Source organism: Callospermophilus lateralis, chromosome 1 (genome assembly GCF_048772815.1).
Source record: "Callospermophilus lateralis isolate mCalLat2 chromosome 1, mCalLat2.hap1, whole genome shotgun sequence".
In the NCBI taxonomy this organism is placed as follows: domain Eukaryota; kingdom Metazoa; phylum Chordata; class Mammalia; order Rodentia; family Sciuridae; genus Callospermophilus; species Callospermophilus lateralis.
Genome location: NC_135305.1, coordinates 757,148 through 900,130, shown reverse-complemented (window position 1 = coordinate 900,130; position 142,983 = coordinate 757,148). Strand labels below are relative to the sequence as shown.

Genomic DNA, 142,983 nt, shown 5'->3' with positions numbered 1-142,983 from the left:
CATCTGGTTTTCCCAGCATCAGGTATGGAAGGGACTTTTCCTTTCTCCAGTGTATGAAAAAATCAGCTGGCTGTAGATACACAGATTTGCTTCCAGATTCTCTATCTTGTTCCGTTGGTCTCTGCTGGTTTTGTTTTGTTTTGGGGGGGGTAGAAGGTACCAGGGATCGAACTCAGGGACACTCGATCACTGAGCACAGGCCCGGCCCTGTTTTGTATTTTATCTAGAGACGGGGTCTCACTGAGTTCTTAACGCCTCTCTTTGGCTGAACCTGACTTTGAACTTGCGATCCTCCTGCCTCAACCCCCCCGAGCAGCTGGGATGACAGGCGTGCCCACCGCACCTGGCTCTGGGACTGTTTCTATGCCAACATCTGCAGTGCGGGCTGCTGTCACTTTGTGGTGTCTCGCGACCTGGTGTTCAGCATTTTGTTCAGTACTGCTTTGGCCATCTGGGGTCTCCTCTGCTCCCACATGAGCTCCAGGAGTATGCTCCGATTTTCACGGAGATCGCCCTTGGTATTCTGTAGGCCACGTTGAGCCAGCTAGCTTTGGGTGGGGCATTTTAACAATGTCAGCGCTAACCCATGCACACAGCAGCCTCGTCCATTTCTGCCATCAATGTCTTCACTGAAGGTCATTTAATTCCTTGGTTGACTTTATTCTTGGGAATTTTTTTGCAGCTTTTGTGAATGAATTGTTTTCTTGATTCCTTTCTCAGCATCTCCATGGTTGGTGCAGGGAACAGCTGCTGTTTCCTGTGGACTTTGAGCCCTGCTAACTCACCGACTTCACCGTCATGAAGCCGTCTCTGCCCAGGACCCACCTCCTCTCCTACTTGGATGCCTCTGGGTCCCTCTTTGTTTACTTTCCTTGTCTTTCTCTCCATCTTCAGGAGGATCATCGGCTGTGGCTGTCCCTCTGACTGGGCACACGCCCCTTAGGCCACGGAGGAATATTCATCCCACACATAATGGTTCAGGTTTTTTCTTTTAATCGCAAATGATGCTGAACCTTGTCAAAAGCCCCTTGTGCATCTACTGAGCCGTGTTTTGCGGTCACTTGGCATGGCTGCTGCGGAGCCATCCCGGGGACGACACAAGTGTGTGTGTGGTCACTTTTCTTGCTGTTGGATTGGTGTGCTGGTATTCTTCCCGGGGACGACACAAGTGTGTGTGTGGTCACTTTTCTTGCTGTTGGATTGGTGTGCTGGTTCTGTTGATTGCTGATCTGTGTTCCTCGGGGAAGAAAGGCCACTTCCACAGCCCAGGTCAGAGAGATCGCATTGCGGCTGAGTGGGCGAGCAGCAGAGCCACCGCCTGGGCACTCTCACTTCTTCCCGCTCGGCTGTCCACACTCGGCATATTGGGGGTGACACGCCCGCTGCTGGCCAGTGCTGCAGGCTTGGCCCCGGGCTGCTCTCAGGAGGAGGTGGGCCCCAAGGAGGGGGCTCTGGGGAGGCAGTGGGTCCCTGGGCCATGCCCTTGAAAGGGTACGGGGTGCTGGTCTCCTCTCTCTCTGCTTCCTGGCCACCATGAGTGGGTGGCTTTGTCCCACCACACATTCCCGCCATGATGTCCTGTGCCACCAGGGGCCTGAAGCCACTGGGCCAAGGGACCATGGACTGAAACCTCTGAATCATGACCGAGAATAAACCCTTCCTCCTTTAAGTGGCTTCTCTCAGGTGTTTGTCGAAGGCACAGGAAGCTAACCCTTGCTGACCTAGGCCCTGGCTGTTGGCAGACTGCGTCCAGGAGGGCAGTGGGGCTCACTGGTGATGCTCTGAAGACCGTCAGCTCTTCCAGCACTCGAGGCTGTCTGCAGGAGGAGGCCGTCTGCAGGAGGAGCCGTCTGCAGAAGGAGCCGCCGGACACAGCCACATCTACCCGTGAGTGTCCAGCCACCCGGCACGCAGCTCCCTCCAAGTACAGACCAGGTCCTCAGAGGCCCCGGGGCCCAGTGGGCACTGGTGCTTTCGATTCCGTTCTCTCTCCCAGCCCCAGACCTTGGAAAATCGGAATCAGACAACACAGAGTGCCTCCAGAGACATCCCACCTGTGCCTGCCCCTAGGATGTCCCTGGGCCCCTCCCCCACTCACTGCTGCTGCATGGCTGCCCTGGTGCACCAGGGATCCGGTGTGACTCAATGCCCCAGCTGGACAGTCCCCAGGCTGGTCCCCTGGAGAGGTCAAGCCTGACACCGAGCACGCAGCCCTGAGCCCCACAGCCTCTGGCCACACTCCTGTGGTCCTTGGAGTCGCAGGCCCACCCCCGCGCGAGGCTGCAGCTCACAGAGCACAGAGCTGAGCACAGGGCCCTGTCAGCCTCACAGCCCGTCCCCAGGCTGGGACGCCACCATGGTCCCACGAGCAGGCTCTCTGAAGTGGCAGGTTCAGCTCTTAGCCTGGTAACACTCATGTCCAACTCTCGTGTCAGCCCAGCAAACAGGTGGCCATGGCATCCCCAGAACAGAGGAGCTGTCGCCACAGCGGGAAAGGCCGGGCCCCTGCAGCACAGCCCACAGATGAGCCAGCCAGTGCCTAAGCCCCGGCTCAGCCCCCTGGCCCCACATAGCACCCGCCACTGCTCCACACACAGGTCCCTGTCCTCACCCACCCAAGATATCCTCAGCATGGTGGCCACTCCCTGGATGACCCCACACAAGCAGACACACAGACACACACGACAGAGACACAAGCAGACACACAGGCTGAGCCCTGGCTCTGCCACTGTGGGACCACAGGTGGCGACTCAGCCTCTCTGGGCTGTTCCCCTCACACAAGTACACTGCTGTCGAGGTCCGGAGGACACTGCCTGCAGAGCCCTTGAAGGCCAGGCCGGAGGAGGCTCTGGAGCCTGCCCCTACCCCGCAGGCTGGCGTGGCTCTGCTCGCCCTGGGGACTGGGCCCACTGTGCAACTCTGGCCTGTTCCAGCCAAGGTCAAGGCCTGGGACTTGAAGCGCCTGTCTGGCTCTGCCTCTGACCCTCAGGGTCCAGCCTCTCCCACCCGTATCCAGAAGCAGGGACTCCTGAGAAGGGAGGAGAGGGCCGACAGGACCCGAGGGCAAGCTGGGCGAGGTCTGCACCCAGGCCTAGTGCCGTGGGGTCCCCAGGACTCTGCTGAGGCTAGGCACCTCCACGGCCCCCAGGGCCGGCTCCCTCAGGGCCCGCAGTTAGGCACTCAGGTGGGCAGCCCTCCCTGCAGCGTGTGGCCAGGCAGGACCCGAGGACATGCCTCCAGGCCGTCACAAAATCGACTTGGTCACCCACCACACCTGAGCTCTTGGGGGACAGGTGCCTGAATCTGCCTCCACAACAGAAGTCAAGAGTGACAGCCATCGACACAGGGCTCTGTGCTCCAGGGACACCGCCACCACAGCCCCTGGGCTTCCCAAGGGACCTGGAGGCCCTCAGAGCCCAGAATAAAGGGCGGACAGGACTCAGGACAGGACACCCCAGTTAGGAACCCCGGGAGGTGGGGCTGCTTCCTGTCACTCCAAAAGCCAGGTGAGCCCCAAATGAGGAGTCGGCACCACGAGGACACACTGCAGCCATGTCCTGTGCACAGCCGTCTCGGGGACCAACAGGCCATGGCTGACAGAAGCTGGCCCTGTGCCCAGAGCCCTGGCGCGGGGCTCGGCCTGCTGCTGTCCACCCTGGCCAGCCCGGCCACACCAGACGCTGCTGCCCCAGAGCACGAGAGGACCCTGAGCCTCCGTGAGCTCATGTGGGGAAGACAGGCCTCACACCTCCCTCGGCTGGCCCCGGGCCAGGAAGCCTCTGCTCGAACCAGGAGACGAGGCCACGCAGGGAGCAGCACCCTCCTCTGCACCACCTCCCAGCTGGGACGCAGGCGGCTGCTCCTGGGCCACAGGTGGCCTCTGGGAGCCAAGCGGACTTTAAATGCGCCAGCACCCCCTGGGGAAGGCACCGGGGCTCCTGTCATTCAGACAGCAAGTTCTAGAAGAGCAGCTGCATCCTGTTGGGTACCTTTGAGGCTCAGGTGCCTGCAGAGAGACAGTGGCACAGCAGTCACAGCAGGGCCTGGGCTGGGCAGCGCAGACCCGGGTCGTGTGGCAGGTTCCATGGCTGCTCTGGGCTCTACGCCCAGGACACAAAGTAAAACAACGGGCCCTTTGAAGGTGTGAGACCTGGCCGCAGAGCGAGCTGACAGAACCGTAGCTGGCCCAGCCGCTCTGCCAGCCACCGTCCCTGGCCCAGGCAGGCACCTGACCTCCGGGGGCTGGCCGGGGATCCCAGACCCGAGGGACACCCTCCTTCCACAGGGGACCAGTCAGGCCCCCACTGAGTGACCTGCAACCCGCAGGGCTCACCACAAAGGGCCTCTGGCACCACAAAGCGTCCAGATACGGAGACAGTTGGCACAGCAACAGCACAGCCAGGTCCTCGTCCCAGGGCCTCCACCTGACGGGGCTGACGGGGGAAGACAGCTGGGTGGATCCTTCTCAAAAGAACATAGTCCACCTTCCTGGACAACAAGCGGCCCCTCAACACCACTCTGCAGGCACCTTGGCTACTCTACCTCAACCCTCTGCCAAACACATCCTACAAGAATAAGGACGCTCCCGCTAAGACCCTGGCCCAGCAGGGTGGGTGAGTCCTACTGTGTCTCCCTGCTTTCTTGAGCGTTGTGCCCTCCAGAGCCACCGGGGTGGTGGGCACATCCCATCTTCCTTCCTATGCCTGCACGATATCCCACCTCAGCAGGACCACTCTCCCCTCTGCACACAGCCACTGGTGAACACGGGTGCTCCTGGCCACCGAGGACATGATGCTGTGCGCACGGGGCAGCAGGCCCTGTTCCCAGACCTCTCAGGGTTTACCCACAGTGGGCACCAGTAACTCTTCACCTCAAGTGAATCCAAGTAAGGGGGCGTTCGACCAAAGAGGACAAAACAGGAATTCTCACAGAGCTCGGTGGGTCACTAACGCTTCCTGTGCAGACACTGAGCCAGAGGGAAGAGGCTGATGTTCTCAGGAACCTGCATTCAGATGTGGGGGGGGCAAGATGACCAGGAGGAGGGCGCCCACCTCCTCAAGCAGGACGCTACACCAGAGATTGCATACCTGGCTCACTAGTTCCTTGGGTCACCCAGAACATGCCCCCTAACAGCCTGAGCTGAGGGCTCTCTAGGGGAACCCTCAGGTCACCAGGACACACCCCTATACTGCCTGAGCTCAGGGCTCTCTAGGGGAACCCTCAGGTCATCAGGACACACCCCTACACTGCCTGAGCTCAGGGCTCTCTAGGGGAACCCTCAGGTCACCAGGACACACCCCTACACTGCCTGAGCTCAGGGCTCTCTAGGGGAACCCTCAGGTCACCAGGACACACCCCTACACTGCCTGAGCTCAGGGCTCTCTAGGTGAACCCTCAGGTCATCAGGACACACCCCTACACTGCCTGAACTCAGGGCTCTCTAGGGGAACCCTCAGGTCACCAGGACACACCCCTACACTGTCTGAGCTCAGGGCTCTCTAGGGGAACCCTCACGTCACCAGGACACACCCCTACACTGCCTGAGCTCAGGACTCTCCAGGGGAACCCTCAGGTCACCCAGGACACACCCCCTACACTGCCTGAGCTCAGGGGATTCTAGGGGAACCCTCAGGTCACCAGGACACACCCCTACACTGCCTGAGCTCAGGACTCTCCAGGGGAACCCTCAGGTCACCAGGACACACCCCTACACTGCCTGAGCTCAGGGCTATCTAGGGGAACCCTCAGGTCACCAGGACACACCCCTACACTGCCTGAACTCAGGGCTCTCTAGGGAAACCCTCAGGTCACCAGGACACACCCCTACACTCCCTGAGCTCAGGGCTCTCTAGGGGAACCCTCAGGTCACCAGGACACACCCATACACTGCCTGAACTCAGGGCTCTCTAGGGGAACCCTCAGGTCACCAGGACACACCCCTACACTGCCTGAGCTAAGGGCTCTCTAGGGGAACCCTCAGGTCATCAGGACACACCCCTACACTGCCTGAGCTCAGGGATCTCTAGGGGAACCCTCAGGTCACCAGGACACACCCCTACACTGCCTGAGCTCAGGGCTCTCTAGTGGAACCCTCAGGTCACCAGGATACACCCCTACAATGCCTGAGCTCAGGGCTCTCTAGGGGAACCCTCAGGTCACCAGGACACACCCCTACACTGCCTGAGCTCAGGGCTCTCTAGGGGAACCCTCAGGTCACCAGGACACGCCCCTACACTGCCTGAGCTCAGGGCTCTCTAGGGGAACCCTCAGGTCACCAGGACACGCCCCTACACTGCCTGAGCTCAGGGCTCTCTAGAGGAACCCTCAGGTCACCAGGACACACCCCTACACTGCCTGAGCTCTGGGCTCTCTAGGGGAACCCTCAGGTCACCAGGACACACCCCTACAATGCCTGAGCTCAGGGCTCTCTAGGGGAACCCTCAGGTCATCAGGACACACCCCTACACTGCCTGAGCTCAGGGCTCTCTAGGGGAACCCTCAGGTCATCAGGACACACCCCTACACTGCCTGAGCTCAGGGCTCTCTAGGGGAACCCTCAGGTCACCAGGACACACCCCTACACTGCCTGAGCTCAGGGCTCTCTAGGGGAACCCTCAGGTCACCAGGACACACCCCTACAATGCCTGAGCTCAGGGCTCTCTAGGGGAACCCTCAGGTCACCAGGACACACCCCTACACTGCCTGAGCTCAGGGCTCTCTAGGGGAACCCTCAGGTCATCAGGACACACCCCTACACTGCCTGAGCTCAGGGCTCTCTAGGGGAACCCTCAGGTCACCAGGACACACCCCTACAATGCCTGAGCTCAGGGCTCTCTAGGGGAACCCTCAGGTCACCAGGACACACCCCTACACTGCCTGAGCTCAGGGCTCTCTAGGGGAACCCTCAGGTCACCAGGACACACCCCTACACTGCCTGAGCTCAGGGCTCTCTAGGGGAACCCTCAGGTCACCAGGACACACCCCTACAATGCCTGAACTCAGGGCTCTCTAGGGGAACCCTCAGGTCACCAGGACACACCCCTACACTGCCTGAGCTCAGGGCTCTCTAGGGGAACCCTCAGGTCACCAGGACACTCCCCTACACTGCCTGAGCTCAGGGCTCTCTAGGGGAACCCTCAGGTCACCAGGACATGCCCCTACACTGCCTGAGCTCAGGGCTCTCTAGGGGAACCCTCAGGTCACCAGGACACACCCCTACACTGCCTGAGCTCAGGGCTCTCTAGAGGAACCCTCAGGTCACCAGGACACACCCCTACACTGCCTGAGCTCAAAGCTCTCTAGGGGAACCCTCAGGTCACCAAGACACGCGCCTACACTGCCTGAGCTCAGGGCTCTCTAGGGGAACCCTCAGGTCACCAGGACACACCCCTACACTGCCTGAGCTCAGGGGTCTAGGGCAACCCTCAGGTCACCAGGACACACCCCTACACTGCCTGAGCTCAGGGCTGTCTAGGGGAACCCTCAGGTCACCAGGACACACCCCCTACACTGCCTGAGCTCAGGGCTCTCTAGGGGAACCCTCAGGTCACCAGGACACACCCCTACACTGCCTGAGCTCAGGGCTCTCTAGGGGAACCCTCAGGTCACCAGGACACACCCCTACACTGCCTGAGCTCAGGGCTGTCTAGGGGAACCCTCAGGTCACCAGGACACACCCCTACACTGCCTGAGCTCAGGGCTCTCTAGGGGAACCCTCAGGTCACCAGGACACACCCCTACACTGCCTGTGCTCAGGGCTCTCTAGGGGAACACTCAGGTCACCAGGACACTCCCCTACACTGCCTGAGCTCAGGGCTGTCTAGGGGAACCCTCAGGTCACCAGGACACTCCCCTACACTGCCTGAGCTCAGGGCTCTCTAGGAGAACCCTCAGGTCACAAGGACACACCCCTACACTGCCTGAGCTCAGGGCTCTCTAGGGGAACCCTCAGGTCACCAGGACACACCCCTACACTGTCTGAGCTTGGGGCTCTCTAGGGAAACCCTCAGGTCACCAGGACACACCCCTACACTGCCTGAGCTCAGGGCTCTCTAGGGGAACCCTCAGGTCACCAGGACACACCCCTACACTGCCTGAGCACAGGGCTCTCTAGGGAAACCCTCAGGTCACCAGGACACACCCCTACACTGTCTGAGCTTGGGGCTCTCTAGGGAAACCCTCAGGTCACCAGGACACACCCCTACACTGCCTGAGCTCAGGGCTCTCTAGGGAAACCCTCAGGTCACCAGGACACACCCCTACACTGTCTGAGCTTGGGGCTCTCTAGGGAAACCCTCAGGTCACCAGGACACACCCCTACACTGCCTGAGCTCAGGGCTGTCTAGGGGAACCCTCAGGTCACCAGGACACTCCCCTACACTGCCTGAGCTCAGGGCTCTCTAGGGGAACCCTCAGGTCACCAGGACACACCCCTACACTGCCTGAGCTCAGGGCTCTCTAGGGAAACCCTCAGGTCACCAGGACACGCCCCTACACTGTCTGAGCTCAGGGCTCTCTAGGGAACCCTCAGGTCACCAGGACACGCCCCTACACTGTCTGAGCTCAGGGCTGTCTAGGGGAACCCTCAGGTCACCAGGACACGCCCCTACACTGTCTGAGCTCAGGGCTCTATAGGGGAACCCTCAGGTCACCAGGACACGCCCCTACACTGTCTGAGCTCAGGGCTCTCTAGGGAAACCCTCAGGTCACCAGGACACACCCCTACACTGCCTGAGCTCAGGTCTCTCTAGGGAAACCCTCAGGTCACCAGGACACGCCCCTACACTGTCTGAGCTCAGGGCTCTCTAGGGGAACCCTCAGGTCACCAGGACACGCCCCTACACTGTCTGAGCTCAGGGCTCTCTAGGGGAACCCTCAGGTCACCAGGACACGCCCCTACACTGTCTGAGCTCAGGGCTCTCTAGGGAAACCCTCAGGTCACCAGGACACACCCCTACACTGCCTGAGCTAAGGGCTCTCTAGGGAAACCCTCAGGTCACCAGGACACGCCCCTACACTGTCTGAGCTCAGGGCTCTCTAGGGGAACCCTCATGTCACCAGGACACGCCCCTACACTGTCTGAGCTCAGGGCTCTCTAGGGGAACCCTCAGGTCACCAGGACACGCCCCTACACTGCCTGAGCTCAGGGCTCTCTAGGGGAACCCTCAGGTCACCAGGACACACCCCTACACTGCCTGAGCTCAGGGGTCTCTAGGGGAACCCTCAGGTCACCAGGACACACCCCTACACTGCCTGACCTCAGGGCTCTCTAGGGAAACCCTCAGGTCACCAGGACACGCCCCTACACTGCCTGAGCTCAGGGCTGTCTAGGGGAACCCTCAGGTCACCAGGACACACCCCTACACTGCCTGAGCTCAGGGCTCTCTAGGGGAACCCTCAGGTCACCAGGACACACCCCTACACTGCCTGTGCTCAGGGCTCTCTAGGGGAACACTCAGGTCACCAGGACACTCCCCTACACTGCCTGAGCTCAGGGCTCTCTAGGAGAACCCTCAGGTCACAAGGACACACCCCTACACTGCCTGAGCTCAGGGCTGTCTAGGGGAACCCTCAGGTCACCAGGACACTCCCCTACACTGCCTGAGCTCAGGGCTCTCTAGGAGAACCCTCAGGTCACCAGGACACGCCCCTACACTGCCTGAGCTCAGGGCTCTCTAGGGGAACCCTCAGGTCACAAGGACACACCCCTACACTGCCTGAGCTCAGGGCTCTCTAGGGGAACCCTCAGGTCACCAGGACACACCCCTACACTGTCTGAGCTTGGGGCTCTCTAGGGAAACCCTCAGGTCACCAGGACACACCCCTACACTGCCTGAGCTCAGGGCTCTCTAGGGGAACCCTCAGGTCACCAGGACACACCCCTACACTGCCTGAGCTCAGGGCTCTCTAGGGAAACCCTCAGGTCACCAGGACACACCCCTACACTGTCTGAGCTTGGGGCTCTCTAGGGAAACCCTCAGGTCACCAGGACACACCCCTACACTGCCTGAGCTCAGGGCTCTCTAGGGAAACCCTCAGGTCACCAGGACACACCCCTACACTGTCTGAGCTTGGGGCTCTCTAGGGAAACCCTCAGGTCACCAGGACACACCCCTACACTGCCTGAGCTCAGGGCTCTCTAGGGGAACCCTCAGGTCACCAGGACACTCCCCTACACTGCCTGAGCTCAGGGCTCTCTAGGGGAACCCTCAGGTCACCAGGACACACCCCTACACTGCCTGAGCTCAGGGCTCTCTAGGGAAACCCTCAGGTCACCAGGACACGCCCCTACACTGTCTGAGCTCAGGGCTCTCTAGGGGAACCCTCAGGTCACCAGGACACGCCCCTACACTGTCTGAGCTCAGGGCTCTCTAGGGAAACCCTCAGGTCACCAGGACACGCCCCTACACTGTCTGAGCTCAGGGCTCTATAGGGGAACCCTCAGGTCACCAGGACACGCCCCTACACTGTCTGAGCTCAGGGCTCTCTAGGGAAACCCTCAGGTCACCAGGACACACCCCTACACTGCCTGAGCTCAGGTCTCTCTAGGGAAACCCTCAGGTCACCAGGACACGCCCCTACACTGTCTGAGCTCAGGGCTCTCTAGGGGAACCCTCAGGTCACCAGGACACGCCCCTACACTGTCTGAGCTCAGGGCTCTCTAGGGGAACCCTCAGGTCACCAGGACACGCCCCTACACTGTCTGAGCTCAGGGCTCTCTAGGGAAACCCTCAGGTCACCAGGACACACCCCTACACTGCCTGAGCTCAGGGCTCTCTAGGGAAACCCTCAGGTCACCAGGACACGCCCCTACACTGTCTGAGCTCAGGGCTCTCTAGGGGAACCCTCAGGTCACCAGGACACGCCCCTACACTGTCTGAGCTCAGGGCTCTCTAGGGGAACCCTCAGGTCACCAGGACACGCCCCTACACTGCCTGAGCTCAGGGCTCTCTAGGGGAACCCTCAGGTCACCAGGACACACCCCTACACTGCCTGAGCTCAGGGGTCTCTAGGGGAACCCTCAGGTCACCAGGACACACCCCTACACTGCCTGAGCTCAGGGCTCTCTAGGGAAACCCTCAGGTCACCAGGACACGCCCCTACACTGTCTGAGCTCAGGGCTCTCTAGGGGAACCCTCAGGTCACCAGGACACACCCCTACACTGCCTGAGCTCAGGGCTCTCTAGGGGAACCCTCAGGTCACCAGGACACACCCCTACACTGCCTGAGCTCAGGGCTCTCTAGGGGAACCCTCAGGTCACCAGGACACACCCCTACACTGCCTGAGCTCAGGGCTCTCTAGGGGAACCCTCAGGTCATCAGGACACACCCCTACACTGCCTGAGCTCAGGGCTCTCTAGGGGAACCCTCAGGTCACAAGGACACACCCCTACACTGCCTGAGCTCAGGGCTCTCTAGGGGAACCCTCAGGTCACCAGGATACACCCCTACACTGCCTGAGCTCAGGGCACTCTAGGGGAACCCTCCGGTCACCAGGACACACCCCTACACTGCCTGAGCTCAGGGCTCTCTAGGGGAACCCTCAGGTCACCAGGACACACCCCTACACTGCCTGAGCTCAGGGCTCTCTAGGGGAACCCTCAGGTCACCAGGATACACCCCTACACTGCCTGAGCTCAGGGCACTCTAGGGGAACCCTCCGGTCACCAGGACACACCCCTACACTGCCTGAGCTCAGGGCTTTCTAGGGGAACCCTCAGGTCACCAGGACACACCCCCTACACTGCCTGAGCTCAGGGCTGTCTCGGGGAATCCTCAGGTCACCAGGACACACCCCTACACTGCCTGAACTCAGGGCTCTCTAGGGGAACCCTCAGGTCACCAGGACACACCCCTACACTGCCTGAGCTCAGGGCTCTCTAGGGGAACCCTCAGGTCACCAGGACACACCCCTACACTGCCTGAGCTCAGGGCTCTCTAGGGGAACCCTCAGGTCACCAGGACACACCCCTACACTGCCTGAGCTCAGGGCTCTCTAGGGGAACCCTCAGGTCACCAGGACACACCCCTACACTGCCTGAGCTCAGGGCTGTCTAGGGGAATCCTCAGGTCACCAGGACACAGCCATACACTGCCTGAGCTCAGGGCTCTCTAGGTGAACCCTCAGGTCACCAGGACACACCCCTACACTGCCTGAGCTCAGGGCTCTCTAGGGGAACCCTCAGGTCACCAGGACACACCCCTACACTGCCTGAGCTCAGGGCTCTCTAGGGGAACCCTCATGTCACCAGGACACACTCCTACACTGCCTGAGCTCAGGGGTCTGTAGGGGAACCCTTAGGTCACCAGGACACACCCCTACACTGCCTGAGCTCAGGGCTGTCTAGGGGAATCCTCAGGTCACCAGGACACAGCCATACACTGCCTGAGCTCAGGGCTCTCTAGGTGAACCCTCAGGTCACCAGGACACACCCCTACACTGCCTGAGCTCAGGGCTGTCTAGGGGAATCCTCAGGTCACCAGGACACAGCCATACACTGCCTGAGCTCAGGGCTCTCTAGGTGAACCCTCAGGTCACCAGGACACACCCCTACACTGCCTGAGCTCAGGGCTCTCTAGGGGAACCCTCAGGTCACCAGGACACACCCCTACACTGCCTGAGCTCAGGGCTCTCTAGGGGAACCCTCTCAAAGTGGAAATCAAACTTGCAGTTGCTCCTGAAGTATATCTGACCTGCCAAGTAAGTGAAGGGGAGCTTTTTGGCACCCCCTGCTGGCTGAAGTCTGTTACTAGGTGCCTGGGGTCATGCTGTGCTCTGTGTGTGTTGGGCAGATGCCTAATTCTCCTCTGAAGTTCATCCTATCAAGAAGGCTCAGGACCCAGGTCCGTGAACCCCTGGGAGCCCAGCAGGTGTCTGCTAGCACAGTAAATGGATGGGGCCTGGGAACGTGAGTGCTGGTTTCTATCTCACCAAAGTCCAGCACCCTGCAAACTGTCAGTGGATCTCTGAAACCGAGAAGCTTGAGCAGACCAGGGATCAGGCTGGACCGTTCTCTAGCTGCAGAGGCCAGGACATTTCAGGCTGACAACGCTGATTAATGATCAGGCTACTTTCAAAGTTAGAAATTCGGGATCCTGTTGCCATAGAGAAGCCAGTGTTCCCAGAGCCCAGGGACAAGGTCCTGCCTGGGAGTCATGCCCGTCGGTCCTGGGGGCAGTGCTGCTCTGCTGGGTCAGGACCCCAGCAGCTGCCCCTCTTCTCCCTGAACGCAGGTTGCATCTTAAGAAAAGTCCCAATGGTCTTCCGCAGGCCAGGTTGGGATGACATTTCCTCCTTCTCTCCAAGCCACCTGGAGCTTCTCTGGCTGCAGGTCAGCTCCAGCAAGGATTCAGGTCTTGCTATTAAGCATGGCCCCAGCCGGCGCTCTGGCAGCCCTGGGGCCTGGTCAGGAATGCAGAAGTCAGTCTGTGCTGCCTCAGAAACCAGGCTGCCACCGCAGGGCTTGTGACGCCACACTGAGCAACAAGCAGGATCCTCCGCAGAGGCAGTGGCCCTGGGGGACACCCGGCAGACCCTGACCAGGGCCACACTCACCTGAACCCCAACATTCAGGTGGAGCTGCAGGTCCTCCTGCCACCAGGCAGTGGACCACCACGACGTCCTGATTCCCAGAGGAGGGACATGCGTCCTCGAGAACGGAGGCTGGCCGAGGGACGGCTCAGCTCAGAACGCAGACTGCTGGCTCTTACACAGGCTCCACTCAGCCTGTTGGCACAGCTTATATGCAGGAGATCGCCTACGTCACATTTCTTATTAGTACTGGGAATTGAACCCAAGGGCCTTTACCATCCCGCTGCATGCTCAGTCCTCTACATTACTGTGAGACACGTCTGGCTGTGTAAACGAGGCCGGCCTTGAACTTGTGGCCCTCCTGCCTCAGCCTCCCAATTCACCGAGATCACAGGCATGCACCACCACACACAGCCGATGTGACCATTTTACAACATGCTCATTTAAAAAATAAGTGATCTTACTATTCAAAACATGACAGTAATAATGCTTTTGCAAAAATCTCAGTCAATTCATCTGAAACTTAAATTCTCTAAAGTACTATTATTTTGTAATATTTTTTTAATCGTAGAGGGATACGATATCTTTATTTCATTGTTTTTATGTGGTGCTGAGAAGCAAACCCAGTGCCTCACACGTGTGAGGCAAGGGCTCCACCACTGAGCCTCGATCCAGCCCAGTGATGTTATTTTAATAGCAGTTTTTCCTCCTGACTGGCCACCGACCTCCACATTAGCTGGGAAACCTGGGGCTTCCAGGAGTAATGGGTCACAGTCACCAGGACTTCCCCAGCACCCAGGCCATCTTTCCAAGGCTTCTGGGTGGGCCTCCCCAGAAGCTCAGCTAACCCTCTCCCAGGAAGGAGGCCCTGGGCGTGCGGCTCATGGTGTGAATTCAGAGACTGAAGGCGAGTCCTTCGCTGTGCTGGATCTCTGATATAAGTGCCCACTGCGAAGGTCCTGGGACCGGGGGTGAGCAGCCCCTGCGGGTCACACGGCCCCACATAGCTCCTTCATTGAATTCTGCTCCTGACATTCGCCCACACCCCCACATCTTCAGAAATGCCCTAAGTCTCACTGGCTGGAGTCCTTTTCCACCCCGTGAAAAAGCCCAGTTCTTGTCACCTTGATTTCCTAATTTCACATTGGCTATTTCATGAACCAAGCACCAGACAGGTGATGAAGTGGTGGGGGATCTGGGAGGTGGGGATGCAGTGAGAAGATGGTGGGAGTCACAGAGGGAACAGGAGGGTGCTGGGAGGTGAGGGAGCTAGGTGAGCATGCTGGGAGGTGAATGAGCTAGGAGGTGAGCATGCTGGGAGGTGAATGAGCTAGGAGGTGAGCATGCTGGGAGGTGAGGATGCTGGAAGGTGAGGGAGCTAGGAGGTGAGCATGCTGGGAGGTGAGGGAGCTAGGAGGTGAGCATGCTGGGAGGTGAGGGAGCTAGGAGGTGAGCATGCTGGGAGGTGAATGAGCTAGGAGGTGAGCATGGTGGGAGGTGAGGGAGCTAGGAGGTGAGCATGCTGGGAGGTGAATGAGCTAGGAGGTGAGCATGCTGGGAGGTGAGGATGCTGGGAGGTGAGGATGCTGGAAGGTGAGGGAGCTAGGAGGTGAGCATGCTGGGAGGTGAGGGAGCTAGGAGGTGAGCATGCTGGGAGGTGAAGGAGCTAGGAGGTGAGCATGCTGGGAGGTGAGGGAGCTAGGAGGTGAGCATGCTGGGAGGTGAAGGAACTAGTAGGTGAGCATGCTGGGAGGTGAGGGAGCTAGGACGTGAGCATGCTGGGAGGTGAGGGAGCTAGGAGGTGAGCATGCTGGGAGGTGAGGGAGCTAGGAGGTGAGCATGCTGGGAGGTGAGGGAGCTAGGAGGTGAGCATGCTGGGAGGTGAGGGAGATAGGAGGTGAGCATGCTGGGAGGTGAGGGAGCTAGGAGGTGAGCATGCTGGGAGGTGAGGGAGATAGGAGGTGAGCATGCTGGGAGGTGAGGGAGCTAGGAGGTGAGCATGCTGGGAGGTGAGGGAGCTAGGAGGTGAGCATGCTGGGAGGTGAGGGAGATAGGAGGTGAGCATGCTGGGAGGTGAGGGAGCTAGGAGGTGAGCATGCTGGGAGGTGAGGGAGCTAGGAGGTGAGCATGCTGGGAGGTGAGGGAGCTAGGAGGTGAGCATGCTGGGAGGTGAGGGAGCTAGGAGGTGAGCATGCTGGGAGGTGAGGGAGATAGGAAGTGAGCATGCTGGGAGGTGAGGGAGATAGGAGGTGAGCATGCTGGGAGGTGAGGGAGATAGGAGGTGAGCATGCTGGGAGGTGAAGGAGCTAGGAGGTGAGCATGCTGGGAGGTGAGGGAGCTAGGAGGTGAGCATGCTGGGAGGTGAGGGAGCTAGGAGGTGAGCATGCTGGGAGGTGAGGGAGCTAGGAGGTGAGCATGCTGGGAGGTGAGGGAGCTAGGAGGTGAGCATGCTGGGAGGTGAGGGAGCTAGGAGGTGAGCATGCTGGGAGGTGAGGGAGATAGGAGGTGAGCATGCTGGGAGGTGAGGGAGATAGGAGGTGAGCATGCTGGGAGGTGAGGGAGATAGGAGGTGAGCATGCTGGGAGGTGAGGGAGCTAGGAGGTGAGCATGCTGGGAGGTGAGGGAGATAGGAGGTGAGCATGCTGGGAGGTGAGGGAGCTAGGAGGTGAGCATGCTGGGAGGTGAGGGAGATAGGAGGTGAGCATGCTGGGAGGTGAGGGAGCTAGGAGGTGAGCATGCTGGGAGGTGAGGGAGATAGGAGGTGAGCATGCTGGGAGGTGAGGGAGCTAGGAGGTGAGCATGCTGGGAGGTGAGGGAGATAGGAGGTGAGCATGCTAGGAGGTGAGGGAGCTAGGAGGTGAGCATGCTGGGAGGTGAAGGAGCTAGGAGGTGAGCATGCTGGGAGGTGAAGGAGCTAGGACGTGAGCATGCTGGGAGGTAAGGGAGCTAGGAGGTGAGCATGCTGGGAGGTGAGGGAGCTAGGAGGTGAGCATGCTGGGAGGTGAGGGAGCTAGGAGGTGAGCATGCTGGGAGGTGAGGGAGATAGGAGGTGAGCATGCTGGGAGGTGAGGGAGCTAGGAGGTGAGCATGCTGGGAGGTGAGGGAGCTAGGAGGTGAGCATGCTGGGAGGTGAGGGAGCTAGGAGGTGAGCATGCTGGGAGGTGAGGGAGCTAGGAGGTGAGCCTGCTGGGAGGTGAGGGAGATAGGAGGTGAGCATGCTGGGAGGTGAAGGAGCTAGGAGGTGAGCATGCTGGGAGGTGAAGGAGCTAGGAGGTGAGCATGCTGGGAGGTGAGGGAGCTAGGAGGTGAGCATGCTGGGAGGTGAAGGAGCTAGGAGGTGAGCATGCTGGGAGGTGAAGGAGCTAGGACGTGAGCATGCTGGGAGGTAAGGGAGCTAGGAGGTGAGCATGCTGGGAGGTGAGGGAGCTAGGAGGTGAGCATGCTGGGAGGTGAGGGAGCTAGGAGGTGAGCATGCTGGGAGGTGAGGGAGATAGGAGGTGAGCATGCTGGGAGGTGAGGGAGCTAGGAGGTGAGCATGCTGGGAGGTGAGGGAGCTAGGAGGTGAGCATGCTGGGAGGTGAGGGAGATAGGAGGTGAGCATGCTGGGAGGTGAGGGAGCTAGGAGGTGAGCATGCTGGGAGGTGAGGGAGATAGGAAGTCAGGACACAGATGCCTGGGTGAGTGAGGATGCAGGGTGCACTGGGAAGATGCAGGGGGTGAGCATGCTGGGGGGTGAGCATACTGGGGGTGAGGATGCTGGGGGGTTAGGATGCTGGGAAGTGAGGATGCTGGGGAGTGAGGATGCAGGGGGTGAGGATGCAGGGAGGTGAGGATGCTGTTGGATGAGGATGCTGGGAGGTGAGCATGCAGGGGAGATGAGGATGCTGAGGGGTGAGGATGCTGGGAGGTGAGCATGCTGGGGGTGAGGATGCTGAGGGGTGAGGGTGCTGGGTGTAAGGATGCAGGGGGGTGGAGATAATGGGAGTGAGGATGCAGGGAAGTGAGCATGTTGTGGGGTGAGGATGCAGGGGGTGAGGATGCAGGGAGGTGAGCATGCTGGGAAGTAAGGATGCAGGGAGGTGAGCATGCTGGGGGGTGAGCATGTGGGGGGTGAGGATGCTGGGAGGTGAGCATGCTAGGGGGTGAGGATGCTGGGAGGTGAGCATGCTGGGAGGTGAGGATGCTGAGGGGTGAGGATAATGGGGTATGAGGATGCAGGGGGTGAGGATGCAGGGGGGTGAGGATGCAGGGAGGTGAGAATGCTGGGAGGTGAGGATGCTGGGGATGAGGATGCAGGAAGGTAAGGATGCAGGGAGGTGAGCATGCTGGGAGGTGAGCATGCTGGGGGTGAGGATGCTGGGAGGTGAGGATGCAGGGGAGAGGATGCTGGGAGATGAGGATGTAGGGAGATGAGGATGCTGGGAAGTGAGCATGCAGGGGAGAGGATTCTGGGAGGTGAGATAATGCTGGGAGGTGAACATCCTGGGAGGTGAGATGTTGAGAGCCACAGCCGAGTCAGAATGGCCCTGGCTATACTTCTACCTCTTTTAAACAATTTTGCTCATCATTTGGCATTACTCATATAACAGGAATCCCATACAATCCACAGGGACAAGGCACAGTTGAAAGAGCTCATCAAACTATTAAAATGTACTTATTAAAGCAAAAAGAGGGAATTGGGAAGGGGTATATATCCCCCAAAGATAAACTTAAAATAACCCTTTTTACTCTAAACTTTTTAAATTTGGATTCATCAGGGCTTAGTGCTGCGGAAAGGCATATGTGTCCAAAAAAATGTACATAAGCCCAAGGTACTTTGGAAGGATATTCTAACAGGACAATGGAAAGGTCCTGACCCAGTGATTGTCTGGAGTTGGGGGTCTGTTTGTGTGTTTCCACAGGGAGAACAGCAGCCGAATTGGATTCCAGAGAGATTAACTAAAGTGATTTCTACAGACCAAAAAGAAGATGACTTGGCTCAAATCCGTAACAGCTGATATCCTTACATCTGCAACAGTGGTTCTCCCACACCTGGAGGCTAATGAATAATGAACACCATTAAAGCCTATTTCAAATGTTAAAAAAACACCTTGGAGCTTGCTTGTGGGAATACCTTCAGACCCATATGTAAGTTACAGGAAGAAGAATGGGATATCAAAAGAAGACTCAAACCCAGGTGGTAACCAGGATGCTTCTTTTTCAAGATCTATTTTATTATTGCCCTTTCCCACATCATGAAGTTCTATTTTATTTTTTGAGCTCATACAGACCTAGGTTAATGTTTTTCTGATCAGTTCTATTTTTTGATTGTGGAGTTTTTAAACATTGCAATGGAGATTTCACCTGTGAAAAGCTACAAGGCCTTTATTATTATGTTATGTGTTGTATGTTATGTGTACACACTTGTGTTTTGTGTTGTGTGTCTGTATGTGCGTATGTCCATAGATCATATATGAGGAGCACTCATGAAAAAATGGATCCAAATATTTTTTTATTATTCACGTGATTTAAATGGTTTAATTTAAATTGGGTAAACAGCTGTTGAGAATTGTTTTAAAATGTGAACAAAAAAGGTTAACAGATCTATTTGTTTACTTTCACCTTTCCTTTTCATTATATCTAATTCTATTCAGGATACTAAATTGTTTAGAAAATTGTTTTCTTAGTGCCTGCTGGAATGTTACATAATTTTTTTAGCCATCATTGCCAGAATTCCTATCTTCATCCCAGTGCCAGTGAAGACAAAGATAAAACCAAACTACAGCTTCAGCGATAGCTATCACAACAAACTGTATAAACTGATGCATCAATGAATAATGTAACTCAACAAGTGATGCTCAGTCAAGGAGTCGATTTACTTTGGGAAGAAATGGACATATTAATAGATTCCTCTGCTTTGAACTGCTTGCAGAACTTGCCTGGACTATGTATCACCTGTATGCATTGTGAACTATCTGTTGGTACAGCGAATTGTGGTAGTGCTGGGGCATCTTTGCGGATGGTGTCAACAGTGGTACAATTTTTCCAAAAGGAGCCGTCAATTGGCTTGGTGTCGTAGCATTTTTGTATCCTCCTTCCTTCTGCTTGTGATGGTCGTTCAGCTAACATTTGGGGGCCAACAGAGGTGAGGCAAAGAACCTCACCCCCCCACACTGATACAAAGACCTATCCACAGGTGTGGCTGTATGCTGGACCGGTAGTCAATGACGGGTAAGATCCAATTGCAATGGTACCAACCTAAGACAGGAGGCTGACGCCTTGAGGTCAGCTCATCCGATGACCGGTAAGGACCATGTGTACTATTGGACAACCTAAGACAGGCACGGTCCCTAAGCCACATGCTTGGTGTTTAATTAAACAGAAGGGGGTAGATATTGAGAGCCACAGCGGAGTCAGAATGGCCCCTGGCATTTTGCCAGAAGGAGTGGTTGAGAGGTGAGGCCAGCGAGCCATTAAGATGATGATAATTAAGTTAAGCTGCGTATGATTGCTGTGACTGGATGATGCTGGATTGAAACAGGCTGTGTATTCAGTTGTATATGGGCCCCTGCCGTCTGGCAATAGGGCTGCTCCTGCTGCCTTGGGTGCCTGCTACTTTCGAGTTCTAGTTGAGCTCTCGCGGGGATTCCTGGAGAGTTCGCGTTGGTTGGGGAAGCTGGAGGGGAGGGGTGGTGTGTGGTGTTCCTGGAAGGGCCGCGTGGGTGGTGTGCGCAGGAGTTTGGGAATAAAGGAGTTCCTGTTTGAACCTACAAATGCCTCGTGGCGGATCGGTTATTTTGTGCCCAGCCAGACTGCGGCAGTGAGAGCCTGCTGGGAGTGATACTGGGGACCAGGATGTGGAGGGAGGGTGCTGAGGGGCTGCCATGCTTCTCCAGTGAGGCCAGGGTCTTGCTAAGTTGCTGAGGGTCTCACTGACCTGCCAAGGCTGGGCTTGAACTAGTGATCCTCCTGCCTCAGATAACAGGTGTGTGCCACCAGGCCAGCCCCACAATGCCTCTCAACCCCACGTCTGCTCAGATCCTACTCCCTGACGTCATGCGGGGTTTGAGAATCTCAACTTCGGCCTGCTTTAGACAAGGCAGGGAGCTCCCAGTGGGAAGGTTGTTGGTCGGCACCTTGGCAATGCTCCCTTGGACCCCAGCCCCTCTGCCTCGTCCACCTGGGCAGCGTGAGGCTGGTACACCTGCACACTGGCTGTCGCCAGTCACCGAGCAGCCTCCAGTCACACGGAAGGCTGACCATTGTTCTGGGCTGCCGTGAAATCCCACCCCACACAGACAAAGCCTAGCCCCTCGCCAACCTCGTTGGCAGCTCCATCCATCCCCAGGCTGAGCATGTTCTGGTGTTGGGACCACAGGTGATGGGCAAGTCCTTCCCTTTGGAAGCCAGGTCAGACCTGCAGATCCCTCCCCAAACCAGCCTTCTCGGGACACATCCTAAAAGCCAGGCCCCTCTGGGCTCCAGCCTCTGGGCCTCAGCTCCAGGAGCCCATCTTAAGTTTCTTAGGAAGGTGATCATTCTTTCACTCCTCACTTTGAAGTCTGAAATGAGAATTCACTTCTTTGGAGTTTGTATCAGCACATTTTTAAAAGGTGGTGGAGTCGGGAGCAGTGGCATGCGCCTGCAGTCCCAGGGTCTCCAGAGACTGATTTGGGAGGATCTCTCTGGGCCCAGGCGTTCCGGATGGGCCTGGGCACCACAGTGAGACCCAGTCTCACAGAAGAGTCAGTGGGAGCCCGACGGCATTTCCAGGAGGTTCCACCAGCACACAGAGGAGGAATCCACTCCTGCAGCAGGGAGGGCTAGACCTTTCAAAAGCAATCCGGCCACTACCACACTCCTCAGCAGGCACCAGGTAAGACTCAGAGACTCACAGCCCGGCCCCAGGGCCAAAGGGCATTTAAAGTTTGATTGACGTTTGATTCGGGGGTCGTGCTAAGTGGCTGTGGTCTCTCTTCGTGTGGGGCTGGCCTGCACTTGTGCTCCTCCTGCTTCAGCCAGAGGAGGGCCGTAGCAGAGGCACCTGCAGGTTCTGACTCCTCAGGGAGACAGTGGACAGGAGACACTGCCCCGCAGCCCTGGAGGCACACCCTGTGGAGCTGCAGCAGGTGCTGCCGGCACACAGAGCCCTTCTGGGGACCTGCACCCTACAGGAGCCACGGTTGCCCCACCCTGGGTCACCCCCTGGGGAAGACAGGAGATCCTGAGGGTGGCAGCATGTTCCAGAACCATCTGCACCTCAGGCTTCCGGCCTGTCCCTCCAGGGGGCGCCACAGTCTGCCTTGCAGCTACAAGCTCACCCCTGGCCACTGGCCTGAGTGGCCCTCACAGGAACACAGCTCACCCAGAGGAGGTGTGCCCGTGTTTCCTGAACACAGACGGCATTTCGGGGGGGTCAGAGAGAAACAGCTGGTGAAACCCTCCCAGCCACCTCTCTAGATGAGTCGGCACCCAGCCACCACCACCAGTGGCTGGGCATCGCCCATGCTTCCTCGCATTTGGTAGCAAAGACAAACAGAGCCCAACCTCAAAGTCCAGCTCTGAGACCCGTGAGTCACCACTTATCAAGTTGGCGGAGGGAGCTTAGGGGCTCGCCCTGTTCACTTCCCGCCCAGCCCAGACGGCTCAAGCTGCCTTGGCAGAGTGGTCAGAAGAGAAAAAGTGCCCCTCCTTGAGCAAACTGTGCCCACACTGTTTCCAGGCAGCAGGAAACTGGGCTATTTTCTGTTTTTCAAGTTTTCTGGCCTTCTGTCAACCAAGATTAGAAAAAAATAGTCCAGCTGGGTCTACATTTATGAAGGTCACTTTAGACTAACATGGGAACAGCTGCCAGGCGCTCTCATGTGGAGCAGAGGGCCATGTGCCACCAGTTCCGCTGTTTGCTTTCTCTGGGAAACAGAACGTCTTGTCAGAGAAGATAAGAGAGGCCCGGTCAGCTGAGGCACACTGGCCTGCCCTCCTGCTGCATCCCAGGACACCCTCTCTGCTCCCTTCTTACAGCTCTTCTCTGCCCCTCCACACACAAAGGCCCCTCAAACCTGTGCTGCCTGCTCATACACAGGCACGGCTCAAGTTCCCCCAAAGTCAGGGAGTTATTTTTAGTTTGGGCTACACTTAGTTACAAGCGCCTTTTCTTAAGGAATTTGAAATTCCAAGCAGATGCTCCACCAGGCAGTGGCAGCAGACCCTCGTAACAAGACCCTGCATCACCACACTCCGGCCCCAGCCCCCTGGTCGCTCCACATTCCTTTCTTTCAAAACTGCAGAGAAAAGTGGATGAATGAAGGCATTCACCAATTAGGTGACAATACCACATGAAAACAGAACAGAATGGCCGTCGTCACACAAAACAATCCACAATCACAGTCGTACTGATCAAGACGCCGCCCTGGACAGCACCTGCCGCCTGCCCTCCATCCACCTTCCCCTGTTCTTCACGTGGAGCAGGGGACACAGAAATCCTGCACACGCGTGACCACAGAAGTCCCTGGCAGGTGTGCTGGCAGGGAGCCCAGGGCCACATGGAGGAGAACCGGAAGAGCCTGGTGCAGTGGTAGCACCCACCTCCCCAGGGCACCATGGAAAGATGACTTGGACAAGCAGGTTGGAACGGCTCCCTGTGGAAGAGGACCGGCCGACAGAGCGCACAGCGAGGCTCAGCACACAAGGAAGCCACTCACAGCCTCTTCTCACTCCTCCTTTCCCTTCCCAGGCTGACACACTTCCCTGCCATCTCTGGACACAGGAAACGGCCATCCCACGGCCCCACTCAGGCACCTGGCTTCCAGGCTGAACTCTTCTCCACACACCCCAGTCCTGCCCAGGAGCACCAGGCCCAGGGCCAATGGAGCCCAGGACAACAGGCAGAGGGCCGCTCACAAACAGAGCAGGGCTGCAGGCTCGGGAAGGGCAGGCTGCTCATGGCCACACCAGCACACAACCCAGAGCTCTGGACCCCAGAGCAGAGACACTGCTGTGGGAGGAAGGAACCTGTGGTTTAAAAATAAACAACCATGCACTGAGTTCACAAAGCCAGCAGCTCCGCTCTTGCCTGCTCTGCTCTCGAGCCCTGCGTGGGCTCACTGGTGAGTGGAAAGCATGTGTGGACATCAGGGAGGCCAAACAAAGGGCCACAGGACAGGCTCTGTCCTCCCAGTGAGGTGCCTCGGGAGGCTGAAAGCTGACTCTCCAGGAACATCTTCTTGAAGGGCTGCTCTGTCTCTGCAAAAGGGATCTGTGTTTCTCTAAGGAAAGGGGTAGGATCTTCATATGCCTGTCCCTCAACTTGGAGGCCACCTGATTAGGATCACAGACCAGCTCCATGAAATGCAGGATGGCCCTTTATATCCAGGGAGAATCTGGACAAAAGGAGGTCCTGAGTCCCAGAGAAAGGTGGCGGTAGGGGTGTCAGGGGAGCAGAGGAAACCCAAGACGTGAGCGCACGAAGAGAGGAAGTCACTAAGCTGCCCTGGACAGTCCTGCCTGGCACAGCGGTGTGGCCTTGGCAAGCTGCACCAGATCATTAAAAGGGGGTGACCAGGGCTGGGGTTGTGGCTCAGCAGTAGAGCATTTGCCTAACATGTGCAAGGCCACTGGGTTCGATCCTCAGCACTACATAAAAATGAATAAATAAAGTTTAAAGGGGGGGTCATGCCACAGCCCCCACTGTCCAGCCCTGACTCATCAGTTCAGTCTCACAGACCTTAACCATCAGAGAGGCTGCAAAACAGCAGGCATAGGCCAGGAAGGTGAAGCAATTAGGGGAAGAGGGTCCTCTGAGGACAGAAGGTGGGGTGGGTGGGGAACAGTACCCCAGGGTGCTGCTGACAGCCTTTCTGAAGCCAGCACTCTGTAGGGTGGCTCAGTGCACTGAGGATAAACTCAGATGGGGCTCTACTGGCCCTGGTCTCTCGGGAGCTCCTCCACTGTGCCCAGAAGAGCCCCTTGCTCAGGCCAGGGCTTCCACACAGGAGCAATGGGTCCCAGTCTTGGTGGCTCTGCCTCAGTTCTCCCCTACAGGGCTGTCGGATGCGACAGAGCAAAGGCGGGCTCTCCAGCCACCTGTCCTGGAGCTTTAACCAGAGGCCAGGTCTTCACAGCTAAAGAGACCACAGGGACGTGGCTGGCCAGATTTAAGGCTGCCATGTAATCTTCAATTGTGTCATTATTTGGAACATGAGGTTGGCATGACCATTACCAACCAAGGTCCGGACAGCAGAGAAAAACACACAGCCCCGGCGCCTGGAGCCCCCGTTGGCTGGACCAGGCCGTCGCCTCCTCCCCGCCTGCAGCGTCGGGGCCCCGCACCCTCTGCCAGGCCCTGGCCCCCCAACCCCGGCTGCCTTCCATATCCTGAGAGCGTCCCATGAATCCTGCAGCACCCGAGCAGGTGCTGAGGGTCAGCCCTGGGGGAGGGAGGCAGAAGCCTACTGCCAGAGCTGTTTCCAATTCTGGGGAATATGGTGGCTGCATCTGAGCCCTGGAGAGCTTGGAACAATCCTGAGGAAGTCCGGGACCTTCGTAGTGTCCCACAAAAAGATCGCAGTGTCCCAACATCAGTGACACCACTCCAAGCTGGAGGAAAGGGACATGTCCCCACAGCACCCAGTATTTCCAGGTGGGCTCTAGTCCTGCTGATCCCACTGTGCTTGCCCACGACCACACAGTGGCCCTGGGCAGCCGTCCAGCACAGCTGGCCACTTTCCCTCCTCATGGGCTTGGTCTCTGGCTCTCTGCTCCCCTCAGCCACTCCCCCCTTCTTGGTTGTGGTTGGATCTTATGGTCTGACAATTACAGGGGAAAGAGGTCTGTGCAGGACAGCCCTGGCCCATGCTGTGAGGGCGGCCTTCCTGGGAGTCGGTAGGATGGGCGGGATCAGCTGGTCCTGGATCTCCCTGACCTGCCACGGACAGCCACGAGCATGTGGAGACTGGCAGCTGGGCAAGCATGAAGAGAGACAGCCATCAACCGGGTGCCCTGGGAGACCCCCTGCCACTTCAGGCTGCGGTTTTTGTGGCCTGGGCTTGGATGGCTGGACCGGTCCTGGAGAGCAGGTGGCCCAGAGTGGGAGGAAGGTGCGGTCCCCGGGAGCTGGGGGCGGGCTGGGCTCGGACCCCTCTCCCGCGGGACTCTGACTGCGCACTCCCCCCACACGGAGGCCACCGTTGTGGCGATTCCGGCCTCCAGGCCGCCTGCAAATCTCCTCATCAAGATCACCCGCGAGGGAGGCGCCCTGTGGGAAAGGACTTGGGTGCGCCCTGCCCCCTGTCGCCCTCCCCGCGCCTGCCGCGTGTCAGGGAAGGAAAATGTCCCTGGGATCTCAGCCGCCGACGGAAGATTCGCGCGTTGGAAGCACAACAGCGGCGGAGGCTGGAGAGGCCAGGGGCACCGCGAAGGCCCGCCGCGCAGGCCGCGTCCACGCGGCACCGGGCCCTGCTGGCAGCACGCGCGGCGCGGGCGGCGGAGGCGCGGACGGCGGGGGTGCCCACGGGCGTCCTCACAGGCCTCGCGGGGCGGGCCGCGTGGCGGGGCCGCGGGGAGGAGGTCCGGAGGCCGCCGCAGCAGGAACCTGAGGCGGGGGCGCGAGACCCGCCTCGCGGGTGAGGACAGGGACGCGCACGGCCAGCCACCGCGCTCGCGGCCCTGGGCCCGGGGACGCGCGCAGGCGGCTGGCGACCCCGCACCTCGTCGCGCCCTCGCCCCGCTCGCCGTGGGCTCCGCCCCGCCCCCACCGAGGCGCCCCTGCCCACCACCCCTCCCCCACTCACCGAGGCGCCCCGGGAGCTGCCGGCCGCGGGGGGCGGGCGCGGGGGCGGCGGGCAGGGTGCGCGGCAGCAGCAGCAGCAGCAGCAGCGGGAGCGGCGGCCCCATCCCGCAGCCAGTCCGGCGCCTAGTCCATGGCAGCGCGGAAGCGGGACCGAGCGGGACCGAGCCAGGCGGCGCCCTCTCCTCTCTCCGCGCTCCTGCGGCGGCGCGGGCCGCGCTTCAGCACCGGACAGCGCCGCCGGCCCCGCCCCGGCCCCGCCCACGCCCGCCGGCCCCGCCCACGCCGGCCAGGACACGCCCCCGACCCCGAGCTCGGTGGGCGCCTGCCTGACGGTCTCGGGCCCCGCCAGGAGCTCTTGCTGTCCCCCGCCCCGGCGCCTGGAGCCCCCGTCGGCTGGACCAGGCCGTCGCCTCCTCCCCGCCTGCAGCGTCGGGGCCCCGCACCCTCTGCCAGGCCCTGGCCCCCCAACCCCGGCTTGCTCAGCCCACCCGGCCAGTCCCTGCGGACTCTCACTCGCCTCCTGGTCCTCGACTGGACTCTCACTCGCCTCCTGGTCCTCGACTCACCTGTGCTCGCTCCGCACCGCCCCCGTGCGCCCTCATCGTACCCCAACCCAACTTCTACCCCGCACCCTGCCCCTGTGGCCTCTGCTCCCACCTGCGGCGACCCCGCCCCTCGCCGGCCTGTGGTGTTGGGGGTCACTATACCCAGGTCACAGATGCGGTGGCGCAGGGGGTGGGGTTGAGAAACTGATTTCCTACTTTTAGTTTGGTTTGTTTAAGTTCTCCTGGCGAAGTTCACTGGGGCTGCATCCAGGGCTGCGAGCTCAGACCCAATGAGAACCTCACCTGAAGGCAGACAGTGACCGCGTGAACGTTCTGGGATGCAGGTGGGGCTCCAGGATGGGATCCTCTAGAGCGCGCCCAGGGTGGCCATTGTGAGTGCCCTGAGCCCCCCTGTCCTCCACAGCCCTGCCCACCACTGGGACCTTGTGCACCTCGAAAAGACCCAAGACAGGTGGGTCTCAGGTCAGGGGGTGGCGCTTGGGGCATCGTAAGAGGGCCGGGGGAGTGTTAGGATGAGGGACCATGCGTGTGCACACGTGGGCAGGATGGGGGGCACCTACCTCACATTCTACCCCAGGGCCATCCCCTTCCCACCCAGGCCCTGAGTCCCTGAGGGGCACCCTCAACTTCCCCGTCTGCCTGCTGAATACGGCCAGATTCTCCTCCCTGTAGGCTCTTGTGGGTGTTGAGGGACAGCCAGGAGTTACATCTCAGCCCTTCCCAGGGACAGCCTAGATCTGGAGGGGCCTGCTGACCCTGCGGTCACCTCCTTGATGACCACACCCTCCCTTCTCAAACAGCCCTCATCTCCCTGCTCCAAGTCTTTGGTTCTCCTCCTCTGTCTCCCTCAGACCCTGTGCCCAGTGTGGGGGGCCGCCTTTACATCCCCAGAGCAAGCCCCTGCCCCAGACTCAGGGCTGTGTCCTGCCCTCGTGGCTGCATTGGTGACCACCATGGTGCACAGACCTCACTGACTGGGAGGCTCGGGCAGCGTGACTTGGGCTAGAGGCTCCCCCATACTGTCTTCAGTAGATGGGCTGCGTCAGCACAGTTCTGTCACCCCATAGCAAGTGAGGCCCCTTGAGAACACCATCAGTGGGGTGACTCGGCCGCAGACTCTGTCTGAGAAAGGCTGGATGACCTCACCTCAGCTGGGCTAGAGTACACAGCCCCTGTGGGCAGAGGCCTCACCCCAAAAATGGGCTCAGGCCTGCAAGAGGCCCATGGGGACAGTGTCAGGGAGGCTGGGTAGAGAGGCCCCATCAGATGCCTGGGGTGGGCGGATAGGTCCCTGAGGTCCCGAGAGCCATCTCAAAAAGTTGGTGGCAGGCACAATAGGAAAAGAGATCAGCAGGTGGTAGCAGAAGATGAGGTGCTGCACGGCATGATGCAGAGAAGCCTGTGGATAGGACAGATGCATCTGCTTTATGGCTGAAGAACCCTCCATCAGCTGCCTCTGGGGCAGAGGAAGGGGCCAAACCCTCCACAGAAGCACAGCTTCCACAGGACCAACGCCTCTCAGCACCCGTGGGAACTCAGCAGCCACATGGGCTGCAGGTCTCCTCTGTTGGCATTTACAGGGGACACTCCAGCCTACATCCTGGAAGACTGTTCATTGGGCCATGTGCCTCTGGGGCCTGAGCCCCAGCCCTGTCTCCTATTTACAAGGTCCAGGGCTCCTATCGTTTGACTGCTTAGTAGTTTCCTGCACACGGTCCTGTCTCATGCGAGGGGCCCTGAATTTCAGCACTCCAACTATTCAAGGAAGTATTGGAGGAAAAACACCTTAAGAAACAGGAAAGGGGAAAAGCCAGAGGCTCAGGAGGGATCACAAAACTGATCCGTGTCAGAAGCACAGGAGGAAACAGAAGTGAGAAGAAGGTCACCGTACTGCCCACCCTGCCTCCTCACGGCACCCGGCCCTGCTCAGGTGTGCATCCACACAGGGGTGCGAACGTGCATGGCTGCTGTTCACAGGTGTGTTTACAGGTGTCTGTCTCTGATTGTCCTTGTTCCTGGAGCCTTTGAGACGAGGAGGCCCTGGCCTGCGTGCTTGTGCTTTGTGCCCCCTGCTTCTAAGATGACCTGACCTTCTTGGCACCCATGCAGACACCCAGGTTGTGTCCCACAGCACACCAGCTCTCCAACACACCCCCATCTTGGTCCCCAGCTGAGGAGTCCTACCCTGGGGTCGTGTCTCTGTCCTGCTGAACTCTGGGCCAGTCTGATGGTCTTCCTGCACTCAGTGGTGCCCTGGGTCACATCAGAGTCCACCAGAACAACTAGGGTGTCTCCTGCAGACCAGGAGGTATTCAAGATGGGCTCAGAGCTGCCGCCTTCCATCTAACAAAATACAAAAACAGTGCCCTGCAGAGGACTGAGGAGACGGAGTGAGAGCCCTGGTGCAGCGGGGACTCAGTCCACACCGCCCGAATCCCAGCCACACCTCGGGTCCTGCCTCATCAGACAGCGCCCCTGAAGGGCTGCTTCTCCAGGTGGAAGACCAGGGCCGTGTCCTCAGTTGGAAATGCTCATTGCAACAGCTTGACAAGCAGGGCAGCTCTGGGCAAGGAGTGTCCACATGCTGTTTGTAAGCAAAGATGGACATGTGCTAATGAATGTGCTGTTACTCATTTCAGATGGATATTTGGGCCCTCACTAAATGACAAAATAGTTCTGGTCCAGTGGATGAAGTTTGGACTAAGATTTAAACAGTGAAAACTGTGAGTCACCTGGTGGGGAGTGGGCATCAGCCTCTAGAGGGGCAGGAGCCAGCCATTCCGCCCCTGCCAGAGAGCTGCTGCTGAGCTCAGGAGCTGCAGGAAGGCCCGCCACCCTGAGGGCCTGTCCCGTGGTGGACTTTGCCTCCCCTCCCTACTGTGTAGACGACCCTGCTCAGAGTAGCACTGCCTCCAGAGAGGGATCCCAAGGTGGGGAGGAGGAGGGTGCACCCCCAATGTTGCTCCTGGATCCCAAAGCTCTGACAACTGGGCTTGCTATGTCCCACTCAGAACTCCGAGTCAGTAGCCTTTTGCCCGTCAACAGACAGTAAGAAGCAGAGTCAGGAATCTGGATTGTCCATCTTGAGTGGTAGTGGTGATGGCAGTGGTGGCAGTAACGGACATGATGGAAATGGTGGTGGAGGCAGAGACTGTGGTGGAGGTGGAAGTGGCCTAGAGGTAGTGATGGTGGGGGAGGATGAGGTAGAAACGGTTTGGCAGAGGTGGTAGTAGGGGCACAAGTGTTGTTGGTGATGGCAGTAGTGAAGGTGTAAGTGTTGGTGTTATTGGTAGAATAGGAGCTGGTGGTGGAGTTCGTAGTGCTATTGGTATTGGTGGTGGTGGTGGATGCCACAGTCTGGCTGGGCACAATTCAGGAGCCACTTATCAAAAGAAACGAACTTTATTTTTAGAACCACACACGCTGCACCACAAGAGCTCTTCAGGGATTCCCTCAGAGCCCAACTGCCACCACCAGCTTCCCACAAGCCTCTCAACCCCCACTCCTCCTGCTCTTGAGGCCGATTGGCTGGGTCTTGTGGGTGGAGCCAAAAGAGTCCCCCAATGAGCAGCTCCGTGGTCTGAAGGGGCGGGGAAACAGCCCAATGAGCATCACCACAGAGGAGCCAATCAGCTGGCAGCTGGAAGTTTGCTGGGGCCGCTGTGAGCCAATCATCAGCTGGCAGCTGGAAGTTTGCTGGGGCCCCTTCGGCTGTGACTCTCAACAGGTGGAGGTGAAACGTTGGTGGTGGTGCAGGTGTTGGTGATGGAGGTGGCATGTTGGTGATGGTGCAGCTATTGGTGGTGAAGGTGTTGGTGAAGGAGGTGGAATGTTGGTGGTGGTAGTGCAGGTGTTGGTGGTGGTGGTGCAGGTATATTGGTGATGAGGTGGAATGTTGGTGGTGGTGGAGGTGGTGCAGGTGTTTGTGGTGGAGGAGGAATATTTGTGGGGGTGGTACAGGTGGAATGTTGGTGACATTGGTGGTGCAAGTGTTGGTGCAGACGGAATGTTGGTGGCATTGGTGGTGCAGGTGCTGGTCATGGAGGTGGAATGTTGATGGCATTGGTGGTGCAGGTGTTGGTCATGGAGGTGGAATGTTGATGGCATTGGTGGTGCAGGTGTTGGTCATGGAGGTGGAATTTTGGTGGCATTGGTGGTGCAGGTGTTGGTCATGGAGTGGAATGGTGGTGGCATTGGTGGTGCAGGTGTTGGTCATGGAGGTGGAATGTTGTTGTTGGTGGTGCTGGTGCAGGTGCAGGTGGTGGAGGTGGAATGTTGGTGGGCTGGTGCAGGTGCAGGTGGTGGAAGTGGAATGTTGGTGGTGGTGGTGCAGGAGTTGGTTATGGAGGTGGAATTTTTTTGGTGGCATTGGTGGTGCAGGTGTTGGTCATGGAGGTGGAATGGTGGTGGCATTGGTGGTGCAGGTGTTGGTCATGGAGGTGGAATGTTGTTGGTGGTGGTGCTGGTGCAGGTGCAGGTGGTGGAGGTGGAATGTTGGTGGCATTGGTGGTGCAGGTGCAGGTGGTGGAGGTGGAATGTTGTTGTTGGTGGTGCTGGTGCAGGTGCAGGTGGTGGAGGTGGAATGTTGTTGTTGGTGGTGCTGGTGCAGGTGCAGGTGGTGGAGGTGGAATGTTGGTGGGGTGGTGCAGGTGCAGGTGGTGGAGGTGGAATGTTGGTGGTGGTGGTGCAGGTGCAGGTGGTGGAGGTGGAATGTTGGTGGCATTGGTGGTGCAGGTGCAGGTGGTGGAGGTGGAATGTTGTTGTTGGTGGTGCTGGTGCAGGTGCAGGTGGTGGAGGTGGAATGTTGTTGTTGGTGGTGCTGGTGCAGGTGCAGGTGGTGGAGGTGGAATGTTGGTGGGGTGGTGCAGGTGCAGGTGGTGGAGGTGGAATGTTGGTGGTGGTGGTGCAGGTATTGGTGATAAAGATGGAATGTTGGTGGTGGTGGTGCAGGTGTTGGTTATGGAGGTGGAATGTTGATGGCATTGGTGGTGCAGGTGTTGGTCATGGAGGTGGAATGGTGGTGGCATTGGTGGTGCAGGTGTTGGTCATGGAGGTGGAATGTTGTTGTTGGTGGTGCTGGTACAGGTGCAGGTGGTGGAGGTGGAATGTTGTTGGTGGTGGTGCTGGTGCAGGTGCAGGTGGTGGAGGTGGAATGTTGGTGGGGTGGTGCAGGTTCAGGTGGTGGAGGTGGAATGTTGGTGGTGGTGGTGCAGGTATTGGTGATAAAGATGGAATGTTGGTGGTGGTGGTGCAGGAGTTGGTTATGGAGGTGGAATTTTTTGGTGGCATTGGTGGTGCAGGTGTTGGTCATGGAGGTGGAATTTTGGTGGCATTGATGGTGCCGGTGTTGGTCATGGAGGTGGAATGTTGATGGCATTGGTGGTGCAGGTGTTGGTCATGGAGGTGGAATTTTGGTGGCATTGGTGGTGCAGGTGCTGGTCATGGAGGTGGAATGTTGATGGCATTGGTGGTGCAGGTGCTGGTCATGGAGGTGGAATGTTGGTGGTGGTGGTGCAGGTGTTGGTCATGGAGGTGGAATGTTGGTGGCATTGGTGGTGCAGGTGTTGGTCATGGAGGTGGAATTTTGGTGGCATTGGTGGTGCCGGTGTTGGTCATGGAGGTGGAATGTTGGTGGCATTGGTGGTGCAGGTGTTGGTCATAGGGGTGGAATGTTGTCGTTGGTGGTGCTGGTGCAGGTGCAGGTGGTGGAGGTGGAATGTTGGTGGTGCTGGTGCAGGTGCAGGTGGTGGAGGTGGAATGTTGGTGGCATTGGTGGTGCAGGTGCAGGTGGTGGAGGTGGAATGTTGTTGGTGGTGGTGCTGGTGCAGGTGCAGGTGGTGGAGGTGGAATGTTGGTGGGGTGGTGCAGGTGTTGGTCATGGAGGTGGAATGGTGGGGTGGTGCAGGTGTTGGGGGTAGAGGTGGGGTGTCGACTGTAGAAATGGCATTGTCTACATGGCTTTCCTACTCAGTGCCAAGAGCACTCCAGTTTTCCTGTGTGGACTTGTCCATCAAGGTGTCTGCCTGTTCAAGGCAGGGCTGGTGCTTCAGCAAGTCCAGAGGGCCCTCTCCCTGGAATGTGAGTTGGTGGTGCCGGCAGGTCATGGCAGGTCATGGCAGGTCATGGCAGGTCACGGCAGGTCATGGCAGGTCACGGCAGGTCACGGCAGGTCACGGCAGGCCATGGCAGGTCACGGCAGGTCATGGCAGGTCACGGCAGGTCACGGCAGGTGCTGCTCCTGCAACAGAGCACTGTGGAGGTGGCCCTTGTGCTGGAGGCCCATGGACATTCCCAGGCTCCATCTCTTCCTTGATTCTGGGTTCCTTGGCCTCCATAAGGTCCTTGGTGCCAGATGCCTTTCGGTCACCTGTGCTGAGAAGGCTGGAGACTGTGCAAGAGGATGGGCCTCAGTGAGTGGCGGTGAGAATCACTCCCAAGCTTTGAGCACTGTCTGGGTGGCCAGCTTCAACAACCGTGGCTAGGCAGTGGCTCTGTGCCCCCCACAGAGGAGGAGCCCGGGCCGGGAGACTCACACCGCCGTCTTCCAGGGTCCTCAGCAGCACGTGTGGAATCTGTCCAAACACCCGGTCTCACTCCAGCAGTGTCACACCAAGTGTCTGCCCTCCCCAAATTCGCCCTTCCTTGACTCTGCTAGACACCTCCAGCCTGGCACGCCTGGCATGGTGGGGGCCTGAAATCCTTCCTCTCCGGAGGCTGAGCCCAGAGGAACTGAGCCCAAGAGTTCCGGGCCAGCTGAAACAACAGGAGGAGGCTCCACCTCGTAGACCACGAGGACAACTGCAAAAGCTACAGCTGATGCCCTCTGGCAGGCCCAGCTCCACCAGCGCAGGGGCCACACCAGGAGGTTTTGCTTGCTCACGTCTGCTGGGTTTCTCCCGTCTTTCAAGAGGGAAATGTCAAGTGAGAGAAGCCCCAAGGCAACATGGTAGTGTGACCTGCCTACACCCTCCTGGGCCCCAGGCCACACTCTCCTACAGATTGGTCAGGAATCTGCTGCAAAAAGGTATTCACGTTCTGAATGAGCAAGTGATCAGCCCTCAGTCTGACAAAGCTACAGAGAACCCTCGCCAGGGTCTGGGAGCCACCAGCTTCCTAGGCCACCCTCACCACCAGCCAACTACCAGGCCAGCATGCTGCCTCCTAGACCCCAGGGCACACTGGGCTAGAGGGGGAATCTGGCCTGCCAAGTACCAAGCTGTCCTCCAGACCTGGGCCACCAGCTTGCTGCCCAGGCTCTGCTCAGCCACGTGCAGCCTGATTGGTGTCCGGGGTACCAGCTCCTCTCTTTGGCCACTTTCAGTTAGTTACTGCTAGTGTTGTGGCATGGATTTCAGAATAAGACTTTCCACACACAAAAGGGGGGGCTTCCTTGTGCTTCCTTCCTGCAGTGGAGAGGCTGGTGCACAAGGGTCAGGAAGGACCCAGCAAGGCAACATTGAGCCCAGTGGGGAGACCAGCATCTCTCTGCCCCTGTGGAACAGAGCTGGACCACACCGTAGCAGGCCCTGTGGGCTCAGATGACAGGCACTGCAGGGCCAAGCCAGCATGGCTTTGCATCTGCCACAGACCCCAGGAACTCAGGACTGGTTGGGAGAATCAGGGAACTTTGGGATGGAATAGAGAAAATTCCAAATCCCCTGTTTGAATGTCACACTATTCTCTGTTTTCACTTTAAAACACGGACACCCTCCCCAGGCCATTCTGGCGCCCAGGGGGTCTGTCAGTGGTCAGCGGTCAGCGTGTGCTACACAGCTACTGGGCAGAGGAGGCCTAGAGCCCTCTGAAAGGGCGGAGTGGGGCTGGCTGTGCCTGCTGCAGCCCAAGGCTGCTGGACAGGGCCTGGCGTGAGATGAGCTTCACAGTCCAAGCTTTGAAGGGAGATCCAGGACCCAGACCAGGTCCAGTCCACACAAGACAGATCCCAGTGGCACGTCACAGACTCCAGGGTCACGGAAACATTCTCAGGAGACTGGGGTCGTAAAAGGCCACCGTACAAACTTGAAGAGGTGCCCAGAGCCTGAAGATGGAAAAGCTTGAGTTTTTACTCCCCTGGACAAAGGTCCATCAGACACACACATGGCATTTGTTCAAAATGATTCCGAAAAAGCATTCTAACATTTAAAGGCTGCTGGGCACCAAGTCAGCCTTCTGGGAACTGTGAATCGCAAGGACAGGCAGAGGCAGTGGGGGCCCCAAGAGGGCAGGCAGGGGCAGCAGGCTGGGGCCTGTAACACAGCAAGAAGCGGCAGCCCCTGGAGGGTGTGCGGGGAGACGTGAACCTAACCTGCCCAGGGCTCTGTCAGTTTACAGGAATACAGCAGACCAGCGGACGTCACTCACAGGCCCACAGGGGAATCAGCCAAATGTAGAAGGAGCAAAATGCTTCAAGAGGAAAACCAGGGGCTTCAGCCATTCCTGCAGGAGGGAGAAGTGCTACCTATCAAGAGGGTGTCAGCCCACAGGAATCCGGATGAAGCCAGCCAATCATAGAAATGCATTTTGAGACAGGGAAATTTTAACAGACCGGTGTTAGATATTAAGAACCGTATCCTCTAACACAAGTTTGAAAATAAACATATCAACTAACAGAATTAAATTTGATATGATTATTTTACTTTATATTCTTAAGAATTTGTTTTCATCATCATTACACAGACCAGTGGGTCCTTATGCCAACCTGTGGGACACCTGGCAGAAGCCGCTGTCTCCCCGGGCACCTCCTTTCCGCCTCTGCCCTGGCCCACTCGCTCTCTGTCCTGGCTTCTGTCCTGGTGGCTGGTTAAGGACCAGTGCTCTGTGCACAGACCCAGGAGCGGGTGTCCCGGACACGTTTGGGAAGCGGCTGGCCCTCCTCCCTGTCCCCTCAGCTGTCCTGTTTTCTAAAACACCCTTGTCTATTAGAGAAGGGGAGCCTGGGGCTGCTGCACTCTGCTCTGCACTTCCCTGTAAGTTTAAAAATAAAAGTTGCTTTATACAAAAAGCAGTGAAACGGAGGGGACTGTTCCCAGGAAGGAAGGGTGATTCTCGGGAGGTCAAGGGCTGATTGAGTCTGTAACTCTCAGAGATCCCTCCGCTGCTCGCTGCAGAAACCGGACACAGCACAAGTGTCTGAGGCAAGCGCAATGCCAGGCCGAGGTGGGCGGAGGTCTGCGGCCTCCAGCATGGCTCCCTGCAGCCAGTGCTGGCCGGCCCTGCCCAGCAGAGGGACACCCAAGGGCAGGCAGGTGTGCAGGCCCCATCTGAAGGGCTTTCCTAGACGTTCTTTGACTCAGATCTCAAAACAGCTGTCTCAGAGGCCTTGCCCACCTGGGTAGAGGGAGGCTGGACCCGCAGAGGGTCTGGTCTACACATTACCAACCCAAACAAAACTACAGGAGAGGAAACGAGCGCTCTCTCAATGATGAAACTGTCCATCTGACCCACACGGACCCCACGTGGAGCAGCCTGCAGGGGACGGCAAGCCAAGCTGCCACCTTGTGGGTCAAGGGAGATGAAGACTGGCCACTGGATGTGAGGTCAGAATCTACCCGAGAGCCAGGACCTCAGGTGAAGCAGAGGCAGAGGGGGTCGGGGTGGTGTGACTCCACCTGTGTGCAGCTCAGCACCCTGCAGGGCTGTGCTCTGAAGCACGCAGCACCCACAGGGGGAAGAGCACCCAGAGACAAGCAGGCACCATCGAGGAGCAGCCACAGGGCACCACAGGCCCGACCCACAGTGACAGGACCCAGGGGTCAGTCACCTGACCCAGGAGAAGGGGGCGGGAGGGGAGCAGGGCCTGGGAGTTCTGAGAGGCCGGGTGGGACGCCTGAGTCCTGTGGCGTTCACGGTGGCTCACAGCTCAGCTCCTGTGGGTCGGCCTCCTGCGCTGGCCTGGGCAGGCCAGCACATCACGGCAGAAGCACATGGCAGAGCAAACAACTCACCTCATCCCAAGCCAGACAGAGGAAGAGGTAGGGGCTGGGGTCCCAGTCCCTTGAAAAAGCACGTGCCAATGACCTAAGGACCTCCCACTGGGCCCCACCTTTTGAGGATTCTGCCTCTGCTGAGTGCACACCTGTGATCCCAGTGATTTGGGAGGCTGAGTCAGGAGGATCACAAGTTTGAGGCTAGCCTCTGCAACTTAGTGAGACCCAGTTGCAAAAATAAAAGATTAAAGGGGTTAGGGATGCAGCTTAGTGGTAGAGCACCCTGGGCTCAATCTGCAGTAACCCCTCAGAAAGACGACTCCACCACCCCCAACAGTTCCTCCCTGGGGTCCACTCCAGACTAGAGCCACAGCGGCCTCTGCTGCAAGGTGGGATGACATCAGGACGTATACGCACAACAGGTTGATCAAGCCCCTATCCTGATGGGCTGGACCAGTGGCCTCCGGAGGGTGAGGTCCAGTGGTCAGCCCACATCAGGGCTGGCGGTGTGGGTGTTCCTCGGGTTCCTTTGCAGGGGCAGAGGTGAGCTGAGGAGCCGGGGTGCTGCTGTCCCTTCGACTCCTCCTTGGGTGTGATGCTGTGCCAGACTTACGGTCTGGTGGGCACAGGGGAGTGTCGGAGGCCTCTACAGTGACCCTGGTCTCCACAGTCCCTGGAACCCAGATGGTGCTTCACACACTCATGGAGACCAGAATGTCAACGTCAGCTCAGACCCTGGCTCAAGTCTCAAGACTTGGTGCCACCTCTCCCAGTGCCCAGTGATGTGTGGACACGGAGGGGACATGCACTCTTACTCCCCTGGGAGGACCAGGCCTTTGGTCACTGACAGCCTCAGGTCTATCTGGGTAAAGGACTATGAACCTTTTGGGACCACTTTCCTAAGCCCGCTGACAATCTGCCCTTGACTTCCTCTAATGACCCCAACTGACCCATCGTTGTTGCCCATCTACTCTGGACACCATGTTCCATGGCTGTCTGTGGGAAATTCCCCTGGCTGCCCCTTGGAGCAGGCCATTATTATGGCCAGGGCATCTACCTCTAGTGCTCCCTCACCACCACTTGGTCCTGCAATCCATGGCCATCAGAGCCCAGCTCAGTAAGGGTCTCCCACTGCCGGCCAGGTCTGAGGTCTCAGTGGAGCCCGGCCAGGGCACACCTGGTCAATGTGGTGATTCGTCTTCAGAGACACGGCTCTCCCCATGCTTCAGAGAGCTGGCCAGGTGGTGTGTCCTGCAGCTGAGAGCACCTGGTCACCAACGCGCGCTTAGAAGCAGGTTCTGCTCCCACCTCTGTGGCTCACATCTGTGCCTACAGCTTCGCTTGGTTAAATGTTGAAATCAAAGTACTCAGAACATGTGTGAAGTGAAGTCAAGGCTCAGAGGTCTCCTTCTAGCTTAGGACAGAGTTTTTAAAAAAAAATTTAGTTGTGCATGGACACAATACTTTTATTTATGTACGTATTTACTTATTTATTGACTTTATTTATTTTTATGTGGTGCTAAGGATTGAACCCAGGGCCCTGCACGTGTGAGGCAAGCGCTCTACCGCTGAGCCACTACCCCGGTGCCCCTCACATGCTGGGCGAGCGCTCTGCCGCTGAGCCACTACCCCGGTGCCCCTCACATGCTGGGCGAGCGCTCTGCCCGCCTTAGGACAGACTTCTGTAAGTGCCTTTACAAAGCAGACCCCACCCATCCCCCATGACAGTGTGCTGGGTTGGGCTGCCTTTTGTCACCAACACAGCATTGTCATGGTGTGCACAAGTAGGGCTCCCGTCTGGCTCCTTGTCTGTGGCTAACAGGGAGTGCCCTCAAGTCACAGACCAGGGACACAGGCTCACGAAGCTCTGGGCCTGGGGCTGGGGCATCAGAGCCTGGCACTGGCATCTGCTTGGCCTCTGAGGCTGGAGCTGTGTGGTCACCTGTGCTGGGCATCCATGGCAAGCCAAGCCAGCGAGCTGCTGGTCTCTCTTGCTCCCCTCATGGACCAGCAGCGTGGCCACAGGCCAGCCCCAGGGCCTCCTCAGCCCCACCTGGTTGTTGGGAGAGTCTGGGGAGCACGTTCCCCACACGAGCTCCGGGCACCTTAGGACCACATGGTATGACCGTACCGCTGCTCTAGGACCCACCTGTCCTGAACGACACGCCCCAGGGAAGACCACACCCAGAGCTGACTCTGGTCACAGGCACAGGCTGTCTTGCCCACTGGGCACCCGAAGGGAGCTGAGCTTCCCATGGCTTCTGCAAAAACACTGCCACCTGAGCACCCTGCTCTCCCTCCCTGAGCACCCTGCTCTCCCTCCCTGAGCACCCTGCTCTCCCTCCCTGAGCACCCTGCTCTCGCTCCCTGAGCACCCTGCTCTCCCTCCCTGAGCACCCTGCTCTCCCTCCCTGTGCACCCTGCTCTCCCTCCCTGAGCACCCTGCTCTCGCTCCCTGAGCACCCTGCTCTCCCTCCCTGTGCACCCTGCTCTCCCTCCCTGAGCACCCTGCTCTCCCTCCCTGAGCACCCTGCTCTCGCTCCCTGAGCACCCTGCTCTCCCTCCCTGAGCACCCTGCTCTCCCTCCCTGTGCACCCTGCTCTCCCTCCCTGAGCACCCTGCTCTCCCTCCCTGAGCACCCTGCTCTCGCTCCCTGTGCACCCTGCTCTCCCTCCCTGAGCACCCTGCTCTCCCTCCCTGAGCACCCTGCTCTCGCTCCCTGTGCACCCTGCTCTCCCTCCCTGTGCACCCTGCTCTCCCTCCCTGTGCACCCTGCTCTCGCTCCCTGAGCACCCTGCTCTCCCTCCCTGAGCACCCTGCTCTTGCTCCCTGTGCACCCTGCTCTCCCTCCCTGAGCACCCTGCTCTCCCTCCCTGTGCACCCTGCTCTCGCTCCCTGAGCACCCTGCTCTCCCTCCCTGAGCACCCTGCTCTCGCTCCCTGTGCCTGTTGGTTGAACTCCTCTAGGGCAGATACGTAGGGAGGGTTTATGAAGGACTGAGGCCCAGTGAAACCTGAACTATGTTTTTTTTTTTTCACAAAATTATATGATTTAACCCATAGAAATTAAGCCAAGTTAAAACAAAATCCTGAGTGCTCTGAAATTTTTACATAAGATTTAAGCCTGGTTAGCCTCTTCGGACAAGGAAAGCACCACCTCAGGCCAACTCAGCCAAGCACCAGGAGACCAAAGGGGCATTCCAATCCCTTGAAAGCTCTCGGGGACATAAAGACAGAACCCTTCTCAAACTATTTCCTGAGGCTATTCTTTTCTTCTTCCTTTTTTATACCTTTATTTTACTCATTTATTTGTATGTGGTGTCTCAGACAAGGCGAGCGCTCTACCGCTGAGCCACAACCCACCCCCCATGGGGCTGTTCTTAATGCAGAATCAGACAAGGGAAACACAGGAAACAAAGGTACAGACAGTCTTCCTGAACACAGATGCAAAAACCTGAAGAATCACAACCCAATTCACTAATTTGTAGAAAAGATTACCCTTCATCATTCAGGTTTTTTTAATATGTATTTTTTAGTTGTAGTTGGACACAATATGTTTATTTTATTTATTTTTATGTGGTTCTGAAGATCGAACCCAGGGCCTCGTACATGCTAGGTGGGTGCTCTACTGTTGGCTTTATCTCAGGAAAATAAGGATCTTTTTAGTAACAAAGAATAATTATATTGATAAAATAAAAAATGATTATCATGCCTACATCTGTAAGCAACTAGCTCAATAAAACGTGGCAGTGTGTGTGTTAGGGCCAGGAAAGGACGGAGCCTCCCCAACCCAACAGCAGGGCACACACACAGAGCTGGCAGTGGTGGAACTGTCCCTCTGGATGAAGAGACCCATGATCCCAACGGGGAGGCTGAGGCCAGCCTGAGCAACCCAGTGAGACCTGTCTCAAAATGAAAGGGCTGAAGATGTAGCTCCGTGATGGAGCACCCCGGGTTTGATCCCCAGTAAATGCCCCCCACCCAGAGGCACAATCACACTGTCACACTTTTACTAAAAGCCACCCACATGGATTAACTAAGTTCTTAACCAGTGCCAGAAGACCAAAAGGCAAAAAATGTTGCTTTCAAAATTTTTTACTTAAAACTGACATTTACATGTCGGTAGGTACCCAGACAACCCAAGTCCAGGGACAGAATATTCTTAGTGAAGGTTACAGGGCAGCATCAGACCTGAGATCGGGTGTGTCCCCTCTCACTGCAGTGGGGCCCAGAGGGTCCCCATCAAGTCCTGAAGAAGGCGGATGCTGTGGCTTAGATACGAAGTGTCCCACAAAAGGCCATGTGTGAGACAGTGCAGGGACAGACAGAGGCGACGTGATCAGATTGTGAGGGTTATGACCTGATCGGTGGGTTGATCACTGACAGGGAAACACTGGGCGGTAGCTGCAGGCAGGCAGGTGGGATTGGAGGAAGAAGGTTTGAGGTACGCCATCCCTGGTTAGCAGACTCTTTGTGCTTCCTAGCTGCCATGTCTTGAGCCGACTTCCTCCACCGTACCTTTCTGCCATGATGTTGTGTGGAGTGACCAATCACTTGGCTCTGAAGCCATGAGAGAAAATAAACTGTTCCTCCTCTCCATTATCTTTTTAGGTCTTTTGGTCACAGTGATTCAAGAGCAGACTAAAATACAACAGGAGGGTGTGGCTCAGCAGTAGAGCACTCACCTAGCACAAGGCTCTGGGTTTGATTCTCATAAAAATAAATAAACAAAATAAAGGTATTGTGTCCAACTACAACTAAAAAGTAAATATTTTTAAAAAATACAAAAGGGTACTAAGAAGTGGGGTCATCACTATTATGGTCACTGCTGTTCTGACCACGTGGTTCAGAAGCCTTTGGAGTTGGTTTGTTGAAGGAAGAAGTTTGAAGAGTTTAGAGACTGCAAACTGGAAAAGCTTTAGAATGTTGTCTGTGAAGCTTGATGGGAGATTCCAGTGGGAGATCAGGAGACCAGAATGCCAGTAGGACTGTGGACAGTAAAGACTGGGCTCATGAGGTTTCCGAGAAGGAGGACTCTATGCAAAGTTATCCTAGAAGCCATTTCATGCATGTTCTGGCAAAGAAATTGTCTACGTTTTGCACATGCCCTGAGAATTTGTGAAGCTGAATTTAAAGGTGATGGACTAATTAATCTGGCAAAGGAAATTCCAAGGCAGCACAGCATTCATGTGGTGGAATAAGTATCACAGGCAGTTTTTAACCAAGTTTACTGTGATAATCAGGAGGAGAAAGCAGAGCAGAAATATTTGAAAAACTTGCAGGTTAGCCAGAAAAGTGCAAGTAAAACTGGGACTAAGGAAGTTGTGGATGTTAAAAGAGATCAGTCACTAAAGAATTGGCAAGACCACACCTGTCTTAGGATCAAGGGGTAAAGATTCCCTTGAGAAGAAACCAGTGGTGCACCCTGTTTGAATGGTGGGGGGGGTGCTAGGAAATTGTTTCACAGCTAAGAGCTACGGAGTCAGCTGCCCTTGGATTAAACCTGTGAAACCATGAGCCAAGATAAACTTGTCTACATTGCTCTTGTCACATCTTTTGATCAGTGAGAAACCTGACTAAAGCAGTGTGCCACAGACACCTGACAGGTCGAGGGGCACCCACACTGCCTCCATGCATGTGCACCCCTCAGTCTGCAGGGTGGCCCAGCAGTGAGGACAGCCCACCTCCAGTACAGGAGATGCAGACAGGGTCCTCACCATCTGCCCTATGAACCCACGAGGGCCCCAGCTCACAGACCACCCCCAGGGAGCCCAGCCACAGCTCTGCTGAGCAGGTGGTCCAGTCTCAGGGACAGCAGGGTGGTTTGGCAGACGCTTTTTTTCCACCCCAGCAGAAAAGAGGGGTTGGAACAGGGACAACAGCATTCCACCACAGTCTCACCTCAGGCTGTGCTGGCCCCCATCTGCTCCATCGCAACTCAGCCCTTTCTGTCTCCTACCTTTGGTATCATGACTTCCACAACCAGGAGTGGCTATCTTGAAGAGCTAAGACCATGATCTGGGGTTCATCCTGTCAGTGAGAATTTTAGGGGTGCTGAGGTCTGTGTAAGACCTGGACATTGTCCCCAGGGAAAGGACACCTCTTGCGACACTTCCAAGAAAACCACCCCTGGCTGGCACTGGTTCTGGAAGCAGACCATCCTTCACACAGGTCCAGGAAAGGCTGCCCACCTGAGCAGGACCAGAGCAGGACAGTGCTTGCAGATGGGCCAGGACACTGGGCCCCACCGACCAACATCAGAGGGACTGGGGGCCAGGGATCAGGACTCAGATATCCAGGGCCCAGGGTGAGGCCACAGCACTGGATGGCCACACCTGGGCTACAGCATTAGATGGAGATGCACGGGCCATAGCTTTCGATAGCTGCCTTCAGGCTGTGGACCCTGTTATAGCCTCTAGTCTGGGACTAGGTAAAAACACAGATTCTTGTCAACAGGGACCAGGGACCAGTTGTGCCCCCAGTTCACAAGTGGAGCCCTGACCTTCTAGACCTCCTGGAAATGGGGTCCTTTACCCAAGTGACCGGGTTAAAGTGAGGCCGTCAGGGATGTCCTGATCCAAAACAGCTGGAGTCCTTGTGCGTGATCTAGACCCAGAGGGAGAATGTGGGCAAGGATGGAGACCAAGACTGGTTGAGGCTTCCAGAGGCCCAGGACACCAGGAACTCCTGGCTTCCAGGAGCTGGGGGAGGCCAGACTGTCTCCCTCTCAGCCCTGTCGACTCCTGGATCTTGGACTGCCAGCCTCCAGGGCCACGAGACAGCAGCTCTGCTGTTGGCCAGTCGGCGGCTCCTACTCACAGCAGCCGGAGCAACGGTCACCTGTCCTCATCACTGGCCACCAAGATACAAAGGACCTGGGAGGGAAGGGAGAGAGGATGCGGAACCAGCAGGTGAGGCTGGGGGATGCAGGAGCCCATCCCTGTTGGGTGAGGCTGGGCCCCGGGGGTGGTGAGGACCCTCCTGTGTGGTCAGGGTGCAAGCTGGCGCACTTGTCTCCTTCCTCTCCCACGCAGAGCCAGCTCTTCTGCGCTCTCCCATGTCCGCTCGTCCCAAGGCTGAGGCAACGGTGGCTGCAGGCCAGTGGAGGGTCAACCCTGCCCCAGGGAGGCAAGCTGGCAGCAGGGCCCAGGAGCTGCTGGGGCTTCAGCACTCCTCTCCCTCTCCTGCCCTCACCTGCCGGCTCCCCTCCCTCAGCACCCCACTCACCACAAGCGCCCACCTTCCTGCCAGCACAGGAACCTGCTGTTCCCTGGCCCGTCCCTCACTGCTGCCTGCCCATGCCACACCACAAACGCGCACGTGAGCACACAGACACACGAGTGTCCTCACTGGGGGTGGGGAGAAGTCCCTGACTGCAGGCCTGGGGGGCAGGTCTGAGCTGCCGCTTCCCTCCGGTGGCCAACGACCAATCTGTGAGCGGCACACCACCAGCACATGGCGCAGGAGGAAGTCTGTGTCCTTCAGGTTCAGATCCAGGGCACAGAAGGCTGGGCTCTGAGCCCAGGCTCCAGCTGGCAGACTCCAACCTGCAGGAGTCTCCTGGCAGGAGGACAGCACCGAGCAGCAGCTCAGGACACGGCAGCCAGGGAGCAGAAAGCTCCGCTCACCCAGGACAAGATCCATGCCCCACAGGCCCCCCCAGCGGCCCACCTCCTCCAGCCACACCCCACCTGACAGCCACATCAGTGGACTACTCCAGGGATGAGGCCAGAGCTCTCCTCCTCTAGCCACTGCACCTTGGAACGCTCTTGGTTGGCTCACACACGACCTTTGGGGGACACCTTGTACCCGAACCCCAACAAGGGCCTGGAGTGGAGGGAGCAGTGCCTCCTCTCAGAGCCTTCACCAGGACTGCTGCCCTGCGAGCCCTGCCACAGGCCGTGGAGGAGCAGACACGACTGTGGCAGCTGGCAGCACAGAAGGTCCTTCTGGATTCCGCCTGGAGCGGGAGGGTGGAGCACCCGCGCTGCTGCCCCACAGCCCAGCACGACCAGCCTGCTGCTTACACGGCACAAGCTGCGAGGAAGAGGGCTGTGTCGACACCCGGGGAAGCCGACGCCAAGTCGTACCACAGAGAAAACAGCTCTGCCAAGGTCCTGTGGGCAGGCACTGGCAGCCCCTGCTGCTCTGAATGCAGCAGAGAAAGAAGTTGGGCAGAAAGTCCCCGAGCATACAGGGTGCTGTCGCACCAGCTCGGGTGATGAGGAACCCACGGGCAGGCAAGGGCAGCAGGCACGCCCACCCAGGCTCAGGGCCAGGCCAACAGCACCCCCTCCAGAGCACGGGGTCCACTCACCCTGCAGTTGGCAGCCTCTCCTGCAGAAGCCCGCCCTGAGGCCAGAGGCAGCGGCACGGCTGCTCCATAGGCATGGGGAGCCCCGCCAGGACGGGGTGCAGCCTTCACTGCACTCAGGCCTCTGCAGAACAGGAGAGGTGCCCATCTTCCAGGGAAGGAATGCTGCACAGCACAGAGTGCTCTGTTCTGAGAGCCAGGCACTCAACACTTTCAGGAAATAACACCTAAAATACAAGGAAATGTGCGTTTCTCGAATATTCCTGTGAAAGTTCAATTCTCGCACCATGTGAATATATTTATAGGAAGACAGATTTTAAAAACAATGGGTACAAATCGAGGATAAAAGTAAGCAAATATATGACCACATGCCCAAGTGGGCAGGACAGCCCAACAAGACCCTGGGCCCAGAGACCGCCGCAGGTCTGGAGTGCTTCTCAGTGGCCTGGAGCCCGGTGGCGAGTGGGACACCTATGGGGGGCCAGGTGCGCTGCTGTGCGACCCAGGGTGTCCCGCCCTAGACCCCGGGGTTCCTGTTGCTGGCGGGGTTCAAAGCCAAGAAGCTGAAGCCCTAGACAGGAAAGAGACAGACTCACGTTTACCCTCCACACACATACGAACACATGCGCGCGCGCACACGCACACACAAGCTGCATGATTACCGCATAGCCCTGCTCATACTTGTGTACTCCCACCTCCTTACATGGTCCTGGGTGCCCACAGGCCTTGCCGACAGTCGAGGACCACTGCCAGCGTGATACCCCCAGGCCAGACGGTCACTCAAACACCCCAGTCCTGGGAGGACGGCTGACTCCAGGGCCAGGGCAGGAGGGGTGCAGGAGGAGCCTGTGGCCACTTGCCACTGCAGACAGCAGGGCCCCAGAGCCCTGCTTGCACACCTGAGGACTCAGGACCCAGCCTGACCCAGCCCCGGGGGCCAGGAACTGTGGCTGGGTGTGGTAGTGCACACCCTGACCTCCATGACTCGGGGTAGGGGAGGCTGAGGCAGGAGGATCACAAGGTCAAGGCAACTCGGTGAGACTGTCTCAAAATCTTTTAAAAAGGGCTCGGGATATGGCTCGGTGGTGAACACCCTGAGTGCAATCCCCAGTACCAAAACAAACAAACAAACCCCTCACTAGTTGCTTGTAAAAGGTAAAAGGTGGCCACTGTTGGTAATAAAGAGGGATCCAACACTTTCCCCTCGCCCCACACAGTGCCTACACCAGAGTCATCCCAGCAACACCTCGGCTGACACAGAACAGTACACAGAACCAGAGCATGACTTGGCGAGGCTTTGAGTTAGCAGACCTGGGAACTTGCCACCAACAGCTACTGTCCTCTCAAAGAAGGCAAAGGGACGGCAGGCGCACCCTGAGGCTGCCAGAGCCCAGGCACCTGAACTTCCAGATCACTAACCGGGCAGCCAGACAGCTAGCTGAGGCTGTGGGGTGGAGGAGACCAGGAGATGCTGGGGCACCCGCAGGGCAGCAATGACTTTAGTGCTGCAGTGGGGAAAGCAGGTGAGGTGGAGGGGCAGGTCGGAGGGGCTGATTCAAACAGCCGGTGCCAGGGGCAGTCACAGGGGTCTGTCCTCAGCTGGACTCCATTCCCAGCCTGAAGCTACGAGGCTTAAGCAACATGAGCACAAGTGTGGCTGAAAGGTACACCATCTTCACATCACAACACGGCAGCAGAGCTCTATCCATCACAGCCCACTCCACAGAGAAAGCCTCCCAAGGGCTGGAGAATTCACCACTTCTAGGTGCGTGCCCCATGGGGAGGAGGGCTGGAGAACATCATCACCACCAGGTGCGTGTCACCCAGGGAAGGGGGCTGGCAAATGGGGTCTTCCTCACGGAGGGCATGCACCCAAGGGCAAAGCCAGAGGCAGCCAAGAGCCTCCCTGCTTCTGCTGGCAGGAGGCGCTGCCCAAGCTGCGGCCTCTGTGGCGGCCATGCCCCCAGTGTCCAGCAGGGAGCGGGCAGGAGGCTACTGCCCCAGAGCGCCCATCCTGGCGTCCACAGGGCACTGGCCATGGCTGCTGGTCTGCACAAGGGCTGACCAGCCTGACAGGCATTCAGGGCTGCTGCCCTTGTCCGCCTTCTCACAGCTCATGGAGGCGGGAGGTGGAGGCTGTGGGATCACGAGGCTGGGGTCTCAGCAGTGAGGCGCGCGCGCAGGGAGTGGGCAGCCACCCTTCCCTGGGCCAGGCTGCCAGTGTGGCCAGTGGGGGCACTCTGTCTGGACTAGGTGCTGACCCTGGGCCAGCAGGACAGGCTCCCTGCAGGGCCCCCACCCACGCGGCAGCTCAGTGGGGCTTGGAGGCCACTGTGCGGCCAGGTGGCTGGGGAGCCACACGGGGAGGTCATTTCTTCTGGAAAGGGAGGAATGAGTTTGGGGTGTGGGCAATCCCCTCCTCAGTGAATTGCCAGGGATAAGCCAGCAGAAGCCCATTTGAGCAAATGACAGTGACATCATCGACAGCACTGGTCTTTAGCGACACAGAATGGGTTCTGTTCACCAGGTGTGTCTGCTAAGTGGCACTTGAGAGTCACCCGGGTCAAGGCCTACTCTCCTCCAACCCCACCTCGTTTCTCAGGAGCCCTCTGCAAAACACCCTGAACAACTGCAACGACAGGAAGTCACCCATAGCTTTTTAAAATATTCCTTTAGTTGTTGATGGACCTTTATTTTTTCATATTATTTTTTAGTTATAGGTGGACACAGTATCTTTTTTCATATGTGGTGCTGAGGATCAAACCCAGAGCCTCACACGTGCTAGGCAAGCGCTCCACCTATGAGCCACAACTCCAGCCTGATGAGCCTTTATTCTATTCATTTATCTATGCGTAGTGTTGAGAATGGAGCCCAGGGCCTCACATGTGAGCAAGGCCTCTGCAACCCCAGCCCAGTCGTCCACGTTTTTGTGAAGCAGGAAACTGTGCCTGGAGTCCCCTTGCTAGGGTGCTGGAAGGCCAGGCACTCGCGGGCAGGCGAGCGGAGGTCATGCTCAGGACACAGGCTGACAGCTTCTGCGGTGGAGGCCCAGGGCCACGTGCCTGGCTCCCGTGAAACACTCACTAATTGCCGCAGTCTGGCTGGGCCCCAAATAACCGAGCCAACACGAGGCACTTGCAGGTTCAAACAGGAACTCCTTTATTGCCCGAACTCCCGCGCACACCACCCAAGCGGCCCTTCCAGGAACACCACACACCGACCAGAACCCCCTCTGCGCTCCACCAGCTCCACGAGAACTCAATGGAACTCAACAGGAACCCAGGCAGCAGGAGCAGCCCTATTGCCAGACGGCAGGGGCCCATATACAACTGAATACACAGCCTGTTTCAATCCAGCATCATCCAGTCACAGCAATCATACGCAGCTTAACTTAATTATCATCATCTTAATGGCTCTCTGGCATCTCCTCTCAACCACTCCTTCTGGTAAAATGCCAGGCATCATTCCAACTCCACTGTGGCTCTCACTCTCCCCCCTTCTGTTTAATAAAACACCAAGCATGTGGCTTAGGGACCCTGCCTGTCTTAGGTTGTCCAATACTACACATGGTCCTTACGCGTCATCGGATGAGCTGACATCAAGGCGTCAGCCTCCTGTCTTAGGTTGGTACCATTGCAATTGGATCTTACCCGTCATTGACTTCCGGTCCAGCATACAGCCATACTTGTGGACAGGCCTATGCACCACTTGGGGGGGGGGGGTTGAGGTTCCTTGCCTCACCTCTGTTGGCCCCCAAATATTAGCTGAATGACCATCACAAGCAAAAGGGAGAAGGATACAAAAATGCCACGACACCAAGACAATTAATGGCTCCTTTTAGAAAAATTGTACCACCGATGACACCATCCTCAAAGATGCCCCAGCACTACCACAATTTGCTGCACCAACAGATAGTTCACAGTGCACACAGGTGATACATGGTCCAGGCAAGTTCTGCAAGCAGTTCAAAGCAGAGGAATCCATCAATATGTCCATTTCCTCCCAAAGTAAATCTACTCCTTATTGAGCATCACTTGTTGAGTTACATTATTCATTGATGCATCAGTTTATACAGTTTACTGTGGTAGCTATCACAGAAGCTGTAGTTTGGCTTTATCTTTGTCTTCACTGGCACTGGAATGAAGATAGGAATTCTGGCAATGATGGCTAAAAAAAAAAAATTATGTAACATACCAGCAGGCACTAAGAAAACAATTTTCTAAACGATTTACATTATCCTGAACAGAATTATTAAATATAATGAAAAGGAAAGGTGAAGTAAACAAACAGATCTGTTAACCCCCTTTTGTGTTCACATATTAAAACAATCCTCAACAGCTGTTTACCCAATTTAAATTAAACCATTTAAATCATGTGAATAATAAAAAAATATATGCATCAACTTTTTCATGAGCGCTCCTCATATATGATCTATGGACATACGCACATAGAGACACACAACACAAAACACAAGTGTGCACACATAATACAATATATACAACACATAACATAATAGTAAAGGCCTTGTAGCTTTTCACAGGTGAAATCTCCATTGCAATGTTTAAAAACTCCACAGTCAAAAAATAAAACTGATCAGAAAAACATTAACCTAGGTCTGTATGAGCTCAAAAAAAAAAAAAAAAAAAAAATAGAACTTCATGATGTGGGAAAGGGCAATGATAAAATAGATATTGAAAAAAAAAGCATCCTGGTTTCATTAGCCTCCAGGTGTGGGACAACAACTGTCACAGATGTAAGGATAGCCAAGCTGGAGCTCTGGATATCAGCTGTTATGGATTTTAGCCAAATCATCTTCTTTTTGGTCTGTAGAAATCGCTTTAGTTAATCTCTCTGGAATCCAAATTGGCTGCTGTTCTCCCTGTGGAAACACACAAACAGACCCCCGACTCCAGACAATCACTGGGTCATCCCATTGTCCTGTTAGAATATCCTTCCAAAGTACCTTGGGCTTATGTACATTTTTTGGACACATGTGCCTTTCCGCAGCACTAAGCCCTGATGAATCCAAATTTAAAAAGTTTAGAGTAAAAAGGGTTATTTTAAGTTTATCTTTGGGGGATATATACCCCTTCCCAATTCTTTCTTTTTGCTTTAATAAGTACATTTTAATAGTTTGATGAGCTCTTTCAACTATGCCTTGTCCCTGTGGATTGTATGGGATTCCTGTTATATGAGTAATGCCAAATGAGGAGCAAAATTGTTTAAAAGAGGTAGAAGTATAGCCAGGGCCATTATTTGTTTTTAACTGTTTTGGAACGCCCACAGTGGCAAAATTTTGTAAGCAATGAGCTATAATATCTTTAGTTTTTTCTCCGACATGAAGGGAGCCCATCAAAAATCAGAAAGAAGTATCAACTGTAACATGCAAATATTTTAATTTTCCAAATTCTGGCAAGTGTGTGACGTCCATCTGCCAAATATGGTTAGGTATCAGTCCTCTAGGATTGACTTAAGACTAACTTGTGGTAAAAAGGTCACACAATTTTGACATTATTTTAATATTTGTCTAGCTTGTTCCTTAGTTATTGTAAAACGCTTTTATAAAGTATTAGCATTGACATGGAACCTTTTATGAAAATTTGCAGCTTCTTCTAGTGTAGAGAAAATATGTATGTCATGTATAGTTTTATCTGCTAAATCATTGCCCAAACTAAGGGCTCCAGGCAATCCTGTATGTGCCCTGATATGTCCTATAAAGAATGGATCTTTTCTGTCCCAGATTAGACTTTGTATAGTGGAAAGCAAAGAGAAAACAGTAGAGGAAGGGGAAATCCTACCAGCATCTTCAAGGGATACTATAGCATTAACTATATACTGACTATCAGAAAATAAATTAAATACAGAATCTTTAAACATCACAAAAGCTTGTAATACCGCATTAAGCTCTACCTTTTGAGCTGATTGTTTGGGTACTAAAAATGTAAAAGTTTGATCAGGGGTAACTACTGCTGCTGTACCATTATTTGACCCATCAGTGAATATATTTGGAGCATTCATGATAGGGATTTTTCTTGTCATTTTTGGAAAAACTACAGGATGCTTAGACCAAAAAGACAATAAAGGATTAGATGGTAAGTGGTTATCAAATGAAACATTAAATTTACACATGATTATTGCCCAAGTATTTAACTCATTAGCTAACTCATCAATTTGATCCATAGTATATGGAGTAATAATTTTATTGGGAGAAATTCCAAACACTCCCTTCGCTGCTTTTATTCCTTTGAGTATTAATTGTCCTACAGCCTCAGGATACCTAGTAAGAATAGTGTTAGGAGAATAAGATAAATGTATTCACAATAATGGACCTTCTTGCCAAAATACTCCTGTAGGAATATTTTTTATGGTAGTACAATAAATAATAAAGGCAAACTTATATAAATTCTATCCAAATGCATATTTTCCGTATATGTTTCAATGATTTTTAATGCCTTTCTTGCTTCAGGCGTTAACATTCGGGGTGAATTTGGATCTGATGGACCTTTTAGGATATCAAATAAAGGTCCCAACTCTCCTGTTGGTATGCCTAGATAAGGCCTTATCCAATTTATGTCTCCTAATAACTTTTGAAAGTCGTTATGTGATTTGAGTTGATCTACTGGTATTTGAATTTTTGGTGGACGGACCATGGTTGAGGATAATAGAACTCCTAAATAATTAATTGGAAAATTTAATTGTACTTTATCTATTGCTATCTCTAGATTATAATTTTTTAATAAGTTTATAAGTGTAGCATAACATTCTAGCAATGTATTTTTATCTTTGTGTCCTAATAATACATCGTCCATATAGTGAAATATTTCTAAGTGGCTGGATTGCTTTGTTAACATAAATTTGGCACATAGTTGGGCTGTTAGCCATCCCTTGAGGGAGTACTTTCCATTCATATCTCTGATCGGGACATTCATGATTCAGTGCAGAGATAGTAAATGCAAAACGTGGACTATCCTCAGGATGAATTGGAATTGATAAAAAACAATCTTTAATATCTATAACTAAAACATACCAGGTTTTTGGCAAAGCAGACAATTGAGGAATCCCCGATTAAGCAGGTCCCATAATAACCATCCCATTATTAATGGCTCTTAAATCTTGCAATAATCTCCATTTACCAGATTTCTTTTTGATGACAAAAATGGGAGTATTATGGGGAGATACAGAAGGTTGTATATGTCCTTCCGCTAATTGTTGTTTGACCAGGTCATGGGCTGCTTGTATCTTTTCTTTAGTCAGGGGCCACTGAGGAACCCATACTGACCTTTCTGATTTCCAAGTAATTTTTATTGTCTCAGTGACCCCTCCTGAAAATCCAATCCATGTCTATTTATTCTTTGATCTATTTGTATTGGTGCTGCTATACCTTGTTCTTGTTCTCCTAATCCTTTTTCCTTCCTAAAACCTTGTCTAGCCATAATAGTGGGTGTATTTTGATTGATGTTATTTGTTTTTTTTTTAAATTTTTTAATGTTTATTTTTTTAGTTTTCGGCGGACACAACATCTTTGTTTGTATGTGGTGCTGAGGATCGAACCCAGGCCGCACGAATGCCAGGCGAGCGCACTACCACTTGAGCCACATCCCCAGCCCTGATGTTATTTGTTAATGTTAGTCCTAATTGATCTAGGACATCTAGTCCCCATAAATTTACGGGAAGATGATCCAATACATATGGCTGTATAGTTCCTTCACATCCTTCAGGATCCTTCCAATCTAATACCATTGCACTTCTATGGGAATTAGTCGCCACTCCTAGGCCTCAAAGCGTTTGAGTGGATTGTTGTAATGGCCAATGTTTTGGTCATTCTTGACGAGATATGATGCTAAGGTCTGCACCTGTGTCCAGTAGCCCATTAAATTCATGTCCTTGAATATTTAGTTTTAGCATGGGGCGAGAGTCTAAATTTAAAGACAGCATAGCCCAATCTACACCTATGGAGCCTAATCCCCTGGAACCTCTTTCTATAGTATGGCTGGAAAATTTATCATGTAGGCTGCGTATTATTAGTAACTGTGCTATTCTATCTCCTGGTGAAATTACTGATATACCTCTTGGAGAACTGGCTATAATTTTTATTTCACCTTCATAATCGGGATCAGTTACACCAGGACTTATCATAAGTCCTTTTAGAGTAGAAGAACTGCGTCCCAATAATAAGCCTACTGTTCCTCGGGGAAGAGGTCTTTTTACCCCTGTGGGAATGATTTGAACTCTCATCTCTGGAGTTAGTACTGCTCTGGCGGAGGCGCAGATGTCCAACCCTGTGCTCCCTCCGGTTTGTCTGATGAGGGATCTAATGGACAATGTGTCCTGGGCACTACCCTGATGGTGTTGCTGGGTTCCTCCAGTGCCCCGTATATTTGTGGTTGTGGGCCCCGGAGCATTGGGCCCCCCTGTCCCTTTTTTGGCAATGGAACCCGATGCTTTTTTCCACAATATCGTGGGTAAACACCTGGTCCTTGTCCGTTTTTTGATAACGGAGCACCCTCTATGGTGGTTTGAGAATGGCATTCATTAGCCCAATGTCTCCCTCTATGGCATCGTGGGCAAATACCCGGTATTTTACCCCTTTGATCATATCCATTTTTTTTATACCCTCCTCCTATGGGGCAACTCCTTCTAAAATCTAAAATGTCTTCTCCTAGACTAAGCAAACAAGATTGTGCCAACGTCCGTAACGGTAATGTGCCAACTGGCAGAGTTCCTGGGCTTTCCTTTTCTATCCTTTTAAAATCTTCACCATGATGGTTCCATTGTGATATATTTAATGACCCCTCTTTAATGAACCATGGGCTACACTTTTGTATCGTCTTAACGTATGCCCTAACTGTTCTTGATTTTACTGAGATGCCTTCTTCCTCTAGCAATTTACTTAACACCCTTTCGGTTTGGTTTTTACTAATTTTTAATTCCATATTTCTGCTATAAAAATAACACAACCCAACAAGATAACACAAAACAAAACCGAAGCAAAACGGAACAAAAAATCGTTGTATCAGTTTTTCTATTTTCTTGACATGTGGATTTGTGGTCTATCTCTATCTCTTCCTCAGGGGCGAACAACTTCAAACCTTGAGCCAACCATTTTCCCCAGTTTGCCTGAGAAAGTTCTAGGGACAGGCAGCTTGAAACAAAAACAAAACAAATCAAAACAAGAACACATTGTTTTTTGAAATGGTCACCCATTCTCTCGCCCTGCCCTCAGGGGCGAGCAATTTCACTTACCCCCAAGCTTCAGGCGTCCCCCAAATGCGGCAGTCTGGCTGGGCACAAAATAACCAGGAGACACTTGTAGGTTCAAACTGGAACTCCTTTATTGCCCGAACTCCCACGCATGCCACCCACAGACCCTTCCAGGAACTCCCTCCCCTGGAACTTCCTCTGCCCTGCACCAGGCTCCCTAAGAACTCAATGGGAATTCAAAGGGAATTCCCAGAGAACTCAACGGGAACTCAAAGGGCCCATATACAACTGAATACACAGCCTGTTTCAATCCAGCATCATCCAGTCACAGCAATCATACACAGCTTAACTTAATTATCATCATCCTAATGGCTCGCTGGCTTCACCTCTCAACCACTCCTTCTGGTAAAATGCCAGGTGCCATTCCGACTCCACTGTGGCTCTCAAGAACTAATGTCTCCAAACAAAATAAAAAAAAAAATATGTGGTGAGTGCTTTATTATTCATGGTTTACAAGCAATATTATATATAAAAAAGTCATTTTTAAAACAACTAGGTTTGCTGGAAAGTGTCCTTTGCCCCTTTGCACCATGAACTTTGGCACCGTTAACACCTGAGTCCTTTGTATTAAACATACCCTTTGTGTAGGTCCTGGGCAAACCTTGAGGACTTCTGAGGTCTCAGCTCACTCCCCAAGCCCCATCATCAACGTTAGAAACTTGGGGAAATGCACACACACTGTTTCACTTTCTGAGTCCTTCTCCCTACTGGACATGTCCAAAGAGGTGGTGGCCTGGTCATGAGTTAAGAAGCTCCCCCAAGGTCCTCATTGACGATTCGTAGAGAAATCTGAAACACAAAGACTGACTCAGCTACAGGAAAAAAAAGGCCAGATTATCCAAGTGTACATTTCCAAAGGAACACAACCAGGGCACACCTGAGGGTGCGGCAGGGCCACCTGGCAATGGTGCCTGTGTGCACCCAGTCAGGTCGGCCCTCGGAAGCTTCCTCAGGACCTCCTCTCAGCCGCACCTCAGATCCACGGCACAGGGAGAAGCACACAGGGAGAAGCACACTATTCTGGCCCAGTCTCCCCTGCTGCACAGAGGAGGCTCTGGCCTGCTCTGCAGCAGGACAGTCCCTGCCAGCTCTGACGCCTTGAGGCCTCTGGGCACCTGGCCCTGCCTGTCCAGCCAGGGGGTGAGAGGGCTCACTGCGCTTCCTCCCAGGCTCTGCTCCCACTCCTAAGGTCCTGTTCCCATCAAGACTCCTGCCTGAGGCTGGCACCTTGCCTCTGCTCCTACAACTGAGCGCACCCCTGCAAGCCAGAGGCTCAGCCCCAGGGCTTCACCAGCTGGTACCTCCTGGACAGCTCCACTGGGCACAGCAGCCTGCCCTTCACCCCAGATAACACCGCAGCTACACTGAAACTCCTGAGTCTGCAGACGCTGTTTCCTGATCTTGTGCCCACCGCTGAGATGATGCCCTTCTGCCTGATGCAGCCTTGCAGACTGTCCAGCCATCTGATCAGGTGAAGCACAATGGCCACTTTGAATGTTCTCGAGGTCATGCTACGAGCCAGGCGAGCTCTACTCTGAAGTGTTGGGCTCAGTCAGTGCACCCAGGTCACACTACCTTGCAGTGAGCACGAGGCCACTGTGCACACACCTGCACCCGCACCTCATGACAGATCCAGAGAGCTCTCTGCAGAGTCTGCCTGGAGCTCAGTAAGTCTGTCCAGTCACTCAGAGGTACATGTGCTTTCTACATGGACCCACACAGATTTAAGGGAAGAAAACAGACTTGTCCAGGTCCTCTGTCCCTCAAGACCCCCTCCCTCGGCACTGGGTCTTGTGTGCCAGGCAGCACCGAGACAACTGGCCTGGACCTCATGGAGAGGGCCTCTGCAGTATGATGTGGCAGCAGCTCTGGCAGAGCTCCTGGGGCTGGCCCCTCCTGCCTTTTGCTGGCCCACCACCAAATGAGGTGCCCCAAGCGGGGCCAGAAATGACGGGCACGGGGCCCAAGGATGCCACACACACAGGGCTGGGGGCACCTGCCCCTGCAGGGGTGCCAGGAGCCCAGCTCCTCAGGAGCGGGAGGACCTCACAGGACCAACTGCTGCCCTAGGTGGTCTTGCTTCCTCCAGGTCTCCTGCCAAGCCCTGGGCCTGGGGAGAACAGTGCTCCAGCTCCGCCTCCTGCCAATCCGGAGCTGGAGCCGAACAGGAGAGGGGCAGAGTCACGGCCACCCAGCACCTAGACTCCAATCCTTAAAACACCGCCGTCTCCTCAGGGAGCATGAGCGCGTGAACCCTGAAGAAAAAGACATGAGGCTGTCTTGGCAGACTGCCTGCGCACCTCAGCATTGCCCCACCGGCCACACCCATGCCAGCCACAAGGCTGGCACACTCCCTGGCCACTCAGGATGGGCAGGGCTCAGTACAGAGGGTCCTGGGACCAAACTGGATGCCAGGCGGATGCTGGGAGCCCCACAGCAGGCCACCCCTTTGCTCTGCTGCTGCTTGAGGGCTGGGTCAGTGCACTGTGAGGACCCAAGAAGCAATGACAACTGCGGAACAAGAGGAAGAGAACTTGGGGCTTTACAGCTAAAGGGACAGCAGCAGAACCTCAGGCCACCAAGCCTAGTGGGCTGTGGATCTCCTTGTGCATAAGATGTGAGAACCGGGGGGTGAGTTCACTGGGCTCTGAGTCTGTAAAGTGCAGGACCCAGGCTCAGCATCTGTGAAGTGGCCAAGGCAGCACCCTGTGGTCACCAAGGACCCATGCACTGAGCAAAGAGCAGGATGAAGGACATCACCATCCCTCAAGAGGGGCTTGTGTGTAAGAGACGGGGTGTGCTCTAAGGAAGCCAGAGAAAGGCCTGCCCAGGAGCACGTGGAGGAGTGCTGAGACCAGAAAGCATGACAGCTGCTCTCCTCCAGCCCTGCTCAGCCACTGCACCCCAGGCCACCCTCACGGCCCAGAGCAGACCAACGAGGCACACGTTGTGCAGCAGCACGACCACAGTGCATGTCCTCAGTGGGAAGACTTGGGCGGTGGCCCAACCTTCAGAAAGGCTCACACGTCTGTGACCTCAAAGTAAAAGGTGTTGTCTTCACACTAGTGATGGTTAAAATAGCTCCTTGGCACACACAAGTTCTTCCCCTGGGGAGACGCGTCCAACGTAGCTCTGCGCTGGGTGAGGCAGCGGAGGCACAGTAAGCAGCAGTTTTCATTCAGCACCCCAACCAGCCAACCAGTACCAACCCCGCTGGGAGGAAAGCTGATTCCTCGCTTCTGAATCGAGGCCCACTGTATAGACACCCCTGGAACAAGGGCTCCTGGAGCCTTGGAGATGGTAGCTGGCCAAGGTTCTCGGGGCCAACACCAAACCAGGTCATTCAGAAACACACTCTGAATGTGACATCGCAACTGCTTCCTCCCGTCAGATGGATGCTTTGCTTCCACCATTTTTTAGACTGATTTCCCAGCGCTGGCTCTGCTGGGTTGCTGCTGGCACAGGGGAGGGACCAGCAATGCAGAGCACTGGCTCCCCCTACTACTGAGAGGACTGCCCAGAGTGCGAGGCCTGGCGGGAACAGCTCACCGCACCACATGGGCAGCACACAGGCTGTCCACAGCCAGCTCTGCTCTCAGAGCTTCTAGCTCCTCAGGCCCTGCTCAGTGGCAGGAGTTAAGAGACACTGGTGAAGGGCAATGAGGCTTTGCAGCAGGAGCCCAAGTCCACTTCCCCTCAGCAGTAAAAACACTTGACACCCAAAACGGTGTCCTCACTAATGGCATTTTAAAATAAAGATGAGTCAATACTCCTAGAGCTGTAATTGTGGTCGCCCTGTTGAGTTGTGTGGCTGATACACACTTTTTATGCTGCGCGTGTTTTCTGATGCACAAAAGCTCCAGCCATCTCAAAATAAGGTCATTATCTTGGAGAGTTCATGCTCAGAATCAGAGCCCTCTGCAGAGGGCAGAGGTGCTGCTGTTAAATCACCCTACAGGCAGTGTGCTCAGGCTGCACCCGCCCTGGGTGACTCCATGGTGTGCAGAGCAGAGGCTCTCAGCTGCGCCTGACCCTTAGTGATCCCATGATTCACAGAACACCAGTTCTCAGAGGGCATCTGCCCTGAGTGATCCCATTTTTTAAAGCTGTTGTTTGTCTTGAACTACTCCATTTTGAGTACCAGAGCCAAGTGTAATGACTCCATACCTGGTTTGTACAGTAAACAAGCAACACCTGCCCAGCACCACCATAAGGCATGACTTAATAAATAACTTTCATGTTCTAACTTATCAAACTGAATCCCAAGTTCCTGGACATGTGGCCGACCCAAATCCCATCAGGAACAACAGACATGGGACCTAGCCAACCCAACCTCACCAGATGCAGCCGCCCTACTTTAGGCCCATAAAAGAAAAAGCCTGTAAGACTGTCCACAGTGGCACCCTGACCCTGTCACCTGGGACTAGTCATGAGCCTTGCCCAGGAAAATGGCCACAGGCATGAATCTCCCATGTCCGGTCCCACTGGGCTTCAGCAGAGAGCAGTTTTTCCTGCCCTTGGAGGTTATGCATGGCCCACTCAAGCTAACACTGCCTTCCATGGGGACCCTCTGCCTTGACGACTCTGCAGAACTGCTTGCTAAGACCCTCACCTGACCACCCACAGTGGCTCTGGGACTCTGCCTTCAAGCCTCTGCCTGTGCTCCTGGCTCAGCATCCTGTGATTTTTTCTTCTCTTTCTTAGTCTGTAAATGCCATCGTGTGAAGTCTCCTTTGTGACTTGAGAGTTAGAGATGTTAGAAGTGAAGGCTGTAATAGAAGAACGCGTCACCTACTGGTGACCGTCAGTGACCTGCCACTGCTAGGTGGTGCAGCCTGTGACGCGATGGTTCCCAGTGAATCCCGACATTGTGGAAAGACAGACACGTTGGGGGTGTGTGTTGATGGCATCACCACAGCATGATGGTGTGTGTTCATCACACTGCCACATGGAAACCTTGAAAATTGAGGAGTAAAGAGAACAAATACTGAAGAGAAAAAAGCAAAAAAACCCAGCAAAACATTTAAAAGCATGGGACAGCAGTGAAGGTCCTACACATGCACAACAGGAGCTCCAAAAGGAAAAGCAGATGGAAAGGAAAGTGTGAAGCAATGGCAACCTAGAGTTCCCACATCAGGGTCAGACACCAGGCGCAGCTCAGGGAGCCCAGGTGCCACTGCACAGGACAAACACTTAACATCACATGGGGGCAAACCATGTTCAACGTTCAAAAAGTCAGAGAAAATCCTGAAAGACAGGGAAAATACCTCCTGTACTGAGAAGCAAAGCTCAGAATTTCACCTGATAAGCACAGTTACAGGAGGAAGCGTTTACTTCAGATCTCAGTTCAGAGAGCCACCCCTATTTCTAGGGCTGAGATGAGGCAGCACATCATGGTGGGTGTGCTGGAGGAAAGAAGATGGAGGAAGCAGAGGGGGAGCTGCGCCCAATCAAGACAAAACAAATACCAAAGGCAAATGCCAATCAAAATCCCAACGGCATTTCTTGTAGAAATAGAGAAAGCAATCATGAAATTCATATGGAAAAATAAAAGACCCAGAATAGCAAAAACAATGCTAAGCAGGAAGTGTGAATCAGGCGGCATAGCTATACCAGACTTCAAACTATACTACAGAGCAATAGTAACAAAAACAGCATGGTACTGGTACCAAAACAGGCGGGTGGACCAATGGTACAGAATAGAGGACACAGAAACCAATCCACAAAACTACAACTATCTTATATTTGATAAAGGGGCTAAAAGCATGCAATGGAAGAAGAATAGCATCTTCAACAAATGGTGTTGGGAAAACTGGAAATCCATATGCAACAAAATGAAGCTGAATCCCTTTCTCTCGCCATGCACAAAAGTTAACTCAAAGTGGTTCAAGGAACTTGATATCAAATCAGAGACATGGCGTCTGATAGAAGAAAAAGTTGGCTATGATCTACATACTGTGGGGTAGGGCTCCAAATTCCTCAATAGGACACCCATAGCACAAGTGTTAATAACTAGAATCAACAAATGGGACTTACTCAAACTAAAAAGTTTTTTCTCAGCAAAAGAAACAATAAGAGAGGTAAATAGGGAGTCTACGACCTGGGAACAAATCTTTACTCCTCACACTTCAGACAGAGCCCTAATATCCAGAATATACAAAGAGCTAAAAAATTAGACAATAAGATAACAAATAACCCAATCAACAAATGGGCCAAGGACCTGAACAGAAATTTCTCAGAGGAGGACATACAATCATATAACAAGTATATGAAAAAATGCTCACCATCTCTAGCAGTCAGAGAAATGCAAATCAAAACCACCCTAAGATACCATCTCACTCCAGTAAGATTGGCAGCCATTATGAAGTCAAACAACAAGTGCTGGCGAGGATGTGGGGAAAAGGGTACTCTTGTACATTGCTGGTGGGACTGCAAATTGGTGCGGCCAATTTGGAAAGCAGTATGGAGATTTCTTGGAAAGCTCGGAATGGAACCACCATTTGACCCAGCTATTCCCCTACTCGGTCTATCCCTAAAGACCTAAAAAGAGCACACTATAGGGACACTGCTACATTCATGTTCATAGCAGCACAATTCACAATAGCAAGACTGTGGAACCAACCTAGATGCCCTTCAATAGACGAATGGATAAAAAAAAATGTGGCATTTATACTCAATGGAGTATTACTCTGCATTAAGAAATGACAAAATCATAGAATTTGGAGGGAAATGGATGGCATTAGAGCAGATTATGCTAAGTGAAGCTAGCCAATCCCTTAAAAACAAATGCCAAATGTCTTCTTTGATATAAGGAGAGTAACTAAGAACAGAGTAGGGACGAAGAGCATGAGAAGAAGATTAACATTAAACAGGGATGAGAGGTGGGAGGGAAAGGGAGAGAGAAGGGAAATTGCATGTAAATGGAAGGAGACCCTCAGGGGTATACAAAATTACATATAAGAGGAAGTGAGGGGAAAGGAGGAAAAATATAAGGGGGGAGAAATGAATTACAGTAGAGGGGGTAGAGAGAGAAGAGGGGAGGGGAGGGGGGAGGGGGGATAGTAGAGGATAGGAAAGGCAGCAGAATACAACAGACACCAGAATGGCAATATGTAAATCAATGGTTGTGCAACTGATGTGATTCTGCAATCTGTACATGGGGTAAAAATGGGAGTTCATATCCCACTTGAATCAAAGTGTGAAATATGATATATCAAGAACTATGTAATGTTTTGAACAACCTACAATAAAAATTAATTTAAAAAATAAAACAACAACAACAACAACAACAACAAAAAAACAAATACCAAAGGCACAGACCACCTCCTCCAGCACCCCCCACCTGTCCACAGTCACCACCCAATCAATCCTTGTCAGGGGACTAATGACAGATGAGGTCAGACTCACAGCCCACTCATGCCATCACTCCTCTCAGCCCCAGGAAGGCAGCCAGCTGCCTATGGACTGAGACCTCTGAAGCTGTGAGCCCCCAGAAAAAACCTTCCTCCTCTAATTGTCAGGTCTTTTGTCACAGCATTGAAAAAGCTGACTAGAACACAGTCTGATTTCAAAATGGGCTAAAGATCTCAATAGACACTTTTTCAAAGAAGTAATTCAGAGGGCAAATAAGTGAATGAAAAGAAGTACAGCACCATGAGTTCAGGGAAAAAACAAGATACCACTCCACACCACATTAAAACAAGATACCACTTCACACCTGATAAAATGTCCCCAATCTGGAGTGCTGGCCACACCAAATGCCAGCAAGGACGTGGAGCGGCAGGAACTGTCTTCCATGGTGGAGGAAGGGCAAAGCGGCAGCCCTGCTGGAGGACATGTGAACCACTGCTTATAGAACTGACCTCACTCTGTGACTCAGCAACAGTCTTCCTTGGTCTGTACCCACAGGAGTAAAACACTTAGTCACACAAAACCTGCGTACAGCTGTGTTTGTGGTTCCCACACCTGGAAGTAGCCCAGCTGTCTCAGCAGGCGTGGAGGACAACCCCCTGTCCACGTGATGGGGCTAAGGGTACCCAGAGGACTGGCGAGGCGTTCCTTTCTGGGTGTGATGGGAAGAGTGTATCCAGAGGACCGCAGCTCCTAAACTGGAGTGTCCAGAGTAAGAACCATGTGCCTAATGAACAGACGGACACATCTGCTCTTTCCTCTGGGGCTGACACCTTTCTCTTGACCTTTGATGTCAGCACTCTGGGTTCCGTAGTCTTCAAGCTCCCCCAGAGTCCCTGGCCTTGGCAGTTACACTGTTACCCCCCTAGTTCTCAGTCCTGTGGACTGGGCCTGAGCCACATGACTGACTTCCCTGGCTCTCCAGCTGGCACACAGCCTAGGGAGGGACTGCTGAGCCCTCGTAACGCTGCAACCAATCCCAAGATGCTGCTGTCCTCTTACACATCTAGGTATAAACTCTGCAGATTCAGAGGGAGGGAGGATCAACAGGTGGCACATACAGGGATTCAGGGCAGGGGAACCACTCTCTGTGCAGTACTGCAGTGAAGGGGATAGGTCCTCTTACGTTTGTTCAAACTTCAGAAGGTTCAAAACCAAGAGCGAGCTCTAATGTGCACCACGGAGCTTGGGTGATAGTGATGTGTCTGACAAGTGTGCCCCAGGTATGGCATGCCAACAGTGGGAGGTGCATTATGTTGGGGGCATGGGCATATGGAAAACCACAGCACTTTCTCTTCCATCTTGCTATGGACCTCAACTTCGTTCAAAATTTTCTGGTGTTCTTGGGAATCAAATCCAGGGCCTCTGCCACAGAGCAATATCCCAGCCCTACAAAATTAAGTCTTAGAATAAAACCCATTGATTCTAACATTGAAAGAATTGTTATTAGCAGATTTACTAACAGCCAGCCCTCTGTGTCTGTGGGCTGCACATGCATACACACAAGCAACCACAGATTGAAAATATTTTTAAAACTCCGGTCTTCACTGAACATGTGCACACTTTTTTCCTTGTTGTTATTCCCTAAACCATGCAGTGTATCAACTATTCACACAGTGTCGACATGGCACGGGGCATTAGTGACCTAGAGATGATCAGAGGGGCAGCAGGAGAGGCACGGATGACCCAGCAGTTTCTCCCCCTGCGTCCAGGAACCGTCCCTGAGGGTACTGAGGGCATCATCTCTCCCCTTTGTTCCTCAAGTACCCTCTCCTCCCTTCTTCTGCTACCAGTGCAGTGGGGCTTCTTTTCACGGGGGTGGAAAAGGGACTCTAGGCTGTAGACAACAGAGGTGAGGCTCTGGGGACAGGACAGGCCTGGGGACGGAAGGAGACCCAACAAAGTGAGGCTGTGTGGTTCACAGCATGCTGCCATGAGCGCGTGACTCAAAGCCACCTTGCTCCTGGCATGTGGCAGTCTGCGTGGCTTCACTGGACTGACTGCACGCAGCATCACCCACACACCTGAATATCATGGTGTTAGCCTGTGATGTGTGTTCAGAGTAGAATGTCACATAAGTACCATCTAAAACTGCCGACTGTCTAAGCCTTTAACAATTGAGAAAAGCAAAAAAAAATTCTTAAAATCTGAAGTGAGTTTCAAAGAAACCAGGCCTTGCCACTACATTCTGAGAGTTCCCAGTTGAGTCAACAGGGTCTCATTTCACTGACAGTGATTAAAACCAGGGCCCACGGGACAGAAATGGATCCCATGACCTCCAGGCAACTCAGTTCTCAATCATATTTGTAAGGCCGATTTCTAGAAAGTGAGCATCCAGGTGATTGTGACTATGAAACAAGTCATGAAAGCTACTTTGGACGTCCACTTATAAATTCAGGGTTTTTGAAAGCCTTTCTCCAAGGGGAGCAGCCAACCTGGAGTGGAGTTTGTCACCCTGGTACGTGTAAAGCAAGGACAGCCTGCTCCAGAGCCTCAGGAAGAGCAAGCAACACTGTCCTCCCAGAGAGGAGGGGAGCAGCTCCTCAGAGGCCCAGGAAGGGCCATGCCACCCAGCATGGCGATCGCGGGAAGAGGCACTGTGCTCAGGAAATGCCCCGCTGCAAAGTGTGGCGAGCCAGCAAAAGCCACGTCTGCCTGGAGAGCTTCTGAGCTAACGCCCTTCTCTTTCCAGAGCAGAAAGTGCCACGTGACCACTCTTCCCTGAGACACACAGAAGTGCCTCCCTCTTCCTCCACGCTTCTGAGCTGCTAACCTTCAGATGGCGCCCACTCACCTCTCTAGGCTGTCCTCTTCCAGGGTGATCTCCATGAAGGCCTTCAGCTTTCTGTGCACAGTGGCCGCAGTCTCCTTTACTTTGGAACTTCTGTGTTTACCTGTGACAAGAACATAGTAGGAGAGGGGGGGAACGCAGTGTCACCACAGAGGCCCGGGATGCTCTGCACATGCAGCCACTCCACGTGCCTTCCAGCCGACCCACCCAGGGATGCTGTCAAGGTCCAGCGTGTACTCGTGGAAGCTCGGCCCTGGGCAGAGTCCCGGGGCTCTGACCCAGCAGCCCTAAAGAAGCTCTCTGCCACATACCAAACAGAGGGGCAATGGGCATACTTCAGAGCTCCCCCCCAGTTTAGGCATGGTGGACACTCAGCACCCCAGGCTCCATCCTCACAGCTCCTTGTGGGCGCTGCCCCTCATGCTGTGCATTTAAACTCAGGGGTCCCTTGGAGAAGCGCATGGACCTTCAATGTGGCACCTCCCTGGTGTTGTGCATTTTAACTCGGGGCGGGGGGTGGGGGGAGGTTCCTCTTAGACAAGTCTTTTCTGTGCCTAATCAAGTCCAACAAAGTTAAAAAATAGTACATATTGGGCTGGGATTGTGGCTCAGCCGTAGAGAGTTCGCTTAGCATAGGCGTGACCCGGGTTCGATTCTCAGCACCACATAAAAATATAAAGTAATTGTGTTGTGTCCATCTACAAAAATAAAATAAAATAAAATAAAATAAAAATAAAGAAAATTCTCTCTCTTTAAAAAAAAAAAAAAATAGTACATATGGAGCTTCCCTAATCTGGAAGTCTATAATCTGAAAGACCCTTAAATCTAAAACTTTCTGACTCTTCTATGATAGTCTTCTGAAAGTTTCAGATTTTGAACTATTTTGAACTTTGACTTTTTTTCAGATTAGAGATCCTCACCCAGGATAGTCTATGCAAATATTTAACAATCTGGAAAACTACCAAATCCGAAAGACTGCTGGTACTCGGCATTTGGGATAAAGGTAGTCCACCTGTATTATAAATCTATAGACACACATCACACTCAGGCTCTTGGGGACAGCCTGTTTCAACAGAAGACTTCTCCACCTACAGCAAACTAAATTTAAAAAGCTGTGCCAACAGTTGAGACGCTGAAAGTTAGGCCACCCCAGTGATGGTGCTGTGACTGAAGGTCACAGGCAGCTTACTGCTGCCAATTACTCTTCCACAGCTGTTTCTACTTGTTGGGATATGAAAGAGGCAGAGTACCGACATGAACATCATTAACAAATTACATTTTTCCTTTTTGAGGGGAGCAGATTGGGAAGTGGGCAGTCTTGCTATATTGCCTATATACTCTTACTCAAACTCTTAGTATTGAGTAATCATCCTGTGTCAGCCCCGCAAGCAGCTGAGACCACAAGCCCGTGCCACCATGCCCAGCCAGCACATCAATAGAAATTCAATTCTAAGGCAGAAAGGAATGCTAGAAGGCACCCAATGTGCAAGGTGGAAGGTGGACAGGAACTGCAGTGCAGAAGGGACCACAAGCTCCTGCATAGGCAGGCAGGCTGGCTACGAGGTCAGGCCCGCCTGAGGGGAGCCAGCAAGGAGCAGAGTGCCCAAGCATTCCTGCCAAGGGCTCAGGCACACCCGCAGTGTTCCCGATGGAGGAGAGAAAAGGTAACCCACCTTTGTTGATCACCAAAATAAGATGCAGAACAGCTGTGAGGCACACAATGCCTTCAATGTCTCCAGAAATCACACACGCCTTCAACTCGTCCAGAAATGACCTGTAAAATTAACAAGCCTCTCGCTTACTCCACAGGACGTGCTGATAACTACCAGAACAATAAACAGGAGGTTCATCAATAACCACACCACCTTTTGCAAGGTGGGAAACTAGCTGAGCTCTTCCCATACACTGTACTGAGTGCACCATGACATGCAGGTCAGGCATTGAAACCAGGTGTCCTTGCTGGAGAGAGCACAGCACTGGCGGGTTAAGAGAGCCTACACCCGCCACCACATGACTCAAAGCTGCGGAAAAGATGCTCTGGGTTTTCAAGGCATTCAGGGCACGCACCTGCCATGAGGGCCTAGGGTGTCTGCCATCTACAGAACCATTCCCTCTGCACCGCCAGTGCTCTGTGCCACCCAGACCCCAAGATTTCAGCCGTGGATCCCTCACATGGGCTACGCATGGACAAAAGCTACCCCGACGTTTGACCCAGTAAGGCGTCTGAAGGCACGTGTGCAGGGAGCTGTACTAGACAACCTCATGTTTCCTCCTCAACTAAATGCTGCTTATGCTCGCCTGACAAGACAACGGAGGTGAACATGCTGTACAGGAGAATAGGGGTTTTCTTTATGTAAGTTTCTTGTAAACATTTTTGATCACTGAAATGGGGGGAAAAATCCATGGAAAGTTTTCGTTGCAGAAGAAAATGCACCTTTCCAAATGTAAGAGTGATGGGAAGAGCAGGAGCTGTCAGAGGAGGCACAGCCAGGCAAGCCTCAGACCCACAGAGAGGACAGTTACCTGACCACGTCCGGAGACTTCATTACTATTCCTATCAGGCATCTTGAAAACGGAGGAAGGTCAGAAAGGCACTCTGGTGGAGTGAGCTCTTCCAAATCAGAAATCTAGGAAAAGTTTCAAGTCAGTAGGTTATAAACTGAGGCTGGGCTAAGGCTTATTTTACATTTCTCTGAGCTTTGCGCTACACCTGAGAAAGCACTCCAGAAACTCGAAAGAATGACTTTCAGTGACTACCGAAATGTCCACAATAAATATGAACAATCCATTATTGTGCATCAGGGAGTCTTAGTGAGACAGAGATAGAAAAAAAGAAAAAAGGTCTTTTGTGCTGGATGCGGTGGCACATGCCTATGATCCCAGCACTGAGAGGGAGGCTGAGGCAGGAGGATCATGAGTTCAAAGACAGGCTTGGCAATTTAGCAAGGCCCTAAACAACTTAGCAAGATCCTGTCTCTAAATAAAACTTATAAAAAGGGCTGGGGATGTGGCTCAGTGGTTAAGTCCATATGGGTTCAATCCCTGTATAAAAAAAAAAAAGTCTTGTTTTGGGGTCGTATGCTATGAATATTGTGTATTTATATGAAGTCTTAACTCCCTCCTTTTCAGAGCAGATCAGGATCTCCCCTGGCCTGCTCCATTTCCTGGTGAGTCTGTGTTGTGCCAGGCGGGGCATGCTCTGCCTAGTCAAAGGAAAAGCATGCTCCACAGCCTGCAGGGCAGAGTCCTTCAACAGCGCTCTCCATAACCAAGGCCTTTACCATCAGCCACGAGGTTACACAGGTGCTTCCCTGGTGAAGGAAAACCACCTGCACACAGCTCTAGGGAAGGCTGTATCCAAAACTGCTCTGAAGGGCTCGAATATTAATCTGGATGGTGAAGTCAGCCACTGTGATAGGTGTAACGATACTATTTATCATTAGAATGCTTTACATCTTGAGCTCTGTTGCAAGGGCTTTTCTGATACTGTTAGACAAAAGATTGTTAATTATGGGTCAAGATTCTTAGCCCATATAGAAGTACAAATAGGACCACAGCAGGAGGGTGGAAGGTTTCTACTGGTAAGAGCACTGCTAAATCCCCAGCAGAGACCTGGCACGGGTGGCTGTGGAAGGCCGACCCTGATGACTGCACCTTGCATATGGAAATGTCTAGAGAAATCACTCAAAAGTACACAAAGAATGATGTGAAGTCAACAGAGAAGATACTAGAGTAGCAACACCTGATTCATCAAAAAAGAGCAAGGAAAGAAAATCTTGAGAAAGTCACAGGGCAGATGGGACCAGAGGGAACAAATGGTGAGATGATCAGCTTAATCCCAGTGTGTACCCAGTAGGGAAGCCCCCAAGCACAAAGGCAGGGGGACAGCTGAGTGGAGCACGGCCAACACTTTCAGCTGGGCCTGCTCAGCTGCACTGCTGGAGCCTGCAGAGCAGTGCAGGGCCAGCTCTGCCAAGGTCAGCAGCAGGCACACACTTGGCCTCAGCTTCCTGTCACTAAGGCAGACGACCTCCTGTCCCACTGTAAGGAGGCCCTCATTCTATTTCATGCTTTAGATTTTAGGAAACACCTTAGGCAGTTTATATTCTCACAGTCACACACTGCACAAGACCTTCCAGCCACCCAGGGACTGCACCATGCCAATGTCCCCTCAGACTGTGCCATCTGGCACACGCACGGTGGAGCTCTAGAGCGTATCCCCACTGGCAGGCAGACTCCAGCAAGTGGTACAGGAACAGTCGCCCAACAGGGGTCACCGCGTGTCCTCGTGGCTAAGTGGCACGTGTGTGTGTAAACCCAACTCTCCCAGTAGGAATCCCGTCAGAGCCCACCTTTCTGGGCTGAGACCCTGCTGTTAACTCCCATGCCCTCTTACATCACTACCCACCTCCTCATGGTCTCTTTGTCAACTGCCACCCTGATTACATAGCTCTTCAACCAAATCGGCTAATAATTTTTGTATTAATGATAATCACCTTCTATTCATCCCCAGCTACTATGAGGAAAATAAGATAGTCTGTAGGAATGAATGAATTATCAATTTATCCTATCAGATATTCAAATTTCTTTATGCTTAGAAATTAAAAAAAAAAAAAAAAGGTTAATAATACAGCAGGTAGAGACACAAGCTGTTCTACACAAACACAGCCTGGTCCTCCTGCATTCTGCTCACCCCTGACTATCCAGGCTTTAGGAAAGAATGTTTTTTGTTTTGTTTTGTTTGTATTTTTATTACCAGGGATTGAACTCAGGGGCACTCGACCACTGAGCCACATCCCGAGCCCTATTTTGGATTTTATTTAGAGACAGTTTCTCACTGAGTTGCTTAAGGCCTCACTTTTTGCTGAGGCTGGCTGTGAGCTTGCAATCTTCCTGCCTCAGCCTCCTGAGCCGCTGGAATTAAGAAGCATGTGTCACCCCGCCTGGCTAGGAAAGAATCTTAACAGAGATGGACCCATTCGGACCTCTAAGGTGTGACCAGCAGATGTGTTCAAGGTGAGCCAGCCCATAAAGGCTGTGTTTGAAAACTCAAAACTGTGCTGCTGGTAGAAGCAGCGTTGTGGACAGTCAAGTAGAGGCACCACCATTTCAGGATCCAAATTCTTTACCTTCCGCAGACGGTGACTCATCTCAACCACAGGCGCAGCAATCAGAGTGGAGAGCACGCCCCGGTGGACAGGAGTGTCCTGGTGCCAGGACTGCACGGTGGTTATGAATGCATGAAGAGGGGTCTGGACAGAGTAAAGGAGCTGCAAGGAAACAGAGCCTGTCCTCAGTGGAGCTGCAAACCAAGGTTACCTAGAACAGGCAGCCCCTGAAATGAGGATTCCCACTGTCCTCCCATGGTGCCAGTGCCAGGAAGCTTGCTTCCCTGCCGTCAGAGCCCACCGGGCTCCCTTCTGTGGCTGACTCGAGGCTCCAAGCATCACAGCAAGACAACAGACGTGACCAAACCCACTGGAAACCACCATTTGACATTCCCTCACCAAGAGCAAACGAACACTTTTGAAGACAGACGAGTCAACAGTAGTCAGGGAAAGAGGGAGGGAGGGAGGAGGAAAGAAGAAAGAACCATAGGGAGAAACATCGATGACATTAAAATAAGACATCAACTCTAAGACAACGTGTTCTGAATGAGGCCACTCAACCAACGTCAAGAGTTGACAGGAACACGAGGTCTTGTACTTTACACAAACAGATCACAGACACCAAGACACAAACATTTGAAATGAATTCAAGTACAAACTAGAATAGGAAAAATATGGCAAACAATCTTCAGTTTTACCCATCAGCTAAGGATAGAATAAAATAGAAATCTTTAGTATTTTAAGAATGGTTAAATAGAAAAAGAATGGCTCTCCAATAACAACACGAACTTGTCCAGGAACCGGCACTGCATTATCTTTAGGAGTAAAACAAATATGGTATATGGGTTTTGTATGAGTTCCTTCCTCAATAATCCCGCATCACTTCAATTAATGCAAATTTCTTCCAGGCAAGGTGTCTACTCATTCTACACATAATCAAAAATTAGCATTTTTCAAAAGCCTATTCTCATCCCGTCAACAGGCACAACTACAATGCCCCCCCTCCAAAAAAAAGTGTTGGGGTGGGGGTAGTCTATTCTATCCGGATATTTCTAGCTGGGAGGCTGAGGCGATCTGTTCTGCTTCCTGCTAGAGCCCTCGGTGGAGAGTGTCTGAGTGGGCCCAGCCCTGCAGCAGATGCATGGGTGAGGGCTGGGCCCCCATACCTGCCACTGGGTCTCCACAAGCCCAGCCCAGGGACCCAAGAACACCTCGCCCACAGCACAGCCCACCACGAGGGTGCCAGTACCTGGAGGCCTTCTTCTGGTTGCTCCCTGAAGCTCCGTGCAATAGATTCCAGCATTTTCTGAAACACTTTCTGGACTGTATCATACAACACTGTAATGACCTCATCTGGATCTGGTTTCTGAATCCAGGAACTTCCTGTCACCTCTTTCAGAATGCCAAGAAGCAGTGAGACATAAAAAAATCCCTTCTCTGGAAAGAAAAGAAGAAGAATCAGTTACATGGTACACAAGCCCGATGAAATCTCTTAACATGCATATCTAAAGGTAGCTCAAAGGAGCATATAACTCCATGTTGATCAGAGTAATCTAAATTCTTAACCTAAACTAAAATATAAAAGCTTTGTCTGATTTAGGTGTGAAACCCAATGCCCTCAGCCACTGAGCTGTGTGAACACAGGGCAACCTGGCAGTGAGGCTCCTCCCACACCCCGAGACTTCTCCCAGCTAAGAGTGAAGTTGACATTCAGCTTCAACAAGCACCCCACAGCGATGGTTCTGTGGCTAACACTCGGCAGTAGCATATTTATTCTCTTTCTTTTCCAGATTTCTCCTCACTGGGCTGCATTAATTTGGTAAAATTTACTCCTGTGTAAACCTGATTATATTATACTATTCATCCTTGAAACCCTGAATTTTCATCTTTGTTTGTACACTGAACTATAAAAGCAGAGCCAGCTCCTGTGAGCTTTGTGGGTGAATCTGACACACCATCCAGATGCAGGCTGGGCCTCATCTGTGTGGACACAAGGCCATGTTGTAAGGTGCTGTCCTAGAGTCCACCCCGTACTTAAAATATACCCCATTAGGAAGCACAGGAACCGTGAGCGCAGGCAGTTAGCTAGAGGTGAGCAGGAGGGTGGGACACGGCAACTGACCCGGAGGCAGCAGTCTTACTGCACCTTCCATAAAGGGGTCATAGGCTTATGGGCACATCATGCTCCCAAGGCCACATGGGTGCCAACAAGCGGCTGAGGGTCAGCTGATACTTGTGTGACTTTGTGCTGGTGGTGCTAGGCCAGAAAGGGCAAAATGACCCAAGTCATGCCGTCAATTGTACACAACACTGGCGCCTGACTCGACCCACAAGGGGCAGCAGCTCTACTAAGTGCTGGGCTGGGAAGCCTGGCTACCTGGCTCTCCAGGCTTTCCATCCCCTCCAGCCCCACCCTGCAACCTCACCCAAAGACCAGAGCCTCATCATTCGGTGCATCTCACTTTCCCTTACCTTTCCACTCCCTTGCAAGGACCTGCTCCAGACACCATCTCTACCTTGCTGTGCTGCGTTTCTGTGCCCAGGGAACAGTCCTAACCCTAGGCAATCTTAGACATCACCCTGTTGACCCTCAACCTCCAGTAACAAAACTTCTCCTGTGAGACCAGCAAGGAGACAAGGACACGGGCCTGGGGACACGGGCCTGCAAGTACCGCAAGCAGCACGACAGAGCAGAGGCATGGGAAGTTCTGCCTCAGATCTCGGATCCACCTGCGGAAAGGAGATCTGGTGCCACCTCCAGGCCTGAGGTTCACAGCTCAGCCAGGATCAGCAGCAGATGTGGACCTCTAAGCCCACAGCAGAGATCTTCAAGGAGCTGCACTCGGGTGCAAAGAAGGTGCAAGGACACACTCCTCACAGCTCCTAGTGTGGAAACGCCCTCTGTGGGGCAGGGGAAGGGGCACTGTGCTCTGCAGACCACAGGCCCACAAACCAGAGGACCTGTCCTCTGACATCCCCCTCTGCATGGGTCGTCGCTGTGATGCCGGCAAAAACATCCAGAAACTCTAATTCAGAACCCTGTTATCTTCAAGCATATGTGCCTCATAAACCTAGAACAGAAGAGCACTGGTCAGGCCACCTGCCGCCTGCAGACATGCAGGATACACAGCAAGGAAGGACATGGCAGGTGCTGGCCTGAGGCCTCTGGAGGTGACAGAGTTCTCAGCACACTGCTAGGCAGCCTGAGCCGGAGCGTCTTGGCTCCGAGGGCTCTCCCCAGAAGCTGATCTCTTTAGGATGCCCCTGGTCTGTAAATCAACAAGTACTTGCTAACAGGGAGGGCAGCAAGCCATAGCACCAGCCTGGCCTGAGCCCCCTGCCCCCGCCTCAGATCCCGCTCCACCAACCTCCTTCACTTCTGCACTCAAGATAGTCTCCCACAGACCTAACCTTCCTTTTCACCTGTGATGGTACTTTTCACCAGGAGACGTTCTCCTGTGAGTCCTGCGGCTTTGGTTCCTGACTCTGCAGAGCGGCCATGCTTCTGAGGCGCACACATGCACTAGTGGGGGCACCTGGATGCCTGTGGCTGGCTTCAGCTATGTCCTAGGAAGACCCCTTCTTTGGTCCATGTCAGTGTGGAGAGTACCATAATCAACATCAACATAAATAGCTTCTTAAATTACAATGGTTTCTTGACTAGGACTCTCTCAGGTTAGGAAAAGGTCCAGCCAACTCTAGACTGCAGGTCTACCAGGCTGACCTGCAAGCAGGACTCCAGGCCTATTTGTGACAGCTGCAGGAGAATGGCTGCACAGGGCACCCCATCTGGGAACGCTGGTTACTGGAATGTGTGGGTACAAAGTTCACAGCTACGGTCAAGTCTGGACCTTATTTTGAGGAAAAAGACATCATGATGTAATGAAGCTGGAGACCGGGACTCTACTCAGCTCCTCGGAAAAGAAGACATTATAAACACTAGAAGTAGTCCTTAGAGGAAAATTGTTCGTAAATGATAAGTTTAAAAAATCAATCATTCTGACTGTTCAATCATTGAACTCAAGTACAGAACATAGAGCTTAAGAAAAAAAGCCACTGACCACAAACAATACTGGTTCTGCTTTAGGTGTGGGCTTTACCTCTGGGAATTCTGAATCAACTCGAGGGCCTGGACCACGTCCCAGCTCCAGGACCACCAAGCACCAACTCCAGCAGCAGCAGAACGAGACAGGATGAGACCCTCTCCTGTTGCGGGGCTGCATGACCAACAGGCTCCCCTCCAAGCAGCTGCAGTGTCCCAATGCAGCTTGCCACAGGGAAGGGTTCTCAGCCTCACCCAGCAAGTCCAGGACTACAGAAATGTCGCCTTCAAATGCTGAGGCTTCCTGGGTCTCAGTCACTCTCAACAGTTGACCCATGGAGGCAATGGGGCTGGAGGCTGGCTGGGCTGGGAGTAGGGTTTAGGGGTCACAGCACAAGAGTACTCTTCCTAGCCAGAGACAACAATCAGAAGGTGGAGGGACATGGCAACAACCCCAGATGCCAGGCGCTCCAGGGTACATCACATGCTACCATGCTTCCCATACCATACCAAGCACCTACCATGCTTCCTACCATTCTCTGACACAGACTCCAAGACTCTGGTGGGCAGGACCTCAATGGCTCAGGTGGCTGCCCTCTCACCACCTCACTGAGCACACGAAACTGAGTTCCTAACAGCAGCAAACAGGGCGCCATGTGGCCAGCTGCCATGGGCTACCTACACTACCTATCCTTGGTCCTGGGGGGCATTACACAACAACTCCCAGCTCACCCCACACCAGCAGCACAAAGCCAGATCCTAGCCACCCAGGGCTCTTCTGCCAGATAAGAAGGGGAGTCGAGATGGGTTGGGGCGCAGCAGTAGAGCGCTTGCCTAGCACGCAAGAGGCCCTGAGTTCAATCCTCAGAACCACATTAATAAAAATAAATACGTAAAATAAAGATATTGCATCCAACTACAACTAATAAATAAATAAATAAAAATATTTTTAAAAAAAGAAAGGAAAGTGGTCTGCCCGTCTGTGAAGCAGAACGCAGGAGCAGCAGAGACTGGAGCAGTGGACACCTGTGGACGTCCCGGCAGCACCAGCCAATGAACCCTTCTCTTGGTATAAGCTGGTTGCACATTTATTTATTGTCACTTGAAAGCCAGAATCCTAGCCCACAAAGCACAAGAGGGACGGGCAGGGGACTAGCTATGTTGCCATACATAGTCCTTAAAGGATGGAATATACTGTGCCTGTCTGCATGATTCCAAGACTCCGCTGTAAAAGCTGTATCTGGAACTGGGGGTCTCCGAGCCCAACCAGGACGACGTCTTTACAAACAGTCAGGTAGGTCTGCAAGAGACAGATAAGGTTCACCAGCAGAGCTGTTAAAGAGGACCAACCAGGCGTGACAGAACTTCTCCTATGTGATGACCACTTCTCATAAGCCGACACAAAGATGTTTCTAAAGGAATCTCTGTGAGGATACATTCTCATTTCTATTGCCTTAAGAAGTCTAGAGACGTATTAGATGTGATTCCACCAACCTAACCAAATACCTATCATGTGCAACGTGTGAAGCTGCATTCACATTACACAGCCTGGACTTTGCACAAAGGAAAACTCCAGATCCTTAAGTGCCACTGTGCACACTTACAAGGACCCAGGCCAGGGTCTGCAATGACACATGACGCAGGGAACACAGCTGTGCACAGAGCACGGTGGGAGATGGCGCCTCGTGCCCAGATGCTCACCTGGATGATCTGCTGGTAGACAACCCCCTGAAGCCTCAGATGCTCTTCCTCTTGATCTTGGATCAAAGGCAGAACTTTGCTTTCCAGCCAAAACCCAGTGTCTTCCAAGATGGACAGATGAACTCTCCCTTCTGAGCAGAACTGTGCAACACAAAACAGCAGGTGGGTGGTAAGGAAAGCGCCTCTGAAGGGAGCTGCTCACACCAATGGGCTGGGGCCACGCACCTTGACCTGCAGGTGAATGCTCAGCCGGCAGTGCAGACTGAAGGCTCGCAGGGCAGCTGCTTGGCTGAAGTGAGGGGGCTTCCCACCTGGCGACCGCAGAAGTGATTCCAGATCTACCTGCAATGTCACAGCCTCAGTGGCACATTCTGATTACCACGTCCCCATATCGTCCTAAGGCAAGTACCATCAGGAAGCACAGGGGAACTAGAGGTACCCAGCTCTGGTGAAGCTGACCTCTGCTGTCTCTGTACCTGAACATGAACAGCTGAATGGGCCCGAGAAGCACACAGCTGGCCCAGTAGGACAGGTCCACAGGGTGTGCACAGAGCCCCATGTGCCCTGCCCTACCGGGCGCCTGGCTCTGCTAGACTACCACATGGGATAAGAGCAGGGACAGGTGCTATTCACTGCTACAGGAGTAGCCAAGCCAGCCAGGAGGGAGCAAACAGGTCCACAGGGCGCTGAGGACATGAGGAATTCACACACTGCCCAAGGTTCCTAGAAAAACCAAGGACTTCAAGGGAGCCAGTGTTTCCTCCAAGTCTTCCTGGGACTGGCATGCTGAGCAGGGATGACCCACCCACCAAGCCCGGGGCCCCCAAACCTGGGCAGAAACGCAGGCTTCGAGCAGGTAGAAGGCTCTGCTTAACTTCCCTGCTGTCTCATTGTCCTTGTGGACTATCTCTCTTCATTTCTTTCAGCTCAAAAAATACTACTGCACCATCAGTAGGAAAACTTTACATTTTACCTGTCACTGCTACCACCATTCAAAATCACTCAACTTTCAATGAGAATGTTACCTTTGACATCTCCAGTGCTTTCAAAAGATGGTTAAGTTTCTTCCAGGGCACAGAGAGCAAGCACTCCCTATTCTTTGGATGGGTCAGCAAATACTCCAAGTAAACCAATGCCAGCTCAGGTTTCGCTGGGCGTGTGTCATGGATTTGCACTTTGCGTTTGGATGCTGGATGACTCTGAAGGGGAACAGAGGCATTAAGTGGACAATTACAGCTCAAGCCCCCAAACAGTTGTCTGCGCTGGCCTGGCTCCAGAGGCATGACACGCACCTGGGTCTGGGGCCGCTCCCTGGGCAGCCAGTCATCGATGAGCTCCAGGATGTGCCCCACCTGCCCCCACGAGCAGAGGCAGTCCAGCAGGGTGCAGTAGCTCCTATCTGCTGTGCCCTCCTCCTGGCTCCTCAAGGTGGAGACCACGCTGCAGCTGGGAACGCCAGGTTCAAGAGCAGGTCAGTATCCTGACCACAGTCCTGCTCTAAGTAGTCTGTGTATTCTGGGCTCACAACACATCTCAACCCAGAAGGTCAGTGATGGCGGTGCGCTGGATCTCGATCTCTGCACCCGAACACGAGTGTCGCCACCCCAGGTGCGACAGCGCCCACCCGCACAGGGAGGGGCCACAGCATGGGGGCTGACTGAAGCCAGTGACCCGGCACAGTGTGCTGAGATTCTTACTTTACTGTAGCATACCTGAATGGAGGGACAGCAGATGCTGGCAGGAAGGACATCAGCATAAACAAAGGGGTCTTGCAGCGATCATCCTAATAGCACAGGAAGGAAGACAAAACAAACAGGGTGACCGACACCAGGACGTCTTGGAAGCGTGGGCACAGGACACCTGACGACCCATCTCCAGAGCTGCCGGTGAGCACTGCAGCAATCCTTCACCGTACCAACCAATCCCACTGGCCAGGAGGAGGAGATGCCTCCTAAACCAGTGACACAACTCCTGCCAGTGACACAACTCCAGGACTACGTAGATGCACAGGCTCCAGCTAGGCCCTGCAGGCAGGCCAGCAGCCAGAAGGGAAGAAAGTCCCTGCTGCAGTCCCCAGTGTTCATTCCTTAATTTTTATTCTGTAAGTTTTATTTGTTCTTTTGTAGTTACATACTAGAGTGCATTTTGGATTCCACTCTTGTGGTTGAGTGGAGTTTCACTGTGGTGTGTCCATATACACACAAGGGAAAGTCATGTGAGATTCGTTCCACTGTCTTCCCCATACCCGCCCCTCCTTCATTCCCCTCCGTCTGCTGTTCTGTTAACATAGGCTCGCTTTATGCATTTCAACATATTATGCGTACATGGAGTATGACTAATCCTCATTAGGACCCATTTTTGTGGCTGTACACGATGTGGAGTTCCACAGACTGTGTGTCCATATATGAACACAGGGAAGTCATGGCCCATTCGCTCTACTGTTTTCCTGTACCCACCCCAGCCCTTCCCTTCATTCCCCTGTATCTGATTCTGTTCCCCAGATCCTTATTGTATGTCAGCATCTACTTATCAGAGAACACCTGGCCTCTGTTTTTTGGGATTGGCTTATTTCACTTAGCATAATAATCTCCAGTTCCATTCATTTATAGGCAAAAGTCATGATTCCATTCTTCTTTATGGCTGAATACTATTCCATTATGTATATATGCCACATTTTCATTATCTACTCTTCTGTTGAAGGGTACCTAGCTAGAGTGGTTCCATAGTGGGTGCATCATTGTAGTATGTTGATTTAAGTTCTTTGGGTATATACTGAGGAGTGGGATAACTGAGTCAAATGCTGGTTCCATTCCAAGTTTTCTGAGCAATCTCCATACTGCTTTCCAGAATGGTACACCAGTTTGCAGTCCCACCAGCAATGCATAAGTGAACCTTGTTCCCAACATCCTCACCAACATTCACTGTGATTTGTATTCTTGATTGTTGCCACTCCGACTGGAGTGAGATGAAATCTCAGTGTACTTTTAATTTGCATTTTTCTAATTGCTAGAGAAATTGAAACTTTTTTTCATATATTTGTTGAATGATCATAGTTCTTCTGTGAATTATCTATTCAGTTCCTTTGCCCATTTATTGATTGAGTTATTTAGAGGGTTTTTTTGGAGTTTCTTGAGTTCTTTATGTATCTTGGAGATCAATGCTCTGAAGTGCAGGTGGCAAAGATTTTCTCCCATCCTGTAGGTTCTCTTCACATTCTTAGTTGGTTTCTTTTGCTGCTTAGAAGCTTTTTAATTGGACACCATCCCAAATATTGATTCTTGATTTCTACTTCTTTTGCCTTAGGAGTCTTATTGAGGAAGTCAGTTCCTAAACCGACATGATAGAGAGCTGGGCCTACATTTTCTTCTAATAGGCATGGGATCTCTGGTCTAATGCCTAGGTCCTTGATCCACTTTGAGTTCAGTTTTGTGGAGGGTTAGAGATGGGGGTTCAACTTCATTCTGCTACATATGGATTTCCAGTTTTCCTAGCATCATTTGTTGAAGAGGCTATCTTTTCTCAGTGTATGTTTATAGCACCTTTGTCTAGTATGAGATAACAGTGTTTATGTGGATTTGTCTCTGTGCCTTCTACTCTGTTCCATTGGTCTCCATGTATGCTTTGGTGTCAATGCCATGCTGTTTTTGTTATTATAGCTCTGTAGTATAATTTAAGTTCTGGTATTGTGATGCCTCCTGCTTTTCTCACTAAGGACTGCTTTGGCTATTCCGGACCTGTTATTTTTCCAAATAAATTTCGTGACTGCTTTTTCTATTTCTATAAAGAATGTCACTGGAATTTTAATAGGAATTGCATTGAATCTGAATAGCACTTTTCGTAGCATGGCCATTTTGACAATATTAATTCTACCTATCCAAGAACATGGGAAGTCATTTCATCTTCTAAGGTCTTCTTCAATTTCTTTCTTTAGTGCTTTGTAGTTTTCATTGTAGAAATCTTTTACCTCTTTTGTTAGATTGATTCCAAAGTGTTTTTTTTTTTTTTTTGAGGCTATTATGAATGAAATAGTTTTCCAAATTTCTTTCAGATGATTCATCATTGGCATATGCGAGTGCAATTTATTAATTAGTGTCAATTTTATATCCTGCTATGGCTGGATTAATTTATGAGTTCTATAAGTTTTCTGGTAGGTTTTTGGATCTTCTAAATATAAAATCATGTCACTGGCAAATAGGGATAGCTTGAGCTCTTCTTTTCCTATTCTAATCCCTTTAATTTCTTTCTTTTGCCTAATTGTTCTGGCTAGGGTTTCAAGGACTATACTGAACAAAAGAATATGGTAGTGAAAGAGGGTATCCCTGTCTTGTTCCAGTTTTTAGAGAGAATGCTTTCAGTTTTTCTCTGTTTAGAATGACGTGGCCTTGGGTTTTAACATATATAGATGTTGGGGTATGATCTTACTACCCCTAGTTTTTCTAGTATTTCAAACATGAATGGATGCTGCATTTATATGCTATGTTGAATATGAACATGAATATCATATACTGAACATGAATGGATGCTGTATTGTCACCAGGCACCCATCAGATCCCACAGACACACCAGAACCAGAACGAGAAGGAACAAAATTCCATGCTGTCATTTCCTTTAAAAACAATAATAGAGCTGGGGTTGTGGATTACTGGTAGGCATTCGCCTAGCATGTGCGGGGCCCTGGGTTTGAGCCTCAGCACACATAAAAATAAATAAATAAAATAAAGGTATTGTGTCCAACTACAACTAAAAAAATAAATGTTAAAAAAAAAACAACAATACTAGCCAGGCGTGGTGGTACATGCCTGTAATCCCAGCAGTTTGGGAGGTTGAGGCAGGAAGATCTCGAGTTCAAAGCCAGCCTTAGCAAAAAGAGAGGTGCTAAGTAACTCAGTCAGATCCTGTCTCTAAATAAAATACGAGAAAGGGCTGGGGACGTGACTCAGTGGTTACACGCTCCTGGTTTCAATCCTCAGAACCAAAAAAACCCAAAAAACTGATGAGCTGAGTGCAGTGGTACACCTGTGATCCCAGATACTAGGGAGACTAGGACAAGAGGATTCCAAGTTCCAGGCCAGTCTCAGCAACTCAGCTAGACTTTGTCTCAAAATGAAAGTAAAAAGGACAGGGAATATAGCTCAGTAGTAGAGCACCCCTGGGTCAAGCCATAGTATAATCAATCAAAGCAATACTCATAAAGGAAAAAAGTTAAGGACTGTACACTTGGAATCCTGAACTCTCAGGAGAGGAAAACTATTGGGAAATTCTACAAAATGAACCAGAATATCCTTAGAAAACAGTGAAGATTGCCAGGCACTCACAGCTTCGGAGCTCTGAAGCCAGTCTAAGCCTAATCAGAGCACACAACCCAACAGCAGGCAGACACTGTGCCAGGCCTCCCGGGGCAGCGGCACCCAGTACTGTGGTGTGCTCATGGACAGCAGCTTTATTAGAGCTAGCGTTACTGCAACCGAGCAGCAACAGAGCAGATCTTGGCTGTTCAGATTCCATTGAGAACACACCTACCGCAAAGATCTTGGCTGGGAGAACAAGAAAATAGTGGATCCTAAAGGGACAAAAAGAACTTTTCCTAAAAATATACATGAAACAAAAACATGAGAGAAGCTGGGTCCTGATGTGTTGTGTCTTGCCATTCAATCACAGTGGCCCACCCTCCCCTGACTCCCAGTAAGGGATATCTTCTTTTTTTGGTAGTACTGGGGATCAATCCAAGGGCCTCCCACATGTGACACTGGATTCTCAGTGTCACATGTGGGTAACATAATTGAGTTTTTAGACTTACTGATAAATTTGGCAACTAAGATGACTTGCCTTTGTGGTAGGCCATCTTCATTTCAGAAGCAGAAAAGCTTAGAAACTTCATAGTCCCAGAAACAAGACTCATAAAAACTACACAGCCCGCAGTTGCACATAGTCAGCAGTAAAGCCAAGAGTGACGTTTAAGCAGAAAAGGGTGGTTCATAAGACCTGGGACCTTTCTATATTTAAATTATACTTTCTATATGGTTGGGCGAAAAAATATGTTTTCACCTCTTAGATATTTTAAAATTTGGTTTTGAAATCTGAACTTTGTGCTTGGCTGGGGATGTAACTCTGTGGTAGAGCACTTGTGTAGTATGCATGAGGCTTTAGGTTTGATCCCCAGCGCTTCAAGAAAGAAAAGAGGCTGTTTCTTCCTCTGGAGCTGGCTTACAATCTCCCTTGAATGTGCACCAACTTTCCTAAATAAACCTCTCTTTAAGAAAAAGAAAATAGGGCTGTGGATGTGGCTCAAGCGGTAGCATGTTTGCCTGGCATGCATGGGGCACTGGGTTCAATCCTCAGCACCACATAAAAATAAAATAAAGATGTTGTGTCCACTGAAAACTAAAAAAAAAACAAATATTAAAAAACTCACTCTCTCATAAAAAAAAGAAAGAAAGAAAAGAAAAATATGAACTTTCTTCAGAGTGCCAAGAAACAAAAATTCCTTTTATCCCAACAGAAATCACACACATGGAGAGCATGGTGCTTGTAGGGGCTGGGGCCGGGGGATGTCAGCCAGAGGACACGAGTTCCAGTTAGACAAAAGGCGTCAACTCAAAGGTCTACAGCAGTACACGGGACCACAGTCCATATAACGTATTATACGGTAGTCTCAAAAAGCCCTAGTAGCAAATGTTTACATATTTTTGCCACAAAAAGCAGCTGGTATGTGGGTAACACACATGTTAAGGCGCCAGATTCACCCACTGCACGAGGCACACATTTCCAAACGCCATGAGGACACCATAAATGCCCTGTGTACGAGTGTGGCCAGGACTCACCTTAAACACCTTCAGGTACTCAGGAAGCACAGAAGCAAACTTGTTGACAGTATAGACCTTGGCCTCTTTATTGTTTTCCAGACTTTTATGGATGCTCTTCCAGAGAATCACAATGATTTCTAGTAAACCTGCCATGGACGCAACATCATTCACCGACAGCATTTTGTCCAGAACCTAAGACACAAACACTGTTATTGTGGCAGCATCTGACAGCAGGTGTCACAAGCCAAAAGCACTGTCGTCAGAAGCACATGTCAGATTTACAGGCCTGCTACTCTGAAATCGCAACAGAACTGGATCGTCTATTTTCAAATCTCTACCAGGGAGGTCAATGTCCTTCAAATGCCACCCAAAAAATAAGTTCTCAATAAACTGCATTTAACTTCCTTTAAAGAAACAGCATACGAGGCTGTGGCTGTGGCTGTGGCTCAGTGGCAGGGCGCTTGGCTCCCCCACGTGAGGCACTGGGTTCGATCCTCAGCACCACATAAAAATAAATAAACAAAATGAAGATATTAAAAAAAAAAAGAAACAGTTTACCTGAATTAAAACTCTTTTAAGACCAAAGATGTTACTTGTCAACACAAACCCCGAAGCGAATGAAGGCGCGGCAGGCTGTGAGCACGCCACTGGGCCTGCCAGGGCCCTACCGGACGCAGCACCTTCCTCTGCGGCCAGCAGCCCCCATCCTGAACTGAAGGGACAGGTGCTCACCACCTCCAGCCACCAAGTCAGGGCTCCCTGCTCTATTCTGACATGAAGCTTCCTGACCTCGAGCTGGTATGTGTGGGACCACACCCCTGCATGCTCACAGTGACCCACACACGCACTCTGAGGAGTCCCCTCCGCCACGGCACAGGCACCCTGCCTCCCGGCCCTTGTTGCTGCACCCCAGAGACCACACTGCACATGGCCGCCAGCAGACACACACTGGTGAGGTCCACCAGCGATCCCTGTAGGAGGCCTGTGCATAAAAACAGCAAGACAGTCTGACAATCTGTTAAGTGACCAATGCAGCAATTTCCTTGAAGGACACTGCCTTGAGATGACAAGGATGAGTCAGATCAGGTTTGGGTTTGTTTGGCTGGTTAGGTGTGTGTTTTGTGCTGGGGACTGAACCCAGGGAGTGCTTTATTACTAAGCCACATTCCCAGCCCTTTTAATTTTTCATTTTGAGACAGGGTCTTGCTAAATTGTTGAGACTGTCTCAAACTTGCAATCCTCCCCTCACTTAGCCTTCCTGTCTTGAGATTACAGGCATGTGCCACCATGCCCAGTCTAGTATTTTTTGACTAACTACACAAGGGTGGGACAAGGGAAAAATTAAATTTGATTAATAACAGCATATAGAAGAGGTGAATGTGATTTCTACACAAAATTACAATGCTTTGAAATGCATTCCAGCCAATCAATTTTAAAAGCAAAGAAACCACTAATGGCTTATAACCTATCAGAAGAATGATACAAGTAAGATTGACAAAATTTTCATTCTGCAAGGGGAGTGAGGGGAGAGGAGGGTCTGTGGGGATGGGAAGGATGGTGGAATGAGACAGACATTATTACCCTATATACATGTATGATTGCACTACTGGAGTGACTCTGCACCATGTACACCCAGAGGAAGGAGAAGTTGTGCTCCATTTGTGCACAATGTGTCAAATGCATTCTACTATAAGATAAATAAAATTTTAAAGAAATTTCTTTCTGCATTTAACTCTCCTTTTTCCTGTTCCAACTCTGTAGAAAGGGGAGAAATTTATTACACAGAGCACTCAGGTTCATGACAGGTAGGTACCACCAACATAAGTTTAAAAACATAAATAGGAACATTTATTTTAAAACAAACCAAAGCAGCCCATGACCTAGCACAGCAGCCTTGCTGTTTATTTTCTGCTATCACCATCACCTCCGCTTTGAGAACATCACTTGAGAAACATGCTCAACAATAAAGTTTAGCAGAGGACATCTTTGGTTTTTAGGGGACAGCAATTAGAAAGCCTTAAAAGTTCACTTCATAAATGCCTGCTCTTGACCAGAAATATTCTTGGAATAACAATTCCTAGCAGACAAACTACACGGTTTTCCCACAGGCACAATGGAATATTTCTAAACCCTTGTCTTTGCTGGCGATGTGGAACCTGACCTGAGGATACAACACACACATCCTCAGTAATAACCAGCTACTGGACTGGGGTAAAGAACCCCTCAGCATGTGCAGAGTGAGAATCTCTTGATCACCACACTATGAGATGTGCATTCTCTTTTGCAAAAGTACCTCTATTCCTGGTGCGAGCAAGCAGGTGTCCCCTGGGGGCCATTCCTCCACACCTGGCTGCTCTTTTCCCCTCGGTGCACATCGGGGTTCTGCAGACTGAGCAGCTTGACACCCCTGAGCTGGCACCTCCAGCTGACTCCAGAGCGCCACCTCGCTGGCAAAGTCCCAGCAAAGAAGGAGCCACAAAGGGACTTAAACTCCTCCCCAAAGCGTGAACATGATCCCCGAGGAAGTCACCATGTGAGAATGACATCGGCACTGATCTGTGTGCCTTCTCCCTCTACCACACTTTTATTTTCCTGGACTTTTTCCAGCAAAGAGAAAAGCAAATGTCTATGTCTAGTGGCCTGCCAGGGCACAATGGGTGGGTATGTTGGGACAGACTGGTGGAAAAGCCTCCCCAGAGAGGAGGCAGAGCTGCACCTGCCTGCCTTGCCCTTCTAGGCGGGCTCAGATGGCAGCACCCGACCACACAGGGACACACAGGCACAGCACCTCAGCACAGGTATCTTGAAATTTTCCTCCAGGGTCAGCGTCCTAATCTAGCTGGGTACTATAGTTACCTCAAATTTTACTTTAGATGTCTGCAGCTCAAGAACTTGCGTGTGAGCTGCATGTAAGTAAAAGTGTGCCCACATCTGGCTGCTGCTTCCTTTTGCTAAAACAGGGCACTCTGGATTTCTAATAGCAGCTAAAAATTCCCTTTGACAAATTATACTTCCTACATAAAGCTCATACCCAGAAATCTAGCCCCAGGACATTTCTGGCAGAATCTTATGTGAATGGCTGTGTCTGACACTACCGCCCACCCAATGTGAACTTGGGGACACCAGAATCCAGCCCATCTGAGCTATATCCAAAACACATAGTGAGGCAAAGGACACTGGCACGAGGTGCTGCAACAGGGAACTTTCTTCTGCTTTACACCCACCCTCACTCCACAACAAACTGCAAAGGATACCCAGAGGGTCTTTCAAAAACAGCACTCGATCTTCCAAAGTAATTTGCTTACCAGTACTAAAGAAATAAATGGAAAATAAAAATATCCCTAACACAACAGCCCAGGGAGAAGACACCCGAGGCGGGAGGTTGGGGTGCCACTCACACTCACGTTCTCCTTCTCCCGCTCCTCAGGGTCCTCCTGCTGTTCCCGCAGTGCCCTCTGGACGCAGGCGTTTAAACAGTGGCGAATAACATGGATCAGCTTGGCTAAAACGTTCACAATAATCAACAATCAACATGTTTCTCCTACAAAATTAATCTTCTAATCAGAACTACAATCCGAAACAGTGAAACTTTGAAAGAAGTCATCACAACACACTCCAGCGTGAAGCTGCCAGAGGGGCCAGCCCTCACTTGGCGGGCAGGAGCATGGGGAGGGTGGGACTCCAACCTATGTTGGTGCAGGCGGTGTGCTCGTGGGCGTGCTGGTAGAACCTCCTAGCAGCTGCGTGGTTCATCTGCACCAGCGTGACGCAGCGCTCACACCAGACCTCCTCTGGCTGGTTCACGGGCAGGAAGGAGTTGAAGACCAGGCTCACCAGGCGCCGGGACACAGGCCGCGAGTCCATTTGCAGACGAACCAGAATGTGCTCCATGGGGCATATTTTCCAGAACTATGAATAGCACAGGGGCAGAAGGAAGCATCAATCACTCCAGTGACCTTGGAAACTGCTTCAGGGAGATTTCCAGAACAAAACCAAAGGGATTAATTCTGCATTCAAGAACATTCACTTCAAATGACTGTACTAGAATCTGTGATTCCTGTGAAGAACAGATCAATCTACCTCTTAAGAAGACCAGTGTATAAGATACCCAAGTCCAAGGCTGTGGAGAAGGTTGTCATCATTACTCACCACCACGGTTTTTCTACAGTAAACTCTCAAATTACAGACATAGTTTCCAATCAAGCCATTTTTAAATTTCCTAAAACCAAACCCTTTGGCCCATTAAATGTGAGTAGTAAATTTTAAAAACACATTTAACAATTTCGAAACGGATGCAATACTTCTGTCTTAGCAGCCTGGGCATGGCTCCTGAACACCCCAGGGCTGCCTGGTTGGTCCTTCAGCAAGCCTCCTCCAATACCAGAGCCCCCTTCCTCACATTCTCCACAGCTTAGTATCTTCCCACCACGCCCTCCTCTAGCCACCTCAAAAGCCAGGCAAGTACAATACTCAGAACTGACCACATAGTCCTCCTACTGAAAAGCACTCAAGTCGCCTTCCGAAAACACCAAGCTTCTGAGCAAGAGATCCAAGACAAGAGAGGACTATCACAGAACGGGAGGGAAACGGATCTTAAGGCAGGATGTTCAAGCCTGTCCCAGCGCACTTCCTCACCTGCACACAGGGACCTGGGCCAGGCTTTTCCTCAGGAGCCTCGGACTCAGGACCATCTCCTTGGTATTTTCCACAGATCCTTCTCATCACCATTTGAGTATGTCACATTGTTCTGACATAACAGATGCACACACAAGCTCACCTGAGTTCTGTCTCGGGGGCGGGGGGGGGGTGACTGACGGGGGACTGGCAGGTGCTCTAGCTCCAGCCCCCTCCAGCTGCCTGGCGTCCTCCTGCACCAGAAGTGTCATCAACGCCACTACTAATTCCATGGCCATTGGACACCCACCTGGTTCTGGGGAGACAGGACATGGCTCCGTGCTTCAGGCACCACTAGGAGGAGCACTCAGTCCCCTGTGGACCAGAACCTTCCCCTAACTGAGGCCACAAGCCTGCCTGAAGCACTGGGGGTCTCAGGGGAGTCAGGCCGGTACACTCAGGGTGCAGGAGAACAGGGACAAGTGCCAGGCCTTGTTCCGACTACCTGGGCAACATCTCTGAAATCTGCTTCACACATGGGCCCCTTTCTGCATGTCCCAGCGTGAACTATCCAAATGGGCAACTCTGGACAGCACCAGCAGGCCTGCATGTGTGGCTGCTACAGCAAAACAGATGTGTCCCAGCGGCCACTGGCCTCGGGTTCACCTGCTGTCATTTCACAGAACTCACTTTACAGAATGGTCAAGCACAAGCCCCAGGGGCTGTTCTGTCACACTGTCACCACTACCCCATGCACAGAACAGAGGTTTGTGACAGGCTCTGACCAGCATTTGCAAGCACAGGGGCCTCTCCTGACCGCCAGCTCAGCCTGGGGACAGCCCACCACAGCTAACACAGGATGGAAAGCCACACGCAGAATACGCTCAGAGGGTCAGCCTGTCCATTACTGAAGTACACGACTTTTCTCCCCAGAAGGGCCCTCCACCTGCCCACACTCCCAGGAGCACTGGCATCGCACAACGCTTCCTTCCCTACGTGCAGGACCCCTGCGCCTCACACCTTCCAGGGGTATCTCATAGGCGGCTGCGTGCACCAGTCCCCATGTTATACAGATGGCCACACATTAGGTACTTCAATGCTCTTCCTTTTTACTTATATACCTTAAGTTATTTCCACACAAGTCCCACAAATGTCCCTCCTTATCCTTTGATGCCAAACAGCATCATTCCCCACGTGAACACACAAGTCTGAACGGCTGACCCAAGACCAACAGACCGGTCAGGTGTTTCTCAATGCCGTGTCATAACAGCATCATTTAAGTGTCTGTGACCTGCTAGGAGGAGGGATAGAGTTCATGATGTCACCAAGTAACAGCTGAGTCCAAAGCACCCAACGTCCTCAGCAAGGACTGAAGGGCCCAGAACTAGTAGAGGACAATGGTGCCAGCAGCATGTGCTACGCCCCAGTGCACACTTGTTACAAGCACGTAGCCCTGGCCTCCCTTGGCGGAGGGAGAGGGTTCACGGTCAACCTCCCCAAAGAAGGTGTCAAGTATCTAAATATTACTCCAGATACTGTAACAAACACACCCAATGCACGATGAACAGTCACATAAGAGGTGTTTAAATCAATGTTTTCAAACAAGAAACATACTGGCATGTCCAGAATCTTCAATGAAAATCACAAAAAGTCTTGGAACAGCTATTGGTCAAAAGCAGCAGTTACTACCTTTGTCAATACCAAAGTACCTGAAATTAAAATTGCTTTGTCTTTTTCCAGGCCCAGTGGCACACACCTCTAATCCCAACAGTTCTGGAGGCCGAGATAAGGGGATCACAAGGTTAAAGCCAGGCTCAGCAACTTAGTGAGGCCCTAAGCATTATAGCAAGACCCTGTTTCAAAATAAAAAATATTTATAAAGAGGGGTGGGGCTACAGCTCAGTGGTTAAGCATCCCTTGGGTTCAATTCCCAGTACAAAACAAAAAAGCTCTTTCTTCCTTTTGGGTGGAAACAAATGCCCCTCTTTCTTGCCTGTGGTAACAGAAACTCAAGCTGCCCCACCTTTGCAGCTCGCACAGCTTTGATCTTCAGCAGCAGCTCCACAAATGCCACTCTCACTTTCTCCGAATTGTCATGAAGACTGTGTCTGAGTGCCGGCAAAAGCTGTTCTAATAATGGGTGGCTCAGTTTGTTATCCAGAATTATCGGCAGACACTGCACAAAAGAGAAAGAGAGAGCTCAAAATCAGAACATGCCAAGAAGTTTGTTTAGCAGCACGCTCAGTTCCACCCTTACCCAATGCACCAGGAAAATAAAACACGTAGGGCAAATCACATTTTCCTGGAAGTGCCATCCCACAAGCACTCAACGAGCTAGATCGCTTTGACAACTGGGGGCCAGCCATCACTGCTCCATTCCACAAGACTGATCTGGTGACAGAAGAGACCAGAGTACCCTCTGCCCAACCCTGTAGGACCTTAATTGGAAGATTCAGAGCAAATTGGCAAACATGGCTATGTCTAAAGCCAGGTCTTTAACAGTCAATAAACTTTGCATCCTGACTCAATGTCCACCTGGGTAACTAGTATGCCTGTATGGCTAACCTGGATATTCAGACCCCAGGAGAAGAGGTGAGGACTCAGAATAGGTCAGAGGAGGTGCCAGCTTGGAGCTGAGGTCCCACATTCCCAAACTCATCATCTACTTCCTCCAATTATTAGGAAAAGGGAAACTTCTGCAAGTTCTTGAACTTTTATTTTAATGAGTCATGTTGTTTTAAATTTCAAGGACATGCGGTTTCTAAAGCATCACGTCTAAGCACTTGATTCACTGGGCTGCAGGGCACCTCTGGACACCACCAGAGGCTCCGTGCAGCTCTGCAGGCGTGCCTCCCTGCCTCCCACCTGTCCTAGGGGTTCCCTGTTTTCTGTTTCCACCTTGACCCCAGCACCCACACTGTCCCCCACACATGAGACCCATCTGCCCAAAGCAGTTTGCTGTAACTTGTGGGAGTTTTGTCAGAAGCAACAATTTGCCAGACTGCAGTCAGAAGGACGGAACTGAGGTGCCCGAGCCAGGGCACACTGCTTGAATCACAGCAGCAGGAGACAGCAATCTCAGAGAAGTGCAGAGTGCAGGGGATGAGGAAGAACAGCAGGCAGGTAGGCACTTGAGCAGACGGTGCTGCCATTGCAAAGAAAAGAAGGAATGAGGGAGAGAGAGAGGACCCTGTGGGGTAGCAGAGACTCAGAAAAGGTGGTCAGATTCAGTGGTGCTGGGGGTGGGTAGAGTTGCACCATTTGCCACAAAGACCTTAGGAATGAAGTGTCCCAGCTTCCAGGGCAGCACATTTGGGGATGGCTGGCCCCTGAAGAAAACACCTCCTTCCAGATCTGTCAGCCTGTGCTTGTCTGAGTCTATGTGGCTGTCACGACTCAACTTCTCCTTCCTGAGTCACATTCTTCAAGACCATGCCATCTAAGAGCTGTATGCTGGCCACAGGTGGAACTTCCAGACACTGTCCACTGAGTGAGGCCCTCAGACTGAAGGGCAAGCCATGTGGAAACATAGCACTGGCAGCAGTAAAGAAAAGGAGGTGAGGGCTTGTGACAGTGAGCAGAACAAAGGACTGTTCCGGGGTTGAAGCTGGCTGAGATCAGAGAAACAAGAGCGAAAGTAAGCTTGGCTAGAGGTGCTCCGCTGGCCAAAGACCAGTGCACACTGCAGAGGGGATTTGGAAGTAGTAAGGAAAAGGAAAGTAAGGAACACTCTTCTGACAGTGAAAGGCTGGTGCCAACAACGGGCCACACAGCAGGTGGCTTGCCAAGAGGTCTGCAGGGGAAGAGGCAAGTGGTCCTGTACCTGGTGCGACCCAGGGAAGACCTGCTTTCCTTCAGGTTTCAGCAAGTACCAGGGAGGAAGGGTGCCCAAAGCAAGGACACAAGGAAGCAACAGGCAAGCAGGTCATAGAGCAGTGCCCACAGGCACGGCAGTCTGACGCCAAGTGGGAGAGGAGACAGTCAACGGCAGTGGAGGAAAGTGAGATCACTCAGCTCCTGAGTCAGCTGAAAGAATGTGTCATCATGGCCTGGGCCCCTGTCCCAGGCCCAATGCTACATCATTGCTCTTCTGTTGTCACCAAAGTCATGGAAGCAGAGAAATCAATGACCACCATAGGATCTGACATCCATGTCAGTTTCTGCAAACCCAGGTGACTTGGTCCAGGTTGATTAGGAAATAAAATGTGCCTATGCTTGTCAAGTTTAAACTAGTGTTGGGCTGGTGACAGGTGGGTGAATAAACCATTATTCAAGTTAATCCCAATACATGCTGAGCAGATTCTGTGCAAAGCGGAGTATAATCCCTCTCTAAGGACTTTTAAATACTTATCTGTGAAGATGGCAGACTCACAAAGTGGGCAGAGGAGTAGCTTCATATGGCTCAGGGGGTAGATCAGCAGAGTACAGAAACACCAATGCCAGGCCCAGTGAAGGGGCTCCTGGTGCCTCCAGGGTGGAAGGCGCATGGCCAGGTCACACAGCCATCAGCACAGGCCACGAGCTCTAAGCTGAGGTCCTGCTGTCCTCTCCCTTGCACCTGCAGACCCTGTTCTCAGCCACGACACAGGCATCTTCCCAAGACACTCCACAAAGACAAAAAAGAATGAATTCAAGAGTACTGGGGAGTGCGCCCCGTACAGTGAACACTAGGATCTTATTGGGCAGTCATTTTCTGTAGAAAACACTTTAGTTTCTTTATAATTGTACTTTGCACATACAAAGTATCAACAGCTCTCTCTATGGAGCCCAATAATGGGTATATTTTTGTCTTTTTCCTTCTCTGTATTTTGCTACTATTCTACAATATCTAAACATCACCACATAATTTTAAAAATCTTACCTTCAAGACAGAACAACGAACATCAGCTGAGCTGGTATCAAATGCCAATTCCCCAGTTATTTTCTTCAGGAGATCGATAAGGATGGTTGGGGGCATCATTTCCCAGTACTGGGAAGTTATTTTACAAACACCAAGAATCCCTGTGGAACGGACCATTGGATAAGGATCTTCTAAAAGGCTCTGTAAGTAGGAAGGGAAAAAGGCTTAAAAATCTTAAATCAGTTCCCTTTGTGTTGACATTTGCTTTATACATTAGCATTTGGGGAATCTATAACTTAATAATAGACATTTAAAGTTGTAGAAATATTGGTCACACTGTCTCCAAGGGAATTAGTTCCAGGACCACCCTCTAAGGATGCTGAAGTACAGATGCTCAACTCCCTTAAATAAAGAGGCAAAACAAAAACTGATACACCTTGCCATGCACCTTACTGCGGGATTACTTGTGATGCTAAAACAACGTGTGTTGTCTAGGACACAGTGACTACAACCCTTACAGGTAAAACACATTTTCTCCCAATATCTTCGACCCACACTTGGCTGATCAGATGCAGAGGCCCCACCCCAATGGAGCTTCTGATGTGGAGCACTCAAGAACAGCTCGGAAGCATGTGCAGCTCATTTGCTCCCTGCACACAGGGCCTTGTTCACAGTGGGTCTTGAGCACCAGCTCCACCATTCAGAGCTCTGCACACCATCAGATGTGGCCAGAGTTCATACAGATACTACCCATGTAGTCCACTCTCTTGAATTCCAAAACGCTTTAACGCAGAGCCCAGAAAAAAACAATGCTTCAATCCAAGGCAGGATGGTCAGTGGCTGCTCATGGCTTAGATAATCGTGGTCATGTGCCCCACATGGAAGTACAGGATATCACCAGGGCACAGCCTCACACAGCAACCCAAGCCTACCAGCACAAACCTTACCAACTCACTTCATTAACTACCAACTCACAGGGAACAAAAGGGCAAGAACTCATTCCATGAAATCTAGACTTGGGAAACAGAAGTATCTTCTCCAACAATAACATTAAAAACTAGGGATGCAATCACCATAGGCCCCAGCTATCCCATTCCTGGGTATTTTCCCTAAAGATTTAAAATCAGCATGTTACAGCAATATAGTTACCTCAATGTTTACAGCAGCACAATTCACAGCAGCTAAATTATGGAATCGACCTGGGGTACTGTCAGTACATGGCATTTATATATGGTGTACGTATATATACATATAAATATACACACACACACACACACACACACACACACACACAGTTCTACTCAGTCATAAAAACCAACGAAATTATGCTATTTGCCAGGAAATAGATGGTACTGGAGAATATCACACTAACTGAAATAAGTCAGACTCAGAAACACAAAGGTCAAATATTTTCTCTTGTATGTGCAAACTCGTATAAAATAAAGGAAAGGGAAGGACAGACAAAGGGAAATCAGTGGGTAGAAGAAGGCAATCCAGAGCAGACTAGAGGGATGGTTAAAGGAGGCAATGCAGAATGAGTTCTTAAAAAAAATCACGTCATGTGCATACATAAATACACCACAGGAAACCCCACCTTTATGCATACATAGAAAGCACCAATCAAATATAAATAAACAGATAAACAAAAGGAAGCCTAGCAGAATGGAGGAAGGAGGAGGGAGTGGGAAAAGAAAAGGGGGATCATGAACAGAAATCAAATTCCATGCATGTGTAACTTGCTCACATTGACCCCAACTACTATGTATTACTATAAAGTTCTTAAAGAAACAGTCGAACAGGTGCGGTGGCACTCACCTGTAATCTCAACAACTCTGGAGCTGAAAGAACTCCAGTCCCAGGCCAGCCTGGGCGACTAAGGGAGACCTCATCTTCAAAATGAAAACTAAAATGGGCTAGGGCCGGAGCCAGGGGTGTGGCTCAGTGGTAGAGAACTTGCCTAGAATGTGTGAGACACTGGGTTCAATCTCCAGCACCAAATAAAAAAATAAACAAAAAGAGGTATTTAAAAAAAAAAAATAGACTGGGGATGGGATGGGTTCAGTATGAGCTCCACTGGGTTCAGTCCCCAATGCTTCAAATAATAATGCTGATCCTAGTAAGGAGCAAGTCCAAAGAGACTGCTGGAAAGTGACCCTCAGCCTAACAACGCGTTGACTCAAGTAATACAGAGTCAAACATCACCAGCAAAGCGTGGGCAGCAACTGGGTCTCGCTGACTTCGAGGAACCGCTGCTCACTGCTCCTTAACAGTAATGAAGCACGACTGTGTCCTGCCTCTCAATGCCACCTTCTGAGGTCTCACAGGAAGCACGTTCGAGGAGGGCAGGTCATGTGCACTATAGCTGAAGATGACCAGCAAGCCACACACTGGTCTGTGCGATTGCCACGTGGCACCCTGCCATCACCCAGAGTGCGTGCCTGCTGCTCACGAAGCCCACCCATGCCAGCAGCAGTCATATCCTCTTGACCATGTCTGCCGCAGTCTAGTTGGGCACAAAATAACCAAGCCACCACGAGGCACTTGTAGGTTCAAACAGGAACTCCTTTACTGTCAGAGCTCCCGCGAACGCCACACAAGCAGCCCTTCCAGGAACACCCCAACCGGAAGTCCCTCCTCCGGAACTTCACCAACCAAAGTGAATCCCTGGAAGAACTCCAAAGTAGCGGGCGCCCAAGGCGGACAGCAGGGGTCTATATACAAAACGAATACGCAGCTTAACTTAACCATTATCATCTCAATGGCTCGCTGGCATCACCTCTCAACCACTCCCTTCTGGCAAAAATGCCATGTGTCATTCCAACTCTGCTGTGGCCCTGAACATCTCCCCCTTCTGTTTAATTAAACACCAACCATGTGGCTTAGGGACCGTGCCTGTCTTAGGTTGTCCAATACCACATATGGTCCTTACCCATCATCAGATGAGCTGACCTCAAAGCGTCAGCTTCCTGTCTTAGGTTGCTACCATTGCAATTGGATCTTACCCGTCACTGACTACCGGTCCAGCATACAGCCATACTTGTGGATAGGCCTTTGCACCAGTGGGGGGGTGAGGTTCTTTGCCTCACCTCTGTTGGCCACCAAATTTGGCCTTGGTGTCAGTGGGGGAAGGTAAGGTTTTTTGCCTCCCATCTGTTGGCCCCCAAACTTGGCCTTGGTGCCGGTGGGGGGGGGGGTGAGGTTCTTTGCCTCACCTCTGTTGGCCCCCAAATTTGGCCTTGATGCCAGTGGGGGGGGGTGAGGTTCTTTGCCTCACCTCTATTGGCCCCCAAATTTGGCCTTTGCACCAGTGGGGGGGTGAGGTTCTTTGCCTCACCTCTGTTGGCCCCCAAAATTTTAGACCATCACAAGCAGAAGGGAGGAGGATGCAAAATGCTACGACACCAAGCCAAATGACGGTTCCTTTTGGAAAAATTGCACCACCGATGACACCATCAGCGAAGATACCCCAGCACTACCACAATTTGCTGCACAAACAGATAGTTCACAATGCATACAAGTGATACATAGTCCAGGCAAGTTCTGCAAGCAGTTCAAAACAGAGGAATCTATTAATATGTTCCTTTCCTCACAAAGTAAATCGACTCCTTGATTGAGCATCACTTGTTGAGTTATTATTCATTGATGCATCAGTTTATACAGTTTGTTGTGATAGCTATCGCCGAAGCTGTAGTTTGGTTTTATCTTTGTCTTCACCGACACTGGGATGAAGATAGGAATTCTGGCAATAATGGCTAAAAAAAATTATGTAACATTCCAGCGGGCACTAAAAGAAAGCAATTTTCTAAACAATTTAGCATCCTAAATAGAATTAGATATAATGAAAAGGAAAGGTGAAAGTAAACAAACAGAACTGTTAACCTCCTTTTTTGTTCACATTTAAAAACAATCCTCAACAGCTGTTAACCCAATTTAAATTAAACCATTTAAATCATGTGAATAAAAAAAAAAAATTTGGATCCATTTTTTCATGAGCACTCCTCATATATGATCTATGGACATATGCACATACAGACACACAACACAAAACACAAGTGTGCACACATAACATACAACATATAACATAATAGTAAAGGCCTTGTAGCTTTTCACAGGTGAAATCTCCATTGCAATGTTTAAAAACTCCACAATCAAAAAATAGAACTGATCAAAAAAACATTAACCTAGGTCTGTATGAGCTCAAAAAATAAAACAGAATTTCATCATGTGGGAAAGGGCAATAATAAAATAGATATTGAAAAAAGCATATCCCATTCTTCTTCCTGTAACTTGCATATGGGTCTGAAGGTATTCCCACAAGCAAGCCCCAAGGCTTTTTTTTTTTTAACATTTGAAATAGGCTTTAATGGTGTTCATTATTCATTAGCCTCCAGGTGTGGGAGAACCACTGTTGCAGATGTAAGGATATTGGCTATTATGGATTTGAGCCAAATCATCTTCTTTTTAGTCTGTAGAAATTGTTTTAGTTAGTCTCTCTGGAATACAAATTGGCTGCTGTTCTCCCTGTGGAAACACACAAACAGACCCCCAACTCCAGACAATCACTGGGTCAGGACCTTTCCATTGTCCTTTTAGAATATCTTTCCAAAGTACTTTAGGCTTATGTACATTTTTTGGATACATATGCCTTTCTGCAGCACTAAGACCTGATGAATCCAAATTTAAAAAGTTTAGAGTAAAAAGGGTTATTTTAAGTTTATCTTTGGGGGATATATACCCCTACCCAATTCCCTCTTTTTGCTTTAATAAGTACATTTTAATAGTTTGATGAGCTCTTTCAACTATGCCTTGTCCCTGTGGATTGTATGGGATTACTGATATATGAGTAATGCCAAATGATGAGCAAAATTGTTTAAAAGAGGTAGAAGTATAACCAGGACCATGGGGTGAGAATCTAAATTTAAAGACAGCATAGCCCAATCTAAAACTTGTGGAGCCTAATCCCCTGGAACCTCTTTCTATAGTACGGCTGGAAAATTTACCATGCAGGCTGGGTATTATTAATAACTGTGCTATTCTATCTCCTGGTGAAATTACTGATATACCCCTTGGAGAACTGGCTATAATTTTTATTTCACCTTCATAATCGGGATCAATTACACCAGGACTTATCATAAGTCCTTTTAGAGTAGAAGAACTGCGTCCTAATAATAAGCCTACTGTTCCTTGGGGAAGAGGTCCTTTTACCCCTATGGGAATGATTTGAACTCTCATCTCTGGAGTTAGTACTGCTCTGGCGGAGGCGCAGATGTCCAACCCTGCGCTCCCTCTAGTTTGTCTGATGAGGGATTTAATGGACAATGTGTCCTGGGCACTACCCTGATGGTGTTGCTGGGTTCCTCCATTGCCCTGTATATTTGTGGTTGTGGGCCCCAGAGCATTGGGCCCCCTAGTCCGTTTTTTGTCAATGGAGCCCGATGGTTTCCTCCACGATATTGTGGGTAAACACCTGGTCCTTGTCCGCGTTTTGATAATAACGGAGTACCCTCTATGGTGGTTTGAGAACGGCATTCATTAGCCCAATGTCTCCCTCCACGGCATCGTGGGCAAATACCTGGTATTCTACTCCTTTGATACCTAGTTTTGTTAAATCTTCCTCCTATGGGGCAATTCCTTTTAAAATGTCCTGTTTGTTCACAATTGTAGCATGTTTTCGGCCTGGCATCTAAAGCCTATTGTACTGCAGCTGCCAAGACTTGCCCTTGTTCATTAATGTCTCTACATAATTTAATATATATGTTTAAGTCTTCATGTTTCCATGGTCTAATGGCCTCCTTGCACCAACAATTTGCTTGTTCAAAGGCTAGCTGTTTAATTAATGGCATTGCTTGCTCTGTATCCCCAAAAACTCTGGTAGCTATTTGAATAAGCCTATCTACAAATTCAGCGTAAGGTTCATTAGCTCCTTGTATTACCTTAGATAACTGACCTTGTAAACCTCCATGTCCTTGTAAAGTCTTCCATGCCCTAACTGCATTTATAGCAATTTGTAAGTATACACCAGGATCATATGCAATTTGTTGCTGCTGATCCTCATAAGGTCCCTTTCCTAACAACATTATCTAGATTTCTCTGAGGATAACCAGCTGCTGCATTTTGCCTAGCCGTCTCCGTGCAAAATTCCTCATTGGCAACCTTCCATAACAGGTATTGTCCTCCATTTAGCACAGCTTTACACATATTAGTCCAATCTGCTGGCGTCATGTTCAAGTTGGTAATGGATTCGACCAAGCTTACAGTGAAGGGTGCTTGAGGACCATAGGTTGTTACAGCCTCTTTTAGCTGCTTCACTGTTTTGAAATCTAAAACATGGTGATTTTGCTGTCCTCATGCCGCCTCAAATACAGGGCATGCTAATCTTTGAGGTCCTGTCTCAGGATCCCATCTATCAACTATGGGGGTTGGGGGCCTCCCAGCATATGTTGTCTCCCTAGGTGGAGCTGTCGGTTGGACATTTATTTACGCCCTCTGTTGATAGAAAGGTGTTGTTAGCAATCTCCCGTTGTAACTTCTCTCCAGACAGCCTCTCCTTCTCTAAAGTTTTTTCCCCTGTCTGTCTAACTTGAGAGAGTTCCTCTTTTACTTGATTTAAAATGTCTTCTCCTTGACTAAGCAAACAAGATTGTACCAACGTCCGTAACGGTAATGTCCCAACTGGCAGAGTTCCTGGGCTTTCCTTTTGTATCTTTTTTAAATCTTCACCATGATGGTTCCATTGTGATATATTTAACAACCCCTCTTTAATGAATCATGGGCTACACCTTTGTATCGTTTTAACGTATGCCCTAACTGTTCTTGATTTTACTGAGATGCCTCCTTCCTCTAGCACTTTATTTAACGCCCTTTTGGTTTGGTTCTTATTAATTTTTAATTCCATGTTTCCGTGACGAAGATACCCTACACTAAGATAATGCAAAACAAAACCGAGACAAAATGAAACAAAAATGGAACAAAAATTCATTATATCAGCCTTTCTATCCTCCTGAAATGTCCATCCGTCCTTTCTCCCTATCTGTTCCTAAGATGCAAATAGTTTTTCCTCAGATGTGAGCAGTATTTCTTATGTCCCACCCATCTCCAGTGACTGGCAACTTAAAACAAAAGTGAAACAAAATGACAGAAGAATCTTTAAATGGTTACCATCCTCTCGCACTGCCCTCAGGAGCAAGCAGTTTACCTTATCACTTACCCTCAGGCCTTCCCCACATGGGTCACCAAATGCCGCAGTCTGGCTGGGCACAAAATAACTGAGCTGCCACAAGGCACTTGTAGGTTCAAACAGGAACTCCTTTATTGCCCAAGCTCCTGGAATGCCACACAGGAGGCCCTTCCAGGAACACCCCCAACTGGAAATCCCTCCTCCGGAACTTCACCAACCAACATGGAACCTCACCAACCAACATGGATTCCTCCCCAGGAATCCCTGGGAGAACTCCAAAGTAGGCGGACAGCAGGGGTCTATATACAACTGAATAGGCAGCTTAACTTAACCATTATCATCTCAATGGCTCCCTGGTGTCACCTCTCAACCACTCCCTTCTGACAAAAATGCCATGTGTCATCCCCACTTGGCTGTGGCCCTCAACACATGTCAAAGGGCCATGTGGTGACCGACCCACATCATCAAGAATGCTCATGATAGTGCCACTGCCAAGGACATGGTTTTCAGCCACGCCCACCAGTAAGAGGCACCTGACTGTATTCCCAACCCCACGTTCCATGTTACCACTGACATATTCTTAGTGCCCCCCAGACAGTGGCACCTGCTGCTGCGTTAGCACTGGGATGAGCTAAACAATTCCTTAGCATTCTTTATTTTGAGTTTGTTGCATCCCATGAAATACTGATTCCCAGCTCCACATAGGAATGGCCAAACAAGCAGCAGGGCCAGGACTGAGGCAAAGCTGTCTGAGCTTTGCTCCCCACTCTGCCTGCTGAGGTGTTCCAAACCCCTACATGTGGTCAGGAACAGGAGTGACCATCCTGTAGGGCCAAGCAGTCAAAGTTCACAAAACAATGAGCAGCACTGTGAGTGGGAAGGGGCAGCTGACACACCCCAGAGCAGGGCAACCCGTGTGTGCAGCACAAGTGGCTCAAAGCTCTGCACCTGAGTTACCAGAGCAACTGCCAAGAGCTACCAAGCCCAGCTGTGGTCTGCCCAGCAACATCTGCCCACACACTTCCAAAGGAACCTTTCTGAACACATGAGTGGATAAGCCGAGCACAACATGCTGAAGACTGCTTATTTCCAGGGTTCATGTCAGATCCTAGCTGTACTACCAGTTCAACTTTCCACAGGTGAAGTTTCTCATAAATCAGAAACAAACGAAGGAGCATTCAGGAGTACCATGGGTAACATCAGGGCGGTGACTACTCTTCCTGTCATTCTGCTACTAACCAGAACAAAAAGACATAACACATCAAAGGTGAGGGGACCAGAACCAGCACTCTCTAGCCACAGAAGACAGGCAGCCCCCTGCCAGAATGCACCTCCCTGGAAGCACAGCAGTGTCTGCATGCTCCCCGGGACTTCAGGCTGGCACACCAAGCCACCCCGAGAGATGAAGACACAGAGACGACCAACAGCTCGTCAGAAGTCACAGCCATCAAGTGGGAGGTGGTGTCAAAGTCAGGGGTCTACATGATGCCCGTCTCCACTAGGGGACAGGGGCACCACGTATGATGGTCACAACTACAGGGGAGAAAGAAAAACTCAATGTCCCAATGGACTGACAGAAGAAAGGGATGGCAGGTCTTGGTCTCAGTTTTCAAGGAGGCTGGGAGGATGGGCCCTTCTCTGAAGCAGGGCCCTCAGTTCCTCAGGGGAAGGCCCCTGAGGCTCTTGCCAGCAGCAGCAGTGCCCCCACATGCGCAGAGCTGGAGCGCAGAGGCAGCCTGACCACATGGGATACGTACATACAGTTCTTCAAACTGTTTCTGAATTTCACTATCCATTTCCATGGTGTGGAAGTTTGGGTCTCTAACAGGAAATGCTTCAATAAACAGCAATGCAGCATTGGATCGCACTTCTGAGTTTCTGGCCTGTAATAATAAGAGAAGAGTAGTTCAGAATTCCAGAAAAGCACACAAAGCCTTCAGTCTAATGTTCTCAAATGAATACTTCTATTACCTTAACAGAAACCTGTGTACAAGTTAAAGACAATTACAGCATTGAAAATGACCAAGCTAGGGGCTGGGGATGTGGCTCAAGCGGTAGCGCGCTCGCCTGGCATGCGTGCGGCCCGGGTTTGATCCTCAGCACCACATACAAACAAAGATGTTGTATCCGCCAATAACTAAATAATAAATATTAAAAATTCTCTCTCTCTCCCTCTCTCTCCTCTCTCACTCTCTCTTTAAAAAAATAAAAGAAAGAAAGAAAATGACCAAGCTAGCCTAAGGGTGGCTCAGTGGAGCACTAGGCCCAGGAGCTCAACATGCCTACAGGGTGAGCAGACTCAACTTGGTAAGGACACCCTGAAATCAAGCCAACCTCGATGTCCACAGACATAAAAGATTATCTTCTTCACATCAAAGCCCATCTTATGCGACGAAGAGACAGTCATCCCATGTCAGGAGACCAGCAAGGTTTATGGAGACTTGTGTGTCCGTGAGGATGCTCAGGAAGTCTCTGCCTCTTGCCCTGTTGTGGGCATGAGGACACTGGGGTGGAGTGGGGATGAGGAATGGGCAGCCCACCCAGCCTCAGTGGTGTTCACACACGTCCCCAGTCTCATTCCTGACTTGCTACTTCAAAATAACTGTGTACTCAGCACTGAACTAATCTACCTTTCCAATTAAGTGCATCCAAAAAATGGTTTTGCTAAAGATTTGATCAGAAGGCTGAGAGGTGAGTTCAAGGCCAGTGTGGGCAAGTTAGTGAGACCTTGTCTCAAAATAAACAGTAAGAAAGGCTGGAGATATGGCTCAGTGGCAGAGTACCCCTGGGCTCAATCCCCAGTGCTGCAAAAACAAGGAAGAAGAAAGAAAAGATTCTGAGAGCTGGGCATAGTGGGTGCGTGCCTGATCCCAGCCACTCAGGAGGCTGAGTAAAGAGGACTGCTGGAGCCCAGGGTAACAGATCAGGACTTCATCTTTAAAAAAGAATTTTGTTCCAAAATTCCAGAAAACACAGGTCTGCAGCCTTACTCTTACCACCAAGTCCACTATGAATGATGGGTTCCAATCAGAGCCCACCCGGCCCCGCTCCTCGTGCGCACCTTCAGCCCCCTCCACAGGATGGGCTTGTACAGCCTGTACAGCATCTCCTCCACACCCTGCCGCGCCTTCTGACGGTGGAAGTAACTCAGCACCTGCAGGCCAGACCAGGGAAGGGAGGAAAAAAAGGGTGCTGCTGCTTTCAAGAATTTGAAAGGTGACAAGTGACTCTTTTCTTTCTGTGGACCACGTTATCAACTCTGGTATTAATGATGGGCTCACTTCACAGACTTTTAAACAGCAGTGATATATAATTCATTCCATGAAACCCAACCTCTCACAGCACAGGGTTCTGTCTCAGTAATAGCACAGCTCTGCTGTCCTCATATAACCCTCATGACAGGAACACAACTGCCAGGCACCAAACATCCATATCCCAAGGAACCCCGCCAATCGATGTGTGAAAGCGTAACTGGATTCTTAAGTTTAGCCAACAATGACCTGAGGACAAAAAGCATGGGACAGATCTCAACCCTGTGCTCACAGTCCATGTGACAAGGGCCTCCTCGCTCACCTCCCGCACTCTGGCATGCACTGGAGACCTCCTGGGCAGGTGGATGCCGTGGAACATGAAGTCCTGGATGCAGTCACTCTCGATGGCCTGCAACGACCAACACAGGGCCTGGCACTTGGCACATGAACAGCATGCCTCCTGTCCTCAGAGAAAACCTTTATTCTAAGTCCCTAATTATGACAGTGCCTTCAGTTTCCACAAACCAAGGAGAAGGTTCAGCTGCTATCCTGCCTGACAAAGCATCGAGTCTGTGCCACACAGCAGGGCAGGCTTCTACCTACCACTCAAGGCCACTAATGACAGACTGAGGGGCGAGGGCACACAGACCTGGAGTCCCCTACCCTATGACATGGCTGACATGAATGATCTCTGCAAACCTGAGCCTCACAGAACTGAAGAGGAACTACCTCTACAGTGGAGGCCAGGACTCCAAAGAGACTGAAATAAGAATTCTCGGGGCTCATGGTGAGAAGGGCTGGGCAGGGGAGGGTGTGGGAACCTCCTCAGCAGACCTCATGTGAAGCCAAAGAGGAAAGACTTGCAACAGGAGCCCAAAACCTCAGCGACGATCTGGTCCATTACCCTACATTGTGGTCCCTCCACCCGTTATTCCAAGGTTCTAAGGGAGGCCGAGAGGAGGCTGTGCTATCAACTGGCTTCTTCTTGGTCATCTTAAAAAATATCTCCTTCGCCGGAAGCCACCAATAGGTCTCCACATCACTGAACGTGAAACAGAAACCTGTGGGACCTATGATGAAACCTGAGCCACTACACTGCTTGGGAAGCCAGCAACACTGCGAGGCTGAACCCAACCAGCCACTCCACACCACAGATGAGTGGCCTAGCCTCCAACAGGCCAGCGCAGACTAGAGGGCCACGTGGGGCTGGGATGCAGCTCAGTGGGAGAGCGCTTGCCTAGCATGCGTGAGGCCGTGGGTTCCAATCTAGTGCCACAAAAAAGGGAAACAACCAAGCAGGAACAGTCTTCAAGAAGTGATTTACAAGGAAACAACATGTTGGTAACTTTTTGGATCCTGACTCAAAAGATTTTAAAAGACACTTTGAGACAAGTAGAAAAACTTAATATGGTTGATTAATTTAAAAAAATACCAAGAATTTATTGTTAGTTTTTTAGGTTTTTTAGGCATAAACACACTTTTTAGAGATACACACTGAATTTTATAGAAATGAAACATCAAATCTGGAATTTGCTTTAAAAACTTAAAGGAAGTGCGAGGCATGTGGCACATGTCTATAATCCCAGTGGCTTGGGAGGCTGAGGCAAGAAGATCGTGACTTCAAAGCCAGCCTCAGCAACTTAGTAAGCTCCCAAGCAACTCAGTGAGTCCCTGTCTCTAAATAAAATATAAGCAAAGGGCTGGGGATGTGGCTCAGTGGTTAAGTGCCCCAAAATAAAACAACAAAAAACTCCAAGGGAGAAAAGAAGAGGAAGTAGGGCTGAGAAATGCACATTTTGGAGATAATTTTGTACAAGTCTAGTCAATTCTTTTCTTGAAACACTACTAGAGAAAATGGGGTAGAACACTCTAAAGACAAACACTGTTTCCTGAGAACAAGTTTTATGCAGTAATAAAACAATGCAAAGGAAAAAAAGCATAACAATTCTGGTTCTGCCCCCAAAGTTTATTCTAAAACTTTTAAAAGTTGTCTGCAAGGGAATCTAATGGAAACTTATGTTCTAGAAGCAATGTCAGTTGACATGTGGCAAGAGAAACAAGTGTTAGGCAGAAGAGTGTGGCCGCAGAGGCTGGGGTTGTGGCTCAGTGGTAGCGCACTTGCCTACCATGCATGAGGCACTGGGTTCGATCCCCAGCACCACATACAAATAAAATAAAATAAAGGTCCATCAACAACTTAAAAATATTTAAAAAAAAAAGAGTGTGGCCGCACGCCCATTGGCCATGGCCAGCTCGCCAGAGCAGCAGGATGCTTAGCGCTTCCTCGAGAACCCAGCCTGAGGACAGCATGAGGGAAAACAGACAGCGCTCAATGTTCCACTGCAATTCTGAATTCCATGCCATGTCTGCATAATCCGAGTGTCACAGCTGCTAACGGCTAACATTCTCAAAACAATGCAACAGGAGGAGGTATCTGAGGGTCCTGAACAGTGCTAAGCACAGAAACAGGACGCAAGCCACCACACAGCTTTAGGCTTTGTAGGGGCCACATTAAAAACACAGTAAAAGTAAATAATATATTTTGTTTGTTAGTATTATTCTGACAGTATCTTTTATTGTTATTATTATTTTTTTTTTTTTTAGAGAGAGAGAGAGAGAGAATTTTATTATTTATTTTTTAGTTCTCGGCGGACACAACATCTTTGTTGGTATGTGGTGCTGAGGATCAAACCCGGGCCGCACGCATGCCAGGCGAGCACGCTACCGTATGAGCCACATCCCCAGCCCTTTTATTGTTATTTTTAAAGATGTTTTGTTTATATATAGTTTGAAATACTTTTGTATTTTAATTCATAACATATTCTAATATTATTTTTTACATTAAAATATATTTATTAATGCTTTCTACATCCAAACCACTACCGTTTCAACATAAAATCAATATTTTTAGAAAGGACTGGTGAGATATTTTGAAATCTGGAGTGTATCTTGCACTTTCAGCACTCCGCGATTAGGACAGGCCACATTCCTGGCCCCCAAACACGTGACTAGACACTCCAGGTTTCAAGCTGTGGAACAAGGGGCCAGACCTTGATTCCACTCAAGCCACACTCCAGCAAGTGACACGAGGCCACAGCTGCCCTTGCATGAAGTGCACCAGCAAGTGACACACCCATCAAGGTCCTCCAACCTCCCCTCCTTCGCACCACCCAGGGTTAAACATCCCTCCTTGGTGACTCTCAGTAACCAGAGTACAATCAACATCTGATGTAAATACCTCCAATATGTTCCCTGAAGCCTTCTTCCAAGCTCTGAAATAAATTTCTGCAATGTATACCATCAAATACCTTTTGAAAAAAAAAATGAAAATTTTATTAGTACAAGTTTAAAAAATTATATTATTGGCATATATCATTTTAGGGACCCTCCTACCTCAGGGGAGAGGAAACTTTGCCTAACTAGAGCTCTCAAATCATCTGCAGAGATGTCACCTACCTGAAGCAGAAAGTAGAAAATGGCAAGTCTGGGGAAGGAAGGTGAGTGGCAGACTCCTCTCCTCAGTAAAAGGTACCCCTTTACTGAGAGCTTGACCATTTTCTGAGACTATGAGAACATAAGCCCAGAACCAAGTCTAAGGTCAAAAGTTTTAAGTATTAGAAATGTTTATGTGGAATCATTCTCAACTTTCCAGACTATTAATTCCTCACCTATAGGAAGCCTCATGACACCAGAATTGACTTCAGAGTCACAGAAGTTTAGAAACCTATTAGTTCAACCCAACATTCTACAAATGTAGAACATCCGAGATCAGAACCCAAGCCTAACTTGGACCCGACACGGCTGCCTGACACTGGGACACTATACCCAACGCCCACCTAGAAACAATCGTGAGGATGGACCTGCAACACATGTGGCCCTGTCCCTGACGGCTGCTGGGACGAGGGTGGTGCTGGTACAGCACCCTCCACCAGTACCTCTGGTGCTTGCTCAGCTCCTCCCAGCCCACATTCAAGTGGAAGGTGAAGTAGACATTCAAAGTGTTTTCAGATACACTAGTGACCTGAGCTTCACTGTGAATCTTTGTGGCCAAGATCTAACCGGCATCTGATCCGACTATTTAAAGAACTATCACAAGTTAAATCTCAATTTCAATGGTCACTATTGAAAGATTTATGACCTATAGAGGGTAAAACAAAAATACTACTCAGTGATACAACAATAAATAATAAGTAATGAAAGACACAACTTCTAAGGCTTTCATATATTACATTAACTATTAAAAGTCAGGAAAAATGGAATCTTTCAAAATCAGATTAAGATAGCATAAAATTTTAATTACCTTTAATACTTACTTTTGTAATCCCTGTAACTGGTTTTTAATGGTTCCATGGATCATTTTAATGAAGTTTATATTCCAATTGAAGAGAGAACTAAGAAATCTTCGTCCCTACAAATAAAAAATGTATAGCATTCAAATTGTATTTAAATAAGAACTTTCAATAATGATTCTATTAAACCTAGCTGTTCCTAAAAAGGAAGTGCAGCTGTAACTTGGATGTATGCACAGGAATGGAGTTGGGAAGGCTGCAGGTGGTGGCTCTTGTCCACAGAAGCCTATGCTACCCTGGAGCTGCAGAGTCTCCTGCCCTGGGATGGAGTAGAGTGCCTCTGTTCTGGCAGAATCATACAGACCCAAACCAGGGGTCCATAAACATTTCGTTCTGGCTCCACTGTGGATAGGAGGTCCAGAATCAAAGAATGAGCCAAGCATGGTGACATAGACCTGTAATACCAGTGACTCAGGAGACGGAGACAGGAGGATCGCAAGTTAGGGGCCAGCCTCAGCAACTTACTGACACACTGTCTGGGAGGGGGGAAAAAAGAGCTGGGGATGTGGCTCAATGGTGAAGTGTCCCCTGGGTTCAATCTCCAGTACCAAAAAAATAAATAAATAAAATAAAATGCCTAAAATGGAACTGAGTAACAGTTTACTTAAATTGTGATAAATGAAAACACTTGAGCCAGTCTGGGGGCTGACACACCTGCAATCCCAGCAACTCAGGAGGCTGGGGCTGGAAAATCCCAAGTTCAAGGCCAGCCTTAGCAGCTTCGATAGGCCACAGACAACTTAGCAAAATTCTATCTCAAAAAATAAAAAGAGCTAGGAATATAGCTCAGTGGTGGAGCACCTGAGGTTCTATTCCCAGTACCAAATAAAGAAATTAGACTCAGTAGATAAGAGTTCAAGTGTTTGCCAAGTGAGAATTTTCATACATACTGAGCCTGAGCATGATGACATCAATTATACCGTGTAAGATTAATTCATGTGCATGCTACTAGACTACAGCTGCACTATGAGCTAAGAGTACAAGTTCGCACTCTGCGGGACACATCACACTGCCCTTGAGCTTACCAGTGACCACACCATGGTCTCTGCTGCTCACCAGCACCACTACAGGTAGTGTGGCCCTGAAGAAACAGCAGGCCAACTGGAAGGAGGCCACTAGGGTGGTGTGGCTCAGTGGCAAAGCACTTGCTCAGCATGACAGAGGCCCTCAGTCCAAGCCCCAGTGCACACAAAACCAAACCAAATCATGTTAAAAACAGCAGTATCCAGTAGGAGTAGACAGCATGGAGGGCAGGGCTGCTATAGCTCAGTGACTCAAAGCTCACCTGGCATGTGCAGGCCCCAGTCCCCAGAAGAGTTGTGGCTCAAAATGACTGGAAGTGAGCTGACTTAATCAGTGATGACTGATTAGGAAACAGCATAGGTGTCCTACACTCATATGAGCACAAAATTTTAAAGGGGGTGGGGTGGGGGCGGGGCACAACAAACCTAATCCTATGCCTCACACCTGCGCTCAGGTGTGGGATGAACTGGTGCAATTCAACTGCTCACGTGAGTTGATGTAAATAAACAGATTGGCATGACTCCCCATTTTTTGTTTTTTTGGTACCGAGGATTGAACTCAGGGGCACTGGACCACTGAGCCACATCCCCAGTCCTGTTTTGTATTTTATTTAGGGACAGGTTCTCACTGAGTTGCTTAGTGCCTCACCAATGCTGAGGCTGGCTTTGAACTTGTGATCCTCCTGCTTCAACCTCCTGAGCCACTGGGATTACAGATGTACACCACTGTGCCCGGCTGTGACTACCCTTATAACTTGTTTACTCTCCCAAACTTCCTAACAATCCTGGCGATGAGGGTGTAGGATGTGTCTGGAGTCCCTCCAGTAGCAACAGTGTCACACAGCAACCACAGACAACCCAAGCTGAGACCCTCCCTGCACGCTCACTCACGGGCGACTGCACTGGCTGCTTCCCTAGTATGGCCTCATCTGTCCCTCGCAGGGAAGCTGGGACAGGGCCGCTCTCATCCTGGTGGACACTGAGGCCCAGTTATCTGACTAAGGTCCCAGCCCACCAGGCGAACAAACAGGGATGAGGACACACAGTCTCAGAGGCTGCACACCCAGCACACCTGTCATCCCAACAACAGCTGTGGGACCTGGAGCAGGCAACTGCTTCAAAGGAGGAGGATGCCCTGTCACCTTCTGTCAGGCTACCAAAAACCCAAACAGGCTGTGTCAGAGCAGCTTCGAACACAGCAAGGGCACACAGTCCACACTAAACGCACACCACAGAGCCATTCCAGTTTTTAATTCTCCGGTAGCCACATTAATAAAAGGAGATTGATTTTAATAGTATTTTATATTAAGCAATGTACCCAAGGGGCTGGGGATATAGCTCAGTTTGTAGAGTGCTTACCTTGGGTTCAATCCCCAGCACCACAAAAAAAAAAAAAAAAAGGAAAACAATGTACCCAAAACATTTTTTCCTGTAAGCCCTCATATCCACATGCATCTTACATCTAAGACACATTCAATTTGCACTGGCCAAGTTCCTGATGCTCAGTTGCCTTGTGTGAGCAGCCTCAGGACAAGCAGGGCATCAGGCCACAAGCCTCCCTTGGAATTACTAGATGGGTGAGAAAGGGAAATGGAGAACCCTACGAGAACAGTCCTAAGCACAAGCTGGTTACGGCGGGATCAAGGCACTGGGTGCAGCTCAGTGGCAGGGAACCAGCCAGAACGCGGGAGGCCTAGGTCCAAGCCCCAGCACTGTGGTAGAAAAAGCATTGGCTGGGAGCATGGGTCAGCGCAAGACCGCGAGCTCAGCATGTATGAGGCCATGCATTCATCCCCAAACCCCCAAAGAATCCGGGCAGAAGTCAGACCTCATCCACAGGAACAAACTTTCTCAGCCTCTTCCCCCCCCCAGTTTTTGTAGTTGTAGATGGACAGAATGCCTTTATTTTTATTTGCTTATTTTTTTAATGTGGTGCTAACCTAGTGCCTCACACATTAGGCAAGTGCTCTGCCACTGAGCTACAGCCCCAACCCTCCAAGCCCTATTTTTAACCCTCTTAATTTAAAATGCAATTTATGCCCCCAGGATTCACAGAGACTCCTGTTATCATCTGACAAGTGACAGACTGAGCAAGGACTTGTAGAGTACCTGCTTTGACACTGCCCTGCAGGAAACACAACGTGTGGTGCCTATGGAGGTCTCAATGGTTGAGCCTACTCTCCCTGGGAACCAAGGCTATGCAACAGCAGCCACATCAACTGGGAAGAACATCTACTGGGTGGTAGCCAAAGAGACCAGAGCAGAAAAACCCACTTGCCTCTTCTTTCTTGACATAATTAACATTTATGAAACACTCAAGCAGCATATCTTTGATTTCTCTACTTTCCTCCAAATTGTAATCAAAGCAGTACAGAGCTTGATGAACACGCCAGAGCCGACATATGTCTGCACCCTAGGAACAACAAGGGAAAGAAAAACGTTATACTTGTTTTTTGGTTGTTTTAATGAATGGTAAGGTCTTATTTCAAAGTATATTTTATGTCACAAATGATAATTATAGATTAGGAAAAAGGAAAAGTGACAAGTGAAAACAAATCTTAAAATTTTGTGAATCCCCCTTGGAGTTCTAATGAACTTTGTTTATTTTAGCATTAGGGATAGAACCCAGGGGTGCTCTACCACTAAGCCACATCCTCTGCCCATTTTAGTTTTTGAGACAGGGTCTTGCTAAGTTGCTTAGCACCTTGCTAAGTTGCAGAGGCTGGCCTTGAAGCTGTGATTTTCCTGCCTCAGCATCCTGAGTTGCTGGGGTCATAGACATGTGCCACTATGTCCAGCCCTAGAGAACATTTTTGTAAAATAGGCAAAAGCAATCAGAAATCAGTGCTTTTCACAAGGATGAGGATGTTGTCCCCTTAGGCCAGTGCAGCAGCTGTTATCCATATCTGCCAACTAAGCTCCTGCAATGTAGCAGTGCAACTAGGGAACCAAATTCTTCATTTTTTTTACATTAAATTGAAAAACTCTCAAGTGGTCAGTGGCTACTTAAAAATGGAGTATTGATTTAAAAGCTAAGTGGCACAGAAAGTGGATTTTAAAAAGACAAATCAGTGATGGCATAAATTCTCATGGAAAAAAAAAAAAAGGTTTCTCAGTTAATCCCTTGTCCAGCAGGGAAAATGACTGAGCTGAGGTACAGCCGAAAGGCTTTCTATTCTAATACTCACTGCTCTTGGATGGGGTCTAGACACAGAAGCCCAGATATGGTTGGTGGGAACTCAATAGGTACAAACTTTTAGAAAACCCTCAAAAGCCATCAAGTTAGGCAGAGGTGCATATCTGAAATCCCAGCTACTTGGGAGGCTGAGGCAGGAAGATGGCAAGTTCAAGACCAGCCTGGGCAACTTAGGAAGACCCTGTCTCAAAATTAAACTTTTTATAAAGGGCTAGTCATGCAGCTTAGTGGTAAGAGTACTTGCCTAGCAAGCTTGAGGCCTCAGGTTCCATCCCAAACACTCCAACAAAAGAAAAAAACCTCAAATTCATATCCTATAGAATCCATCCTAAGGAAGGAGATATTGGAAGTGGGTCAGTAAGAACTACCCTTGAGCCAGGCATGGTGGAGGATGCCTGTAACCCCAGCTACTCAGGAGGCTGCAGCAGGAAGATCACATGTTTGAGGCCAGCCTCTGCAACTTAGGAAGATGCTAAGCAACTTTAGTAAAACTCTGTCTCAAAATGAAGGAAAAAAAAAAAAAAGAACTGGGCATGTGGCTCAGTGTTAAGCACCCTAGGTTCAATCCCCAGTACCAAAAACAAGAATTCTCGTTGGTGTCCTAAAATAACAATGAGTACCTTGGGTGGTGGAATTATGCATGATTTTTATTTCATTTGCCCAATTTGCTAAAATGTACATATGTATCATTATGTTGAGATCCAACTGTTGATTTTCTAGGACAATTATTCATTTTCTAGATTTCTGGCCTGGATAGCAAGGATGAAAGCCTGAGAAACAGTCCAAGTGAAATCAGCTTTCAGAGGTACTGTCTCCCGCTTGGCCCAGCCATGTAAAACAAACTCAACCACCCACAATCACACCTGAATCTCAAATGCTTCTGACCCACCCCACCCATCCAGCTGGGGGCTGTGTCTGCCCCTCAGCACTACACACACACACAAGCACCTCTCTCCGCAGTCCAGCCTTTCTCTCATTCTCCTGCAAACAGTAGCAGTGGAAGCTAGCCCTCTCTTCTCCCACTCTCTTCCGACCTGAATTGGTATGAGGCAGTATAGGTGGAGCAGCTGCCTCCCCACTGACGTGACAAGAGAGAAGCCACACCCCAGAAAACAGAGGAGGAAGCCTGGCTTTCAATCTGCATGGAGCTGCCACACCCACCCTTGGCTTCTACACATCTGAGGCGGTGAAGAACCCCTACATGGGGAGGCAGCCCAGCCAGGCCTCTGGCAGCCACACAGCCCCTCTAAGTGAAGTATGCACTAAGAAGGCAAACACACTGTTTTGGTCTCCAGACTCCTCCTCAGCAGCATGATAAAGGCAGTCTTCCCCAAGTCCTCCTTGGCAGGCAGGCCCTTCTCCCACCATGTGACGCACAGATCCTGAATGGAGCTCTGGAGCTTTCCTTCAGATTCAGGTAGTGCATATAAAATGCCTAGAACAGAGCACAGTGGTTTCTCCATTAGTGAGCCAATTGTCACCTCAGTTTCAACAGTAAACAGAATTGACTCTCTGTACCAAGAATCATTGTTAAGCAAAAAATGTTAACTTAAGTTTAACTTGCCAAAGATTTATGAACATCATTTGTAGAATGTGAACGTTTAATAAAAAACCGATCTACTACTATTATAAAGACAGACACAAACCAGGTGTGGTCACTGTAATTCCAGTGACTCAGGAGGATTAGGCAGGAGGATTCCAAGTTTGAAGTCAGCCTCAGCAACTAAGTAAGATCCTGTCTCAAAATAAAAATGCCTAGGAGTATAATTCAGTGGTAAAGTGCTTCTGGGTTCAATCCACATACCAAAACTAAAAAATGAAAACAACAAAAAATCTGGAATGGTTATATAAACAGAAAAACTCAATAATATTAACTGTGTTCATACTTATCCATAGATTTCTGAATGCCATTATACAAATGTAAAATTCTGAAATTGACTGGGAACACAGCAATAACTACAAAGTTAGCATTAATCATTTTATCGGTTATTTAAAGTCAGGTACAGTGGCACAGGCTTGAAATCTCAGCAACCTGGGAGCATGGGCAGAAACATGACAAATTTGAGTTAGGCTAAGCAACTTACCAACAACCTGTATCAAAATAAAAAATAACAGGGGCTGGGGATATAGCTCAGATGGTAGAGTGCTTGCCTTGTACACACAAGGCCCTGGGTTCGATCCCCAGCACCAAATAAATAAGTAAATAAAAAGGATTAGGGATGTAGCTCAGTGATAAATTGTCTTGGGTTTGATCCTTAGTATCAAACAAACAAAAATAAAGTTATCTGGAGACTGCACAAATAAACTGGTACTAAAATTCACGCAGCATTTGGAAACTATTTTTATATTGATTTGGGTTGACTTTTTGAGATACTGTATTTCAAGAATACAGAGTAACACCACATACTAAGGACATACACAAATCTAAGTGATGGCAAGAAAGAGGTCTGACCAGACAATCTGTGACATGAAAACACACTAATCTAATGACAGATAAGGGTTCTTGGAAATGGTCCTAAAAAAAAAAAAAAATCGATCCTGAAGATAACACTGCTTTTAAAATATACTCTATTGTTATATATATCAAAAAAGAACAAAGAAAAAAATGATAACATTGCTTTTACATACTTTATATGTGTAAAGTAACTTTATGTAAATATTTCACAATTATATTTTTCATTGATCCAGACTAAGACCTCCTAAGTTAATAGCTCTTGCCTTATAGTCCAGCTAAAGCCTGGTAAGCATCCTGGGAGTCTGCAATTTCTCCTCAGATCATGCTCATAGCAGATTTAAAAAATAAAAATCAATGCCACAGGGGCAGGGGTTGTGGCTCACTGGTAGAGCTCTTGCCTAGCATGTGTGAGGCACTGTGTTCAATGCCCGGCACCACATAAAAATAAACAAATAAAATAATAAAGGTTTCATGTCCATCTACAACTAAAAAAATATTTAAAAAAAAAAATCAGTGCCACAAATCCTTGGTGACAAATGATTCTTATCTGAGAGTAACACAAGCTGACAAATTTACAATCAGACACTATCCTTCAAATAACTCTTGGTCACTAGTCCAGTGAGTCAAGACTGACATTCTTGACTCAATAACAGCAGTTAGCTATTCAAAACTGTTCATCTTCACCACTGAAACGCCTTCACAGAGCCAAGACTGTAAGCTGCTCAGCACTTATAGGACACTCCTTTTCTGAGTGTAAGCTTTGCCATCAAGCCATTTTGCTTTCACAATGCTAAAACAGAAGGCCACTCACACTAGAGGCGCTTACCGTTTAAGATGATAGCACATTCCAAGAGAGCCTCATAGTTCTCACTCTCATTGATCACTGGCACAGAAGCCAGAATCACAGATGTGATTGCCTGAATTATCTCTATGCTTTTTTTCTATAAATGAAAAAAAAAAAAAAATCAAAGCATGAGTGTATCAAATCAACTTAAAGTTCATGTTTAAAAGAAACTTGAGGGCTGGGATATAGCTCAGTTGTTAAAGTGCTTGCCTTGCATGCTCGAGGCCCTGAGTTCAATCCCAGCACCACAAAATAAATAAATAAGTAAAAGAAACTTGAGGGGCTGTGGTTGTGGTTCAGTGGTACAGGACTTGCCTAGCATGTGTGAGACACTGGGTTCAATTCTCAGCACTGCATATAAATAAAGAAAGAAAATAAAGGTCCCTCAACAACTAAAAAAATATATATTAAAAAAAAAAAAGAAGAAAAAGAAACTTGATACTAAATTGCTAAAAGTCTAGCTTATTTTGATGACTGAACTGAAGCAGAGTAAGTCAGCTGTCCTAGGGCTGTGGATGGAATTCAGTGGTAGCGTGCTCACCCGCTAAGTTTGATACCCAACAGTTGAAAATCCTAAAATAGCAATAGTGAGTGCGAGACACCAGGCTGGGACATAGGCAAAACTACAAACAGAACTGACTTCTAGAGTTCTTGGCTTCTGGGCTGGGGATGCCCCCAGCAGTAGAGTGCTTGCCTACTATGCACAAGGTCCTGGGCTCAACACCCAGAACCACAGCTGGGCATGGTGGTGCACATGGGTAATCCCAGCAACTCAAGAGGCTGAGTCAGGAGGATTGCAAATTCAAAGCCAGTCTCAGCAACTTAGTGAGGCACTTAACAACTCAGTGAGACCCTGTCTCTAAATGAAAATTTGGCTAGGGATATGGCTCAATGTTTGAGTGTCCTTGAGTTCAATCCCCGTTACCCCCCGCCCATGATAAAAAAAAAAAAAAAAAATTCGGTAATGCACAATAAATACTGTATTTTTTTAATACCCCTTCAAAGGAGTAATTTTTTATTTTTAAAAAACAGTGTACCGGGGCTAGAGCTATAGCTCAGTGGTAGCACACTTGCCTGGCATGTGTAAGGCACTGGATTAAATTCTTAGCACTGCATATAAATAAACAAAGGTCTATCAACAACTAAAAAAAAAAAAATAGAGAACATACCACTTTTGGACCATGATCTGTCTCCATACTATCTTTACACTGAACATCCACTAATTGCCACCCATCCACCGGGCTTTCCAACAACATTTCTGTTAGCAGATTCTTCAATCTTTGCCATAATTCTTCTTTCTGTTTCCTTGATAATTCATCTAGCAACTCATTTAAGCTGAAAGGGTCAGAGGCATCCTTCTGTAAAATAAACACAAAAAAATAAAAAGTTAGCTGTATATTCTTCAAAGTGTCATCAAAAGAAAAGTTTGTTAACTTAGTTACAAAAGCATGGTCACACTGGGGCTGAGGTTGTGGCTCAGTGGTAGAGCGCTTGTCTCACATGCCTGAGGCCCTGGGTTCGATCCTTAGCACCACATACAAATAAATAAATAAATAAAAACTAAAGATACCGTGTCCATCTACAACTAAAAAAAAAAAAAAAAAAAAAAAAAAAAAAAAAAAGCGTAGTCACAGTCTTCAGTCTTCGGAAGCCTAAAAGGAGAAAAGTATAGGTACTATTAATTAGAATGGAGTGAATTCTTCCTCTTGTTCTTTCCTAGGATCTAACCTTTAGAGTTTAAATTTCACCCAATTAGCAAAACCTTCCCCTCAAATGTTCACGAACTCCACACCTATAATTAGGTCATAAAAGAATGCTAAACAATAACGACCTCATGCAGAATGATTCTACTTTCAGTTTCTGATGTCCAACCCCATGTGGACCCTCAAAATCATCTTCTATTCCTCCTTAGACAGTGATCTCTCCTTTAGCCAATGGGACCCTTTCAGATTTCCCCAACTATCCCCTGGACCCATTTCCTCTCACTCCGGGCAGAAGTCCCCACCTACTCTTCAATAGTGCAAATATAGATCATTGTCAAAAAGATACAGAATTGAGGCGGGCACAGATCTATCACTGCAGCGATTTGGGAGGCTGATACAAGAAGACTGGCAAATTCAAGGCTAGTCAAGGCAACTTAGCAAGATCCTGTCTCAAAATAAATTTTTTTTAAAGGGCTAGGCATGTAGCTCAGGGGTAGAGCAGTTATCCAACATGTGTGAGGCTCCAAGTTCAACCCCCAGAACCATGAAAAAAGAAAGAACTACAGAGTCCAGTTAAAGGGACTTTAATGCAGCCACTCTGGGACAATCTGAGGACCAATATGGTGACATTGCCTACCAAGTCAGAATCAACAGTGTACTATTACTTATACCAACTTAATAACAAATAATAACAAATCTTACATTAGTAGCAATGGCACGCTGCAGAGTGCAGGTGAACAGTAATGGAACTTGCACAACTTTACCACCATTATCACAAAGACTCAGCAAGGTTTTCAAAGGTTGCAGAAATGAGCAGGTAGAAGTCTGCTGAGAAGCAGTCATCTGTAGCGCCAACACCTCCCCAAACGCTGCTGATGCTTAAGAAGGGAAAACAGCAGCCCCAGTGCAGACTAATGGACACCAGCAACCCACACGGGACTGATGCATGCTCTGGTTCTGACAGTGCTGCTGAAATGGTGCAGAAACTGGATCTGCGCAGACATCAGACAGACAAGAGGGAAGGGTTTTCTCAAGAGCCACAGAGAGGCACTCTTAACCCTCAGTGCTATGGAAAGAACAGGAGGGTGGAGAGATACCCAAAGAGCAGACAGCTAAAGGAAACACATGACTCTGGACTGGGCCTGGTTCAGGAAGGACTGCAGAGAAGGACACTACTAAGACAATAGTGGAAATATGAATATGTACCGCACAAAAACGTATTACTGGAGTGTTAAATTTCAGATTTTGAAGATTCTTTTCTGTGTGTATTTGTGGTGCTGAAGATAGAACCCAGGGCTTCATGTGTGCTAGGCAAGGGTTCTTCCACTAAGCTAGCCCCTAGCACTGTTATTTTATTTTGACAGGGGCTCACAAAGTTGCTGAGGCTGGCCTTGAACTTGTGATCCTCTTGCCTCCGTCTCCTTAGCAGATGGAATTACAGGTGTGCCCCACTGCACCCAGCTTGAGGATCTTAATGTGGTTATAAAATGGAATAATTTAAATAACTTAAATTTGGGGGTAAGGAGGTCTACAGCTGACTCAGTGTTTCCAAACCATGTGTGAACACAAGGCTGAGGACAGGTGGCAGTGCAGCCACTGGGAGGTCTCAGTGTGCTTGGAACCATTCTTGCCACGTCTCTTCAACGTTGCAGTTATTTTAAGAGGAAACAGAAGGGAGGAAACAGGGGCCTTCCTCCCTCCTGATCCTGTAGGGAAGGGTCAACCTGTGTCCCTGGGCAACATGCTCCGGCTCCACCTGGGACAAGGTCCCTGCACAGGAGCTTTGTCTTTCTTGTGAGCCTCATCACCTTCACTACTTGTGTGGAGGTGCATCTGAATCTGAACCTCATGAGTTAAGGCCACCTCACAGCTCCACCAATCTTTCCTACCAAGGTCCACAATACCCAAAGCCATTTCCAGTCCTCACTAGGCGAGCCCTGGCACCCTACACTGATACCCTCTCCTTACCTATCCCCCTCTGTATGGGTGCTCCAGAAGAAGCGGCCCTTTTCCCAATTACAAGGTTCTATAGGACCTAACCTGGCTACAGTTCCATCTTCACCCTGTGCCTTCCTCCTTCCCAAGTGTGCCCTGCCTCTCCATTACTACAAATCTCTAGGGTCCCTTCAGACCTCTGTCAGATGTCACCTCCTAGAGGCCTTCTCTAACCACCAAGCCCTCCTGCCCTTCCCTGCTTTGTAAATTTACATACTTAGCTTCTCTCCTTCTGCATCAACTGAAACATCAACTCATTCAGGCAGAACCTCTGCTTTGCATGCACTGTAGCTCCAACTCTCAGAGCAGTACCTGGCACACAGAAGCACTTGACAACTCTGTTGAAGGACTGAATCCCCACCAATCTGGTGGCATACACCTGTAATCATAGCTACTTGGAAGGCTGAGACAGGAGAATTGCCAAGTTTGAGGCCAGCCTGGACCACTTATAAGACCCTGTCTCGAGATAAAAAGTAAAAAACAGGGTTGGGTATGTAGTTCAGTGGTACAGCATCCCTAGGTTCAATTTGCTGTATCAAAAAAGACTCCTCAGTGCTGTATCCTCCCTGTCAAAGAGTCTCCAAAGAGGACAAAACAGAGGGAACAGTCAGTTTTCCATAACACATGTTTGGAAATTTATTCCAATGCTATCTATGTGTTAGGGAACTATTTGAGAAAAAATGTGAGAAATTTTATGAGCAAGAAACACCTGGTAAATGCAGAAAAGTGTAGCTTGCTCAGTGGAGCCACCAGGATCCCGCAGAACACACATGCCTGGGCACCTGGCAGCCAAGTCCACCCCATCTGCCTCTCAGCACAAGTACCCATTCACTCACAGGTCCCTCCACTTCACCACCCCATCCCCGGCCACGCTGACTGTCCCTTGGGCTAGCAGTGTCTTTGTTTCTCTCTTCTCTTGTTCTCTTCCCGCACACAGGAGGGGCAGGTATGTCATGCAAGTATAGGCACCCACTTCCACTTATAAATTCCAATATTTGTTAAGGTAAAATGTCACACTTAGTATAGTACTTGTGTGTTTCTTAGTGACTTAACATGCATAAAATTGCCATTTTAGTAGGTTCCAGTACTGTGGGGGAGAGGTACCAGGAATTAAACTCAGGGGCACCTGACCACTGAGCCACATCCCCAGCCCTATTTTGTATTTTATTTAGACAGGGTCTTACTGAATTGCTTAGGGCCTCACTGTTGCTGATGCTGGCTTTTTTTTTTTTTTTAGTTGTAGATGGATACAATACCTTTATTTATCTTTATGTGGTGCTGACAATTGAACCCAGTGCCTCACATGTGCTAGGCGAGCGGCTCTACCGCTGAGGCATAACCCCAGCCCCGAGACTGGCTTTGAACTTGTAATCCTCCTGCCTCAGCCTCCCAAACTGCTGGGATTATAGGCATGTGCCATACCAATTTTGCAGAATGCAATGACTGTCAGCAACGCACGTGTAAACACATAGTAGAACTAACTGTCCTTGGAGAGGTCACCTCAAACTGACTTATGTCAATACTACCTTTCTTTTTTTGCACTGGGAATTGAACCCCTGGGTGCTCTGCCACTGAGCTACATACCCAACCCTGGTTTTTTATTTTTTATCTCAAGACCAGGTCCCACTAAGTTGCTGAGGCTGGCCTTGAACTTGTAATTCTATCTTAGCCTCCCAAGTCTCTGGGATTAAGGAACGTGCCACTGTGCCTGGAAAGTCCTTTCTTTAGTTCTTATCAGATTGAATACGGGAAATTGTCCTTGTTACACAAAATGGTATTTCCACACTGAATTTGATGAAACCAAGCAACACATAACCACCACTTTTATTTTTTTAACTATGAGCTACACAGGTACTTATTGTTACTAAAGCCGGTTAATTATAAACTAAAACTAACACTTCATTAGTATGAGGCATAATTCAGAAGTCCACTGAGATGCCACTGGCTGCTAAGCAACACTGCACATGCTCATAGCAACAGGGGCCACTGGAGAAAAGGCGCCTTGGAACACCTGTCATCAGGAAGCCACTGATGTGCTCCCAAGTGCCACTTTTATCTTTTGATTTAAATTGATGTTAACATGTATCATCAGTTCAGCTAACTGTGGTTTTAGGAACACTGGGGTATGCTGTTTGCAACAACAGTCTTTTGGACTTTAAATACACATGTGTTGCACTCCTAATACAAAACACACAAACGTCTATTGCCAAAGCCAAGAGGGCCTCCCCTTCCCTTCCACTCCTTACACCTGCTCTCCAGCCCTGCAGAACCTCTCCAGGTTCAAACTGCCTTCTCCACTCCTAAGGGATCCCTCTGTTTGACTGGTCCTTTAACTGGTTAACTTCTGTTTATCTTCTACACTTAGCTCAGCCTTTTGAATCTAAAAAATTTGCTATCTTATTTAAAATAGTGGTTGTTTCCTAAGGATGATATAAATGTATCTCATTTAGGGACATAATAATTTTGGAACTTTATATTAACACTTAACATCACAATAAAGCCAAACCACTTACGTCAAGTTGAACAAACTGCAAAAACTCTCCAACCAGCTCCTTAGACACTGCTTGTACAAACGTCTCACGCTTTTCCATGACGGATGAAACTGTTCAAATGGCATTTGTTTTGTAACCCTAATGGAAAACAAAAGCATATCAGAACTTACATTTGCAAATATATCTTTTCCTACAAGATTTAATTTGGTATTAAATTCCTGTACCACCTATGGTAGATAGTTTCTAAGAATACAAAATGCATAATAATCTGAAAAATGTTTTCTTCTCTGAGGATATTATCAACATATCAATAATGTCATTATCAGTTGTTAATGAAGTCATCAACTAAGGAAAGAACAAATTCAAATGGCCCAAAGAAGCTCACCTCCTATTGAGAAGCCAGCTCAGGTAGATCTGAGTTAACTCAACAGCAGAACAGGTTGGTCCCCAATGATGAATTCTGAAGATTCTTCCTTTCTAAAGGGTCATTTTCCCAATAGGAGGATCCTACCTACAGTCTCTTATTATTCAGCATGAGCTTGTTATTCCAAGTGAGAACCAGGTGGCTCTGGGGACACCTGGAAACTTGTTTAGATGTGCATTAGGCATACCCAACCTCAGTGCCCTCCTCCCTGCCCCTGTGGATTAGAGCTCTGGGGATTCCCTGCACACTCCTTCCTCCATATGGTTCCCCAATCAATCCTATTTACATTTACACCACTGCTAGCCACGCCCTACTCTAAATATGTCACCTAAAGATGAAGTAATAGCAAATGATGGAACATATTTGCAACAGAATCCCTCACTTTAGGAATGACAGGAAGATCAGTAAAAGAGGAGAGAATGGGGAAAGGAGGAGGGAAGAGAAAGGGGGAAAATGGGGATGTAAATCAAATTGCTTGTATGTATTGTTTTGTCAAAATGAACCCAAATACTATGTACAATTATAATGCTCTAATAAAAAAGCCATAAAAATTTAAAACATAACTTGCATTGCTATAAATAGAGCAATATGAAAATTACTGGTGATACTTTTGAGGATAGGAAGTCATCTTAACATATAATCCTAGTTTTTAATTTCATCTTTTTTTTTTGGTTTGTAGTTGAACACAATATCTTTATTTATTTATTTTTATGGGGTGCTGGAGATTGAACCCTGGGCCTCGCCCATGCTAGGTGAGCACTCTACCGCTGAGCCACAACCCTGCCCTAGGTTTTAATTTCTAAAGTGAACAAACAAAAGTAGAATATAACCTCAGTCTGATGAGTCCCCACATATGTAAACCTACATACAGCTATCTAATCCCTCAAGTCAAGTGGTTGAATGATGGGCAAAAACTCCTACAGACCAAGAAATTGAAGGGGGAACAGAGACTGGCCAGCAACAAGCCTGAAGAATAATAATGGTTAGCACCAATTCACCGCTTTAGAAAACTAAACAATCCAATAAGATACAGTAAGCACATGGAGTCACATGCCCCAAACAGATCTGAGACCCTCCCCTTTGACCTGATTCTTGTCACTTTTTCCAGTTCCAGGGCAGGGTCCTATTTGAGTCAGACCCAGATCCAGAGCTGGGTCCTTGCTAGGTCAGTCCCAGGTTCAGGGACAGATCTTCCCTAGGTCATCCCAGGTCCAGAATCCTGTCTGGATCAGTTCAGTGTCCTACCTGAGTGAGTCCTGGGTCTAGTGTAGGGACTCTCTGGTCAGTCCTGGCTTCAAGGCTGGAGTCCTGCCTGATTCAGCAAGCCCAGGGTCTCTGGTCAGTCCCAGGTCCAATGTTGGGATCCTGTATGGCTCAGCCCTAGGACTAGAGTACCTCTAGTCCGTCCCCTTGTTCAGGGCTGGGGTCCTGCCTAAGTCAGTCTTGGGCCCAGGCTGGGGTACTCTAGTTGGTCCCCAGTCCAGGGCTGGGGTCCTGAGTCAGTCCTGGTTCCAGGGTGGGATTTCTCTGGTCAGTCCTGGGTCCAGGGCTAGTATCTCATCTGAGTCAGTCCTGGGTCCAGGGCTGGGATACCTCTAGTCAGTCCCCAGTCCAGGGCTGGGCCTGTCTGAGTCAGTCCTGGGTCTAGGGTGAGGCTTCTCTGGCTAGTCCTCTGTTGAGGGCTGGGATCCTGTCCGAGACAGTCTCCTCTCCAGGGTTGGGGTGCTATCTGAGTCAGTCCTGAGTCCAGGGTGGGATTTCTCTGGTCAGTCTTGGGTCCAGGGCTGGGATTCTGCCCGAGTCAGCCCCCTGTCCAGGGCCGAGGTCCTGAGTCAGCCCCCTCAGGGCAAGGGTCCTGCCTGTCCAGGGCTGGGGTGCTATTCGATTCAGTCCTGGGTCCAGGGTGGGGTTTCTCTGGTCAGTCCTGGGTCCAGGGCTGGGGTCCTTCCGAGTCAGTCTCTGGCCAGGGGCTGGGGTCCTATCTGAGTCAGTCCTGGGTCCAGGGTGGGTATTCTCTGGTCAGTCCTGGGTCCAGGGCTGGGGTCCCGTCGGAGTCAGCCCCCGGTCCAGGGCTGGGGTCCCGTCTGGTCAGGCTCGGGTCCAGGGCCGGTTCCGCTTCCCCGTGCGGTCGGGGTCTCCGCGGCTACTCGCCCGGGCCCGTCCGTCCCCGCACCCCAAGTGCCAATCGCGGCCCCGGGCAGAGGGCTGAGGCAACCCGCCCGCGTGGCGTTGCCTGCCCGCCCGCCCGCCCGGGGCCGGGCCGTGGACCCACTCGGCTACTCGCCCGGTGCTCACCTCGCCCCAGACGCGCCGATTCCCGCGCTCGGACCAGATTCAAACACACCCGCCGGCGCCCTAGCGCGCCCGCCCTCCTGCGCGTCATCTATGGGTGCTCTCGCGAGAGCTGTGGCGGAGGCCTCTGGTACCACCCACACTTCCGCGCGCGCAGGCTCTCTGGCCCCGCCTCCTGGGCGTGGCCTCGGGCCGCCGAGCCCGGTCCGGGTCTCGAGGCCATAGGGCGCACCCGGCCGGCCTCCGGGGCCTGTGCGTGCGCTGACGTCACCGCGCTGGTACGTGTCCTGCCGCCTCCTCGTCGGAGGAGGCGGATGGGGGCAAGAAGAAGGGAAGGAAGAGGAGGAGGAGGAGGAAAAGCGGGGTGTAGGAGAAGGGAGGAGGAGTTAGAGAAGAGAAGGGGCAGGAAGGGAAGAAAGGAGTTGCGGGAGGGGCGGGAAGTGGAGGGGGGAGAGGCGGGAAGAGGCCTGGGAGGATTGAGGGAGGGGAGGAGCTGGAGAGGAGAGAGGCCGGAAGAGGGCTGGGAGGATGGGGAGGGGAGGAGCTGGAGAGGAGAGGGGCCGGAAGAGGAAGGAGGGAGGGGCGGGAAGAGGGCTGGGAGGATGGGGAGGGGAGGAGCTGGAGAGGAGAGGGGCCGGAAGAGGAAGGAGGGAGGGGCGGGAAGAGGGCTGGGAGGATGGGGAGCTGGAGAGGAGAGGGGCCAGAAGAGGAAGGAGGGAGAGGCGGGAAGAGGGCTGGGAGGATGGGGAGGGGAGGAGCTGGAGAGGAGAGGGGCCGGAAGAGGAAGGAGGGAGGGGCGGGAAGAGGGCTGGGAGGATGGGGAGGGGAGGAGTTGGAGAAATGGGGGCGGCAAGAGGAGGGAGGGTCAGGGAGAGGGAGGAAAAGGAAGGAGGAAGAACCAGAGAGAAAGGGAGGAACGAGGGAGAAGAGTGGGAGCAGGGAGGATGAAAAGGAAGGGGATGAGTGAGGAGGGGAGGAAGGGGAAATTAAGGCTGAGCAAGTGCAAAGGGGACCCACAGGTGCGTTAGGAAGCCCATACCCCCAAGAGGCTCTATGATGTCTGTAAATTCTTTGCACAGTATTTTATTTAGTTTTTGTCAGCTAAAAACTTGATTGGTTTTTCCAACTTTTGTTGGAAGCAGAACCTTAGAAACCATTGGACTTCCCAGATGTTTTACCCAGGCACTTGGGGTCATTCCCTTTTCCTTTTTCTAGGAAATTTACCAAAAACCACTACCCAGGTTCATTTGTGATGTCTGTTGCTCTTCGTTTGAAGGCATATTTGCCAATACAGATTTTTAAAGTTAAAAACTCACTACTGGGTATAAATGTTTTTGTCAGACCTTGCACAACTACAGATTGAAATCACTAAATTTATAGGAAATGTTCTAAATAACCCACTTGTTGAATGCAGACCTCACTGTCAAGCCAGTCAGCCAAATTACAGTTAACCCTGTACAAAAAAAGATCTGGAAGAATATGAACCATTGAAAAATAGCACATTGCTATGGATTTTTAGGGTTTGGCTGTGGTGCACGACACCCCCCCCCCCCGCCCTTCAAAAACAAACAAACAAAAAAAACTGTGGCCATGCAGGAATGCTCAAAGGTGAAATGATTAGATTATGAGAGCTGTAACCTGATCAGTGGTTAATCCAAGTGATAGAGTAATCATTTGAATGGCCTAACCTGGTGTTAACTAGGGCAGGTGGGCATGGCTAGAGGAAGTGGGTCACTAGGGGATGTGCCTTGGGGATTCTATAGCTTGTCCCTCTGCTTCCTTGTTGCCTGCCCTAGGCTGCTTTCCTTCCCCACACCCTTCTGCCATGATGTTCTGTCTCACCTTGGGCCCAGAGCTGTGGAGTTGGCTGACCATGGACTGAACCTCTGAAACCATTAGCCCAGATGAACTTCTCCCTCTAAATTGTTCTTGTTAGGTATTTTGGTCACAGAGAGCAAAGCTGACTGGATGTGAGGTATCCCCCAAAAGTTTACAAGTGAGACAGTGCAAGAACAACGTTCAGAGGAGAAATGATTGGTTGAAAGAGTCTTAACCCAATCAGTGACTTAATCCTCTGATAGGGATTAACTGAGTGGTAACTGAAGTAGTAGTAGGGTGTGGCTGGAAGAGGTGGGAATTGGGGTGTGGCTTGGCGTGTATATTTGTGTCTGGCCAGTGGAGTCTCTCTCTGCTTTTTGATCATCATGTGAGATGATTCCCTCTGCCACACTCTTCTACCATGATGTTCAGCCTCACCTAGAACACTGAGGAATGGGTCTGGCCTTTTATGAACGAAGACCTCAGAAATTGTAAACCCCCAAGTAAACCTTTCCTCCTTTACAGTTGTTCTGGTTGGGTCCTTTAGTCACAGCAGCAAAAAAGCTGACTAAAACACTAACACAGGTTTGAGTGTGTCCCCTCTAGGAATCTGTGTTGCAATGTGACATTGTTGGGAAGAGAGGCCTATGAAAGGTGACCAGGCCTGGAGGGCACCTCCCTACTGGGCAGAATAAGGTACCCTTATAAGAGGTCTTCAGGGAGTCTGCCCCTTTGACATTTTGCTCTCTGCCATGTGAGGAGAAGTACCCTCTTGCAAGTGGGACCCTTACCAGACAGGGAGCCTGCTGGTGCCTTGAGCTTGCACTTCTCAGCCCCAGAAGGGGAAGAAATAAATTTTAGTTTTTCGTAAATCACTCAGTCTCAGCTTGGTATGGTGGTGCACTTCTGTAATCCAAATTACTTGAGAGGCTGAAGAAGGAGGATCACAAGTTTGAGGCCAGCCAGCTTCAACCACTTAAGCCCTGTCTCAAAATAAAAAGGATCGGGGATATAGCTCAGTGGCAGAGCACCAGTGAGGTCCAGCCCCAACGCTTCCCCCCATTTTATTTTAATAATGAATGAATTACAGAGTCAGGAGTTGTATTGTAGCACAAAACACTAAGACAAGATGGTGCATCTTTTCAGATCCCCCTCCACTCCTGTTGGTGGAGGGGAGCCTGCTGCCCAGCAGACCACAGCCCCCATTTGCTGTAGTTACAGGCGAGTGCAGCCACTGCCGCAGCATGGGTCAGCGCCTCAGGCAAGGCCTGTCTTCCCAGGCTTTCTGCTTCCTTCCCAGGAAGTAGAGAGGGAGCCCCAGAAGCCAGCCTGCCCCCTCCAGAGCATGTCCTCCCAGCCCACCTCCTCTCCTGCTCCACCCTCCTGCTTCTGCACTCCTCCCCAGCTCCTAAAGCCTCACACCTAAAGCCTGCCCTGTGAGGACGCCCCATTCCTGGGCCACACTTCCTCATGCCCTAAGTGTCTGGGCAGGCTTTGTTTTCTGCACTGGAGCCTAAAGGTCTTGATGAGATTGATGTGGCACTGCCACCAGAGGAGCCAGTCCTGCCCAGAGAAACAATGTGAGCAAAATGCAGCTGGGTATTATGTAACTCAATACATCGAAAATATCACTTAAACAAGTAGTATATGGGGATGTGGCTCAAGCAGTAGCGCGCTCTCCTGGCATGCGTGCAGCCCGGGTTCGATCCTCAGTACCACATACAAACAAAGATGTTGTGCCTGCCGAAAAACTAAAAAAAAAATAAATATTAAAAAATTCTCTCTCTCTCTCTCTCTCTCTCTCTCTCTCTCTCTCTCTCTCCCTCTCTCCCCATCCACTCTCTCTTTAAAAAAAAAAAAAAAAGTAGTATAGAATGATGGGTGGACTACTAGGAAGTTGATGTAGCAAGGCATGGTGAGCCAGAGGAGAGAAGGAGACCCCCAGATGTGCCACACTGGATATTTGAATCACAGCGGGGAGTGGGCAGGGATGGGGCAGCTGCCTGAGCAAGTGACCACAGTGTGCAAGTGACCACAGTGTGCAAGACCTTTGCAGCAACAGGGGCTGTGTCTGGGGCTGCTCCTGCCACACGCCTGCCTCAGCCAGAGAAAGGCTTTGTGAGAGTCACCATGTTCCAGCAGACTCCAGACAGGAGGTGTTGGCCCTGAGTCCCCACTAAAATCAATGAGTTCTTTAAAGAGCAGACCTAGCTGGGCCTTCAAGAGCCAGCTGTGCCATCAACACAGACTAAACACTTCTCTCTCCACAATGTTAGAATTTGCTGAATGGCAATAAATTCACGGCTGCCATTTAGGGGCTGCCATTCACTGAACACCTGCAGGTCACCTGATAGGCAGGCAACTGCTGAATCTTTCATCTCATTCCAATATGAATTTCTAATATTGATTCTACCGGTTATCGGTGATGAATTCAGCTTCCTCACATGTTGAAGATTTATATCCCCAAATGAAGGCTTTGTCCTCTGCAGCCTTGTTATGGTGAGAGAATTCTATTATCTTCATGGTGTGCACTGACATGTTCTAGATGCTGCACCATGTTTTCTGTTTCTCTCATAGAAGCACTCATCCCCAGATGATTTTACGACTGTTCTTCCCCAACCAGACTTCAATCCGACCTGTCTTCTAAAAGGGAACTGCTTGCCCACATTGCCCCCTTCCAGCTTGAAGAAGCCAGAACAGTCATTGTCCCTTTTCCTTACAGTAGTAAGGAGCTCCTAAAATCAGGTGGGGGTGTAGCCAGAATCAGACAGGCAGTCAGTATAGATGGGTAAATCGAGTCAGGTCAGATCACGGAAGCCAATCTTGAGTGAGTCTGGGAAGTTGGAGACCATCCCCTGAGGGATGGAGATGTTGATTCCTTCAGAGCCCTTCCTCCACTTTCATCAAGAGCCTCCCCTGCTCCAGCTATGGTCAAGGTAACGAGTCCCAGAAGTTGCCCCTCCCTGCAGGAAGCTATAAGGTTGTCCTTGACTGCTCCATCCTGCCCTTCCCCCTCAGCCCACCTGTTTCCCACCTTTTGGGCATCCCACAGCATTTCCTAGGCTTACTCACATACTCAGAAAGGAGGGGACGAAAGGAAATCTAGGACGTATAAAGAGGGCAGAACACCGGGAGAAGTCTGTTACCCTTTTAAATAAACCCCACTTCCTATGCTTGCCTGGGCGTGCATCTCTAATGTTCAAACTCACCCCCACCCTAACCCCCACTGATGGCTCAGTGACATCTTTTACCCTGGGGTTAAAACATCTGGTCGGCTCCACCCTAAATCTTTTCACTCTCCCTCTTATGGGGTGAGGACAGCCTGCCAGAGGCTTCACTCTGAGCTTGTCAGGTGGGGAGAAGTGACTTGTTTGTGACTCAGGCCACACTGGAGGGCTCCCTAGGTGTGCCTGGTAGGACTGCAGGTTTCAAACTGGAGTTTTAAAAATGGAGTTGCTTAGGCTCAGGCCTAAGGCCATCCTCACAACAAGATGTAGGTCCATCCCCAAATTTTTTAGCTGCTTGCTTTAGGGTGGCCTCCTTCTTATTGGAGGCTAAAGTTTAGCTAAGTAATAACATAATATCTTTCCAGGGGAAGTCAAACACCTGGCATAAATTCTGAAACATCCCAATATATTTATTTAGATCCTCCAAAAATCTCCCTGAATTTGTTCTTATCTGTTTTACGTTGGGGGGCCCCCTTGATTTCTCTTCCTCAGTAGGTGATTCCATAAGGCCTTCTTTCATGGTAGAGATTGAGGTTAGGCCTGACAACACATGAAAACAAGGCACTTTCCTGACCATCTGTAATTTCCCAGTATGTCGACTAGTGGTCAATCTACACACTGATTTGAGAGAGAAGCTCCCAAATGAATGATGGAAAATTCAAGTTTTCTCCTTCATCAGAGAAAACTGTTTATACAATATATTAGGGTCATCTCCCTAAACTTGAGCTTCATTATAGTCCAGAAAACCTGTCTCTCATCACCTGGCTTTGCCAAAGTTATTTCCGGCCTCCTTTGGGAAAGTGCTAGGGTCCCAGTTTGCCTGTGCCAGAGACCCTGGGAGGATTCAGACTTAAGGGCCTTACTGCTTTCCTCCCTGCCACTACAACTCCTGATTACGAAAAACCCATGAAAAAAAGAAAATAATCGTATATGTCTTAACCTTTTGTGTCTAATGCCGTCCTGTAGACTAAAGGAGTCTCCAGAAGGTAAGGGGAACATCTATTGGTTGTTGGCGTATAACAAACACCCCTTTCCAGAGGAGTTTAATGGAGGGGTTAGTGAAAATAGAATGCCTCCCTCATGCAGCATTTTTTTTTTTAATACATTAAGTACATCTGAGCACAGAAACAGTAATGGGAGATTTTAAACTGGCTGGTAAAGACTGACTAAGTGAACAAGGGGAACTGGATGTTTTCTTACTAATCATCCCATGTCTTTCTCTCAGTCCTACAATCTGAATTGCTGGTGTTTCTGATCTGCTAAGGAAGGAGAGCATTCAGGAGGGAATGGATGCAGGGGTGGTTGTTGCGTGGCCCACAGGAGGCAAATGTAATTGGGGCTTTCCCTCAATGCCATTCATCTATCAATTACCCTAGATACCCCTTAGTGGGGTCAGGAGGGAGTTCAAAAGAAGGAACCTTAGGATTTTCGCCTGAGTGTAGCTCAGGCTGGAAATTCCACAGTTGTTCCATACTCCTTCCTCCATCTCCACACATCCAAGGTAGATAGGGACTAGGATATGTGTACTCACGCCAATTGCTCTCCAGGCCTGGACAGAAGAGTAGGAAGTGGCTACGGCAGAACCCAACATGCCTGCTCTGTATTGAACAGGTGATTGAGAGCTCCTAGGCCGGGAAACCTTTCACCTGAGTCTTGAAGAAGAGTGGTGGCTGCACTAACTGCATTTAAGTAGCCAACAGGTGCCCATCATTCCTCCAAAATGAAGGAGATAGAAAGATGCACCTCAAACAGATGTGGGGTGTGGGGAGAGGAGCTTACCTTGGTGTAGATCTCCATGGAACCTCCAAATATGATACCGCTGGTTATCCTTGACCAGTTCTGCTCCCTCACATGTTGAAGTCTGAACGTTAGAGAAGCACACCGAGGAAAGCATATGAAGCAGGGCTTATTAAAAAGGGTAACACAGACTTCATGAGGGAGAAGGGGGCCATAGCTGGTACCCAAGAGGTGAGGTGTTCTGCCCTTTTTATGTGTCCTAGGCTTGTTTTGTTCTCCTGCCCTCTTCCCCTTATCTTTCTCCTTCCTGAGTACATGAGCAAGCCTAGGAAATGCTGGTGGGATGGCCAAAAGGTGGCCATGTGTCCATGTGCTCCTGATTCTATCACGTTGTGCCTTCTGGTTTTACGGGGCAGATGGTGGCTGTTTACTTGTACAAATAACGTACAGAGTCATTATACTTTGGCTCAGGTATTCAGCATAGAGTAAGTAGTTCATGTCCAACTACAATTCTACAAAATGGAATAACTCAGGATTATGCACAGCCTGAGAACTGCTGTTCTGCACCTCACGGGCCCACTCAGGGCAGGCGCGGCCTGAGAGCTGCTGTTCTGCACCTCATGGGCCCACTCACGGCAGGCCTGGCCTGAGAACTAGGAGGAAATATTTGCAAAAAGCTCATCTGAGGGCTGAGGTGTGGCTCAGAGGCAGAGCACTCGCCTAGCACCTGCGAGGCACTGGGTTTGATCCTCAGCAACACATAACAATAAAATAAAGATATTTTATCCACCTAATTAAAAAAAAAAAAAGAAAAAGCTCATCTGATTGCAGGGCTGTTACCCAAAGCACACACACAACTCCCAACTCAACTAAAAGAAAGCAAAACCAGCCTGATGAACAACCGGCTAAAGACCTTAACAGACACTTCATAGACACCTCATGAAACAGATACAGATAACAAACAGCATGTGCAAAGGTGTTCTGCATCATGTCATTGAGGAAAACAAATCAAACCAACACCACTGTACACTTCTCAGAAAGGCCCAATCAAGACCATACCTGCTGCTGGTGAGGCTGTGCAGCAGCGGGAACTAATGACTGTTGCTATGGGAATGCAAAATGGTGCACGCACACTTGTGACCCAAGATCAGCAGGTCAAGGCAAGAGGAACCCACAGTCAAGGCCAGTGGCAGCCTAGCCTATTTGTCTCCAAATAAAACACAAATAGGGTTGGGGACTCAGCTCAGTGGTAGAGCACTTGCTTAGCATGTACAAGGCCCTGGGTTCTATCCCCAGCACTGCAAACAAACAAAAGAAAAAAAAATCATACCCTTACTATACAATCCAGCAGTCACCTTCTTTGATATTTACCCAAAGGAGCTGAAAACCACAGGCACACAAATGTTTACAGCAGCTTTATTCATATTGCCCAAACTTGGAAGCTACCAGGAGACCTTTCAGTGAGTGAATGTCATTCAGCACTAAAAAGAAATGGGCTAATAAACTAGGAAAAGACAGAGGAAATGTAAATGCACATTGGTAGGTCACAGAATCCAGTCTGGAAGCATGCATACCATCTGACGTCAAAGCCCAGTGTGGCCAGGGGCGGAGGACAAGAACAGGGGAGCACAGAGGGTTCTAGTACAGTGGTGCTCGGCACCAGGCTGTGTGCAGAACCTGCCTCCCAGGCCGCCCAATGCAAGCGTGGCCTCCGATGGGATGTGTCGGTGTGCGTGCTGGCTTCTTCAGCCAGAGGTCTTCTCGCAGCAGATGCTGGCTATGGAGGCTGTGCGTGTGTGGGAGCAGGATGCATGCGATCTCTGCTCCTTGTCCTCAGTTTTGCCAAGAGCTGAGAACTGCTCCAAAATTACGTTTGAAATTGTTTATACTTACACGTGAGAAATCCTGCCCCCAACAAGGAGAGATGTGGATTATTACTAAATCCACACAGATCACGAAAGCTGACCAGGATTAAGTCACAACAAAGGCTCCAGCTTCCCTGCCAACTGGCCTTGTCAGGCCAGCCCTGAGGAGGCGGGGGCAGACAGGTCCCACAGTTGCAAGGTCAGTGACAAAGTGTAGATCCAGATCACAATCAAAGAATGTGTCAAAATTGGAGATGCAGCTAAGGCGATATGTAGGGTTAAATTACAGCCTTGGGGCTAGGGTTGTGGCTCCATGGTAGAGCGCTTGCCTAGCAGGTGTGAGGCACTGGGTTCTATCCTCAGCACCACAATAAACAAACAAACAAATAATAAATGGCATTGTGTCTACATACAACTAAAAATATTTTCTAAAAAATTAAGTAAATCTAATTTTTTAAAAGAAAGATGGCAAATAAGTTTGTTGTTCAACTCAAAAGGTACAAGAGGAAAAACAGATCTAAAGTCGATAAAAAGGGAGGTAAGAATGGAGTTGAATATGACGAACAGAGGAAACAACCATTAATAAAATAGAGAATTCCTTACGAAGCTAATATGTGGCTTTGTAGCTAGAAAAGGGGAAATGGAACGTTATCAAGAAGCATCTGCAGGGGCTGGGGATGTGGCTCAAGCGGTAGCGCGCTCGCCTGGCATGTGTGCGGCCCGGGTTCGATCCTTAGCACCACATACAAACAAAGATGTTATGTCCGCCAATAACTAAAAAATAAATATTAAAAAACCTTCTCTCTCTTAAAAAAAAAAAAAAAAAAAGAAGCATCTGCAGCTGCATCTACAGTGGGAACATTCAATACATAGGAGATATTCCCTGCCGCAGTCTCTGGCTGGGCACAAATCACGAGTCTCCACACAGCTTGTAGATTCAAACAGCAATTCTTTATTCCCGAACTCACACCGGCCGTCTACAAACACGTTCTGGGGGAATCCACGTTCTCTGCCCAAATCCACTTCTCCCAAAATCCACTCTCTGCCCAAATCCACTCCGCATGGGCTTCTGTCTCCCAAAATATACTGTCTGACCCTAAGCACTCAAGAGGAACTCAGCAGCAGGATACGCCCTATTCTAAAGGGGGAACACCCTAATCTCCTATTATGCTAAACTGCCCTATTCTAAAGGGGGAACACCCTAATCTCCTATTATGCTAAACCGCCCTATTCTAAAGGGGGAACACCCTAAACACGGATCCTGCCCTGGTCCTTGAGCAAGGTCACCTTTCAGAAGTCCTTCCACTAGACAGCATGGGAGTAAGCTGGCAAGGAATTTGTCATACCTACTTGGCTGATGGCTCCCAGCAATTCCCAGAAAATTCAAAAACTGACAAAATTGATAATTCTCTTCAGGATCCATTTGATAAACATTGGACAGCACAAATTTTAGAAATTCAAAAATTTAAAAAGAATGGGTGTTCAGAATCTCCCTACTCCAAAGGCACAAGCCGAGGCACACTGACGCCCTGGCCCCCCCAGATTCCCAAGAGAGATGATCACTGTCCCCCCAAGCTGTTTCAGAGACCCCACCTGGGACCGCATCTCCCGGGTTCTGCCTCACTGTGCCCAGGACAGATGCCCGCCCTGAGGACAACGGTCTTGAAGAGCCAAACACCCCCATGCCCGCTCACAGATGTCACAATACCAGATGTGCACACACCTGTGCACACCTGTGCACACCTGTGCTTGCGTGCAGGTACACTCCTGTGTGTGCCTGGTCTGGAGGACAGGCCTCACTGCGGGCTCACTGCCGGGTATGCAGCAGGTACGTGCTTCAAACACTGCCACGTGAGGGGAGCACTGGGCAGCATTTTGTGTATCTAGTGTGTGTTGTCCATGTATGTTGTGTAGTACATGTGCTATGTGACTTGTGTTTTGTGTACTCTACATTTTGTGTCATGTGCATATTGTGTAATGTGGAGTGTTGTGGTGTACCAAGTGTGTGCTGGCAGGTGTGGCATCATGTCTGTTCTTTTGAGCGTGTGTTGTATGTATTGCTGTGTTGTGTGTGTTGCACACTGTGTGCTGTGCTGTGTCTGCTAGTGTGGCATCGGTGTCCTGGATATGACTTGTGTACTGTGTGTTGTATGAGTATTGCAGTGTGTTGTATATATTGTATGCTGTATGTTATGCTGTGTATCGAGTATGTGTGCTGTGTAATTTTGTGCGAGTGTGGTCACAGTTCTCGGGAGACTCTGAACTTGGCTGTCCTGCACTGCAGGGTGGCGGCAGCTGAGCACCTGCCTAGGGACAGCCCTGGCACTGCTGCCTGGCCTGTGGATCCTCAGTGGAGCTGCTGGTGAGGAGGTTAACTCTGGGGGAGGAGAAACCAGGCTGTGGGTCTTGGGAGGAGGCAGGCCTCTGGGCAGAAGTCCTTCCTGCTGGCCTGGTGTCCTGGGCAGGGGATGGGGTGCGCTGGTATGGGTGTGGCATAGGGATGGGTGGACACTGTGCCACAGGCTGGTCTTAGGGCTTCTGGGGTGTGGACGTGGCCACTTCTGGCCTGGGGTTGGTCCCACTGCACTGCACCCCAGAGTTCAGGCTCACCTTGTTAAGACACCGCCTGCCCCTCACAAACATGACGTCTGCGCAGAAGCCAGAGGGAGCAAGAGCCACTGACTCCACTTCCACAAAGCTGAGAATGGGATCCAGACCCTGGACAGAGCTCCCCTGGAGGGTCAGGGCACAGGCTGGTGTCCCCAGCTTCACCGTGGGGTGGGACCATGAAGGCAGGAGATTTGTGCTGGGATGAGTGGAATAGCCACCAAGAGCACTGGCTCGCTGCATGGTGCACTGTGCAGATGGAGCCACCACGGAGGAACCAGGTGACAGCTCTGACCTCAGGGGGTGGGCAGGAGAGGGACTGGTTCTTGGACATGTGGCCAGGGGCAGGGAAGCCAGAGGGTCGCTGTGGGGAAGGGGAACAGAGCACAAAGGAAAGAAGAGCGCTGCTGGTGGGCGAGGCCGAGGCTGCCTGTCCTCAGGCCTGATGGAGGTCCCAGCTGGGTGCCAGCCCAGGTGGGGTCTCATTTTGCCCTGGCACTTCCTTTTGGATAAGGAGGGCAGCTATCCCACTTTACTGGCAGGCACCTGGAGGTGCAGAGAATGACGGCCTGCTCCAGGTCTCACGCGGCAGCCTTGAGGTTTGACGTGGGTGGTGGGCTCTGCAGGTCATGCTTTATGACACTGGACCCCGCCCCCCACCCTCCAGACTACAGCAGACACCACGGAGAGTGCTTCAAGACCATAAATACATGCAAAGACAATGAAGTGACAGTCACCCTTCAATGTTTCTTATAGGGCATGCTGGCCAGTAATAAATTATTTCTATAAAAAAAAAAATCTGGCCTGGTATGGTGGTGCATGCTTATAATCCCAGCTACTTGGGAGGCTGAGACAGGAGGATTGCAAGTTCCAGGCCAGCCTGGGCAACTTAGCAAGGCTGCCGCAAAGTGATTTAAAAAAAAAAGAGGCTGGGAGAGTAGCTCAGAGGTGGAGTAGCTCAGAGGTCGAGCACCTTCCTGCAGGCACCAGGTCCGGCTCCATCACCACCCATCCGTCTGATGGTGCCTTCATCTTGCTGTTGGGTGAGGTGTCCACCTTGACTCTGCTCCTTGTGGGACCCATGGCGACTGACCCGGACCAGCCTTCTCGTCCTCAGGGCTGGTAGGCGCCTTCCCCATAGCTTGACGAGGTGTGCCCAGACAAGGCTCTTTCTAAAGTCTATCCTACTTAGAGCTCTTGAGTTTTCTTAATGGGTAAAGTTTTCCATCAAATGTGGTTTTGTTCATTATTTCTATTTTTTTCCTTTTTTCTACCTTAAACTTTTTTGGGGTGATGGATTTTTGATTTCAACCTTTTGCTCAGTGTCCTGAAGTCTCCTCCTGGTGCTGCTCTCCCTCCTGTTCCTCCTCGGACTCCCCTGGGAGTTGGTGCCTGCTCTTTCCTCCGCAGGCTGTGCTTTGTGCTCCTCAGACACGTTACCTCGTGGACTGGTTCTTCTGTCCGTCCGAGGTCTGTCTAGCTCCACTGAAATTCGTGTTCTACTTACTGTATCTGAACCCCAGGAGGTTTCCTTCTGTGCCCTCCTTTGGTGACATGGCTTTGTGAGGCATCCTTCTGACCACCCTTCTAGTTCTTCAGCACAGCACCCTGGATTCCTTTTTTTTTTAATATTTTTTTTTTAGATGTAGATGGACTCAGTGCCTTTTATTTTTATGTGGTGCCGGGGATCAAACCCAGTGCCTCAGGCACGCTAGGCAAGCACTCTACCCCTGAGCCACAACCCCAATCCCCCCCACCTTTAAATTTTTTTTCCTAGTTGTAGATGGACACAATATCTTTATTTTATTTATTTTTATGTGGTGCTGGGGAAGCACCCTGGATTCCTTTGATGACACAGTTGACAGTGTTCTGCTCCAGTCCAACATCTGGACTTCCTTAGGAGAGCCCCCCTGACTTTCTCCCCTCGTGGCTGTCTGTTTTACTACGTCTTCGCAGGTCTCGTGGCTCTCTGGTTGGAAACTGGATGTTTGGAATCATAGGGTATGACGATGCTGTGGTAAGGTCCCTTGTCTCTGCTCTGCTGTGCTTTCTTGGTGCTCTAGAAGCCGTGTTCTCTGCAGCCTCTGCCTGGCTAGCTCATCTGGCTGGCTGGGAAGGGGTGGGGACTTTGACACTTGGCGCTGTTGGTCTCCTGTGCTTTGCTGGGCTGTGTGCTGGGTGAGCCTGTTCCAGCAGGCTCTCCAGGGCTCTCCAGGGCTCTGCCTTCCTGCCGCAGAGCCCGACACAGGTCTTTCCCAGGATGCACACCAGCGTTCTGAGCCCCCTTAGGAGTCTCATCCCCTAGGGTTTCCTTTAAAGTGTTGATCAGTCTCTGGACTCAGGCAGCTGCAGTGTTAATTGCCACTGAGTGGTTCCTTTTTTTTTTTTTTTTTTTTTTTAAATTGGTGGATTATGATTATACATAGTCACTATTTGTTGTGTTTTGGGTGGTGCTGGGGACTGAACCAGGGCCTTGTGGACATGAGGCCAGCGTCAACTGAGCTATGTCCCCAGCCCCCAAAGCTACTGTTTTTGACAAACACTCTGGAGAGATTTTCCCAGGACCCAGTTTACATAGTAAAGATTCTTTGGAGATGGGACTTTCTGGAGAGCAGTAGACCCATTCCCCCCTCCTCGGTGGCTGCTGGTTATCACTGATGTGCAGCTTTTTCCATGATTCTTTCCAGTAGCCATTAATGGCAGCACGTAAGACCCACAGACTTGTCTGTACATTTCTTCACTGACCTCTTTATCACTGTTAAATCCCAGAGTTCTCAGGTTATTTTCTTGGGTTTTTCAGGCAGACAATCTTGTATCTGAAAACGACTCTCCCTCACAACAGATTCACAGATGATCTATTCATTTTTAAATCGAATTACCCAAGAGTTCAGAAAACACGCATGCATGCACACACGCATGCAGACGGACTTCCTGGCTATCTTCCGCTTTTATGCCTCAGCTGTTCCTCAGTTGATCATGTTGGGGCTTCTGGTTTCAACAACAGTACTATGCTTATCAGTACATTTCTTTCATCTTTACTGAAGACTGTCAATAGGTTTCTATCTTTCTTTGAGTCAAAACTTGTTAAGACAAATGAATGTTATGTACAGTCTGCCAAACTGTGTACAGCATTTATTCAACAGATATCTGGTGCACTGACTGTGTGCCAAGAGTGGCCATGAGGAAAAGACTTCAATAACACTCAAGTGATCCCTGCCCTTGGGAGTTTACCAACCCAGCAGGAGAATCTTCAATAAACCTAAGGTGTGACTGTCAAGTATGATGAAGGCAACCGAGTTTGCAACAGGAAGCCAGCTTGAGAAGCGAATGGAGATAATCAGGCATCCTGGGGAACCACAAACTGTCCTTAAGCTGGGAGCTGACGGGCAGTGGAAGCCAGCAGGCCAGTCTCATTTAAGGAGCGTGCCTGGCGGTGGAGGCAGGTGAACTCAGGGGAGGGACAGCCAAGGGAACTGGCTGGGACAATGGCAGGGACCCACGAGCCCTGTAGTGCTCTGGGTTGTTATTGTTAAGAGCAATGGAGAATGGCAGAGTGGAGGGTTTTTGAAAGATCCCTCTGACGGTTGGTGGCAAAGGGAGGGGGAGAGGAGGGGAAAAGGCTGAACCCAGGAGTTGTCAAGAGGAAGGGCTGGGTTTGGGCTGGGGACAGCAGTTGAAGTGGACATACTCTAAAGCTGGGGTTCAGGACTAGACATGCCGCAGGAGGGAGCAGTGACGGTGCTGTCCTGCTCTCCAGCTCTGGCACCCAGGCAGATGACAGCAGGAGACAACACGAGTATCCAGGCAGACGGATGCCACGAGGCAGGTGGACCAACTGACCTTGAGCTCAGAAGGAAGGTCTGAGTGGGGACGAAGACAGTGTTGAGAACATGGCTCAGTGGCTGAGCCCCTGTCTGGCATATCTAAGGCTCTGGGTCTGATGCCCGCAACACAGGAAGAGAGGAAGAGAGAGAGAAAAGCATTATCAAGACGGCAGATGAGCAATGAGTAAAGAAGCAAACTTACATTCTGAGAAGCGAAGAGAAGACTACCAAGTACCCCAGGCCATCCAGTTCTGTGGTCAGGACAGACACCCCAGCACTCCCAAGAGCACTCAAACACCCTTAGCGGCTTCTGTCTCCTGACCGCTTGGTGCTCTGGTTAGAAAGTACACTCGGGGTCTGCTTTTCCTGCTCCTGGCTGCCTTCAGAAGAGCTGCTTTCCAAACTGAGTCTAATAAACTAGGCAGGGAGTCAAACTAGACGGGAATAGGAGGAGCAATACCAGTGATCTGGGAATCAGGTCCACGGGGGAGTGAATCCACCCTGTGTCGGGACTTACTTTCCAAGTTATCTGGTACCACATAACAATTTCATTTCAAAAGACAAAGAAAAGACAAGTCACAAGTGAGATAATGTAAAAGCTTTATTGAATAAATACATGCACTGTCATGTGAAGTTGGTTAAGCAAAAAGGACTTCCTATGGTTTGACAGGGGCAGCCCATCGGCTGGAGCAGAGTTCTGCAGCAATCAGAGAATGAGCACACAGCTGCCCAGTCTGGGAGCACTGGCCTTCAGGTCTGGGGCAGGACTGACCTCTCCTCAGAGTGCAGACATCAACTCTGTGAACCACCTCCAAGGCGCTCCTGTTTCAGGCTGGCACTTGTAAACAACACCTTCCCACTTTAAGGCAGGGTATGGGCAACCCACGGACACAAGCCAACGGAACTGCACTTCAAATTTCATCTGAGCTAATTCTCCTCCATGGGTTTGGCTTTCCGTAGTCAAATCAATTGTTAGAAACCCAAAGCTAACATTCTGAGGACAACCCAGGTGCCTCCCCGGTCAGACCCTGGGTGTGGAGCCCGCCTTCCCCACGAGCTGCGACAGAGCAGTCAGGGAGACACACACTGCCTGAGGTCTTCCCTGGCCCTTCTCCTGCGCTGGGCACGGAACCCACGTGCTGGGTGAGCTCTGCACTATAGCCCAGCCCTCCCTTCCTTTTAAAGAGAACTGAGGTACTTCCCAGAGGTCTCAGGACCTGCCGGTGGGGACCTCATACCCAAACCCTGGGTAACAGCTCTCCCCACTCACGGCAGCAGAGGGCAGCGTGTCCTGCTGCCCACCTGGCCTCCTCCAGGCTCTCTGCCCTTCACTGCATTCATTTTGCCTAGCTGCTTAAATAAAGCATTTTATTCTATTAAGTGAAGCAATTAAAAGTGCAAAGCCCAGATGTGTAGGACGTTGGTGAAAATTCTGATGCATCTTCCCCTTCACACAGTGGAATAGAAGCCTTCAGTAGACCTAATTTTTCAAGAATTAAAAAAAAATCTTCAAAAAAAACACCTAAATACCAAGAAACAACTAGATATTAATAAGATTTTACTGCTCTCTGGCTACTAAAATACATTAAATGTTCTGTGTACATATAGGTCACGTGTGTGTGACACATTAACTTCTTCCCAGGACAGTCCTGGTAAGAACTGGAGTGACTGACAGGCTTCAGGGGAAAGTGTCAGCAGACAGGAGGCAGTGAGACTGTACTGGTCCTACAGTGAAAGGCAACGTGAGCCGAAGCTACAGACTCCACTACAGATTCACCGTGGAGAAGAATGTGAGCCATAAACGGAAAGAAACTCATGTGGTGGACAGGAGGAGCAGTAACAGTCGGCGTCCGCCACAGGCACTTTGGGACGTCTGGTCGAGTGAGTTGCCGGCAGGTGCCCAGCCCAGGAAGCACACTGCCCGCTGTCTTCCACTGCATGAGGAGCTCTGCGTGTTCCCACAGCCAGGGCAGCCCTCTCCCCTCTCGTCCTGCCGCCTGGGACAGATGAGCAGCGCTCTCACAGTCACCCTTGGCAGCCTGCATGACACACCACCACAGCCTCGCCTGGGATCCGGCTGGGGAACACGAAAGTCTACCAACGTGCTCTGATGCTCTAAACAGAAAGAAAGCCCAGATAAGGACCGCCTGGCAACACCCATTACTCAGGTCAGGATGGCAGAAAGGGAGGGGCCCAGGCAGCGCTGGCCTCACGGCCTCAGTGCTGGCAGCGGGAGAGCTCCCTGGGTCCTGTGGGCCCTGTGTTCCGGCAGAGTGGCCAGTCATCAGGCTTTAGCAACAGCTCCCCACCTGACAACCTGATGGCGGCATTCGCTCCTGCCGTCATAGGCTGGGAACCTGACAACCAGCCTCCATCTGGATCTGGGGACCATGACACACAGGGGAAGCCTCACTTTCAGGAAAGCTTCAGGTGTCCATCTTTGCACTGCTGCATGAACCAGCTGCAATAAGCAATTAAAACAGACGTTTGTGGACCGCCGCAGCTCTCTCCAGCTTTTCTGTCACTCAGGCACACAGCACTTCTCCTTACAAGCCCTTCTCTTGACTTCTCAATAGTACATCTTTGTATTTATGAAAACATTAATATTCTGAATACTTTCTTTTATCATTTATAATGGATAATTATCATTTATAATAAAGATACTTGATAATCTTTCTAAATTTTCTTTTTAAAAAGAAACACCACAAAATAGGTCACTGTGAACTTTCTGCTGCAAAGATGAAAATGATTATTTGTCACAAGAATTTAACAAGTTTTAGAAGAAAATATGTATTTCCTTGATCCATTTTCTTCTGAATCCAAGCCAGCATGTAAAGATTATAAAAAATAGAGTCTATTTACATGGCATAGGGCACCTCAGAGGTGGACGAACAAGGTGTGGCACAGAGGGTCAGCGCTCCCTGGGCAGCAACGTAACCCTGCTGCTCCTGGCAGGCCGGGCGAAGCACAGAAGGAACCCAGTACATTTAACGACCATATGGGCCACATTTGCCTAAAATGTCAACAGTTTTATAAAATCATCAAGGTAGGCATAACTAAGTACATGAAATTATAAAAATAGCATTGGTACGTCTGCAGGAAGGTGCGATTGGACAGAGGCAGCAGCCCCAGGTCGCCCTCATGTCCGTGTGGCTACGTAACCAGCTGTGGTCTCACGCCATCCTCGGTGAGGTCGTACCTGGGGAGCACAGAGGGCAGGGCAGACAGGTCAGGCCCCAGCCAGCACCCAGGACTGCGCCCACTCCACCAGCTCCACCCGGCTGTGGGGGAAGGCTACTCACCACTGGGTCCAGCCCTTGGTGAGCTCTTCAGATGCCAAAGCGACTAGCACCTGTGGGCGAGAAGTGCCTGTGAGCACGGCAAAGAAAGTCCTGCACGCAAGGGCTCCTTCCCGCAGCCAGAAGAGCTGACCGATGGGGCCTGGCCAGCGTGCCGTCAACGGCACTGTACCTGATGTGGGCTCCCTGTGCTGCACCACGAGAGGTATCTGCAGTCCAGAGCTCCCTTCCCTAACTTAACCTTCACGTGTCCTGGTGAAGAATACGGAACCACATGCAGAAACCAATGTGACAAAGATGGCAAGGAATTCCGAGATGAAGCCACCACTGGTTGGAAGAGGGACTGTGCAATCAGTTGAGAAGGTGGAGCTGTACAGAACATTTCATTTGTGATTTTTTTTTCATTTTTATTTTGTTTTGTGGTCCTGGAGATTGAACCCAGGGCCTCACACATGCTAGGCAAGTGCTCTGCCTCTGAGCTAATCTCCAGCCGTGTTTTCTTTTAGTGTGGTACTGAACAAAAATTTAAAAACTTGAGAACCAACTTTTCTTTAACTGAAGGTTCCTGGTATGACTAATAAGCCCATAAATTGAAAGTGTAAAGACAACGAGAACAACTTAAAATGCCTTGGAGTGCACTCTATCCTGTGCAGCCCTTCATAGCTGGGTGTAGTCTCAGACCTGAACGGGGTGGGGCCTGAGGACCACTAGGCACAGCAACACGCCAGGCTCTGGACACTTACTTTGCCAAGAAGTCCCTTATCTTTGGACAGGAAGCCGCCACTGTTTTTCACTGCCACGTCCAGGGTTCTCCTCTGCACCTCAGGGAGTGACACGCTGAAGTCAAAGCTGAGGGGACACAGGGCCTTACCAACTTTCTCCACACTTCTGTGTATTTCAGTTAAAATGGCATTTCTGTTTATAAGATCATTCCAAACATTATGCTTCTTTTGTCTTGTAAAATGGGGTTCTCCTATTGGTGCATACCTGACAGCTTCCAACAGTTTAAATCCAGCTCCTGGTATGGAGACAGTGAGCAAGCTGCACCTTTCTTGTGAGCCCACAGATACTGGCACCACCCAGCTTTACTGCTTCCAAACCACCACCAGCAGACCCCGAGGCAGGGCCCACCAACCTAATCATCCTACATGGGTCCTGCGATGCTCTCAGGAAGTCACCTAGCAAGACCCCACACAAGCAGATGACAGCCAGTCAGGTCAGATCACTGGAGGTTTGCAAACATGTGATAAATATTATTCAATAATTTTTAAGAAATTGTTTTGGAAAATATAGTTGTTTTCACAAAAATGTTGTTTTTTAAGATGTTATGAGCTTATTATGTTATTATAAAACAGTTGCAAAATATGTGTGGCTTCAAGTCTTCAGTAAGTATCCACAGTCATTGCCCACCATCATGAATTTTCTTCAGGGCCTTCAGAAGACCTTTGTTCAGTCACTAGTCTCCCTACTGGGTGCCTGTGACCTGCGCCTACTGTGCTCAGCATCGAGGTTTCTGCAGGAAGCTCAGAATGCTGTGTGCTTATCATAATGGGTGCACCCAGGAGAGGTGGGGGTAGAGGCCACACCTCTGCCTTGTGGCCCCTGGCAGCTACAGTCTTGGGCACCTGGCTGTGCAGGCCTTCTCTCTTCCCGCACCTCTGCTCTCTTCCCTCCTGAGCTAAGGCTCTACCGTACCTCTGATCGAACACTGGGTTTAATGTCTTCTTCGACACG

At 50.6% G+C, this 142,983-nt stretch overlaps 3 protein-coding genes across 6 annotated transcripts in view; all 3 read right to left on the bottom strand.

The window, feature by feature from the left end:
* Positions 1 to 26,401, bottom strand: part of Ptprn2 (protein tyrosine phosphatase receptor type N2) — a 718,290-nt gene extending 691,889 nt beyond the window's left edge. The window contains exon 1 of the mRNA XM_076835049.2: positions 26,299 to 26,401. Coding sequence (XP_076691164.2) covers positions 26,299 to 26,401 — 103 coding nt within the window. The remainder of the gene's footprint in view (positions 1 to 26,298) is intronic.
* Positions 26,402 to 54,409: 28,008 nt separating this feature from the next.
* Positions 54,410 to 123,107, bottom strand: Ncapg2 (non-SMC condensin II complex subunit G2). 2 transcript variants are annotated; one of them, XM_076859344.2, is made up of 28 exons: positions 122,876 to 123,107; positions 120,178 to 120,294; positions 115,136 to 115,324; positions 113,949 to 114,063; positions 111,948 to 112,102; positions 109,750 to 109,884; positions 106,414 to 106,508; positions 105,339 to 105,408; positions 102,423 to 102,509; positions 101,911 to 102,003; positions 100,607 to 100,732; positions 91,694 to 91,873; positions 88,856 to 89,008; positions 85,905 to 86,127; positions 85,617 to 85,720; positions 82,237 to 82,410; positions 77,128 to 77,198; positions 76,708 to 76,861; positions 76,441 to 76,614; positions 75,641 to 75,757; positions 75,416 to 75,556; positions 74,915 to 75,014; positions 70,922 to 71,109; positions 69,694 to 69,834; positions 67,088 to 67,191; positions 66,238 to 66,338; positions 64,568 to 64,667; positions 54,410 to 55,152 (listed from the first exon to the last, which is right to left on the bottom strand). In XM_076859344.2, exons 2-28 carry the CDS (start codon positions 120,253 to 120,255, stop codon positions 55,101 to 55,103), a joined length of 3,420 nt encoding a protein of 1,139 aa, XP_076715459.2. In that variant the 5' UTR covers positions 120,256 to 120,294; positions 122,876 to 123,107; the 3' UTR covers positions 54,410 to 55,100. The 2 variants fall into 2 exon arrangements, with proteins under 2 accessions (XP_076715459.2, XP_076715467.2); XM_076859352.2 differs by having other exon boundaries at positions 85,623 to 85,720.
* A 15,426-nt stretch (positions 123,108 to 138,533) lies between these two features.
* Esyt2 (extended synaptotagmin 2) overlaps positions 138,534 to 142,983 on the bottom strand; it is a 76,568-nt gene continuing 72,118 nt past the window's right edge. For all 3 annotated transcript variants that reach the window (XM_076872990.2, XM_076873008.2, XM_076872998.2), the window contains 4 exons: positions 142,945 to 142,983; positions 141,993 to 142,098; positions 141,253 to 141,302; positions 138,534 to 141,149 (listed from right to left, as the gene is read on the bottom strand). The exon at positions 142,945 to 142,983 is cut by the window's right edge and continues 93 nt beyond it. In XM_076872990.2, coding sequence (XP_076729105.1) covers positions 141,104 to 141,149; positions 141,253 to 141,302; positions 141,993 to 142,098; positions 142,945 to 142,983 — 241 coding nt within the window. In that variant the 3' untranslated portion in view covers positions 138,534 to 141,103. The remainder of the gene's footprint in view (positions 141,150 to 141,252; positions 141,303 to 141,992; positions 142,099 to 142,944) is intronic.

What these genes read in the sequence shown, in the direction of transcription:
- Ncapg2 (XM_076859344.2), bottom strand. Translation starts at nt 120,255, where the DNA reads ATGGAAAAGCGTGAGACGTTTGTACAAGCAGTGTCTAAGGAGCTGGTT. An exon ending in CAGTTACAGGGATTACAAAA is followed by an intron (nt 105,409 to 106,413) that starts GTAAGTATTAAA and finishes TTTTTTCAAAAG; the next exon opens with GTATTTGATGGTATACATTG. An exon ending in TCTACCAGCAGATCATCCAG is followed by an intron (nt 75,015 to 75,415) that starts GTGAGCATCTGG and finishes TGTCTCTTGCAG; the next exon opens with ACCTACCTGACTGTTTGTAA.